Source organism: Chionomys nivalis, chromosome 1 (genome assembly GCF_950005125.1).
Source record: "Chionomys nivalis chromosome 1, mChiNiv1.1, whole genome shotgun sequence".
In the NCBI taxonomy this organism is placed as follows: domain Eukaryota; kingdom Metazoa; phylum Chordata; class Mammalia; order Rodentia; family Cricetidae; genus Chionomys; species Chionomys nivalis.
The window spans coordinates 203,274,470-203,418,648 of NC_080086.1; positions in this window are offsets into that span (position 1 = coordinate 203,274,470).

Below are 144,179 nucleotides of genomic sequence, written 5' to 3' on the forward strand. Positions count from 1 at the left end.
TAATGGCTCACAACCATCTGCACTGAGGTCTTGTGCCCTCTTTTGCATGCAGAAAGAAGCGCTCGAGAGATAGCTCAGTGGTTAAGAATCCTCGCTGCCCTTCTAAAAGTCAGAAGTTCGATTCCTGGCAACCACAGTTTTGCTCTCAAAATGAGATTTGGTGCCATCTACTGGCAACAGAAGGAAGAGGCAGGAGAGATGGCTCAGTGCTTAAGAGCATTGGCTGCTGAGTTTGATGAGGCCAAGTGCAGACATAGAGTCAGGGCAAAGGCCAGGGCCCACGTTATTGTGACTGAATTGGGCAAACGTTTTTTTTAGGATGTTAAAGACTCACAGCTCTATCACCATGAGACATCGTGCTTCAGAGACAACACTAAGGAGAGTAAGGCAAGATGGCTAGAAGAAGAAAACACTGGCATGTTCATGTGCCTTAAAGAGAACTCACATCCAAGACAATCAAAGGACTACAAACACCAGCAAAATGTTAACCAATTTAAAGCCAGAGAAACAATTTATCCTGACCTCCTCTATCAGGTACATGAACAGCCAATAGGTCCATGGAGACCCCTGTACTCCAAATGTTAGGGGAATGCAGATGTGATCCACACACCACATTGAGTAAACCTGGTTTAGTTAAAGAAGTTGAAAAACGGGTCGGAGAGATGGCTCAGTGGTTAAGAGCATTGCCTGCTCTTCCAAAGATCAGAAGTTCGATTCCTGGACATCACATAATTGCTTCAAAATGAGGTTTGGTGCCCTCTACTGGAAGCAGAAGGAAGAGGCAGGAGAGATGTCTTGGTGGTTAAGAGCATGCCTGCTGAGTTTGATGAGGCCAATTACAGACATACAGCCAGGACCCAGGTTGTTGGGACTGAATCAGGCAAAACATTTTGTTAAAATAATAACGACTCACAGCTCTATCACCATGAGCCAGCATGCTTCAGAGACACCACCAAGCAGAGTAAGGCAGGATGGTTAGAAGAAGAAAATACTAGCACGTTCATGTGCCTGAAGAAGAACTCACATCCAAGACATACAAAGGAACAAACACCAACAAAAGCTTAACCAATTTAAAGCCAGTGAAACAATTTGTCTACACCTCCTCTATGAGGTACACCAATGGCCAACAGATTCATGGAGACCCCTGTACTTCAAATATTAGGAAAATGCAGATGTGATCCACACATCATTAAATACCTCTGGTTTAGGTAAAGAAGTAGAAAAACGGGTTGGAGAGATGGCTCAGTGTTTAAGAGCATTTCGTGCTCTTTCTTCCTCCCGTATCCAATTTCAAGCAACCACATAATGGCTCACAACCATCTGCACTGAGGTCTTGTGCCCTCTTTTGCATGCAGAAAGAAGCGCTCGAGAGATAGCTCAGTGGTTAAGAATCCTGGCTGCCCTTCTAAAGTTCAGAAGTTCGATTCCTGGCAACCACAGTTTTGCTCTCAAAATGAGATTTGGTGCCATCTACTGGCAACAGAAGGAAGAGGCAGGAGAGATGGCTCAGTGCTTAGGAGCATTGCCTGCTGAGTTTGATGAGGCTAAGTGCAGACATAGAGTCAGGCCAGAGGACAGGGCCCACATTATTGTGACTGAATTGGGCAAACGTTTTTTTAGGATGTTAAAGACTCACAGCTCTATCACCATGAGACATCGTGCTTCAGAGACAACACTAAGGAGAGTAAGGCAAGATGGCTAGAAGAAGAAAACACTGGCATGTTCATGTGCCTTAAAGAGAACTCACATACAAGACAATCAAAGGACTACAAACACCAGCAAAATGTTAACCAATTTAAAGCCAGAGAAACAATTTATCCAGACCTCCTCTATCAGGTACATGAACAGCCAATAGGTCCATGGACAAACCTGTACTCCACATGTTAGGGGAATGCAGATGTGATCCACACACCACATTGAGTAAACCTGGTTTAGTTAAAGAAGTTGAAAAACGGGTCGGAGAGATGTCTCAGTGGTTAAGAGCATTGCCTGCTCTTCCAAAGATCAGAAGTTCGATTCCTGGACATCACATAATTGCTTCAAAATGAGGTTTGGTGCCCTCTACTGGAAGCAGAAGGAAGAGGCAGGAGAGATGTCTTGGTGGTTAAGAGCATGCCTGCTGAGTTTGATGAGGCCAAGTGCAGACATACAGGCAGGACCCAGGTTGTTGGGACTGAATCAGGCAAAACATTTTGTTAGGATAATAAAGACTCACAGCTCTATCACCATGAGCCAGCATGCTTCAGAGACACCACCAAGCAGAAGAAGGCAAGATGGTTAGAAGAAGAAAATACTAGCATGTTCATGTGCCTGAAGAAGAACTCACATCCAAGACATACAAAGGAACAAACACCAACAAAAGCTTAACCAATTTAAAGCCAGTGAAACAATTTGTCTAGACCTCCTCTATGAGGTACACGAATGGCCAACAGATCCATGGAGACCCCTGTAGTTCAAATGTTAGGAAAATGCAGATGTGATCCACACATCATTGAGTACATCTGGTTTAGGTAAAGAAGTAGAAAAACGGGTTGGAGAGATGGCTCAGTGTTTAAGAGCATTTCGTGCTCTTTCTTCCTCCTGTGTCCAATTTCAAGCAACCACATAATGGCTCACAACCATCGGCACTGAGCTCTTGTGCCCTCATTTGCATGCAGGAAGAAGCGCTCGAGATATAGCTCAGTGGTTAAGAATCCTCGCTGCCCTTCTAAAAGTCAGAAGTTCGATTCCTGGCAACCACAGTTTTGCTCTCAAAATGAGATTTGGTGCCATCTACTGGCAACAGAAGGAAGATGCAGGAGAGATGGCTCAGTGCTTATGAGCATTGGCTGCTGAGTTTGATGAGGCCAAGTGCAGACATAGAGTCAGGGCAAAGGCCAGGGCCCACGTTATTGTGACTGAATTGGGCAAACGTATTTTTAGGATGTTAAAGACTCACAGCTCTATCACCATGAGACATCGTGCTTCAGAGACAACACTAAGGAGAGTAAGGCAAGATGGCTAGAAGAAGAAAACACTGGCATGTTCATGTGCCTTAAAGAGAACTCACATCCAAGACAATCTAAGGACTACAAACACCAGCAAAATGTTAACCAATTTAAAGCCAGAGAAACAATTTATCCTGACCTCCTCTATCAGGTACATGAATGCCAATAGGTCCATGGACAAACCGGTACTCCACATGTTAGGGGAATGCAGATGTGATCCACACACCACATTGAGTAAACCTGGTTTAGATAAAGAAGTTGAAAAACGGGTCGGAGAGATGGCTCAGGGGTTAAGAGCATTGCCTGCTCTTCCAAAGATCAGAAGTTCGATACCTGGACATCACATAATTGCTTCAAAATGAGGTTTGGTGCCATCTACTGGAAGCAGAAGGAAGAGGCAGGAGAGATGTCTTGGTGGTTAAGAGCATGCCTGCTGAGTTTGATGAGGCCAAGTGCAGACATACAGCCAGGACCCAGGTTGTTGGGACTGAATCAGGCAAAACATTTTGTTAGGATAATAAAGACTCACAGCTCTATCACCATGAGCCAGCATGCTTCAGAGACACCACCAAGCAGAGTAAGGCAGGATGGTTAGAAGAAGAAAATACTAGCACGTTCATGTGCCTGAAGAAGAACTCACATCCAAGACATACAAAGGAACAAACACCAACAAAAGCTTAACCAATTTAAAGCCAGGGAAACAATTTGTCTACACCTCCTCTATGAGGTACACGAATGGAAAACAGATCAATGGAGACCCCTGTACTTTAAATATTAGGAAAATGCAGATGTGATCCACACATCATTGAGTACATCTGGTTTAGGTAAAGAAGTAGAAAAACGGGTTGGAGAGATGGCTCTGTGTTTAAGAGCATTTCGTGCTCTTTCTTCCTCCTGTATCCAATTTCAAGCAACCACATAATGGCTCACAACCATCTGCACTGAGGTCTTGTGCCCTCTTTTGCATGCAGAAAGAAGCGCTCGAGAGATAGCTCAGTGGTTAAGAATCCTCGCTGCCCTTCTAAAAGTCAGAAGTTCGATTCCTGCCAACCACAGTTTTGCTCTCAAAATGAGATTTGGTGCCATCTACTGGCAACAGAAGGAAGAGGCAGGAGAGATGGCTCAGTGCTTAAGAGCATTGGCTGCTGAGTTTGATGAGGCCAAGTGCAGACATAGAGTCAGGGCAAAGGCCAGGGCCCACGTTATTGTGACTGAATTGGGCAAACGTTTTTTTTAGGATGTTAAAGACTCACAGCTCTATCACCATGAGACATCGTGCTTCAGAGACAACACTAAGGAGAGTAAGGCAAGATGGCTAGAAGAAGAAAACACTGGCATGTTCATGTGCCTTAAAGAGAACTCACATCCAAGACAATCAAAGGACTACAAACACCAGCAAAATGTTAACCAATTTAAAGCCAGAGAAACAATTTATCCTGACCTCCTCTATCAGGTACATGAACAGCCAATAGGTCCATGGAGACCCCTGTACTCCAAATGTTAGGGGAATGCAGATGTGATCCACACACCACATTGAGTAAACCTGGTTTAGTTAAAGAAGTTGAAAAACGAGTCGGAGAGATGGCTCAGTGGTTAAGAGCATTGCCTGCTCTTCCAACGATCAGAAGTTCGATTCCTGGACATCACATAATTGCTTCAAAATGAGGTTTGGTGCCCTCTACTGGAAGCAGAAGGAAGAGGCAGGAGAGATGTCTTGGTGGTTAAGAGCATGCCTGCTGAGTTTTATGAGGACAAGTGCAGACATGCAGCCAGGGCCCAGATAATTGGGACTAAATCAGGCAAAACATTTTGTTACGATAATAAAAACTCACAGCTCTATCACCATGAGCCAGCATGCTTCAGAGACACCACCAAGCAGAAGAAGGCAAGATGGTTAGAAGAAGAAAATACTAGCATGTTCATGTGCCTGAAGAAGAACTCACATCCAAGACATACAAAGGAACAAACACCAACAAAAGCTTAACCAATTTAAAGCCAGTGAAACAATTTGTCTAGACCTCCTCTATGAGGTACACGAATGGCCAACAGATCCATGGAGACCCCTGTAGTTCAAATGTTAGGAAAATGCAGATGTGATCCACACATCATTGAGTACATCTGGTTTAGGTAAAGAAGTAGAAAAACGGGTTGGAGAGATGGCTCAGTGTTTAAGAGCATTTCGTGCTCTTTCTTCCTCCTGTATCCAATTTCAAGCAACCACATAATGGCTCACAACCATCTGCACTGAGGTCTTGTGCCCTCTTTTGCATGCAGGAAGAAGCGCTCGAGATATAGCTCAGTGGTTAAGAATCCTCGCTGCCCTTCTAAAAGTCAGAAGTTCGATTCCTGGCAACCACAGTTTTGCTCTCAAAATGAGATTTGGTGCCATCTACTGGCAACAGAACGAAGATGCAGGAGAGATGGCTCAGTGCTTATGAGCATTGGCTGCTGAGTTTGATGAGGCCAAGTGCAGACATAGAGTCAGGGCAAAGGCCAGGGCCCACGTTATTGTGACTGAATTGGGCAAACGTATTTTTAGGATGTTAAAGACTCACAGCTCTATCACCATGAGACATCGTGCTTCAGAGACAACACTAAGGAGAGTAAGGCAAGATGGCTAGAAGAAGAAAACACTGGCATGTTCATGTGCCTTAAAGAGAACTCACATCCAAGACAATCTAAGGACTACAAACACCAGCAAAATGTTAACCAATTTAAAGCCAGAGAAACAATTTATCCTGACCTCCTCTATCAGGTACATGAATGCCAATAGGTCCATGGACAAACCTGTACTCCAAATGTTAGGGGAATGCAGATGTGATCCACACACCACATTGAGTAAACCTGGTTTAGATAAAGAAGTTGAAAAACGGGTCGGAGAGATGGCTCAGTGGTTAAGAGCATTGCCTGCTCTTCCAAAGATCAGAAGTTCGATTCCTGGACATCACATAATTGCTTCAAAATGAGGTTTGGTGCCATCTACTGGAAGCAGAAGGAAGAGGCAGGAGAGATGTCTTGGTGGTTAAGAGCATGCCTGCTGAGTTTGATGAGGCCAAGTGCAAACATACAGCCAGGACCCAGGTTGTTGGGACTGAATCAGGCAAAACATTTTGTTAGGATAATAAAGACTCACAGCTCTATCACCATGAGCCAGCATGCTTCAGAGACACCACCAAGCAGAGTAAGGCAGGATGGTTAGAAGAAGAAAATACTAGCACGTTCATGTGCCTGAAGAAGAACTCACATCCAAGACATACAAAGGAACAAACACCAACAAAAGCTTAACCAATTTAAAGCCAGGGAAACAATTTGTCTACACCTCCTCTATGAGGTACACGAATGGCCAACAGATCCATGGAGACCCCTGTACTTTAAATATTAGGAAAATGCAGATGTGATCCACACATCATTGAGTACATCTGGTTTAGGTAAAGAAGTAGAAAGACGGGTTGGAGAGATGGCTCTGTGTTTAAGAGCATTTCGTGCTCTTTCTTCCTCCTGTATCCAATTTCAAGCAACCACATAATGGCTCACAACCATCTGCACTGAGGTCTTGTGCCCTCTTTTGCATGCAGAAAGAAGCGCTCGAGAGATAGCTCAGTGGTTAAGAATCCTCGCTGCCCTTCTAAAAGTCAGAAGTTCGATTCCTGGCAACCACAGTTTTGCTCTCAAAATGAGATTTGGTGCCATCTACTGGCAACAGAAGGAAGAGGCAGGAGAGATGGCTCAGTGCTTAAGAGCATTGGCTGCTGAGTTTGATGAGGCCAAGTGCAGACATAGAGTCAGGGCAAAGGCCAGGGCCCACGTTATTGTGACTGAATTGGGCAAACGTTTTTTTTAGGATGTTAAAGACTCACAGCTCTATCACCATGAGACATCGTGCTTCAGAGACAACACTAAGGAGAGTAAGGCAAGATGGCTAGAAGAAGAAAACACTGGCATGTTCATGTGCCTTAAAGGGAACTCACATCCAAGACAATCAAAGGACTACAAACACCAGCAAAATGTTAACCAATTTAAAGCCTGAGAAACAATTTATCCTGACCTCCTCTATCAGGTACATGAACAGCCAATAGGTCCATGGAGACCCCTGTACTCCAAATGTTAGGGGAATGCAGATGTGATCCACACACCACATTGAGTAAACCTGGTTTAGTTAAAGAAGTTGAAAAACGAGTCGGAGAGATGGCTCAGTGGTTAAGAGCATTGCCTGCTCTTCCAACGATCAGAATTTCGATTCCTGGACATCACATAATAGCTTCAAAATGAGGTTTGGTGCCCTCTACTGGAAGCAGAAGGAAGAGGCAGGAGAGATGTCTTGGTGGTTAAGAGCATGCCTGCTGAGTTTGATGAGGACAAGTGCAGACATACAGCCAGGGCCCAGATAATTGGGACTAAATCAGGCAAAACAATTTGTTAGGATAATAAAGACTCACAGCTCTATCACCATGAGCCAGCATGCTTCAGAGACACCACCAAGCAGAGTAAGGCAGGATGGTTAGAAGAAGAAAATACTAGCATGTTCATGTGCCTGAAGAAGAACTCACATCCAAGACATACAAAGGAACAAACACCAACAAAAGCTTAACCAATTTAAAGCCAGTGAAACAATTTGTCTAGACCTCCTCTATGAGGTACACGAGTGGCCAACAGATCCATGGAGACCCCTGTACTTCAAATGTTAGGAAAATGCAGATGTGATCCATACATCATTGAGTACATCTGGTTTAGGTAAAGAAGTAGAAAAACGGGTTGGAGAGATGGCTCAGTGTTTAAGAGCATTTCGTGCTCTTTCTTCCTCCTGTATCCAATTTCAAGCAACCACATAATGACTCACAACCATCTGCACTGAGGTCTTGTGCCCTCTTTTGCATGCAGAAAGAAGCGCTCGAGAGATAGCTCAGTGGTTAAGGATCCTGGCTGCCCTTCTAAAGGTCAGAAGTTCGATTCCTGGCAACCACAGTTTTGCTCTCAAAATGAGATTTGGTGCCATCTACTGGCAACAGAAGGAAGAGGCAGGAGAGATGGCTCAGTGCTTAAGAGCATTGGCTGCTGAGTTTGATGAGGCCAAGTGCAGACATAGAGTCAGGGCAAAGGCCAGGGCCCACGTTATTGTGACTGAATTGGGAAACGTTTTTATAGGATGTTAAAGACTCACAGCTCTATCACCATGAGACATCGTGCTTCAGAGACAACACTAAGGAGAGTAAGGCAAGATGTCTAGAAGAAGAAAACACTGGCATGTTCATGTGCCTTAAAGAGAACTCACATCAAAGACAATCAAAGGACTACAAACACCAGAAAAATGTTAACCAATTTAAAGCCAGAGAAACAATTTATCCTGACCTCCTCTGTCAGGTACATGAACAGCCAATAGGTCCATGGAGACCCCTGTACTCCACATGTTAGGGGAATGCAGATGTGATCCACACACCACATTGAGTAAACCTGGTTTAGTTAAAGAATTTGAAAAACGGGTCGGAGAGATGGCTCAGTGGTTAAGATCATTGCCTGCTCTTCCAAAGATCAGAAGTTCGATTACTGGACATCACATAATTGCTTCAAAATGAGGTTTGGTGCCCTCTACTGGAAGCAGAAGGAAGAGGCAGGAGAGATGTCTTGGTGGTTAAGACCATGCCTGCTGAGTTTGATGAGGCCAAGTGCAGATATACAGCCAGGACCCAGGTTGTTGGGACTGAATCAGGCAAAACATTTTGTTGGATAATAAAGGCTCACAGCTCTATCACCATGAGCCAGCATGCTTCAGAGACACCACCAAGCAGAGCAAGGCAAGATGGCTAGAAGAAGAAAATACTAGCATGTTCATGTGCCTGAAGAACTCACATCCAAGACATACAAAGGAACAAACACCAACAAAAGCTTAACCAATTTAAAGCCAGTGAAACAATTTGTCTAGACCTCCTCTATGAGGTACACGAATGGCCAACAGATCCATGGAGACCCCTGTAGTTCAAATGTTAGGAAAATGCAGATGTGATCCACACATCATTGAGTACATCTGGTTTAGGTAAAGAAGTAGAAAAACGGGTTGGAGAGATGGCTCAGTGTTTAAGAGCATTTCGTGCTCTTTCTTCCTCCTTTATCCAATTTCAAGCAACCACATAATGGCTCACAACCATCTGCACTGAAGTCTTGTGCCCTCTTTTGCATGCAGAAAGAAGCGCTCGAGAGATAGCTCAGTGGTTAAGAATCCTCGCTGCACTTCTAAAGGTCAGAATTTCGATTCCTGGCAACCACAGTTTTGCTCTCAAAATGAGATTTGGTGCCATCTACTGGCAACAGAATGAAGAGGCAGGAGAGATGGCTCAGTGCTTAAGAGCATTGGCTGCTGAGTTTGATGAGGCCAAGTGCAGACATAGAGTCAGGCCAGAGGACAGGGCCCAAGTTATTGTGACTGAATTGGGCAAAGGTTTTTATAGGATGTTAAAGACTCACAGCTCTATCACCATGAGACATCGTGCTTCAGAGACAACACTAAGGAGAGTAAGGCAAGATGGCTAGAAGAAGAAAACACTGGCATGTTCATGTGCCTTAAAGAGAACTCACATCCAAGACAATCAAAGGACTACAAACACCAGCAAAATGTTAACCAATTTAAAGCCAGAGAAACAATTTATCCTGACCTCCTCTATCAGGTACATGAACAGCCAATAGGTCCATGGAGACCCCTGTACTCCAAATGTTATGGGAATGCAGATGTGATCCACACACCACATTGAGTAAACCTGGTTTAGTTAAAGAAGTTGAAAAACGGGTCGGAGAGATGGCTCAGTGGTTAAGAGCATTGCCTGCTCTTCCAAAGATCAGAATTTCGATTCCTGGACATCACATAATTGCTTAAAATGAGGTTTGGTGCCCTCTACTGGAAGCAGAAGGAAGAGGCAGGAGAGATGTCTTGGTGGTTAAGAGCATGCCTGCTGAGTTTGATGAGGCCAAGTGCAGACATACAGGCAGGACCCAGGTTGTTGGGACTGAATCAGGCAAAACATTTTGTTAGGATAATAAAGACTCACAGCTCTATCACCATGAGCCAGCATGCTTCAGAGACACCACCAAGCAGAGTAAGGCAAGATGGTTAGAAGAAGAAAATACTAGCACGTTCATGTGCCTGAAGAAGAACTCACAACCAAGACATACAAAGGAACAAACACCAACAAAAGCTTAACCAATTTAAAGCCAGTGAAACAATTTGTCTAGACCTCCTCTATGACGTACACGAATGGCCAACAGATCCATGGAGACCCCTGTACTTCAAATGTTAGGAAAATGCAGATGTGATCCACACATCATTGAGTACATCTGGTTTAGGTAAAGAAGTAGAAAAACGGGTTGGAGAGATGGCTCAGTGTTTAAGAGCATTTCGTGCTCTTTCTTCCTCCTGTATCCAATTTCAAGCAACCACATAATGGCACACAACCATCTGCACTGAGGTCTCGTGCCCTCTTTTGCATGCAGAAAGAAGCGCTCGAGAGATAGCTCAGTGGTTAAGAATCCTGGCTGCCCTTCTAAAGGTCAGAAGTTCGATTCCTGGCAACCACAGTTTTGCTCTCAAAATGAGATTTGGTGCCATCTACTGGCAACAGAAGGAAGAGGCAGGAGAGATGGCTCAGTGCTTAAGAGCATTGGCTGCTGAGTTTGATGAGGCCAAGTGCAGACATAGAGTCAGGGCAAAGGCCAGGGCCCACGTTATTGTGACTGAATTGGGCAAACGTTTTTATAGGATGTTAAAGACTCACAGCTCTATCACCATGAGACATCGTGCTTCAGAGACAACACTAAGGAGAGTAAGGCAAGATGTCTAGAAGAAGAAAACACTGGCATGTTCATGTGCCTTAAAGAGAACTCACATCAAAGACAATCAAAGGACTGCAAACACCAGAAAAATGTTAACCAATTTAAAGCCAGAGAAACAATTTATCCTGACCTCCTCTGTCAGGTACATGAACAGCCAATAGGTCCATGGAGACCCCTGTACTCCACATGTTAGGGGAATGCAGATGTGATCCACACACCACATTGAGTAAACCTGGTTTAGTTAAAGAATTTGAAAAACGGGTCGGAGAGATGGCTCAGTGGTTAAGATCATTGCCTGCTCTTCCAAAGATCAGAAGTTCGATTACTGGACATCACATAATTGCTTCAAAATGAGGTTTGGTGCCCTCTACTGGAAGCAGAAGGAAGAGGCAGGAGAGATGTCTTGGTGGTTAAGACCATGCCTGCTGAGTTTGATGAGGCCAAGTGCAGATATACAGCCAGGAACCAGGTTGTTGGGACTGAATCAGGAAAAACATTTTGTTGGATAATAAAGGCTCACAGCTCTATCACCATGAGCCAGCATGCTTCAGAGACACCACCAAGCAGAGCAAGGCAAGATGGCTAGAAGAAGAAAATACTAGCATGTTCATGTGCCTGAAGAACTCACATCCAAGACATACAAAGGAACAAACACCAACAAAAGCTTAACCAATTTAAAGCCAGTGAAACAATTTGTCTAGACCTCCTCTATGAGGTACACGAATGGCCAACAGATCCATGGAGACCCCTGTAGTTCAAATGTTAGGAAAATGCAGATGTGATCCACACATCATTGAGTACATCTGGTTTAGGTAAAGAAGTAGTAAAACGGGTTGGAGAGATGGCTCAGTGTTTAAGAGCATTTCGTGCTCTTTCTTCCTCCTTTATCCAATTTCAAGCAACCACATAATGGCTCACAACCATCTGCACTGAAGTCTTGTGCCCTCTTTTGCATGCAGAAAGAAGCGCTCGAGAGATAGCTCAGTGGTTAAGAATCCTCGCTGCACTTCTAAAGGTCAGAAGTTCGATTCCTGGCAACCACAGTTTTGCTCTCAAAATGAGATTTGGTGCCATCTACTGGCAACAGAAGGAAGAGGCAGGAGAGATGGCTCAGTGCTTAAGAGCATTGGCTGCTGAGTTTGATGAGGCCAAGTGCAGACATAGAGTCAGGCCAGAGGACAGGGCCCAAGTTATTGTGACTGAATTGGGCAAAGGTTTTTATAGGATGTTAAAGACTCACAGCTCTATCACCATGAGACATCGTGCTTCAGAGACAACACTAAGGAGAGTAAGGCAAGATGGCTAGAAGAAGAAAATACTGGCATGTTCATGTGCCTTAAAGAGAACTCACATCCAAGACAATCAAAGGACTACAAACACCAGCAAAATGTTAACCAATTTAAAGCCAGAGAAACAATTTATCCTGACCTCCTCTATCAGGTACATGAACAGCCAATAGGTCCATGGAGACCCCTGTACTCCAAATGTTATGGGAATGCAGATGTGATCCACACACCACATTGAGTAAACCTGGTTTAGTTAAAGAAGTTGAAAAACGGGTCGGAGAGATGGCTCAGTGGTTAAGAGCATTGCCTGCTCTTCCAAAGATCAGAATTTCGATTCCTGGACATCACATAATTGCTTAAAATGAGGTTTGGTGCCCTCTACTGGAAGCAGAAGGAAGAGGCAGGAGAGATGTCTTGGTGGTTAAGAGCATGCCTGCTGAGTTTGATGAGGCCAAGTGCAGACATACAGGCAGGACCCAGGTTGTTGGGACTGAATCAGGCAAAACATTTTGTTAGGATAATAAAGACTCACAGCTCTATCACCATGAGCCAGCATGCTTCAGAGACACCACCAAGCAGAGTAAGGCAAGATGGTTAGAAGAAGAAAATACTAGCACGTTCATGTGCCTGAAGAAGAACTCACAACCAAGACATACAAAGGAACAAACACCAACAAAAGCTTAACCAATTTAAAGCCAGTGAAACAATTTGTCTAGACCTCCTCTATGACGTACACGAATGGCCAACAGATCCATGGAGACCCCTGTACTTCAAATGTTAGGAAAATGCAGATGTGATCCACACATCATTGAGTACATATGGTTTAGGTAAAGAAGTAGAAAAACGGGTTGGAGAGATGGCTCAGTGTTTAAGAGCATTTCGTGCTCTTTCTTCCTCCTGTATCCAATTTCAAGCAACCACATAATGGCACACAACCATCTGCACTGAGGTCTCGTGCCCTCTTTTGCATGCAGAAAGAAGCGCTCGAGAGATAGCTCAGTGGTTAAGAATCCTGGCTGCCCTTCTAAAGGTCAGAAGTTCGATTCCTGGCAACCACAGTTTTGCTCTCAAAATGAGATTTGGTGCCATCTACTGGCAACAGAAGGAAGAGGCAGGAGAGATGGCTCAGTGCTTAAGAGCATTGGCTGCTGAGTTTGATGAGGCCAAGTGCAGACATAGAGTCAGGGCAAAGGCCAGGGCCCACGTTATTGTGACTGAATTGGGCAAACGTTTTTATAGGATGTTAAAGACTCACAGCTCTATCACCATGAGACATCGTGCTTCAGAGACAACACTAAGGAGAGTAAGGCAAGATGTCTAGAAGAAGAAAACACTGGCATGTTCATGTGCCTTAAAGAGAACTCACATCAAAGACAATCAAAGGACTACAAACACCAGAAAAATGTTAACCAATTTAAAGCCAGAGAAACAATTTATCCTGACCTCCTCTGTCAGGTACATGAACAGCCAATAGGTCCATGGACAAACCTGTACTCCACATGTTAGGGGAATGCAGATGTGATCCACACACCCCATTGAGTAAACCTGGTTTAGTTAAAGAATTTGAAAAACGGGTCGGAGAGATGGCTCAGTGGTTAAGAGCATTGCCTGCTCTTCCAAAGATCAGAAGGTCGATTCCTGGACATCACATAATTGCTTCAAAATGAGGTTTGGTGCCCTCTACTGGAAGCAGAAGGAAGAGGCAGGAGAGATGTCTTGGTGGTTAAGAGCATGCCTGCTGAGTTTGATGAGGCCAAGTGCAGACATACAGCCAGGACCCAGGTTGTTGGGACTGAATCAGACAAAACATTTTGTTGGATAATAAAGGCTCACAGCTCTATCACCATGAGCCAGCATGCTTCAGAGACACCACCAAGCAGAGCAAGGCAAGATGGCTAGAAGAAGAAGATACTAGCATGTTCATGTGCCTGAAGAACTCACATCCAAGACATACAAAGGAACAAACACCAACAAAAGCTTAACCAATTTAAAGCCAGTGAAACAATTTGTCTAGACCTCCTCTATGAGGTACACGAATGGCCAACAGATCCATGGAGACCCCTGTAGTTCAAATGTTAGGAAAATGCAGATGTGATCCACACATCATTGAGTACATCTGGTTTAGGTAAAGAAGTAGTAAAACGGGTTGGAGAGATGGCTCAGTGTTTAAGAGCATTTCGTGCTCTTTCTTCCTCCTGTATCCAATTTCAAGCAACCACATAATGGCTGACAACCATCTGCACTGAGGTCTTGTGCCCTCTTTTGCATGCAGAAAGAAGCGCTCGAGAGATAGCTCAGTGGTTAAGAATCCTCGCTGCACTTCTAAAGGTCAGAAGTTCGATTCCTGGCAACCACAGTTTTGCTCTCAAAATGAGATTTGGTGCCATCTACTGGCAACAGAAGGAAGAGGCAGGAGAGATGGCTCAGTGCTTAAGAGCATTGGCTGCTGAGTTTGATGAGGCCAAGTGCAGACATAGAGTCAGGCCAGAGGACAGGGCCCAAGTTATTTTGACTGAATTGGGCAAAGGTTTTTATAGGATGTTAAAGACTCACAGCTCTATCACCATGAGACATCGTGCTTCAGAGACAACACTAAGGAGAGTAAGGCAAGATGGCTAGAAGAAGAAAACACTGGCATGTTCATGTGCCTTAAAGAGAACTCACATCCAAGACAATCAAAGGACTACAAACACCAGCAAAATGTTAACCAATTTAAAGCCAGAGAAACAATTTATCCTGACCTCCTCTATCAGGTACATGAACAGCCAATAGGTCCATGGAGACCCCTGTACTCCAAATGTTATGGGAATGCAGATGTGATCCACACACCACATTGAGTAAACCTGGTTTAGTTAAAGAAGTTGAAAAACGGGTCGGAGAGATGGCTCAGTGGTTAAGAGCATTGCCTGCTCTTCCAAAGATCAGAATTTCGATTCCTGGACATCACATAATTGCTTAAAATGAGGTTTGGTGCCCTCTACTGGAAGCAGAAGGAAGAGGCAGGAGAGATGTCTTGGTGGTTAAGAGCATGCCTGCTGAGTTTGATGAGGCCAAGTGCAGACATACAGGCAGGACCCAGGTTGTTGGGACTGAATCAGGCAAAACATTTTGTTAGGATAATAAAGACTCACAGCTCTATCACCATGAGCCAGCATGCTTCAGAGACACCACCAAGCAGAGTAAGGCAAGATGGTTAGAAGAAGAAAATACTAGCACGTTCATGTGCCTGAAGAAGAACTCACATCCAAGACATACAAAGGAACAAACACCAACAAAAGCTTAACCAATTTAAAGCCAGTGAAACAATTTGTCTAGACCTCCTCTATGACGTACACGAATGGCCAACAGATCCATGGAGACCCCTGTACTTCAAATGTTAGGAAAATGCAGATGTGATCCACACATCATTGAGTACATCTGGTTTAAGTAAAGAAGTAGAAAAACGGGTTGGAGAGATGGCTCAGTGTTTAAGAGCATTTCGTGCTCTTTCTTCCTCCTGTATCCAATTTCAAGCAACCACATAATGGCTCACAACCATCTGCACTGAGGTCTCGTGCCCTCTTTTGCATGCAGAAAGAAGCGCTCGAGAGATAGCTCAGTGGTTAAGAATCCTGGCTGCCCTTCTAAAGGTCAGAAGTTCGATTCCTGGCAACCACAGTTTTGCTCTCAAAATGAGATTTGGTGCCAACTACTGGCTACAGAAGGAAGAGTCAGGAGAGATGGCTCAGTGCTTAAGAGCATTGGCTGCTGAGTTTGATGAGGCCAAGTGCAGACATAGAGTCAGGGCAAAGGCCAGGGCCCACGTTATTGTGACTGAATTGGGCAAACGTTTTTTTAGGATGTTAAAGACTCACAGCTCTATCACCATGAGCCATCGTGCTTCAGAGACAACAATAAGGAGAGTAAGGCAAGATGGCTAGAAGAAGAAAACACTGGCATGTTCATGTGCCTTAAAGGGAACTCACATACAAGACAACCAAAGGACTACAAACACCAGCAAAATGTTAACCAATTTAAAGCCAGAGAAACAATTTATCCTGACCTCCTCTATCAGGTACATGAACAGCCAATAGGTCCATGGAGACCCCTGTACTCCACATGTTAGGGGAATGCAGATGTGATCCACACACCACATTGAGTAAACCTGTTTTAGTTAAAGAAGTTGAAAACCGGGTCGGAGAGATGGCTCAGTGGATAAGAGCATTGCCTACTCTTCCAAAGATCAGAAGTTCGATTCCTGGACATCACATAATTCCTTCAAAATGAGGTTTGGTGCCCTCTACTGGAAGCAGAAGGAAGAGGCAGGAGAGATGTCGTTGTGGTTAAGAGCATGCCTGCTCAGTTTGATGAGGCCAATTACAGACATACAGCCAGGACCCAGGTTGTTGGGACTGAATCAGGCAAAACATTTTGTTAGGATAATAAAGACTCACAGCCTTATCACCATGAGCCAGCATGCTTCAGAGACACCACCAAGCAGAGCAAGGCAAGATGGTTAGAAGAAGAAAATACTAGCACGTTCATGTGCCTGAAGAAGAACTCACATCCAAGACATACAAAGGAACAAACACCATCAAAAGCTTAATCAATTTAAAGCCAGTGAAACAATTTGTCTAGACCTCCTCTATGACGTACACGAATGGCCAACAGATCCATGGAGACCCCTGTAGTTCAAATGTTAGGAAAATGCAGATGTGATCCACACATCATTGAGTACATCTGGTTTAGGTAAAGAAGTAGAAAAACGGGTTGGAGAGATGGCTCAGTGTTTAAGAGCATTTCGTGCTCTTTCTTCCTCCTGTATCCAATTTCAAGCAACCACATAATGGCTCACAACCATCTGCACTGAGGTCTTGTGCCCTCTTTTGCATGCAGAAAGAAGCGCTCGAGAGATAGCTCAGTGGTTAAGAATCCTGGCTGCCCCTCTAAAGGTCAGAAGTTCGATTCCTGGCAACCACAGTTTTGCTCTCAAAATGAGATTTGGTGCCATCTACTGGCAACAGAAGGAAGAGGCAGGAGAGATGGCTTAGTGCTTAAGAGCATTGGCTGCTGAGTTGGATGAGGCCAAGTGCAGACATGGAGTCAGGGCAAAGGCCAGGGCAAACGTTATTGTGACTGAATTAGGCAAAGGTTTTTTTAGGATGTTAAAGACTCACAGCTATATCACCATGAGACATCGTGCTTCAGAGACAACACTAAGGAGAGTAAGGCAAGATGGCTAGAAGAAGAAAACACTGGCATGTTCATGTGCCTTAAAGAGAACTCACATCCAAGACAATCAAAGGACTACAAACACCAGCAAAATGTTAACCAATTTAAAGCCAGAGAAACAATTTATCCTGACCTCCTCTGACAGGTACATGAACAGTCAATAGGTCCATGGAGACCCCTGTACTCCACATGTTAGGGGAATGCAGATGTGATCCACACACCACATTGAGTAAACCTGGTTTAGTTAAAGAAGTTGAAAAACGGGTCGGAGTGATGGCTCAGTGGTTAAGAGCATTGCCTGCTCTTCCAAAGATCAGAAGTTCGATCCCTGGACATCACATAATTGCTTCAAAATGAGGTTTGGTGCCCTCTACTGGAAGCAGAAGGAAGAGGCAGGAGAGATGTCTTGGTGGTTAAGAGCATGCCTGCTGGGTTTGATGAGGCCAAGTGCAGACATACAGCCAGGACCCAGGTTGTTGGGACTGAATCAGGCAAAACATTTTGTTAGGATAATAAAGACTCACAGCCTTATCACCATGAGCCAGCATGCTTCAGAGACACCACCAAGCAGAGCAAGGCAAGATGGTTAGAAGAAGAAAACTAGCACGTTCATGTGCCTGAAGAAGAACTCACATCCAAGACATACAAAGGAACAAACACCAACAAAAGCTTAATCAATTTAAAGCCAGTGAAACAATTTGTCTAGACCTCCTTTATGAGGTACACGAATGTCCAACAGATCCATGGAGACCCCTGAACTTCAAATGTTAGGAAAATGCAGATGTGATCCACACATCATTGAATACATCTGGTTTAGGTAAAGAAGTAGAAAAACGGGTTGGAGAGATGGCTCAGTGTTTAAGAGCATTTCGTGCTCTTTCTTCCTCCTGTATCCAATTTCAAGCAACCACATAATGGCTCACAACCATCTGCACTGAGGTCTTGTGCCCTCTTTTGCATGCAGAAAGAAGCGCTCGAGAGATAGCTCAGTGGTTAAGAATCCTGGCTGCCCCTCTAAAGGTCAGAAGTTCGATTCCTGGCAACCACAGTTTTGCTCTCAAAATGAGATTTGGTGCCATCTACTGGCAACAGAAGGAAGAGGCAGGAGAGATGGCTCAGTGCTTAAGAGCATTGGCTGCTGAGTTGGATGAGGCCAAGTGCAGACATGGAGTCAGGGCAAAGGCCAGGGCCCACGTTATTGTGACTGAATTAGGCAAAGGTTTTTTTAGGATGTTAAAGACTCACAGCTCTATCACCATGAGCCATCGTGCTTCAGAGACAACACTAAGGAGAGTAAGGCAAGATGGCTAGAAGAAGAAAACACTGGCATGTTCATGTGCCTTAAAGAGAACTTACATCCAAGACAATCAAAGGACTACAAACACCAGCAAAATGTTAACCAATTTAAAGCCAGAGAAACAATTTATCCTGACCTCCTCTGACAGGCACATGAACAGTCAATAGGTCCATGGAGACCCCTGTACTCCACATGTTAGGGGAATGCAGATGTGATCCACACACCACATTGAGTAAACCTGGTTTAGTTAAAGAAGTTGAAAAACGGGTCGGAGAGATGACTCAATGGTTAAGAGCATTGCCTGCTCTTCCAAAGATCAGAAGTTCGATTCCTGGACATCACATAATTGTTTCAAAATGAGGTTTGGTGCCCTCTACTGGAAGCAGAAGGAAGAGGCAGGAGAGATGTCTTGGTGGTTAAGAGCATGCCTGCTGAGTTTGATGAGGCCAATTGCAGACATACAGCCAGGACCCAGGTTGTTGGGACTGAATCAGGCAAAACATTTTGTTAGGATAATAAAGACTCACAGCTCTATCACCATGAGCCAGCATGCTTCAGAGACACCACCAAGCAGAGTAAGGCAAGATGGTTAGAAGAAGAAAATATTAGCATGTTCCTGTGCCTGAAGAAGAACTCACATCCAAGACATACAAAGGAACAAACACCAACAAAAGCTTAACCAATTTAAAGCCAGTGAAACAATTTGTCTAGACCTCCTTTATGAGGTACACGAATGGCCAACAGATCCATGGAGACCTCTGTACTTCAAATGTTAGGAAAATGCAGATGTGATCCACACATCATTGAGTACATCTGGTTTAGGTAAAGAAGTAGAAAAACGGGTTGGAGAGATGGCTCAGTGTTTAAGAGCATTTCGTGCTCTTTCTTCCTCCTGTATCCAATTTCAAGCAACCACATAATGGCACACAACCATCTGCACTGAGGTCTTGTGCCCTCTTTCGCATCCAGAAAGAAGCGCTCGAGAGATAGCTCAGTGGTTAAGAATCCTGGCTGCCCTTCTAAAGGTCAGAAGTTCGATTCCTGGCAACCACAGATTTGCTCTCAAAATGAGATTTGGTGCCATCTACTGGCAACAGAAGGAAGATCCAGTAGAGATGGCTCAGTGCTTAAGAGCATTGGCTGCTGAGTTGGATGAGGCCAAGTGCAGACATGGAGTCAGGGCAAAGGCCAGGGCCCACGTTATTGTGACTGAATTAGGCAGAGGTTTTTTTAGAATGTTAAAGACTCACAGCTCTATCACCATGAGCCATCATGCTTCAGAGACAACACTAAAGAGAGTAAGGCAAGATGGCTAGAAGAAGAAAACACTGGCATGTTCATGTGCCTTAAAGAGAACTTACATCCAAGACAATCAAAGGATTACAAACACCAGCAAAATGTTAACCAATTTAAAGCCAGAGAAACAATTTATCCTGACCTCCTCTATCAGGTACAGGAACAACCAATAGGTCCATGGAGACACCTGTACTCCAAATATTAGGGGAATGCAGATGTGATCCACACACCACATTGAGTAAACCTGGTTTAGTTAAAGAAGTTGAAAAACGGGTCGGAGAGATGGCTCAGTGGTTAAGAGCATTGCCTGCTCTTCCAAAGATCAGAAGTCCGATTCCTGGACATCACATAATTGCTTCAAAATGAGGTTTGGTGCCCTCTACTGGAAGCAGAAGGAGGAGGCAGGAGAGATGTCTTGGTGGTTAAGAGCATGCCTTCTGAGTTTGATGAGGCCAAGTGCAGACATACAGCCAGGGCCCAGGTTTTTCGGACTGAATCAGGCAAAACATTTTGTTAGGATAATAAAGACTCACAGCTCTATCACCATGAGCCAGCATGCTTCAGAGACACCACCAAGCAGAGTAAGGCAAGATGGTTAGAAGAAGAAAATATTAGCATGTTCCTGTGCCTGAAGAAGAACTCACATCCAAGACATACAAAGGAACAAACACCAACAAAAGCTTAACCAATTTAAAGCCAGTGAAACAATTTGTCTACACCTCCTCTATGAGGTACACGAATGGCCAACAGATCCATGGAGACCCCTGTACTTCAAATGTTAGGAAAATGCAGATGTGATCCACACATCATTGAGTACATCTGGTTTAGGTAAAGAAGTAGAAAAACGGGTTGGAGAGATGGCTCAGTGTTTAAGAGCATTTCGTGCTCTTTCTTCCTCCTGTATCCAATTTCAAGCAACCACATAATGGCACACAACCATCTGCACTGAGGTTTTGTGCCCTCTTTTGCATCCAGAAAGAAGCGCTCGAGAGATAGCTCAGTGGTTAAGAATCCTGGCTGCCCTTCTAAAGGTCAGAAGTTCGGTTCCTGGCAACCACAGTTTTGCTCTCAAAATGAGATTTGGTGCCATCTACTGGCTACAGAAGGAAGAGGCAGGAGAGATGGCTCAGTACTAAAGAGCATTGGCTGCTAAGTTTGATGAGGCCAAGTGCAGACATAGAGTCAGGGCAAAGGCCAGGGCCCACGTTATTGAGACTGAATTGGGCCAACGTTTTTTTAGGACGTTAAAGACTCACAGCTCTATCACCATGAGACATCGTGCTTCAGAGACAACACTAAGGAGAGTAAGGCAAGATGGCTAGAAGAAGAAAACACTGGCATGTTCATGTGCCTAAAGAGAACTCACATACAAGACAATCAAAGGACTACAAACACCAGCAAAATGTTAACCAATTTAAAGCCAGAGAAAAAATTTATCCTGACCTCCTCTATCAGGTACATGAACAGCCAATAGGTCCATGGAGACGCCTGTAGCCCACAGGTTAGGGGAATGCAGATGTGATCCACACACCACATTGAGTAAACCTTGTTTAGTTAAAGAAGTTGAAAAACGGGTCGGAGAGATGGCTCAGTGGTTAAGAGCATTGCCTGGTCTTCCAAAGATCAGAAGTTCGATTCCTGGACATCATATAATTGCTTCAAAATGAGGTTTGGTGCCCCCTACTGGAAGCAGAAGGAAGAGGCAGGAGAGATGTCTTGGTGGTTAAGAGCATGCCTGCTGAGTTTGATGAGGCCAAGTGCAAACATACAGTCAGGACCCAGGTTGTTGGGACTGAATCAGGCAAAACATTTTGTTAGGATAATAAAGACTCACAGCTCTATCACCATGAGCCAGCATGCTTCAGAGACACCACCAAGCAGAGCAAGGCAAGATGGTTAGAAGAAGAAAATACTAGCACGTTCATGTGCCTGAAGAAGAACTCACATCCTAGACATACAAAGGAACAAACACCAACAAAAGCTTAACCAATTTAAAGCCAGTGAAACAATTTGTCTAGACCTCCTCTATGACGTACACGAATGGCCAACAAATCCATGGAGACCCCTGTAGTTCAAATGTTAGGAAAATGCAGATGTGATCCACACATCATTGAGTACATCTGGTTTAGGTAAAGAAGTAGAAAAACGGGTTGCAGAGATGGCTCAGTGTTTAAGAGCATTTCGTGCTCTTTCTTCCTCCTGTATCCAATTTCAAGCAACCACATAATGGCTCACAACCATCTGCACTGAGGTCTTGTGCCCTCTTTTGCATGCAGAAAGAAGCGCTCGAGAGATAGCTCAGTGGTTAAGAATCCTGGCTGCCCTTCTAAAGGTCAGAAGTTCGATTCCTGACAACCACAGTTTTGCTCTCAAAATGAGATTTGGTGCCATCTACTGGCAACAGAAGGAAGAGGCAGGAGAGATGGCTCAGTGCTTAAGAGCATTGGCTGCTGAGTTTGATGAGGCCAAGTGCAGACATAGAGTCAGGGCAAAGGCCAGGGCCCACGTTATTGTGACTGAATTGGGCAAACGTTTTTATAGGATGTTAAAGACTCACAGCTCTATCACCATGAGACATCGTGCTTCAGAGACAACACTAAGGAGAGTAAGGCAAGATGGCTAGAAGAAGAAAACACTGGCATGTTCATGTGCCTTAAAGAGAACTCACATCCAAGACAATCAAAGGACTACAAACACCAGCAAAATGTTAACCAATTTAAAGCCAGAGAAACAATTTATCCTGACCTCCTCTGTCAGGTACATGAACAGCCAATAGGTCCATGGAGACCCCTGTACTCCACATGTTAGGGGAATGCAGATGTGATCCACACACCACATTGAGTAAACCTGGTTTAGTTAAAGGAGTTGAAAAACGGGTCGGAGAGATGGCTCAGTGGTTAAGATCATTGCCTGCTCTTCCAAAGATCAGAATTTCGATTCCTGGACATCACATAATTGCTTCAAAATGAGGTTTGGTGCCCTCTACTGGAAGCAGAAGGAAGAGGCAGGAGAGATGTCTTGGTGGTTAACAGCATGCCTGCTGAGTTTGATGAGGCCAAGTGCAGACATACAGCCAGGACCCAGGTTGTTGGGACTGAATCAGGCAAAATATTTTGTTAGGATAATAAAGGCTCACAGCTCTATCACCATGAGCCAGCATGCTTCAGAGACACCACCAAGCAGAGCAAGGCAAGATGGCTAGAAGAAGAAAATACTAGCATGTTCATGTGCCTGAAGAACTCACATCCAAGACATACAAAGAAACAAACACCAACAAAAGCTTAACCAATTTAAAGCCAGTGAAACAATTTGTCTAGACCTCCTCTATGAGGTACACGAATGGCCAACAGATCCATGGAGACCCCTGTACTTCAAAGGTTAGGAAAATGCAGATGTGATCCACACATCATTGAGTACATCTGGTTTAGGTAAAGAAGTAGAAAAACGGGTTGCAGAGATGGCTCAGTGTTTAAGAGCATTTCGTGCTCTTTCTTCCTCCTGTATCCAATTTCAAGCAACCACATAATGGCTCACAACCATCTGCACTGAGGTCTTGTGCCCTCTTTTGCATGCAGAAAGAAGCGCTCGAGAGATAGCTCAGTCGTTAAGAATCCTGGCTGCCCTTCTAAAGGTCAGAAGTTCTATTCCTGGCAACCACAGTTTTGCTCTCAAAATGAGATTTGGTGCCATCTACTGGCAACAGAAGGAAGAGGCAGGAGAGATGGCTCAGTGCTTAAGAGCATTGGCTGCTGAGTTTGATGAGGCCAAGTGCAGACATAGAGTCAGGGCAAAGGCCAGGGCCCACGTTATTGTGACTGAATTGGGCAAACGTTTTTATAGGATGTTAAAGACTCACAGCTCTATCACCATGAGACATCGTGCTTCAGAGACAACACTAAGGAGAGTAAGGCAAGATGGCTAGAAGAAGAAAACACTGGCATGTTCATGTGCCTTAAAGAGAACTCACATCCAAGACAATCAAAGGACTACAAACACCAGCAAAATGTTAACCAATTTAAAGCCAGAGAAACAATTTATCCTGACCTCCTCTATCAGGTACATGAACAGCCAATAGGTCCATGGAGACCCCTGTACTCCCAATGTTAGGGGAATGCAGATGTGATCCACACACCACATTGAGTAAACCTGGTTTAGTTAAAGAAGTTGAAAAACGGGTCGGAGAGATGGCTCAGTGGTTAAGAGCATTGCCTGCTCTTCCAAAGATCAGAAGTTCGATTCCTGGACATCACATAATTGCTTCAAAATGAGGTTTGGTGCCCTCTACTGGAAGCAGAAGGAAGAGGCAGGAGAGATGTCTTGGTGGTTAAGAGCATGCCTGCTGAGTTTGATGAGGGCAAGTGCAGACATACAGCCAGGACCCAGGTTGTTGGGACTGAATAAGGCAAAACATTTTGTTAGGATAATAAAGACTCACAGCTCTATCACCATGAGCCAGCATGCTTCAGAGACACCACCAAACAGAGCAAGGCAAGATGGCTAGAAGAAGAAAATACTAGCACGTTCATGTGCCTGAAGAAGAACTCACATCCAAGACATACAAAGGAACAAACACCAACAAAAGTTTAACCAATTTAAAGCCAATGAAACAATTTGTCTAGTCCTTCTCTATGAGGTACACGAATGGCCAACAGATGCATGGAGACCCCTGTACTTCAAATGTTAGGAAAATGCAGATGTGATCCACACATCATTGAGTACATCTGGTTTAGGTAAAGAAGTAGAAAAACGGGTTGGAGAGATGGCTCTGTGTTTAAGAGCATTTCGTGCTCTTTCTTCCTCCTGTATCCAATTTCAAGCAACCACATAATGGCTCACAACCATCTGCACTGAGGTCTTGTGCCCTCTTTTGCATGCAGAAAGAAGCGCTCGAGAGATAGCTCAGTGGTTAAGAATCCTCGCTGCCCTTCTAAAGGTAGAAGTTCTATTCCTGGCAACCACAGTTTTGCTCTCAAAATGAGATTTGGTGCCATCTACTGGCAACAGAAGGAAGAGGCAGGAGAGATCGCTCAGTGCTTAAGAGCATTGGCTGCTGAGTTTGATGAGGCCAAGTGCAGACATAGAGTCAAGCCAGAGGACAGGGCCCACGTTATTGTGACTGAATTGGGCAAACGTTTTTTTAGGATGTTAAAGACTCACAGCTCTATCACCATGAGACATCGTGCTTCAGAGACAACACTAAGGAGAGTAAGGCAAGATGGCTAGAAGAAGAAAACACTGGCATGTTCATGTGCCTTAAAGAGAACTCACATCAAAGACAATCAAAGGACTACAAACACCAGCAAAATGTTAACCAATTTAAAGCCAGGAAACAATTTATCCTGACCTCCTCTATCAGGTACATGAACAGCCAATAGGTCCATGGAAACCCCTGTACTCCAAATGTTAGGGGAATGCAGATGTGATCCACACACCACATTGAGTAAACCTGGTTTAGTTAAAGAAGTTGAAAAACGGGTCGGAGAGATGGCTCAATGGTTAAGAGCATTGCCTGCTCTTCCAAAGATCAGAAGTTCGATTCCTGGACATCACATAATTGCTTCAAAATGAGGTTTGGTGCCCTCTACTGGAAGCAGAAGGAAGAGGCAGGAGAGATGTCTTGGTGGTTAAGAGCATGCCTGCTGAGTTTCATGAGGGCAAGTGCAGACATACAGCCAGGACCCAGGTTGTTGGGACTGAATGAGGCAAAACATTTTGTTAGGATAATAAAGACTCACAGCTCTATCACCATGAGCCAGCATGCTTCAGAGACACCACCAAGCAGATCAAGGCAAGATGGCTAGAAGAAGAAAATACTAGCACGTTCATGTGCCTGAAGAAGAACTCACATCCAAGACATACAAAGGAACAAACACCAACAAAAGCTTAACCAATTTAAAGCCAATGAAACAATTTGTCTAGACCTTCTCTATGAGGTACACGAATGGCCAACAGATCCATGGAGACCCCTGTACTTCAAATGTTAGGAAAATGCAGATGTGATCCACACATCATTGAGTACATCTGGTTTAGGTAAAGAAGTAGAAAAACGGGTTGGAGAGATGGCTCCGTGTTTAAGAGCATTTCGTGCTCTTTCTTCCTCCTGTATCCAATTTCAAGCAACCACATAATGGCTCACAACCATCTGCACTGAGGTCTTGTGCCCTCTTTTGCATGCAGAAAGAAGCGCTCGAGAGATAGCTCAGTGGTTAAGAATTCTCGCTGCCCTTCTAAAGGTCAGAAGTGCTATTCCTGGCAACCACAGTTTTGCTCTCAAAATGAGATTTGGTGCCATCTACTGGCAACAGAAGGAGGAGGCAGGAGAGATCGCTCAGTGCTTAAGAGCATTGGCTGCTGAGTTTGATGAGGCCAAGTGCAGACATAGAGTCAGGCCAGAGGACAGGGCCCACGTTATTGTGACTGAATTGGGCAAATGTTTTTTTAGGATGTTAAAGACTCACAGCTCTATCACCATGAGACATCGTGCTTCAGAGACAACACTAAGGAGAGTAAGGCAAGATGGCTAGAAGAAGAAAACACTGGCATGTTCATGTGCCTTAAAGAGAACTCACATCCAAGACAATCAAAGGACTACAAACACCAGCAAAATGTTAACCAATTTAAAGCCAGAGAAACAATTTATCCTGACCTCCTCTGACAGGTACATGAACAGTCAATAGGTCCATGGAGACCCCTGTACTCCACATGTTAGGGGAATGCAGATGTGATCCACACACCACATTGAGTAAACCTGGTTTAGTTAAAGAAGTTGAAAAACGGGTCGGAGTGATGGCTCAGTGGTTAAGAGCATTGCCTGCTCTTCCAAAGATCAGAAGTTCGATTCCTGGACATCACATAATTGCTTCAAAATGAGGTTTGGTGCCCTCTACTGGAAGCAGAAGGAAGAGGCAGGAGAGATGTCTTGGTGGTTAAGAGCATGCCTGCTGGGTTTGATGAGGCCAAGTGCAGACATACAGCCAGGACCCAGGTTGTTGGGACTGAATCAGGCAAAACATTTTGTTAGGATAATAAAGACTCACAGCCTTATCACCATGAGCCAGCATGCTTCAGAGACACCACCAAGCAGAGCAAGGCAAGATGGTTAGAAGAAGAAAACTAGCACGTTCATGTGCCTGAAGAAGAACTCACATCCAAGACATACAAAGGAACAAACACCAACAAAAGCTTAATCAATTTAAAGCCAGTGAAACAATTTGTCTAGACCTCCTTTATGAGGTACACGAATGGCCAACAGATCCATGGAGACCCCTGTACTTCAAATGTTAGGAAAATGCAGATGTGATCCACACATCATTGAGTACATCTGGTTTAGGTAAAGAAGTAGAAAAACGGGTTGGAGAGATGGCTCAGTGTTTAAGAGCATTTCGTGCTCTTTCTTCCTCCTGTATCCAATTTCAAGCAACCACATAATGGCTCACAACCATCTGCACTGAGGTCTTGTGCCCTCTTTTGCATGCAGAAAGAAGCGCTCGAGAGATAGCTCAGTGGTTAAGAATCCTGGCTGCCCCTCTAAAGGTCAGAAGTTCGATTCCTGGCAACCACAGTTTTGCTCTCAAAATGAGATTTGGTGCCATCTACTGGCAACAGAAGGAAGAGGCAGGAGAGATGGCTCAGTGCTTAAGAGCATTGGCTGCTGAGTTGGATGAGGCCAAGTGCAGACATGGAGTCAGGGCAAAGGCCAGGGCCCACGTTATTGTGACTGAATTAGGCAAAGGTTTTTTTAGGATGTTAAAGACTCACAGCTCTATCACCATGAGCCATCGTGCTTCAGAGACAACACTAAGGAGAGTAAGGCAAGATGGCTAGAAGAAGAAAACACTGGCATGTTCATGTGCCTTAAAGAGAACTTACATCCAAGACAATCAAAGGACTACAAACACCAGCAAAATGTTAATAAATTTAAAGCCAGAGAAACAATTTATCCTGACCTCCTCTGACAGGCACATGAACAGTCAATAGGTCCATGGAGACCCCTGTACTCCACATGTTAGGGGAATGCAGATGTGATCCACACACCACATTGAGTAAACCTGGTTTAGTTAAAGAAGTTGAAAAACGGGTCGGAGAAATGGCTCAATGGTTAAGAGCATTGCCTGCTCTTCCAAAGATCAGAAGTTCGATTCCTGGACATCACATAATTGTTTCAAAATGAGGTTTGGTGCCCTCTACTGGAAGCAGAAGGAAGAGGCAGGAGAGATGTCTTGGTGGTTAAGAGCATGCCTGCTGAGTTTGATGAGGCCAATTGCAGACATACAGCCAGGACCCAGGTTGTTGGGACTGAATCAGGCAAAACATTTTGTTAGGATAATAAAGACTCACAGCTCTATCACCATGAGCCAGCATGCTTCAGAGACACCACCAAGCAGAGTAAGGCAAGATGGTTAGAAGAAGAAAATATTAGCATGTTCCTGTGCCTGAAGAAGAACTCACATCCAAGACATACAAAGGAACAAACACCAACAAAAGCTTAACCAATTTAAAGCCAGTGAAACAATTTGTCTAGACCTCCTTTATGAGGTACACGAATGGCCAACAGATCCATGGAGACCTCTGTACTTCAAATGTTAGGAAAATGCAGATGTGATCCACACATCATTGAGTACATCTGGTTTAGGTAAAGAAGTAGAAAAACGGGTTGGAGAGATGGCTCAGTGTTTAAGAGCATTTCGTGCTCTTTCTTCCTCCTGTATCCAATTTCAAGCAACCACATAATGGCACACAACCATCTGCACTGAGGTCTTGTGCCCTCTTTCGCATCCAGAAAGAAGCGCTCGAGAGATAGCTCAGTGGTTAAGAATCCTGGCTGCCCTTCTAAAGGTCAGAAGTTCGATTCCTGGCAACCACAGATTTGCTCTCAAAATGAGATTTGGTGCCATCTACTGGCAACAGAAGGAAGATCCAGTAGAGATGGCTCAGTGCTTAAGAGCATTGGCTGCTGAGTTGGATGAGGCCAAGTGCAGACATGGAGTCAGGGCAAAGGCCAGGGCCCACGTTATTGTGACTGAATTAGGCAGAGGTTTTTTTAGAATGTTAAAGACTCACAGCTCTATCACCATGAGCCATCATGCTTCAGAGACAACACTAAAGAGAGTAAGGCAAGATGGCTAGAAGAAGAAAACACTGGCATGTTCATGTGCCTTAAAGAGAACTTACATCCAAGACAATCAAAGGATTACAAACACCAGCAAAATGTTAACCAATTTAAAGCCAGAGAAACAATTTATCCTGACCTCCTCTATCAGGTACAGGAACAACCAATAGGTCCATGGAGACACCTGTACTCCAAATATTAGGGGAATGCAGATGTGATCCACACACCACATTGAGTAAACCTGGTTTAGTTAAAGAAGTTGAAAAACGGGTCGGAGAGATGGCTCAGTGGTTAAGAGCATTGCCTGCTCTTCCAAAGATCAGAAGTCCGATTCCTGGACATCACATAATTGCTTCAAAATGAGGTTTGGTGCCCTCTACTGGAAGCAGAAGGAGGAGGCAGGAGAGATGTCTTGGGGGTTAAGAGCATGCCTTCTGAGTTTGATGAGGCCAAGTGCAGACATACAGCCAGGGCCCAGGTTGTTGGGACTGAATCAGGCAAAACATTTTGTTAGGATAATAAAGACTCACAGCTCTATCACCATGAGCCAGCATGCTTCAGAGACACCACCAAGCAGAGTAAGGCAAGATGGTTAGAAGAAGAAAATATTAGCATGTTCCTGTGCCTGAAGAAGAACTCACATCCAAGACATACAAAGGAGCAAACACCAACAAAAGCTTAACCAATTTAAAGCCAGTGAAACAATTTGTCTACACCTCCTCTATGAGGTACACGAATGGCCAACAGATCCATGGAGACCCCTGTACTTCAAATGTTAGGAAAATGCAGATGTGATCCACACATCATTGAGTACATCTGGTTTAGGTAAAGAAGTAGAAAAACGGGTTGGAGAGATGGCTCAGTGTTTAAGAGCATTTCGTGCTCTTTCTTCCTCCTGTATCCAATTTCAAGCAACCACATAATGGCACACAACCATCTGCACTGAGGTTTTGTGCCCTCTTTTGCATCCAGAAAGAAGCGCTCGAGAGATAGCTCAGTGGTTAAGAATCCTGGCTGCCCTTCTAAAGGTCAGAAGTTCGGTTCCTGGCAACCACAGTTTTGCTCTCAAAATGAGATTTGGTGCCATCTACTGGCTACAGAAGGAAGAGGCAGGAGAGATGGCTCAGTACTAAAGAGCATTGGCTGCTAAGTTTGATGAGGCCAAGTGCAGACATAGAGTCAGGGCAAAGGCCAGGGCCCACGTTATTGAGACTGAATTGGGCCAACGTTTTTTTAGGACGTTAAAGACTCACAGCTCTATCACCATGAGACATCGTGCTTCAGAGACAACACTAAGGAGAGTAAGGCAAGATGGCTAGAAGAAGAAAACACTGGCATGTTCATGTGCCTAAAGAGAACTCACATACAAGACAATCAAAGGACTACAAACACCAGCAAAATGTTAACCAATTTAAAGCCAGAGAAAAAATTTATCCTGACCTCCTCTATCAGGTACATGAACAGCCAATAGGTCCATGGAGACGCCTGTAGCCCACAGGTTAGGGGAATGCAGATGTGATCCACACACCACATTGAGTAAACCTTGTTTAGTTAAAGAAGTTGAAAAACGGGTCGGAGAGATGGCTCAGTGGTTAAGAGCATTGCCTGGTCTTCCAAAGATCAGAAGTTCGATTCCTGGACATCATATAATTGCTTCAAAATGAGGTTTGGTGCCCCCTACTGGAAGCAGAAGGAAGAGGCAGGAGAGATGTCTTGGTGGTTAAGAGCATGCCTGCTGAGTTTGATGAGGCCAAGTGCAAACATACAGTCAGGACCCAGGTTGTTGGGACTGAATCAGGCAAAACATTTTGTTAGGATAATAAAGACTCACAGCTCTATCACCATGAGCCAGCATGCTTCAGAGACACCACCAAGCAGAGCAAGGCAAGATGGTTAGAAGAAGAAAATACTAGCACGTTCATGTGCCTGAAGAAGAACTCACATCCTAGATATACAAAGGAACAAACACCAACAAAAGCTTAACCAATTTAAAGCCAGTGAAACAATTTGTCTAGACCTCCTCTATGACGTACACGAATGGCCAACAGATCCATGGAGACCCCTGTAGTTCAAATGTTAGGAAAATGCAGATGTGATCCACACATCATTGAGTACATCTGGTTTAGGTAAAGAAGTAGAAAAACGGGTTGCAGAGATGGCTCAGTGTTTAAGAGCATTTCGTGCTCTTTCTTCCTCCTGTATCCAATTTCAAGCAACCACATAATGGCTCACAACCATCTGCACTGAGGTCTTGTGCCCTCTTTTGCATGCAGAAAGAAGCGCTCGAGAGATAGCTCAGTGGTTAAGAATCCTGGCTGCCCTTCTAAAGGTCATAAGTTCGATTCCTGACAACCACAGTTTTGCTCTCAAAATGAGATTTGGTGCCATCTACTGGCAACAGAAGGAAGAGGCAGGAGAGATGGCTCAGTGCTTAAGAGCATTGGCTGCTGAGTTTGATGAGGCCAAGTGCAGACATAGAGTCAGGGCAAAGGCCAGGGCCCACGTTATTGTGACTGAATTGGGCAAACGTTTTTATAGGATGTTAAAGACTCACAGCTCTATCACCATGAGACATCGTGCTTCAGAGACAACACTAAGGAGAGTAAGGCAAGATGGCTAGAAGAAGAAAACACTGGCATGTTCATGTGCCTTAAAGAGAACTCACATCCAAGACAATCAAAGGACTACAAACACCAGCAAAATGTTAACCAATTTAAAGCCAGAGAAACAATTTATCCTGACCTCCTCTGTCAGGTACATGAACAGCCAATAGGTCCATGGAGACCCCTGTACTCCACATGTTAGGGGAATGCAGATGTGATCCACACACCACATTGAGTAAACCTGGTTTAGTTAAAGGAGTTGAAAAACGGGTCGGAGAGATGGCTCAGTGGTTAAGATCATTGCCTGCTCTTCCAAAGATCAGAATTTCGATTCCTGGACATCACATAATTGCTTCAAAATGAGGTTTGGTGCCCTCTACTGGAAGCAGAAGGAAGAGGCAGGAGAGATGTCTTGGTGGTTAACAGCATGCCTGCTGAGTTTGATGAGGCCAAGTGCAGACATACAGCCAGGACCCAGGTTGTTGGGACTGAATCAGGCAAAATATTTTGTTAGGATAATAAAGGCTCACAGCTCTATCACCATGAGCCAGCATGCTTCAGAGACACCACCAAGCAGAGCAAGGCAAGATGGCTAGAAGAAGAAAATACTAGCATGTTCATGTGCCTGAAGAACTCACATCCAAGACATACAAAGAAACAAACACCAACAAAAGCTTAACCAATTTAAAGCCAGTGAAACAATTTGTCTAGACCTCCTCTATGAGGTACACGAATGGCCAACAGATCCATGGAGACCCCTGTACTTCAAAGGTTAGGTAAATGCAGATGTGATCCACACATCATTGAGTACATCTGGTTTAGGTAAAGAAGTAGAAAAACGGGTTGCAGAGATGGCTCAGTGTTTAAGAGCATTTCGTGCTCTTTCTTCCTCCTGTATCCAATTTCAAGCAACCACATAATGGCTCACAACCATCTGCACTGAGGTCTTGTGCCCTCTTTTGCATGCAGAAAGAAGCGCTCGAGAGATAGCTCAGTCGTTAAGAATCCTGGCTGCCCTTCTAAAGGTCAGAAGTTCTATTCCTGGCAACCACAGTTTTGCTCTCAAAATGAGATTTGGTGCCATCTACTGGCAACAGAAGGAAGAGGCAGGAGAGATGGCTCAGTGCTTAAGAGCATTGGCTGCTGAGTTTGATGAGGCCAAGTGCAGACATAGAGTCAGGGCAAAGGCCAGGGCCCACGTTATTGTGACTGAATTGGGCAAACGTTTTTATAGGATGTTAAAGACTCACAGCTCTATCACCATGAGACATCGTGCTTCAGAGACAACACTAAGGAGAGTAAGGCAAGATGGCTAGAAGAAGAAAACACTGGCATGTTCATGTGCCTTAAAGAGAACTCACATCCAAGACAATCAAAGGACTACAAACACCAGCAAAATGTTAACCAATTTAAAGCCAGAGAAACAATTTATCCTGACCTCCTCTATCAGGTACATGAACAGCCAATAGGTCCATGGAGACCCCTGTACTCCCAATGTTAGGGGAATGCAGATGTGATCCACACACCACATTGAGTAAACCTGGTTTAGTTAAAGAAGTTGAAAAACGGGTCGGAGAGATGGCTCAGTGGTTAAGAGCATTGCCTGCTCTTCCAAAGATCAGAAGTTCGATTCCTGGACATCACATAATTGCTTCAAAATGAGGTTTGGTGCCCTCTACTGGAAGCAGAAGGAAGAGGCAGGAGAGATGTCTTGGTGGTTAAGAGCATGCCTGCTGAGTTTGATGAGGGCAAGTGCAGACATACAGCCAGGACCCAGGTTGTTGGGACTGAATAAGGCAAAACATTTTGTTAGGATAATAAAGACTCACAGCTCTATCACCATGAGCCAGCATGCTTCAGAGACACCACCAAACAGAGCAAGGCAAGATGGCTAGAAGAAGAAAATACTAGCACGTTCATGTGCCTGAAGAAGAACTCACATCCAAGACATACAAAGGAACAAACACCAACAAAAGTTTAACCAATTTAAAGCCAATGAAACAATTTGTCTAGTCCTTCTCTATGAGGTACACGAATGGCCAACAGATGCATGGAGACCCCTGTACTTCAAATGTTAGGAAAATGCAGATGTGATCCACACATCATTGAGTACATCTGGTTTAGGTAAAGAAGTAGAAAAACGGGTTGGAGAGATGGCTCTGTGTTTAAGAGCATTTCGTGCTCTTTCTTCCTCCTGTATCCAATTTCAAGCAACCACATAATGGCTCTCAACCATCTGCACTGAGGTCTTGTGCCCTCTTTTGCATGCAGAAAGAAGCGCTCGAGAGATAGCTCAGTGGTTAAGAATCCTCGCTGCCCTTCTAAAGGTAGAAGTTCTATTCCTGGCAACCACAGTTTTGCTCTCAAAATGAGATTTGGTGCCATCTACTGGCAACAGAAGGAAGAGGCAGGAGAGATCGCTCAGTGCTTAAGAGCATTGGCTGCTGAGTTTGATGAGGCCAAGTGCAGACATAGAGTCAAGCCAGAGGACAGGGCCCACGTTATTGTGACTGAATTGGGCAAACGTTTTTTTAGGATGTTAAAGACTCACAGCTCTATCACCATGAGACATCGTGCTTCAGAGACAACACTAAGGAGAGTAAGGCAAGATGGCTAGAAGAAGAAAACACTGGCATGTTCATGTGCCTTAAAGAGAACTCACATCAAAGACAATCAAAGGACTACAAACACCAGCAAAATGTTAACCAATTTAAAGCCAGGAAACAATTTATCCTGACCTCCTCTATCAGGTACATGAACAGCCAATAGGTCCATGGAAACCCCTGTACTCCAAATGTTAGGGGAATGCAGATGTGATCCACACACCACATTGAGTAAACCTGGTTTAGTTAAAGAAGTTGAAAAACGGGTCGGAGAGATGGCTCAATGGTTAAGAGCATTGCCTGCTCTTCCAAAGATCAGAAGTTCGATTCCTGGACATCACATAATTGCTTCAAAATGAGGTTTGGTGCCCTCTACTGGAAGCAGAAGGAAGAGGCAGGAGAGATGTCTTGGTGGTTAAGAGCATGCCTGCTGAGTTTCATGAGGGCAAGTGCAGACATACAGCCAGGGCCCAGGTTGTTGGGACTGAATCAGGCAAAACATTTTGTTAGGATAATAAAGACTCACAGCTCTATCACCATGAGCCAGCATGCTTCAGAGACACCACCAAGCAGATCAAGGCAAGATGGCTAGAAGAAGAAAATACTAGCACGTTCATGTGCCTGAAGAAGAACTCACATCCAAGACATACAAAGGAACAAACACCAACAAAAGCTTAACCAATTTAAAGCCAATGAAACAATTTGTCTAGACCTTCTCTATGAGGTACACGAATGGCCAACAGATCCATGGAGACCCCTGTACTTCAAATGTTAGGAAAATGCAGATGTGATCCACACATCATTGAGTACATCTGGTTTAGGTAAAGAAGTAGAAAAACGGGTTGGAGAGATGGCTCCGTGTTTAAGAGCATTTCGTGCTCTTTCTTCCTCCTGTATCCAATTTCAAGCAACCACATAATGGCTCACAACCATCTGCACTGAGGTCTTGTGCCCTCTTTTGCATGCAGAAAGAAGCGCTCGAGAGATAGCTCAGTGGTTAAGAATTCTCGCTGCCCTTCTAAAGGTCAGAAGTGCTATTCCTGGCAACCACAGTTTTGCTCTCAAAATGAGATTTGGTGCCATCTACTGGCAACAGAAGGAGGAGGCAGGAGAGATCGCTCAGTGCTTAAGAGCATTGGCTGCTGAGTTTGATGAGGCCAAGTGCAGACATAGAGTCAGGCCAGAGGACAGGGCCCACGTTATTGTGACTGAATTGGGCAAATGTTTTTTTAGGATGTTAAAGACTCACAGCTCTATCACCATGAGACATCGTGCTTCAGAGACAACACTAAGGAGAGTAAGGCAAGATGGCTAGAAGAAGAAAACACTGGCATGTTCATGTGCCTTAAAGAGAACTCACATCCAAGACAATCAAAGGACTACAAACACCAGCAAAATGTTAACCAATTTAAAGCCAGAGAAACAATTTATCCTGACCTCCTCTGACAGGTACATGAACAGCCAATAGGTCCATGGAGACCCCTGTACTCCACATGTTAGGGGAATGCAGATGTGATCCACACACCACATTGAGTAAACCTGGTTTAGTTAAAGAAGTTGAAAAACGGGTCGGAGTGATGGCTCAGTGGTTAAGAGCATTGCCTGCTCTTCCAAAGATCAGAAGTTCGATTCCTGGACATCACATAATTGCTTCAAAATGAGGTTTGGTGCCCTCTACTGTAAGTAGAAGGAAGAGGCAGGAGAGATGTCTGGGTGGTTAAGAGCATGCCTGCTGAGTTTGATGAGGCCAAGTGCAGACATACAGCCAGGGCCCAGGTTGTTGGGACTGAATCAGGCAAAACATTTTGTTAAAATAATAAAGACTCACAGCTCTATCACCATGAGCCAGCATGCTTCAGAGACACAACCAAGCAGAGTAAGGCAGGATGGTTAGAAGAAGAAAATACTAGCACGTTCATGTGCCTGAAGAAGAACTCACATCCAAGACATACAAAGGAACAAACACCAACAAAACCTTAACCAATTTAAAGCCAGTGAAACAATTTGTCTAGACCTCCTCTATGAGGTACACGAATGGCCAACAGATCCATGGAGACCCCTGTACTTCAAATGTTAGGAAAATGCAGATGTGATCCACACATCATTGAGTACATCTGGTTTAGGTAAAGAAGTAGAAAAACGGGTTGGAGAGATGGCTCAGTGTTTAAGAGCATTTCGTGCTCTTTCTTCCTCCTGTATCCAATTTCAAGCAACGACATAATGGCTCACAACCATCTGCACTGAGGTCTTGTGCCCTCTTTTGCATCCAGAAAGAAGCGCTCGAGAGATAGCTCAGTGGTTAAGAATCCTGGCTGCCCTTCTAAAGGTCAGAAGTTCGATTCCTGGCAACCACAGTTTTGCTCTCAAAATGAGATTTGGTGCCATCTACTGGCAACAGAAGGAAGAGGCAGGAGAGATGGCTCAGTGCTTAAGAGCATTGGCTGCTGAGTTTGATGAGGCCAAGTGCAGACATAGAGTCAGGCCAGAGGACAGGGCCCACGTTATTGTGACTGAATTGGCCAAACGTTTTTTAAGGATGTTAAAGACTCACAGCTCTATCACCATGAGACATCGTGCTTCAGAGACAACACTAAGGAGAGTAAGGCAAGATGGCTAGAAGAAGAAAACACTGGCATGTTCATGTGCCTTAAAGAGAACTCACATACAAGACAATCAAAGGACTACAAACACCAGCAAAATGTTAACCAATTTAAAGCCAGAGAAACAATTTATCCTGACCTCCTCTATGAGGTACATGAACAGCCAATAGGTCCATGGAGACCCCTGTACTCCAAATGCTAGGGGAATGCAGATGTGATCCACACACCACATTGAGTAAAGCTGGTTTAGTTAAAGAAGTTGAAAAAGGGGTCGGAGAGATGCATCAGTGTTTAAGAGCATTGCCTGCTCTTATAAAGATCAGAAGTTCGATTCCTGGACATCACATAATTGCTTCAAAATGAGGTTTGGTGCCCTCTACTGGAAGCAGAAGGAAGAGGCAGGAGAGATGTCTTGGTGATTAAGAGCATGCCTGCTGATTTTGATGAGGCCAAGGGCAGACATACAGCCAGGACCCAGGTTGTTGGGACTTAATCAGGCAAAACATTTTGTTAGGATAATAAAGACTCACAGCTCTATCACCATGAGCCAGCATGCTTCAGAGACACCACCAAGCAGAGCAAGGCAAGATGGTTAGAAGAAGAAAATACTAGCACGTTCATGTGCCTGAAGAAGAACTCACATCCAAGACATACAAAGGAACAAACACCAACAAAAGCTTAACCAATTTAAAGCCAGTGAAACAATTTGTCTAGACCTCCTCTATGAGGTACACGAATGGCCAACAGATCCATGGAGACCCCTGTACTTCAAATGTTAGGAAAATGCAGATGTGTTCCACACATCATTGAGTACATCTGGTTTAGGTAAAGAAGTAGGAAAAAGGGTTGGAGAGATGGCTCTGTGTTTAAGAGCATTTCGTGCTCTTTCTTCCTCCTGTATCCAATTTCAAGCAACCACATAATGGCTCACAACCATCTGCACGGAGGTCTTGTGCCCTCTTTTGCATGCAGAAAGAAGCGCTCGAGAGATAGCTCAGTGGTTAAGAATCCTCGCTGCCCTTCTAAAAGTCAGAAGTTCGATTCCTGGCAACCACAGTTTTGATCTCAAAATGAGATTTGGTGCCATCTACTGGCAACAGAAGGAAGAGGCAGGAGAGATGGCTCAGTGCTTAAGAGCATTGGCTGCTGAGTTTGATGAGGCCAAGTGCAGACATAGAGTCAGGGCAAAGGCCAGGGCCCACGTTATTTTGACTGAATTGGCCAAAAGTTTTTTTAGGATGTTAAAGACTCACAGCTCTATCACCATGAGACATCATGCTTCAGAGACAACACTAAGGAGAGTAAGGCAAGATGGCTAGAAGAAGAAAACACTGGCATGTTCATGTGCCTTAAAGAGAACTCACATCCAAGACAATCAAAGGACTACAAACACCAGCAAAATGTTAACCAATTTAAAGCCAGAGAAACAATTTATCCTGACCTCCTCTATCAGGTACATGAACAGCCAATAGGTCCATGGAGACCCCTGTACTCCAAATGTTAGGGGAATGCAGATGTGATCCACACACCACATTGAGTAAACCTGGTTTAGTTAAAGAAGTTGAAAAACGGGTCGGAGAGATGGCTCAGTGGTTAAGAGCATTGCCTGCTCTTCCAAAGATCAGAAGTTCGATTCCTGGACATCACATAATTGCTTCAAAATGAGGTTTGGTGCCCTCTACTGGAAGCAGAAGGAAGAGGCAGGAGAGATGTCTTGGTGGTTAAGAGCATCCCTGCTGAGTTTGATGAGTCCAATTACAGACATACAGCCAGGGCCCAGGTTGTTGGGACTGAATCAGGCAAAACATTTTGTTAAAATAATAAAGACTCACAGCTCTATCACCATGAGCCAGCATGCTTCAGAGACACCACCAAGCAGAGTAAGGCACGATGGTTAGAAGAAGAAAATACTAGCAGGTTCATGTGCCTGAAGAAGAACTCACATCCAAGACATACAAAGGAACAAACACCAACAAAATCTTAACCAATTTAAAGCCAGTGAAACAATTTGTCTACACCTCCTCTATGAGGTACACGAATGGCCAACAGATTCATGGAGACCCCTGTACTTCAAATATTAGGAAAATGCAGATGTGATCAACACATCATTGAGTACCTCTGGTTTAGGTAAAGAAGTAGAAAAACGGGTTGGAGAGATGGCTCAGTGTTTAAGAGCATTTCGTGCTCTTTCTTCCTCCTGTATCCAATTTCAAGCAACCACATAATGGCTCACAACCATCTGCACGGAGGTCTTGTGCCCTCTTTTGCATGCAGAAAGAAGCGCTCGAGAGATAGCTCAGTGGTTAAGAATCCTGGCTGCCCTTCTAAAGGTCAGAAGTTCGATTCCTGGCAACCAAAGTTTTGCTCTCAAAATGAGATTTGGTGCCATCTACTGGCTACAGAAGGAAGAGGCAGGAGAGATGGCTCAGTGCTTAAGAGCATTGCCTGCTGAGTTTGATGAGGCCAAGTGCAGACATAGAGTGAGGCCAGAGGACAGGGCCCACGTTATTGTGACTGAATTGGACAAATGTTTTTTTAGGATGTTAAAGACTCACAGCTCTATCACCATGAGACATCGTGCTTCAGAGACAACACTAAGGAGAGTAAGGCAAGATGGCTAGAAGAAGAAAACACTGGCATGTTCATGTGCCTTAAGGAGAACTCACATACAAGACAATCAAAGGACTACAAACACCAGCAAAATGTTAACCAATTTAAAGCCAGAGAAACAATTTATCCTGACCTCCTCTATCAGGTACATGCACAGCCAATTGGTCCATGGACAAACCTGTACTCCACATGTTAGGGGAATGCAGATGTGATCCACACACCACATTGAGTAAACCTGGTTTAGTTAAAGAAGTTGAAATACGGGTCGGAGAGATGGCTCAGTTATTAAGAGCATTGCCTGCTCTTCCAAAGATCAGAAGTTCGATTCCTGGACATCACATAATTGCTTCAAAATGAGGTTTGGTGCCCTCTACTGGAAGCAGAAGGAAGAGGCAGGAGAGATGTCTTGGTGGTTAAGAGCATGCCTGCTGAGTTTGATGAGGCCAAGTGCAGACATACAGCCAGGGCCCAGGTTGTTGGGACTGAATCAGGCAAAACATTTTGTTAAAATAATAACGACTCACAGCTCTATCACCATGAGCCAGCATGCTTCAGAGACACCACCAAGCAGAGTAAGGCAGGATGGTTAGAAGAAGAAAATACTAGCACGTTCATGTGCCTGAAGAAGAACTCACATCCAAGACATACAAAGGAACAAACACCAACAAAAGCTTAACCAATTTAAAGCCAGTGAAACAATTTGTCTAGACCTCCTCTATGAGGTACACGAATGGCCAACAGATTCATGGAGACCCCTGTACTTCAAATATTAGGAAAATGCAGATGTGATCCACACATCATTAAATACCTCTGGTTTAGGTAAAGAAGTAGAAAAACGGGTTGGAGAGATGGCTCAGTGTTTAAGAGCATTTCGTGCTCTTTCTTCCTCCTGTATCCAATTTCAAGCAACCACATAATGGCTCACAACCATCTGCACGGAGGTCTTGTGCCCTCTTTTGCATGCAGAAAGAAGCGCTCGAGAGATAGCTCAGTGGTTAAGAATCCTGGCTGCCCTTCTAAAGGTCAGAAGTTCGATTCCTGGCAACCACAGTTTTGCTCTCAAAATGAGATTTGGTGCCATCTACTGGCAACAGAAGGAAGAGGCAGGAGAGATGGCTCAGTGCTTAAGAGCATTGGCTGCTGAGTTTGATGAGGCCAAGTGCAGACATAGAGTCAGGGCAAAGGCCAGGGCCCACGTTATTTTGACTGAATTGGCCAAAAGTTTTTTTAGGATGTTAAAGACTCACAGCTCTATCACCATGAGACATCATGCTTCAGAGACAACACTAAGGAGAGTAAGGCAAGATGGCTAGAAGAAGAAAACACTGGCATGTTCATGTGCCTTAAAGAGAACTCACATCCAAGACAATCAAAGGACTACAAACACCAGCAAAATGTTAACCAATTTAAAGCCAGAGAAACAATTTATCCTGACCTCCTCTATCAGGTACATGAACAGCCAATAGGTCCATGGAGACCCCTGTACTCCAAATGTTAGGGGAATGCAGATGTGATCCACACACCACATTGAGTAAACCTGGTTTAGTTAAAGAAGTTGAAAAACGGGTCGGAGAGATGGCTCAGTGGTTAAGAGCATTGCCTGCTCTTCCAAAGATCAGAAGTTCGATTCCTGGACATCACATAATTGCTTCAAAATGAGGTTTGGTGCCCTCTACTGGAAGCAGAAGGAAGAGGCAGGAGAGATGTCTTGGTGGTTAAGAGCATCCCTGCTGAGTTTGATGAGTCCAATTACAGACATACAGCCAGGGCCCAGGTTGTTGGGACTGAATCAGGCAAAACATTTTGTTAAAATAATAAAGACTCACAGCTCTATCACCATGAGCCAGCATGCTTCAGAGACACCACCAAGCAGAGTAAGGCACGATGGTTAGAAGAAGAAAATACTAGCAGGTTCATGTGCCTGAAGAAGAACTCACATCCAAGACATACAAAGGAACAAACACCAACAAAATCTTAACCAATTTAAAGCCAGTGAAACAATTTGTCTACACCTCCTCTATGAGGTACACGAATGGCCAACAGATTCATGGAGACCCCTGTACTTCAAATATTAGGAAAATGCAGATGTGATCAACACATCATTGAGTACCTCTGGTTTAGGTAAAGAAGTAGAAAAACGGGTTGGAGAGATGGCTCAGTGTTTAAGAGCATTTCGTGCTCTTTCTTCCTCCTGTATCCAATTTCAAGCAACCACATAATGGCTCACAACCATCTGCACGGAGGTCTTGTGCCCTCTTTTGCATGCAGAAAGAAGCGCTCGAGAGATAGCTCAGTGGTTAAGAATCCTGGCTGCCCTTCTAAAGGTCAGAAGTTCGATTCCTGGCAACCAAAGTTTTGCTCTCAAAATGAGATTTGGTGCCATCTACTGGCTACAGAAGGAAGAGGCAGGAGAGATGGCTCAGTGCTTAAGAGCATTGCCTGCTGAGTTTGATGAGGCCAAGTGCAGACATAGAGTGAGGCCAGAGGACAGGGCCCACGTTATTGTGACTGAATTGGACAAATGTTTTTTTAGGATGTTAAAGACTCACAGCTCTATCACCATGAGACATCGTGCTTCAGAGACAACACTAAGGAGAGTAAGGCAAGATGGCTAGAAGAAGAAAACACTGGCATGTTCATGTGCCTTAAGGAGAACTCACATACAAGACAATCAAAGGACTACAAACACCAGCAAAATGTTAACCAATTTAAAGCCAGAGAAACAATTTATCCTGACCTCCTCTATCAGGTACATGCACAGCCAATTGGTCCATGGACAAACCTGTACTCCACATGTTAGGGGAATGCAGATGTGATCCACACACCACATTGAGTAAACCTGGTTTAGTTAAAGAAGTTGAAATACGGGTCGGAGAGATGGCTCAGTTATTAAGAGCATTGCCTGCTCTTCCAAAGATCAGAAGTTCGATTCCTGGACATCACATAATTGCTTCAAAATGAGGTTTGGTGCCCTCTACTGGAAGCAGAAGGAAGAGGCAGGAGAGATGTCTTGGTGGTTAAGAGCATGCCTGCTGAGTTTGATGAGGCCAAGTGCAGACATACAGCCAGGGCCCAGGTTGTTGGGACTGAATCAGGCAAAACATTTTGTTAAAATAATAACGACTCACAGCTCTATCACCATGAGCCAGCATGCTTCAGAGACACCACCAAGCAGAGTAAGGCAGGATGGTTAGAAGAAGAAAATACTAGCACGTTCATGTGCCTGAAGAAGAACTCACATCCAAGACATACAAAGGAACAAACACCAACAAAAGCTTAACCAATTTAAAGCCAGTGAAACAATTTGTCTAGACCTCCTCTATGAGGTACACGAATGGCCAACAGATTCATGGAGACCCCTGTACTTCAAATATTAGGAAAATGCAGATGTGATCCACACATCATTAAATACCTCTGGTTTAGGTAAAGAAGTAGAAAAACGGGTTGGAGAGATGGCTCAGTGTTTAAGAGCATTTCGTGCTCTTTCTTCCTCCTGTATCCAATTTCAAGCAACCACATAATGGCTCACAACCATCTGCACGGAGGTCTTGTGCCCTCTTTTGCATGCAGAAAGAAGCGCTCGAGAGATAGCTCAGTGGTTAAGAATCCTGGCTGCCCTTCTAAAGGTCAGAAGTTCGATTCCTGGCAACCACAGTTTTGCTCTCAAAATGAGATTTGGTGCCATCTACTGGCAACAGAAGGAAGAGGCAGGAGAGATGGCTCAGTGCTTAGGAGCATTGCCTGCTGAGTTTGATGAGGCTAAGTGCAGACATAGAGTCAGGCCAGAGGACAGGGCCCACATTATTGTGACTGAATTGGGCAAACGTTTTTTTAGGATGTTAAAGACTCACAGCTCTATCACCATGAGACATCGTGCTTCAGAGACAACACTAAGGAGAGTAAGGCAAGATGGCTAGAAGAAGAAAACACTGGCATGTTCATGTGCCTTAAAGAGAACTCACATACAAGACAATCAAAGGACTACAAACACCAGCAAAATGTTAACCAATTTAAAGCCATAGAAACAATTTATCCAGACCTCCTCTATCAGGTAAATGAACAGCCAATAGGTCCATGGACAAACCTGTACTCCACATGTTAGTGGAATGCAGATGTGATCCACACACCACATTGAGTAAACCTGGTTTAGTTAAAGAAGTTGAAAAACGGGTCGGAGAGATGTCTCAATGGTTAAGAGCATTGCCTGCTCTTCCAAAGATCAGAAGTTCGATTCCTGGACATCACATAATTGCTTCAAAATGAGGTTTGGTGCCCTCTACTGGAAGCAGAAGGAAGAGGCAGGAGAGATGTTTTGGTGGTTAAGAGCATGCCTGCTGAGTTTGATGAGGCCAAGTGCAAACATACAGCCAGGACCTAGGTTGTTGGGCCTGAATCAGGCAAAACAATTTGTTAGGATAATAAAGACTCACAGCTCTATCACCATGAGCCAGCATGCTTCAGAGACACCACCAAGCAGAGCAAGGCAAGATGGTTAGAAGAAGAAAATACTAGCACGTTCATGTGCCTGAAGAAGAACTCACATCCAAGACATACAAAGGAACAAACACCAACAAAAGCTTAACCAATTTAAAGCCAGTGAAACAATTTGTCTAGACCTCCTCTATGAGGTACACGAATGGCCAACAGATTCATGGAGACCCCTGTACTTCAAATATTAGGAAAATGCAGATGTGATCCACACATCATTGAGTACCTCTGGTTTAGGTAAAGAAGTAGAAAAACGGGTTGGAGAGATGGCTCAGTGTTTAAGAGCATTTCGTGCTCTTTCATCCTCCTGTATCCAATTTCAAGCAACCACATAATGGCTCACAACCATCTGCACTGAGGTCTTGTGCCCTCTTTTGCATGCAGAAAGAAGCACTCGAGAGATAGCTCAGTGGTTAAGAATCCTCGCTGCCCTTCTAAAGGTCAGAAGTTCGATTCCTGGCAACCACAGTTTTGCTCTCAAAATGAGATTTGGTGCCATCTACTGGCAACAGAAGGAAGAGGCAGGAGAGATGGCTCAGTGCTTAAGAGCATTGCCTGCTGAGTTTGATGAGGCCAAGTGCAGACATAGACTCAGGCCATAGGACAGGGCCCACGTTATTGTGACCTAATTGGACAAACGTTTTTTTAGGATGTTAAAGACTCACAGCTCTATCACCATGAGACATCGTGCTTCAGAGACAACACTGAGGAGAGTAAGGCAAGATGGCTAGAAGAAGAAAACACTGGCATGTTCATGTGCCTTAAGGAGAACTCACATACAAGACAATCAACGGACTACAAACACCAGCAAAATGTTAACCAATTTAAAGCCAGAGAAACAATTTATCCTGACCTCCTCTATCAGATACATGAACAGCCAATAAGTCCATGGAGACCCCTGTACTCCAAATGTTAGGGGAATGCAGATGTGATCCACACACCACATTGAGTAAACCTGGTTTAGTTAAAGAAGTTGAAAAACGGGTCGGAGAGATGGCTCAGTGGTTAAGAGCATTGCCTGCTCTTCCAAAGATCAGAAGTTCGATTCCTGGACATCACATAATTGCTTCAAAATGAGGTTTGGTGCCCTCTACTGGAAGCAGAAGGAAGAGGCAGGAGAGATGTCTTGGTGGTTAAGAGCATGCCTGCTGAGTTTGATGAGGCCAATTACAGACATACAGCCAGGGCCCAGGTTGTTGGGACTGAATCAGGCAAAACATTTTGTTAAAATAATAAAGACTCACAGCTCTATCACCATGAGCCAGCATGCTTCAGAGACACCACCAAGCAGAGTAAGGCAGGATGGTTAGAAGAAGAAAATACTAGCATGTTCATGTGCCTGAAGATGAACTCACATCCAAGACATACAAAGGAACAAACACCAACAAAAGCTTAACCAATTTAAAGCCAGGGAAACAATTTGTCTACACCTCCTCTATGAGGTACACGAATGGCCAACAGATCCATGGAGACCCCTGTACTTCAAATATTAGGATAATGCAGATGTGATCCACACATCATTGAGTACATCTGGTTTAGGTAAAGAAGTAGAAAAACGGGTTGGAGAGATGGCTCAGTGTTTAAGAGCATTTCGTGCTCTTTCTTCCTCCTGTATCCAATTTCAAGCAACCACATAATGGCTCACAACCATCTGCACTGAGGTCTTGTGCCCTCTTTTGCATGCAGAAAGAAGCGCTCGAGAGATAGCTCAGTGGTTAAGAATCCTCACTGCCCTTCTAAAGGTCAGAAGTTCGATTCCTGGCAACCACAGTTTTGCTCTCAAAATGAGATTTGGTGCCATCTACTCGCAACCGAAGGAAGAGACAGTAGAGATGGCTCAGTGCTTAAGAGCATTGGCTGCTGAGTTGGATGAGGCCAAGTGCAGACATGGAGTCAGGGCAAAGGCCAGGGCCCACGTTATTGTGACTGAATTAGGCAAAGGTTTTTTTAGGATGTTAAAGACTCACAGCTCTATCACCATGAGACATCGTGCTTCAGAGACAACACTAAGGAGAGTAAGGCAAGATGGATAGAAGAAGAAAACACTGGCATGTTCATGTGCCTTAAAGAGAACTTACATCCAAGACAATCAAAGGAATACAAACACCAGCAAAATGGTAACCAATTTAAAGCCAGAGAAACAATTTATCCTGACCTCCTCTATCAGGTACATGAACAGCCAATAGGTCCATGGACAAACCTGTACTCCACATGTTAGGGGAATGCAGATGTGAACCACACACCACATTGAGTAAACCTGGTTCAGTTAAAGAAGTTGAAAACCGGGTCGGAGAGATGGCTCAGTGGATAAGAGCATTGCCTGCTCTTCCAAAGATCAGAAGTTCGATTCCTGGACATCACATAATTGCTTCAAAATGAGGTTTGGTGCCCTCTACTGGAAGCAGAAGGAAGAGGCAGGAGAGATGTCGTTGTGGTTAAGAGCATGCCTGCTGAGTTTGATGAGGCCAATTACAGACATACAACCAGGGCCCAGGTTGTTGGGACTGAATCAGGCAAATCATTTTGTTAAAATAATAAAGACTCACAGCTCTATCACCATGAGCCAGCATGCTTCAGAGACACCACCAAGCAGAGTAAGGCAGGATGGTTAGAAGAAGAAAATACTAGCACGTTCATGTGCCTGAAGAAGAACTCACATCCAAGACATACAAAGGAACAAACACCAACAAAATCTTAACCAATTTAAAGCCAGGGAAACAATTTGTCTCCACCTCCTCTATGAGGTACACGAATGGTCAACAGATTCATGGAGACCCCTGTACTTCAAGTATTAGGAAAATGCAGATGTGATCCACACATCATTGAGTACCTCTGGTTTAGGTAAAGAAGTAGAAAAACGGGTTGGAGAGATGGCTCAGTGTTTAAGAGCATTTTGTCCTCTTTCTTCCTCCTGTATCCAATTTCAAGCAACCACATAATGGCTCACAACCATCTGCACTGAGGTCTTGTGCCCTCTTTTGCATGCAGAAAGAAGTGCTCGAGAGATAGCTCAGTGGTTAAGAATCCTGGCTGCCCTTCTAAAGGTCAGAAGTTCGATTCCTGGCAACCACAGTTTTGCTCTCAAAATGAGATTTGGTGCCATCTACTGGCAACAGAAGGAAGAGGCAGGAGAGATGGCTCAGTGCTTAAGAGCATTGCCTGCTGAGTTTGATGAGGCCAAGTGCAGACATAGAGTCAGGGCAAAGGCCAGGGCCCACGTTATTGTGACTGAATTGGGCAAATGTATTTTTAGGATGTTAAAGACTCACAGCTCTATCACCATGAGACATCGTGCTTCAGAGACAACACTAAGGAGAGTAAGGCAAGATGGCTAGAAGAAGAAAACACTGGCATGTTCATGTGCCTTAAAGAGAACTCACATCCAAGACAATCTAAGGACTACAAACACCAGCAAAATGTTAACCAATTTAAAGCCAGAGAAACAATTTATCCTGACCTCCTCTATCAGGTACATGAATGCCAATAGGTCCATGGACAAACCTGTACTCCAAATGTTAGGGGAATGCAGATGTGATCCACACACCACATTGAGTAAACCTGGTTTAGATAAAGAAGTTGAAAAACGGGTCGGAGAGATGGCTCAGTGGTTAAGAGCATTGCCTGCTCTTCCAAAGATCAGAAGTTCGATTCCTGGACATCACATAATTGCTTCAAAATGAGGTTTGGTGCCCTCTACTGGAAGCAGAAGGAAGAGGCAGGAGAGATGTCTTGGTGGTTAAGAGCATGCCTGCTGAGTTTGATGAGGCCAAGTGCAAACATACAGCCAGGACCCAGGTTGTTGGGACTGAATCAGGCAAAACATTTTGTTAGGATAATAAAGACTCACAGCTCTATCACCATGAGCCAGCATGCTTCAGAGACACCACCAAGCAGAGTAAGGCAGGATGGTTAGAAGAAGAAAATACTAGCACGTTCATGTGCCTGAAGAAGAACTCACATCCAAGACATACAAAGGAACAAACACCAACAAAAGCTTAACCAATTTAAAGCCAGGGAAACAATTTGTCTACACCTCCTGTATGAGGTACACGAATGGCCAACAGATCCATGGAGACCCCTGTACTTCAAATGTTAGGAAAATGCAGATGTGATCCACACATCATTGAGTACATCTGGTTTAGGTAAAGAAGTAGTAAAACGGGTTGGAGAGATGGCTCAGTGTTTAAGAGCATTTCGTGCTCTTTCTTCCTCCTGTATCCAATTTCAAGCAACCACATAATGGCTCACAACCATCTGCACTGAGGTCTTGTGGCCCTCTTTTGCATGCAGAAAGAAGCGCTCGAGAGATAGCTCAGTGGTTAAGGATCCTGGCTGCCCTTCTAAAGGTCAGAAGTTCGATTCCTGGCAACCACAGTTTTGCTCTCAAAATGAGATTTGGTGCCATCTACTGGCAACAGAAGGAAGAGGCAGGAGAGATGGCTCAGTGCTTAAGAGCATTGGCTGCTGAATTTGATGAGGCCAAGTGCAGACATAGAGTCAGGGCAAAGGCCAGGGCCCACGTTATTGTGACTGAATTGGGCAAACGTTTTTATAGGATGTTAAAGACTCACAGCTCTATCACCATGAGATATCGTGCTTCAGAGACAACACTAAGGAGAGTAAGGCAAGATGGCTAGAAGAAGAAAACACTGGCATGTTCATGTGCCTTAAAGAGAACTCACATCCAAGACAATCAAAGGACTACAAACACCAGCAAAATGTTAACCAATTTAAAGCCAGAGAAACAATTTATCCTGACCTCCTCTGACAGGTACATGAACAGTCAATAGGTCCATGGAGACCCCTGTACTCCACATGTTAGGGGAATGCAGATGTGATCCACACACCACATTGAGTAAACCTGGTTTAGTTAAAGAAGTTGAAAAACGGGTCGGAGTGATGGCTCAGGGGTTAAGAGCATTGCCTGCTCTTCCAAAGATCAGAAGTTCGATTCCTGGACATCACATAATTGTTTCAAAATGAGGTTTGGTGCCCTCTACTGGAAGCAGAAGGAAGAGGCAGGAGAGATGTCTTGGTGGTTAAGAGCATGCCTGCTGGTTTTGATGAGGCCAAGTGCAGACATACAGCCAGGACCCAGGTTGTTGGGACTGAATCAGGCAAAACATTTTGTTAGGATAATAAAGACTCACAGCCTTATCACCATGAGCCAGCATGCTTCAGAGACACCACCAAGCAGAGCAAGGCAAGATGGTTAGAAGAAGAAAACTAGCACGTTCATGTGCCTGAAGAAGAACTCACATCCAAGACATACAAAGGAACAAACACCAACAAAAGCTTAATCAATTTAAAGCCAGTGAAACAATTTGTCTAGACCTCCTTTATGAGGTACACGAATGGCCAACAGATCCATGGAGACCCCTGTAGTTCAAATGTTAGGAAAATGCAGATGTGATCCACACATCATTGAGTACATCTGGTTTAGGTAAAGAAGTAGAAAAACGGGTTGGAGAGATGGCTCAGTGTTTAAGAGCATTTCGTGCTCTTTCTTCCTCCTGTATCCAATTTCAAGCAACCACATAATGGCTCGCAACCATCTGCACTGAGGTCTTGTGCCCTCTTTTGCATGCAGAAAGAAGCGCTCGAGAGATAGCTCAGTGGTTAAGAATCCTGGCTGCCCCTCTAAAGGTCAGAAGTTCGATTCCTGGCAACCACAGATTTGCTCTCAAAATGAGATTTGGTGCCATCTACTGGCAACAGAAGGAAGAGGCAGGAGAGATGGCTCAGTGCTTAAGAGCATTGGCTGCTGAGTTGGATGAGGCCAAGTGCAGACATGGAGTCAGGGCAAAGGCCAGGGCCCACGTTATTGTGACTGAATTAGGCAAAGGTTTTTTTAGGATGTTAAAGACTCACAGCTCTATCACCATGAGCCATCGTGCTTCAGAGACAACACTAAGGAGAGTAAGGCAAGATGGCTAGAAGAAGAAAACACTGGCATGTTCATGTGCCTTAAAGAGAACTTACATCCAAGACAATCAAAGGACTACAAACACCAGCAAAATGTTAACCAATTTAAAGCCAGAGAAACAATTTATCCTGACCTCCTCTGACAGGCACATGAACAGTCAATAGGTCCATGGAGACCCCTGTACTCCACATGTTAGGGGAATGCAGATGTGATCCACACACCACATTGAGTAAACCTGGTTTAGTTAAAGAAGTTGAAAAACGGGTCGGAGAGATGGCTCAATGGTTAAGAGCATTGCCTGCTCTTCCAAAGATCAGAAGTTCGATTCCTGGACATCACATAATTGTTTCAAAATGAGGTTTGGTGCCCTCTACTGGAAGCAGAAGGAAGAGGCAGGAGAGATGTCGTTGTGGTTAAGAGCATGCCTGCTGAGTTTGATGAGGCCAATTGCAGACATACAGCCAGGACCCAGGTTGTTGGGACTGAATCAGGCAAAACATTTTGTTAGGATAATAAAGACTCACAGCCTTATCACCATGAGCCAGCATGCTTCAGAGACACCACCAAGCAGAGCAAGGCAAGATGATTAGAAGAAGAAAACTAGCACGTTCATGTGCCTGAAGAAGAACTCACATCCAAGACATAAAAGGAACAAACACCAACAAAAGCTTAAATAATTTAAAGCCAGTGAAACAATTTGTCTAGACCTCCTCTATGACGTACACGAATGGCCAACAGATCCATGGAGACCCCTGTAGTTCAAATGTTAGGAAAATGCAGATGTGATCCACACATCATTGAGTACATCTGGTTTAGGTAAAGAAGTAAAAAACGGGTTGGAGAGATGGCTCAGTGTTTAAGAGCATTTCGTGCTCTTTCTTCCTCCTGTATCCAATTTAAGCAACCACATAATGGCTCACAACCATCTGCACTGAGGTCTTGTGCCCTCTTTTGCATGCAGAAAGAAGCGCTCGAGAGATAGCTCAGTGGTTAAGAATCCTCACTGCCCTTCTAAAGTTCAGAAGTTCGATTCCTGGCAACCAGAGTTTTGCTCTCAAAATGAGATTTGGTGCCATCTACTTGCAACAGAAGGAAGAGGCAGGAGAGATGGCTCAGTGCTTAAGAGCATTGGCTACTGAGTTTGATGAGGCCAAGTGCAGACATAGAGTCAGGGCAAAGGCCAGGGCCCACGTTATTGTGACTGAATTGGGCAAAGGTTTTTATATGATGTTAAAGACTCACAGCTCTATCACCATGAGACATCGTGCTTCAGAGACAACACTAAGGAGAGTAAGGCAAGATGGCTAGAAGAAGAAAACACTGGCATGTTCATGTGCCTTAAAGAGAACTCACATCCAAGACAATCAAAGGACTACAAACACCAGCAAAATGTTCACCAATTTAAAGCCAGAGAAACAATTTATCCTGACCTCCTCTATCAGGTACAGGAACAGCCAATAGGTCCATGGAGACCCCTGTACTCCAAATATTAGGGGAATGCAGATGTGATCCAGACACCACATTGAGTAAACCTGGTTTAGTTAAAGAAGTTGAAAAACGGGTCGGAGAGATGGCTCAGTGGTTAAGAGCATTGCCTGCTCTTCCAAAGATCAGAAGTCCGATTCCTGGACATCACATAATTGCTTCAAAATGAGGTTTGGTGCCCTCTACTGGAAGCAGAAGGAGGAGGCAGGAGAGATGTCTTGGTGGTTAAGAGCATGCCTTCTGAGTTTGATGAGGCCAAGTGCAGACATACAGCCAGGGCCCAGGTTTTTCGGACTGAATCAGGCAAAACATTTTGTTAGGATAATAAAGACTCACAGCTCTATCACCATGAGCCAGCATGCTTCAGAGACACCACCAAGCAGAGTAAGGCAAGATGGTTAGAAGAAGAAAATATTAGCATGTTCCTGTGCCTGAAGAAGAACTCACATCCAAGACATACAAAGGAACAAACACCAACAAAAGCTTAACCAATTTAAAGCCAGTGAAACAATTTGTCTAGACCTCCTCTATGAGGTACACGAATGGCCAACAGATCCATGGAGACCTCTGTACTTCAAATGTTAGGAAAATGCAGACGTGATCCACACATCATTGAGTACATCTGGTTTAGGTAAAGAAGTAGAAAAACGGGTTGGAGAGATGGCTCAGTGTTTAAGAGCATTTCGTGCTCTTTCTTCTTCCTGTATCCAATTTCAAGCAACCACATAATGGCACACAACCATCTGCACTGAGGTCTTGTGCACTCTTTTGCATCCAGAAAGAAGCGCTCGAGAGATAGCTCAGTGGTTAAGAATCCTGGCTGCCCTTCTAAAGGTCAGAAGTTCGATTCCTGGCAACCACAGATTTGCTCTCAAAATGAGATTTGGTGCCATCAACTGGCAACAGAAGGAAGAGACAGTAGAGATGGCTCAGTGCTTAAGAGCATTGGCTGCTGAGTTGGATGAGGCCAAGTGCAGACATGGAGTCAGGGCAAAGGCCAGGGCCCACGTTATTGTGACTGAATTAGGCAAAGGTTTTTTTAGGATGTTAAAGACTCACAGCTCTATCACCATGAGCCATCGTGCTTCAGAGACAACACTAAGGAGAGTAAGGCAAGATGGCTAGAAGAAGAAAACACTGGCATGTTCATGTGCCTTAAAGAGAACTCACATCCAAGACAATCAAAGGACTACAAACACCAGCAAAATGTTAACCAATTTAAAGCCAGAGAAACAATTTATCCTGACCTCCTCTATCAGGTACAGGAACAGCCAATAGGTCCATGGAGACCCCTGTACTCCAAATATTAGGGGAATGCAGATGTGATCCAGACACCACATTGAGTAAACCTGGTTTAGTTAAAGAAGTTGAAAAACGGGTCGGAGAGATGGCTCAGTGGTTAAGAGCATTGCCTGCTCTTCCAAAGATCAGAAGTCCGATTCCTGGACATCACATAATTGCTTCAAAATGAGGTTTGGTGCCCTCTACTGGAAGCAGAAGGAGGAGGCAGGAGAGATGTCTTGGTGGTTAAGAGCATGCCTTCTGAGTTTGATGAGGCCAAGTGCAGACATACAGCCAGGGCCCAGGTTTTTCGGACTGAATCAGGCAAAACATTTTGTTAGGATAATAAAGACTCACAGCTCTATCACCATGAGCCAGCATGCTTCAGAGACACCACCAAGCAGAGTAAGGCAAGATGGTTAGAAGAAGAAAATATTAGCATGTTCCTGTGCCTGAAGAAGAACTCACATCCAAGACATACAAAGGAACAAACACCAACAAAAGCTTAACCAATTTAAAGCCAGTGAAACAATTTGTCTAGACCTCCTCTATGAGGTACACGAATGGCCAACAGATCCATGGAGACCTCTGTACTTCAAATGTTAGGAAAATGCAGACGTGATCCACACATCATTGAGTACATCTGGTTTAGGTAAAGAAGTAGAAAAACGGGTTGGAGAGATGGCTCAGTGTTTAAGAGCATTTCGTGCTCTTTCTTCCTCCTGTATCCAATTTCAAGCAACCACATAATGGCACACAACCATCTGCACTGAGGTCTTGTGCACTCTTTTGCATCCAGAAAGAAGCGCTCGAGAGATAGCTCAGTGGTTAAGAATCCTGGCTGCCCTTCTAAAGGTCAGAAGTTCGATTCCTGGCAACCACAGATTTGCTCTCAAAATGAGATTTGGTGCCATCAACTGGCAACTGAAGGAAGAGACAGTAGAGATGGCTCAGTGCTTAAGAGCATTGGCTGCTGAGTTGGATGAGGCCAAGTGCAGACATGGAGTCAGGGCAAAGGCCAGGGCCCACGTTATTGTGACTGAATAAGGCAAAGGTTTTTTTAGGAGGTTAAAGACTCACAGCTCTATCTCCATGAGCCATCGTGCTTCAGAGACAACACTAAGGAGAGTAAGGCAAGATGGCTAGAAGAAGAAAACACTGGCATGTTCATGTGCCTTAAAGAGAACTCACATCCAAGACAATCAAAGGACTACAAACACCAGCAAAATGTTAACCAATTTAAAGCCAGAGAAACAATTTATCCTGACCTCCTCTATCACGTACAGGAACAGCCAATAGGTCCATGGAGACCCCTGTAATCCAAATATTAGGGGAATGCAGATGTGATCCACACACCACATTGAGTAAACCTGGTTTAGTTAAAGAAGTTGAAAAACGGGTCGGAGAGTTGGCTCAGTGGTTAAGAGCATTGCCTGCTCTTCCAAAGATCAGAAGTCCGATTCCTGGACATCACATAATTGCTTCAAAATAAGGTTTGGTGCCCTCTACTGGAAGCAGAAGGAGGAGGCAGGAGAGATGTCTTGGTGGTTAAGAGCATGCCTTCTGAGTTTGATGAGGCCAAGTGCAGACATACAGCCAGGGCCCAGGTTTTTCGGACTGAATCAGGCAAAACATTTTGTTAGGATAATAAAGACTCACAGCTCTATCACCATGAGCCAGCATGCTTCAGAGACACCACCAAGCAGAGTAAGGCAAGATGGTTAGAAGAAGAAAATATTAGCATGTTCCTGTGCCTGAGGAAGAACTCACATCCAAGACATACAAAGGAACAAACACCAACAAAAGCTTAACCAATTTAAAGCCAGTGAAACAATTTGTCTAGACCTCCTTTATGAGGTACACGAATGTCGAACAGATCCATGGAGACCTCTGTACTTCAAATGTTAGGAAAATGCAGATGTGATCCACACATCATTGAGTACATCTGGTTTAGGTAAAGAAGTAGAAAAACGGGTTGGAGAGATGGCTCAGTGTTTAAGAGCATTTCGTGCTCTTTCTTCCTCCTGTATCCAATTTCAAGCAACCACATAATGGCACACAACCATTTGCACTGAGGTCTTGTGCCCTCTTTCGCATCCAGAAAGAAGCGCTCGAGAGATAGCTCAGTGGTTAAGAATCCTGGCTGCCCTTCTAAAGGTCAGAAGTTCGATTCCTGGCAACCACAGATTTGCTCTCAAAATGAGATTTGGTGCCATCTACTGGCAACAGAAGGAAGAGACAGTAGAGATGGTTCAGTGCTTAAGAGCATTGGCTGCTGAGTTGGATGAGGCCAAGTGCAGACATGGAGTCAGGGCAAAGGCCAGGGCCCACGTTATTGTGACTGAATTAGGCAGAAGTTTTTTTAGAATGTTAAAGACTCACAGCTCTATCACCATGAGCCATCATGCTTCAGAGACAACACTAAAGAGAGTAAGGCAAGATGGCTAGAAGAAGAAAACACTGGCATGTTCATGTGCCTTAAAAAGAACTTACATCCAAGACAATCAAAGGATTACAAACACCAGCAAAATGTTAACCAATTTAAAGCCAGAGAAACAATTTATCCTGACCTCCTCTATCAGGTACAGGAACAGCCAATAGGTCCATGGAGACCCCTGTACTCCAAATATTAGGGGAATGCAGATGTGATCCAGACACCACATTGAGTAAACCTGGTTTAGTTAAAGAAGTTGAAAAACGGGTCGGAGAGATGGCTCAGTGGTTAAGAGCATTGCCTGCTCTTCCAAAGATCAGAAGTCCGATTCCTGGACATCACATAATTGCTTCAAAATGAGGTTTGGTGCCCTCTACTGGAAGCAGAAGGAGGAGGCAGGAGAGATGTCTTGGTGGTTAAGAGCATGCCTTCTGAGTTTGATGAGGCCAAGTGCAGACATACAGCCAGGGCCCAGGTTTTTCGGACTGAATCAGGCAAAACATTTTGTTAGGATAATAAAGACTCACAGCTCTATCACCATGAGCCAGCATGCTTCAGAGACACCACCAAGCAGAGTAAGGCAAGATGGTTAGAAGAAGAAAATATTAGCATGTTCCTGTGCCTGAAGAAGAACTCACATCCAAGACATACAAAGGAACAAACACCAACAAAAGCTTAACCAATTTAAAGCCAGTGAAACAATTTGTCTACACCTCCTCTATGAGGTACACGAATGGCCAACAGATCCATGGAGACCCCTGTACTTCAAATGTTAGGAAAATGCAGATGTGATCCACACATCATTGAGTACATCTGGTTTAGGTTAAGAAGTAGAAAAACTGGTTGGAGAGATGGCTCAGTGTTTAAGAGCATTTCGTGCTCTTTCTTCCTCCTGTATCCAATTTCAAGCAACCACATAATGGCACACAACCATCTGCACTGAGGTCTTGTGCCCTCTTTTGCATCCAGAAAGAAGCGCTCAAGAGATAGCTCAGTGGTTAAGAATCCTGGCTGCCCTTCTAAAGGTCAGAAGTTCGATTCCTGGCAACCACAATTTTGCTCTCAAAATGAGATTTGGTGCCATCTACTGGCTACAGAAGGAAGAGGCAGGAGAGATGGCTCAGTGCTAAAGAGCATTGGCTGCTAAGTTTGATGAGGCCAAGTGCAGACATAGAGTCATGGCAAAGGCCAGGGCCCAGGTTATTGAGACTGAATTGGGCCAACGTTTTTTTAGGACGTTAAAGACTCACAGCTCTATCACCATGAGACATCGTGCTTCAGAGACAACACTAAGGAGAGTAAGGCAAGATGGCTAGAAGAAGAAAACACTGGCATGTTCATGTGCCTAAAGAGAACTCACATCCAAGACAATCAAAGGACTACAAACACCAGCAAAATGTTAACCAAATTAAAGCCAGAGAAAAAATTTATCCTGACCTCCTCTATCAGGTACATGAACAGCCAATAGGTCCATGGAGACGCCTGTAGCCCACAGGTTAGGGGAATGCAGATGTGATCCACACACCACATTGAGTAAACCTTGTTTAGTTAAAGAAGTTGAAAAACGGGTCGGAGAGATGGCTCAGTGGTTAAGAGCATTGCCTGCTCTTCCAAAGATCAGAAGTTCGATTCCTGGACATCATATAATTGCTTCAAAATGAGGTTTGGTGCCCCCTACTGGAAGCAGAAGGAAGAGGCAGGAGAGATGTCTTGGTGGTTAAGAGCATGCCTGCTGAGTTTGATGAGGCCAAGTGCAAACATACAGTCAGGACCCAGGTTGTTGGGACTGAATCAGGCAAAACATTTTGTTAGGATAATAAAGACTCACAGCTCTATCACCATGAGCCAGCATGCTTCAGAGACACCACCAAGCAGAGCAAGGCAAGATGGTTAGAAGAAGAAAATACTAGCACGTTCATGTGCCTGAAGAAGAACTCACATCCTAGACATACAAAGGAACAAACACCAACAAAAGCTTAACCAATTTAAAGCCAGTGAAACAATTTGTCTAGACCTCCTCTATGACGTACACGAATGGCCAACAGATCCATGGAGACCCCTGTAGTTCAAATGTTAGGAAAATGCAGATGTGATCCACACATCATTGAGTACATCTGGTTTAGGTAAAGAAGTAGAAAAACGGGTTGCAGAGATGGCTCAGTGTTTAAGAGCATTTCGTGCTCTTTCTTCCTCCTGTATCCAATTTCAAGCAACCACATAATGGCTCACAACCATCTGCACTGAGGTCTTGTGCCCTCTTTTGCATGCAGAAAGAAGCGCTCGAGAGATAGCTCAGTGGTTAAGAATCCTGGCTGCCCTTCTAAAGGTCAGAAGTTCGATTCCTGACAACCACAGTTTTGCTCTCAAAATGAGATTTGGTGCCATCTACTGGCAACAGAAGGAAGAGGCAGGAGAGATGGCTCAGTGCTTAAGAGCATTGGCTGCTGAGTTTGATGAGGCCAAGTGCAGACATAGAGTCAGGGCAAAGGCCAGGGCCCACGTTATTGTGACTGAATTGGGCAAACGTTTTTATAGGATGTTAAAGACTCACAGCTCTATCACCATGAGACATCGTGCTTCAGAGACAACACTAAGGAGAGTAAGGCAAGATGGCTAGAAGAAGAAAACACTGGCATGTTCATGTGCCTTAAAGAGAACTCACATCCAAGACAATCAAAGGACTACAAACACCAGCAAAATGTTAACCAATTTAAAGCCAGAGAAACAATTTATCCTGACCTCCTCTGTCAGGTACATGAACAGCCAATAGGTCCATGGAGACCCCTGTACTCCACATGTTAGGGGAATGCAGATGTGATCCACACACCACATTGAGTAAACCTGGTTTAGTTAAAGGAGTTGAAAAACGGGTCGGAGAGATGGCTCAGTGGTTAAGATCATTGCCTGCTCTTCCAAAGATCAGAATTTCGATTCCTGGACATCACATAATTGCTTCAAAATGAGGTTTGGTGCCCTCTACTGGAAGCAGAAGGAAGAGGCAGGAGAGATGTCTTGGTGGTTAACAGCATGCCTGCTGAGTTTGATGAGGCCAAGTGCAGACATACAGCCAGGACCCAGGTTGTTGGGACTGAATCAGGCAAAATATTTTGTTAGGATAATAAAGGCTCACAGCTCTATCACCATGAGCCAGCATGCTTCAGAGACACCACCAAGCAGAGCAAGGCAAGATGGCTAGAAGAAGAAAATACTAGCATGTTCATGTGCCTGAAGAACTCACATCCAAGACATACAAAGAAACAAACACCAACAAAAGCTTAACCAATTTAAAGCCAGTGAAACAATTTGTCTAGACCTCCTCTATGACGTACACGAATGGCCAACAGATCCATGGAGACCCCTGTAGTTCAAATGTTAGGAAAATGCAGATGTGATCCACACATCATTGAGTACATCTGGTTTAGGTAAAGAAGTAGAAAAACGGGTTGCAGAGATGGCTCAGTGTTTAAGAGCATTTCGTGCTCTTTCTTCCTCCTGTATCCAATTTCAAGCAACCACATAATGGCTCACAACCATCTGCACTGAGGTCTTGTGCCCTCTTTTGCATGCAGAAAGAAGCGCTCGAGAGATAGCTCAGTGGTTAAGAATCCTGGCTGCCCTTCTAAAGGTCAGAAGTTCGATTCCTGGCAACCACAGTTTTGCTCTCAAAATGAGATTTGGTGCCATCTACTGGCAACAGAAGGAAGAGGCAGGAGAGATGGCTCAGTGCTTAAGAGCATTGGCTGCTGAGTTTGATGAGGCCAAGTGCAGACATAGAGTCAGGGCAAAGGCCAGGGCCCACGTTATTGTGACTGAATTGGGCAAACGTTTTTATAGGATGTTAAAGACTCACAGCTCTATCACCATGAGACATCGTGCTTCAGAGACAACACTAAGGAGAGTAAGGCAAGATGGCTAGAAGAAGAAAACACTGGCATGTTCATGTGCCTTAAAGAGAACTCACATCCAAGACAATCAAAGGACTACAAACACCAGCAAAATGTTAACCAATTTAAAGCCAGAGAAACAATTTATCCTGACCTCCTCTATCAGGTACATGAACAGCCAATAGGTCCATGGAGACGCCTGTAGCCCACAGGTTAGGGGAATGCAGATGTGATCCACACACCACATTGAGTAAACCTGGTTTAGTTAAAGAAGTCGAAAAACGGGTCAGCGAGATGGCTCAGTGGTTAAGAGCATTGCCTGCTCTTCCAAAGGTCAGAAGTTCGATTCCTGGACATCACATAATTGCTTCAAAATGAGGTTTGGTGCCCTCTACTGGAAGCAGAAGGAAGAGGCAGGAGAGATGTCTTGGTGGTTAAGAGCATGCCTGCTGAGTTTGATGAGGCCAAGTGCAGACATACAGCCAGGACCCAGGTTGTTGGAACTGAATCAGGCAAAACATTTTGTTAGGATAATAAAGACTCACAGCTCTATCACCATGAGCCAGCATGCTTCAGAGACACCACCAAGCAGAGTAAGGCAAGATGGTTAGAAGAAGAAAATACTAGGACGTTCATGTGCCTGAAGAAGAACTCACATCCAAGACATACAAAGGAACAAACACCAACAAAAGCTTAACCAATTTAAAGCCAGTGAAACAATTTATCCTGACCACCTCTATCAGGTACAGGAACAGCCAATAGGTCCATGGAGACCCCTGTACTCCAAATGTTAGGGGAATGCAGATGTGATCCACACACCACATTGAGTAAACCTGGTTTAGTTAAAGAAGTTGAAAAACGGGTCGGAGAGATTGCTCAGTGTTTAAGAGCATTGCCTGCTCTTCCAAAGATCAGAAGTCCGATTCCTGGACATCACATAATTGCTTCAAAATGAGGTTTGGTGCCCTCTACTGGAAGCAGAAGGAGGAGGCAGGAGAGATGTCTTGGTGGTTAAGAGCATGCCTTCTGAGTTTGATGAGGCCAAGTGCAGACATACAGCCAGGGCCTAGGTTTTTCGGACTGAATCAGGCAAAACATTTTGTTAGGATAATAAAGACTCACAGCTCTATCACCATGAGCCAGCATGCTTCAGAGACACCACCAAGCAGAGCAAGGCAAGATGGTTAGAAGAAGAAAATATTAGCATGTTCCTGTGCCTGAAGAAGAACTCACATCCAAGACATACAAAGGAACAAACACCAACAAAGGCTTAACCAATTTAAAGCCAGTGAAACAATTTGTCTACACCTCCTCTATGAGGTACACGAATGGACAACAGATCCATGGAGACCCCTGTACTTCAAATGTTAGGAAAATGCAGATGTGATCCACACATCATTGAGTACATCTGGTTTAGGTAAAGAAGTAGAAAAACGGGTTGGAGAGATGGCTCAGTGTTTAAGAGCATTTCGTGCTCTTTCTTCCTCCTGTATCCAATTTCAAGCAACCACATAATGGCACACAACCATCTGCACTGAGGTCTTGTGCCCTCTTTTGCATCCAGAAAGAAGCGCTCGAGAGATAGCTCAGTGGTTAAGAATCCTGGCTGCCCTTCTAAAGGTCAGAATTTCGATTCCTGGCAACCAAAGTTTTGCTCTCAAAATGAGATTTGGTGCCATCTACTGGCTACAGAAGGAAGAGGCAGGAGAGATGGCTCAGTGCTAAAGAGCATTGGCTGCTAAGTTTGATGAGGCCAAGTGCAGACATAGAGTCAGGGCAAAGGCCAGGGCCCACGTTATTGAGACTGAATTGGGCCAACGTTTTTTTAGGACGTTAAAGACTCACAGCTCTATCACCATGAGACATCGTGCTTCAGAGACAACACTAAGGAGAGTAAGGCAAGATGGCTAGAAGAAGAAAACACTGGCATGTTCATGTGCCTAAAGAGAACTCACATCCAAGACAATCAAAGGACTACAAACACCAGCAAAATGTTAACCTAATTAAAGCCAGAGAAAAAATTTATCCTGACCTCCTCTATCAGGTACATGAACAGCCAATAGGTCCATGGAGACTCCTGTAGCCCACAGGTTAGGGGAATGCAGATGTGATCCACACACCACATTGAGTAAACCTTGTTTAGTTAAAGAAGTTGAAAAACGGGTCGGAGAGATGGCTCAGTGGTTAAGAGCATTGCCTGCTCTTCCAAAGATCAGAAGTTCGATTCCTGGACATCATATAATTGCTTCAAAATGAGGTTTGGTGCCCCCTACTGGAAGCAGAAGGAAGAGGCAGGAGAGATGTCTTGGTGGTTAAGAGCATGCCTGCTGAGTTTGATGAGGCCAAGTGCAAACATACAGTCAGGACCCAGGTTGTTGGGACTGAATCAGGCAAAACATTTTGTTAGGATAATAAAGACTCACAGCTCTATCACCATGAGCCAGCATGCTTCAGAGACACCACCAAGCAGAGCAAGGCAAGATGGTTAGAAGAAGAAAATACTAGCACGTTCATGTGCCTGAAGAAGAACTCACATCCTAGACATACAAAGGAACAAACACCAACAAAAGCTTAACCAATTTAAAGCCAGTGAAACAATTTGTCTAGACCTCCTCTATGACGTACACGAATGGCCAACAGATCCATGGAGACCCCTGTAGTTCAAATGTTAGGAAAATGCAGATGTGATCCACACATCATTGAGTACATCTGGTTTAGGTAAAGAAGTAGAAAAACGGGTTGCAGAGATGGCTCAGTGTTTAAGAGCATTTCGTGCTCTTTCTTCCTCCTGTATCCAATTTCAAGCAACCACATAATGGCTCACAACCATCTGCACTGAGGTCTTGTGCCCTCTTTTGCATGCAGAAAGAAGCGCTCGAGAGATAGCTCAGTGGTTAAGAATCCTGGCTGCCCTTCTAAAGGTCAGAAGTTCGATTCCTGACAACCACAGTTTTGCTCTCAAAATGAGATTTGGTGCCATCTACTGGCAACAGAAGGAAGAGGCAGGAGAGATGGCTCAGTGCTTAAGAGCATTGGCTGCTGAGTTTGATGAGGCCAAGTGCAGACATAGAGTCAGGGCAAAGGCCAGGGCCCACGTTATTGTGACTGAATTGGGCAAACGTTTTTATAGGATGTTAAAGACTCACAGCTCTATCACCATGAGACATCGTGCTTCAGAGACAACACTAAGGAGAGTAAGGCAAGATGGCTAGAAGAAGAAAACACTGGCATGTTCATGTGCCTTAAAGAGAACTCACATCCAAGACAATCAAAGGACTACAAACACCAGCAAAATGTTAACCAATTTAAAGCCAGAGAAACAATTTATCCTGACCTCCTCTGTCAGGTACATGAACAGCCAATAGGTCCATGGAGACCCCTGTACTCCACATGTTAGGGGAATGCAGATGTGATCCACACACCACATTGAGTAAACCTGGTTTAGTTAAAGGAGTTGAAAAACGGGTCGGAGAGATGGCTCAGTGGTTAAGATCATTGCCTGCTCTTCCAAAGATCAGAATTTCGATTCCTGGACATCACATAATTGCTTCAAAATGAGGTTTGGTGCCCTCTACTGGAAGCAGAAGGAAGAGGCAGGAGAGATGTCTTGGTGGTTAACAGCATGCCTGCTGAGTTTGATGAGGCCAAGTGCAGACATACAGCCAGGACCCAGGTTGTTGGGACTGAATCAGGCAAAATATTTTGTTAGGATAATAAAGGCTCACAGCTCTATCACCATGAGCCAGCATGCTTCAGAGACACCACCAAGCAGAGCAAGGCAAGATGGCTAGAAGAAGAAAATACTAGCATGTTCATGTGCCTGAAGAACTCACATCCAAGACATACAAAGAAACAAACACCAACAAAAGCTTAACCAATTTAAAGCCAGTGAAACAATTTGTCTAGACCTCCTCTATGACGTACACGAATGGCCAACAGATCCATGGAGACCCCTGTACTTCAAAGGTTAGGAAAATGCAGATGTGATCCACACATCATTGAGTACATCTGGTTTAGGTAAAGAAGTAGAAAAACGGGTTGGAGAGATGGCTCAGTGTTTAAGAGCATTTCGTGCTCTTTCTTCCTCCTGTATCCAATTTCAAGCAACCACATAATGGCTCACAACCATCTGCACTGAGGTCTTGTGCCCTCTTTTGCATGCAGAAAGAAGCGCTCGAGAGATAGCTCAGTGGTTAAGAATCCTGGCTGCCCTTCTAAAGGTCAGAAGTTCGATTCCTGGCAACCACAGTTTTGCTCTCAAAATGAGATTTGGTGCCATCTACTGGCAACAGAAGGAAGAGGCAGGAGAGATGGCTCAGTGCTTAAGAGCATTGGCTGCTGAGTTTGATGAGGCCAAGTGCAGACATAGAGTCAGGGCAAAGGCCAGGGCCCACGTTATTGTGACTGAATTGGGCAAAAGTTTTTATAGGATGTTAAAGACTCACAGCTCTATCACCATGAGACATCGTGCTTCAGAGACAACACTAAGGAGAGTAAGGCAAGATGGCTAGAAGAAGAAAACACTGGCATGTTCATGTGCCTTAAAGAGAACTCACATCCAAGACAATCAAAGGACTACAAACACCAGCAAAATGTTAACCAATTTAAAGCCAGAGAAACAATTTATCCTGACCTCCTCTATCAGGTACATGAACAGCCACTAGGTCCATGGAGACGCCTGTAGCCCACAGGTTAGGGGAATGCAGATGTGATCCACACACCACATTGAGTAAACCTGGTTTAGTTAAAGAAGTCGAAAAACGGGTCGGCGAGATGGCTCAGTGGTTAAGAGCATTGCCTGCTCTTCCAAAGATCAGAAGTTCGATTCCTGGACATCACATAATTGCTTCAAAATGAGGTTTGGTGCCCTCTACTGGAAGCAGAAGGAAGAGGCAGGAGAGATGTCTTGGTGGTTAAGACCATGGCTGCTGAGTTTGATGAGGCCAAGTGCAGACATACAGCCAGGACCCAGGTTGTTGGGACTGAATCAGGCAAACATTTTGTTAGGATAATAAAGACTCACAGCTCTATCACCATGAGCCAGCATGCTTCAGAGACACCACCAAGCAGAGAAAGGCAAGATGGTTAGAAGAAGAAAATACTAGCATGTTCATGTGCCTGAAGAACTCACATCCAAGACATACAAAGGAACAAACACCAACAAAAGCTTAACCAATTTAAAGCCAGTGAAACAATTTGTCTACACCTCCTCTATGAGGTACACGAATGGCCAACAGATCCATGGAGACCCCTGTACTTCAAATGTTAGGAAAATGCAGATGTGATCCACACATCATTGAGTACATCTGGTTTAGGTAAAGAAGTAGAAAAACGGGTTGGAGAGATGGCTCCGTGTTTAAGAGCATTTCGTGCTCTTTCTTCCTCCTGTATCCAATTTCAAGCAACCACATAATGGCTCACAACCATCTGCACTGAGGTCTTGTGCCCTCTTTTGCATGCAGAAAGAAGCGCTCGAGAGATAGCTCAGTGGTTAAGAATCCTGGCTGCCCTTCTAAAGGTCAGAAGTTCGATTCCTGGCAACCACAGATTTGCTCTCAAAATGAGATTTGGTGCCATCTACTGGCAACAGAAGGAAGAGACAGTAGAGATGGTTCAGTGCTTAAGAGCATTGGCTGCTGAGTTGGATGAGGCCAAGTGCAGACATGGAGTCAGGGCAAAGGCCAGGGCCCACGTTATTGTGACTGAATTAGGCAGAAGTTTTTTTAGAATGTTAAAGACTCACAGCTCTATCACCATGAGCCATCATGCTTCAGAGACAACACTAAAGAGAGTAAGGCAAGATGGCTAGAAGAAGAAAACACTGGCATGTTCATGTGCCTTAAAAAGAACTTACATCCAAGACAATCAAAGGATTACAAACACCAGCAAAATGTTAACCAATTTAAAGCCAGAGAAACAATTTATCCTGACCTCCTCTATCAGGTACAGGAACAGCCAATAGGTCCATGGAGACCCCTGTACTCCAAATATTAGGGGAATGCAGATGTGATCCAGACACCACATTGAGTAAACCTGGTTTAGTTAAAGAAGTTGAAAAACGGGTCGGAGAGATGGCTCAGTGGTTAAGAGCATTGCCTGCTCTTCCAAAGATCAGAAGTCCGATTCCTGGACATCACATAATTGCTTCAAAATGAGGTTTGGTGCCCTCTACTGGAAGCAGAAGGAGGAGGCAGGAGAGATGTCTTGGTGGTTAAGAGCATGCCTTCTGAGTTTGATGAGGCCAAGTGCAGACATACAGCCAGGGCCCAGGTTTTTCGGACTGAATCAGGCAAAACATTTTGTTAGGATAATAAAGACTCACAGCTCTATCACCATGAGCCAGCATGCTTCAGAGACACCACCAAGCAGAGTAAGGCAAGATGGTTAGAAGAAGAAAATATTAGCATGTTCCTGTGCCTGAAGAAGAACTCACATCCAAGACATACAAAGGAACAAACACCAACAAAAGCTTAACCAATTTAAAGCCAGTGAAACAATTTGTCTACACCTCCTCTATGAGGTACACGAATGGCCAACAGATCCATGGAGACCCCTGTACTTCAAATGTTAGGAAAATGCAGATGTGATCCACACATCATTGAGTACATCTGGTTTAGGTTAAGAAGTAGAAAAACTGGTTGGAGAGATGGCTCAGTGTTTAAGAGCATTTCGTGCTCTTTCTTCCTCCTGTATCCAATTTCAAGCAACCACATAATGGCACACAACCATCTGCACTGAGGTCTTGTGCCCTCTTTTGCATCCAGAAAGAAGCGCTCAAGAGATAGCTCAGTGGTTAAGAATCCTGGCTGCCCTTCTAAAGGTCAGAAGTTCGATTCCTGGCAACCACAATTTTGCTCTCAAAATGAGATTTGGTGCCATCTACTGGCTACAGAAGGAAGAGGCAGGAGAGATGGCTCAGTGCTAAAGAGCATTGGCTGCTAAGTTTGATGAGGCCAAGTGCAGACATAGAGTCAGGGCAAAGGCCAGGGCCCAGGTTATTGAGACTGAATTGGGCCAACGTTTTTTTAGGACGTTAAAGACTCACAGCTCTATCACCATGAGACATCGTGCTTCAGAGACAACACTAAGGAGAGTAAGGCAAGATGGCTAGAAGAAGAAAACACTGGCATGTTCATGTGCCTAAAGAGAACTCACATCCAAGACAATCAAAGGACTACAAACACCAGCAAAATGTTAACCAAATTAAAGCCAGAGAAAAAATTTATCCTGACCTCCTCTATCAGGTACATGAACAGCCAATAGGTCCATGGAGACGCCTGTAGCCCACAGGTTAGGGGAATGCAGATGTGATCCACACACCACATTGAGTAAACCTTGTTTAGTTAAAGAAGTTGAAAAACGGGTCGGAGAGATGGCTCAGTGGTTAAGAGCATTGCCTGCTCTTCCAAAGATCAGAAGTTCGATTCCTGGACATCATATAATTGCTTCAAAATGAGGTTTGGTGCCCCCTACTGGAAGCAGAAGGAAGAGGCAGGAGAGATGTCTTGGTGGTTAAGAGCATGCCTGCTGAGTTTGATGAGGCCAAGTGCAAACATACAGTCAGGACCCAGGTTGTTGGGACTGAATCAGGCAAAACATTTTGTTAGGATAATAAAGACTCACAGCTCTATCACCATGAGCCAGCATGCTTCAGAGACACCACCAAGCAGAGCAAGGCAAGATGGTTAGAAGAAGAAAATACTAGCACGTTCATGTGCCTGAAGAAGAACTCACATCCTAGACATACAAAGGAACAAACACCAACAAAAGCTTAACCAATTTAAAGCCAGTGAAACAATTTGTCTAGACCTCCTCTATGACGTACACGAATGGCCAACAGATCCATGGAGACCCCTGTAGTTCAAATGTTAGGAAAATGCAGATGTGATCCACACATCATTGAGTACATCTGGTTTAGGTAAAGAAGTAGAAAAACGGGTTGCAGAGATGGCTCAGTGTTTAAGAGCATTTCGTGCTCTTTCTTCCTCCTGTATCCAATTTCAAGCAACCACATAATGGCTCACAACCATCTGCACTGAGGTCTTGTGCCCTCTTTTGCATGCAGAAAGAAGCGCTCGAGAGATAGCTCAGTGGTTAAGAATCCTGGCTGCCCTTCTAAAGGTCAGAAGTTCGATTCCTGACAACCACAGTTTTGCTCTCAAAATGAGATTTGGTGCCATCTACTGGCAACAGAAGGAAGAGGCAGGAGAGATGGCTCAGTGCTTAAGAGCATTGGCTGCTGAGTTTGATGAGGCCAAGTGCAGACATAGAGTCAGGGCAAAGGCCAGGGCCCACGTTATTGTGACTGAATTGGGCAAACGTTTTTATAGGATGTTAAAGACTCACAGCTCTATCACCATGAGACATCGTGCTTCAGAGACAACACTAAGGAGAGTAAGGCAAGATGGCTAGAAGAAGAAAACACTGGCATGTTCATGTGCCTTAAAGAGAACTCACATCCAAGACAATCAAAGGACTACAAACACCAGCAAAATGTTAACCAATTTAAAGCCAGAGAAACAATTTATCCTGACCTCCTCTGTCAGGTACATGAACAGCCAATAGGTCCATGGAGACCCCTGTACTCCACATGTTAGGGGAATGCAGATGTGATCCACACACCACATTGAGTAAACCTGGTTTAGTTAAAGGAGTTGAAAAACGGGTCGGAGAGATGGCTCAGTGGTTAAGATCATTGCCTGCTCTTCCAAAGATCAGAATTTCGATTCCTGGACATCACATAATTGCTTCAAAATGAGGTTTGGTGCCCTCTACTGGAAGCAGAAGGAAGAGGCAGGAGAGATGTCTTGGTGGTTAACAGCATGCCTGCTGAGTTTGATGAGGCCAAGTGCAGACATACAGCCAGGACCCAGGTTGTTGGGACTGAATCAGGCAAAATATTTTGTTAGGATAATAAAGGCTCACAGCTCTATCACCATGAGCCAGCATGCTTCAGAGACACCACCAAGCAGAGCAAGGCAAGATGGCTAGAAGAAGAAAATACTAGCATGTTCATGTGCCTGAAGAACTCACATCCAAGACATACAAAGAAACAAACACCAACAAAAGCTTAACCAATTTAAAGCCAGTGAAACAATTTGTCTAGACCTCCTCTATGACGTACACGAATGGCCAACAGATCCATGGAGACCCCTGTAGTTCAAATGTTAGGAAAATGCAGATGTGATCCACACATCATTGAGTACATCTGGTTTAGGTAAAGAAGTAGAAAAACGGGTTGCAGAGATGGCTCAGTGTTTAAGAGCATTTCGTGCTCTTTCTTCCTCCTGTATCCAATTTCAAGCAACCACATAATGGCTCACAACCATCTGCACTGAGGTCTTGTGCCCTCTTTTGCATGCAGAAAGAAGCGCTCGAGAGATAGCTCAGTGGTTAAGAATCCTGGCTGCCCTTCTAAAGGTCAGAAGTTCGATTCCTGGCAACCACAGTTTTGCTCTCAAAATGAGATTTGGTGCCATCTACTGGCAACAGAAGGAAGAGGCAGGAGAGATGGCTCAGTGCTTAAGAGCATTGGCTGCTGAGTTTGATGAGGCCAAGTGCAGACATAGAGTCAGGGCAAAGGCCAGGGCCCACGTTATTGTGACTGAATTGGGCAAACGTTTTTATAGGATGTTAAAGACTCACAGCTCTATCACCATGAGACATCGTGCTTCAGAGACAACACTAAGGAGAGTAAGGCAAGATGGCTAGAAGAAGAAAACACTGGCATGTTCATGTGCCTTAAAGAGAACTCACATCCAAGACAATCAAAGGACTACAAACACCAGCAAAATGTTAACCAATTTAAAGCCAGAGAAACAATTTATCCTGACCTCCTCTATCAGGTACATGAACAGCCAATAGGTCCATGGAGACGCCTGTAGCCCACAGGTTAGGGGAATGCAGATGTGATCCACACACCACATTGAGTAAACCTGGTTTAGTTAAAGAAGTCGAAAAACGGGTCAGCGAGATGGCTCAGTGGTTAAGAGCATTGCCTGCTCTTCCAAAGGTCAGAAGTTCGATTCCTGGACATCACATAATTGCTTCAAAATGAGGTTTGGTGCCCTCTACTGGAAGCAGAAGGAAGAGGCAGGAGAGATGTCTTGGTGGTTAAGAGCATGCCTGCTGAGTTTGATGAGGCCAAGTGCAGACATACAGCCAGGACCCAGGTTGTTGGAACTGAATCAGGCAAAACATTTTGTTAGGATAATAAAGACTCACAGCTCTATCACCATGAGCCAGCATGCTTCAGAGACACCACCAAGCAGAGTAAGGCAAGATGGTTAGAAGAAGAAAATACTAGGACGTTCATGTGCCTGAAGAAGAACTCACATCCAAGACATACAAAGGAACAAACACCAACAAAAGCTTAACCAATTTAAAGCCAGTGAAACAATTTATCCTGACCACCTCTATCAGGTACAGGAACAGCCAATAGGTCCATGGAGACCCCTGTACTCCAAATGTTAGGGGAATGCAGATGTGATCCACACACCACATTGAGTAAACCTGGTTTAGTTAAAGAAGTTGAAAAACGGGTCGGAGAGATTGCTCAGTGTTTAAGAGCATTGCCTGCTCTTCCAAAGATCAGAAGTCCGATTCCTGGACATCACATAATTGCTTCAAAATGAGGTTTGGTGCCCTCTACTGGAAGCAGAAGGAGGAGGCAGGAGAGATGTCTTGGTGGTTAAGAGCATGCCTTCTGAGTTTGATGAGGCCAAGTGCAGACATACAGCCAGGGCCTAGGTTTTTCGGACTGAATCAGGCAAAACATTTTGTTAGGATAATAAAGACTCACAGCTCTATCACCATGAGCCAGCATGCTTCAGAGACACCACCAAGCAGAGCAAGGCAAGATGGTTAGAAGAAGAAAATATTAGCATGTTCCTGTGCCTGAAGAAGAACTCACATCCAAGACATACAAAGGAACAAACACCAACAAAGGCTTAACCAATTTAAAGCCAGTGAAACAATTTGTCTACACCTCCTCTATGAGGTACACGAATGGACAACAGATCCATGGAGACCCCTGTACTTCAAATGTTAGGAAAATGCAGATGTGATCCACACATCATTGAGTACATCTGGTTTAGGTAAAGAAGTAGAAAAACGGGTTGGAGAGATGGCTCAGTGTTTAAGAGCATTTCGTGCTCTTTCTTCCTCCTGTATCCAATTTCAAGCAACCACATAATGGCACACAACCATCTGCACTGAGGTCTTGTGCCCTCTTTTGCATCCAGAAAGAAGCGCTCGAGAGATAGCTCAGTGGTTAAGAATCCTGGCTGCCCTTCTAAAGGTCAGAATTTCGATTCCTGGCAACCAAAGTTTTGCTCTCAAAATGAGATTTGGTGCCATCTACTGGCTACAGAAGGAAGAGGCAGGAGAGATGGCTCAGTGCTAAAGAGCATTGGCTGCTAAGTTTGATGAGGCCAAGTGCAGACATAGAGTCAGGGCAAAGGCCAGGGCCCACGTTATTGAGACTGAATTGGGCCAACGTTTTTTTAGGACGTTAAAGACTCACAGCTCTATCACCATGAGACATCGTGCTTCAGAGACAACACTAAGGAGAGTAAGGCAAGATGGCTAGAAGAAGAAAACACTGGCATGTTCATGTGCCTAAAGAGAACTCACATCCAAGACAATCAAAGGACTACAAACACCAGCAAAATGTTAACCTAATTAAAGCCAGAGAAAAAATTTATCCTGACCTCCTCTATCAGGTACATGAACAGCCAATAGGTCCATGGAGACTCCTGTAGCCCACAGGTTAGGGGAATGCAGATGTGATCCACACACCACATTGAGTAAACCTTGTTTAGTTAAAGAAGTTGAAAAACGGGTCGGAGAGATGGCTCAGTGGTTAAGAGCATTGCCTGCTCTTCCAAAGATCAGAAGTTCGATTCCTGGACATCATATAATTGCTTCAAAATGAGGTTTGGTGCCCCCTACTGGAAGCAGAAGGAAGAGGCAGGAGAGATGTCTTGGTGGTTAAGAGCATGCCTGCTGAGTTTGATGAGGCCAAGTGCAAACATACAGTCAGGACCCAGGTTGTTGGGACTGAATCAGGCAAAACATTTTGTTAGGATAATAAAGACTCACAGCTCTATCACCATGAGCCAGCATGCTTCAGAGACACCACCAAGCAGAGCAAGGCAAGATGGTTAGAAGAAGAAAATACTAGCACGTTCATGTGCCTGAAGAAGAACTCACATCCTAGACATACAAAGGAACAAACACCAACAAAAGCTTAACCAATTTAAAGCCAGTGAAACAATTTGTCTAGACCTCCTCTATGACGTACACGAATGGCCAACAGATCCATGGAGACCCCTGTAGTTCAAATGTTAGGAAAATGCAGATGTGATCCACACATCATTGAGTACATCTGGTTTAGGTAAAGAAGTAGAAAAACGGGTTGCAGAGATGGCTCAGTGTTTAAGAGCATTTCGTGCTCTTTCTTCCTCCTGTATCCAATTTCAAGCAACCACATAATGGCTCACAACCATCTGCACTGAGGTCTTGTGCCCTCTTTTGCATGCAGAAAGAAGCGCTCGAGAGATAGCTCAGTGGTTAAGAATCCTGGCTGCCCTTCTAAAGGTCAGAAGTTCGATTCCTGACAACCACAGTTTTGCTCTCAAAATGAGATTTGGTGCCATCTACTGGCAACAGAAGGAAGAGGCAGGAGAGATGGCTCAGTGCTTAAGAGCATTGGCTGCTGAGTTTGATGAGGCCAAGTGCAGACATAGAGTCAGGGCAAAGGCCAGGGCCCACGTTATTGTGACTGAATTGGGCAAACGTTTTTATAGGATGTTAAAGACTCACAGCTCTATCACCATGAGACATCGTGCTTCAGAGACAACACTAAGGAGAGTAAGGCAAGATGGCTAGAAGAAGAAAACACTGGCATGTTCATGTGCCTTAAAGAGAACTCACATCCAAGACAATCAAAGGACTACAAACACCAGCAAAATGTTAACCAATTTAAAGCCAGAGAAACAATTTATCCTGACCTCCTCTGTCAGGTACATGAACAGCCAATAGGTCCATGGAGACCCCTGTACTCCACATGTTAGGGGAATGCAGATGTGATCCACACACCACATTGAGTAAACCTGGTTTAGTTAAAGGAGTTGAAAAACGGGTCGGAGAGATGGCTCAGTGGTTAAGATCATTGCCTGCTCTTCCAAAGATCAGAATTTCGATTCCTGGACATCACATAATTGCTTCAAAATGAGGTTTGGTGCCCTCTACTGGAAGCAGAAGGAAGAGGCAGGAGAGATGTCTTGGTGGTTAACAGCATGCCTGCTGAGTTTGATGAGGCCAAGTGCAGACATACAGCCAGGACCCAGGTTGTTGGGACTGAATCAGGCAAAATATTTTGTTAGGATAATAAAGGCTCACAGCTCTATCACCATGAGCCAGCATGCTTCAGAGACACCACCAAGCAGAGCAAGGCAAGATGGCTAGAAGAAGAAAATACTAGCATGTTCATGTGCCTGAAGAACTCACATCCAAGACATACAAAGAAACAAACACCAACAAAAGCTTAACCAATTTAAAGCCAGTGAAACAATTTGTCTAGACCTCCTCTATGACGTACACGAATGGCCAACAGATCCATGGAGACCCCTGTACTTCAAAGGTTAGGAAAATGCAGATGTGATCCACACATCATTGAGTACATCTGGTTTAGGTAAAGAAGTAGAAAAACGGGTTGGAGAGATGGCTCAGTGTTTAAGAGCATTTCGTGCTCTTTCTTCCTCCTGTATCCAATTTCAAGCAACCACATAATGGCTCACAACCATCTGCACTGAGGTCTTGTGCCCTCTTTTGCATGCAGAAAGAAGCGCTCGAGAGATAGCTCAGTGGTTAAGAATCCTGGCTGCCCTTCTAAAGGTCAGAAGTTCGATTCCTGGCAACCACAGTTTTGCTCTCAAAATGAGATTTGGTGCCATCTACTGGCAACAGAAGGAAGAGGCAGGAGAGATGGCTCAGTGCTTAAGAGCATTGGCTGCTGAGTTTGATGAGGCCAAGTGCAGACATAGAGTCAGGGCAAAGGCCAGGGCCCACGTTATTGTGACTGAATTGGGCAAACGTTTTTATAGGATGTTAAAGACTCACAGCTCTATCACCATGAGACATCGTGCTTCAGAGACAACACTAAGGAGAGTAAGGCAAGATGGCTAGAAGAAGAAAACACTGGCATGTTCATGTGCCTTAAAGAGAACTCACATCCAAGACAATCAAAGGACTACAAACACCAGCAAAATGTTAACCAATTTAAAGCCAGAGAAACAATTTATCCTGACCTCCTCTATCAGGTACATGAACAGCCACTAGGTCCATGGAGACGCCTGTAGCCCACAGGTTAGGGGAATGCAGATGTGATCCACACACCACATTGAGTAAACCTGGTTTAGTTAAAGAAGTCGAAAAACGGGTCGGCGAGATGGCTCAGTGGTTAAGAGCATTGCCTGCTCTTCCAAAGATCAGAAGTTCGATTCCTGGACATCACATAATTGCTTCAAAATGAGGTTTGGTGCCCTCTACTGGAAGCAGAAGGAAGAGGCAGGAGAGATGTCTTGGTGGTTAAGACCATGGCTGCTGAGTTTGATGAGGCCAAGTGCAGACATACAGCCAGGACCCAGGTTGTTGGGACTGAATCAGGCAAACATTTTGTTAGGATAATAAAGACTCACAGCTCTATCACCATGAGCCAGCATGCTTCAGAGACACCACCAAGCAGAGAAAGGCAAGATGGTTAGAAGAAGAAAATACTAGCATGTTCATGTGCCTGAAGAACTCACATCCAAGACATACAAAGGAACAAACACCAACAAAAGCTTAACCAATTTAAAGCCAGTGAAACAATTTGTCTACACCTCCTCTATGAGGTACACGAATGGCCAACAGATCCATGGAGACCCCTGTACTTCAAATGTTAGGAAAATGCAGATGTGATCCACACATCATTGAGTACATCTGGTTTAGGTAAAGAAGTAGAAAAACGGGTTGGAGAGATGGCTCAGTGTTTAAGAGCATTTCGTGCTCTTTCTTCCTCCTGTATCCAATTTCAAGCAACCACATAATGGCTCACAACCATCTGCACTGAGGTCTTGTGCCCTCTTTTGCATGCAGAAAGAAGCGCTCGAGAGATAGCTCAGTGGTTAAGAATCCTCACTGCCCTTCTAAAGGTCAGAAGTTCGATTCCTGGCAACCACAGTTTTGCTCTCAAAATGAGATTTGGTGCCATCTACTGGCAACAGAAGGAAGAGGCACGAGAGATGGCTCAGTGCTTAAGAGCATTGTCTGCTGAGTTTGATGAGGCCAAGTGCAGACATAGAGTCAGGGCAAAGCCCAGGGACCACGTTATTGTGACTGAATTGGGCAAACGTTTTTTTAGGATGTTAAAGACTCACAGCTCTATCACCATGAGACATCGTGCTTCAGAGACACCACCAAGCAGAGCAAGGCAAGATGGTTAGAAGAAGAAAATACTAGGACGTTCATGTGCCTGAATAAGAACTCACATCCAAGACATACAAAGGAACAAACACCAACAAAAGCTTAACCAATTTAAAGAAAGTGAAACAATTTGTCTAGACCTCCTCTATGAGGTACACGAATGGCCAACAGATCCATGCAGACCCCTGTACTTCAAATGTTAGGAAAATGCAGATGTGATCCACACATCATTGAGTACATCTGGTTTAGGTAAAGAAGTAGAAAAACGGGTTGGAGAGATGGCACAGTGTTTAAGAGCATTTCGTGCTCTTTCTTCCTCCTGTATCCAATTTCAAGCAACCACATAATGGCTCACAACCATCTGCACTGAGGTCTTGTGCCCCCTTTTGCATGCAGAAAGAAGCGCTCGAGAGATAGTTCAGTGGTTAAGAACACTGGCTGCCCTTCTAAAGGTCAGAAGTTCGATTCCTGGCAACCACAGTTTTGCTCTCAAAATGAGATTGGGTGCCATCTACTGGCAACAGAAGGAAGAGGCAGGAGAGATGGCTCAGTGCTTAAGAGCATTGGCTGCTGAGTTTGATGAGGCCAAGTGCAGACATAGAGTCAGGCCAGAGGACAGGGCCCACGTTATTGTGACTGAATTGGGCAAACGTTTTTTTAGGATGTTAAAGACTCACAGCTCTATCACCATGAGACATCGTGCTTCAGAGACAACGCTAAGGAGAGTAAGGCAAGATGGCTAGAAGAAGAAAACACTGGCATGTTCATGTGCCTTATAGAAAACTCACATACAAGACAATCAAAGGACTACAAACACCAGCAAAATGTTAACCAATTTAAAGCCAGAGAAACAATTTATCCTGAACTCCTCTATCAGGTACATGAACAGCCAATAGGTCCATGGACAAAGCTGTACTCCAAATGTTAGGGGAATGCACATGTGATCCACACACCACAATGAGTAAACCTGGTTTAGTTAAAGAAGTTGAAAAACGGGTCGGAGAGATGGCTCAGAGGGTAAGAGCATTGGCTACTGAGTTTGATGAGGCCAAGTGCAGACATAGAGTCAGGGCGAAGGCCAGGGCCCATGTTATTGTGACTGAATTAGGCAAACGTTTTTTTAGGATGTTAAAGACTCACAGCTCTATCACCATGAGACATCGTGCTTCAGAGACAACACTAAGGATAGTAAGGCAAGATGGCGAGAAGAAGAAAACACTGGCATGTTCATGTGCCTTAAAGAGAACTCACATCCAACACAATCAAAGGACTACAAACACCAGCAAAATGTTAACCTATTTAAAGCCAGAGAAACAATTTATCCTGACCTCCTCTATGAGGTACATGAACAGCCAATAGGTCCATGGAGACCCCTGTACTCCACATGTTAGGGGAATGCAGAAGTGATCCACACACCACATTGAGTAAACCTGGTTTAGTTAAAGAAGTTGAAAAACGGGTCGGAGACATGGCACAGTGGTTAAGAGCATTGCCTGCTCTTCCAAAGATCAGAAGTCCGATTCCTGAACATCACATAATTGCTTCAAAAATAAATTTGGTGCCATCTACTGGCAACAGAAGGAAGAGGTAGGAGAGATGGCTCAGTGCTTAAGAGCATTGTCTGCTGTGTTTGATGAGGCCAAGTGCAGACATAGAGTCAGGGCAAAGGCCAGGGCCCACGTTATTGCGACTGAATTAGGCAAAGGTTTTTGTAGGATGTTAAAGACTCACAACTCAATCACCATGAGACATCGTGCTTCAGAGACAACACTAAGGAGAGTCAGGCAAGATGGCTAGAAGAAGAAAACACTGGCATGTTCATGTGCCTTAAAGAGAACTCACATCCAAGACAATCAAAGGACTACAAACACCAGCAAAATGTTAACCAATTTAAAGCCAGAGAAACAATTTATCCTGACCTCCTCTGTCAGGTACATGAACAGCCAATAGGTCCATGGAGACCCCTGTACTCCACATGTTAGGGGAATGCAGATGTGATCCACACACCACATTGAGTAAACCTGGTTTAGTTAAAGGAGTTGAAAAACGGGTCGGAGAGATGGCTCAGTGGTTAAGAGCATTGCCTGCTCTTCCAAAGATCAGAATTTTGATTCCTGGACATCACATAATTGCTTCAAAATGAGGTTTGGTGCCCTCTACTGGAAGCAGAAGGAAGAGGCAGGAGAGATGTCTTGGTGGTTAACAGCATGCCTGCTGAGTTTGATGAGGCCAAGTGCAGACATACAGCCAGGACCCAGGTTGTTGGGACTGAATCAGGCAAAACATTTTGTTAGGATAATAAAGGCTCACAGCTCTATCACCATGAGCCAGCATGCTTCAGAGACACCACCAAGCAGAGCAAGGCAAGATGGTTAGAAGAAGAAAATACTAGCATGTTCATGTGCCTGAAGAACTCACATCCAAGACATACAAAGGAACAAACACCAACAAAAGCTTAACCAATTTAAAGCCAGTGAAACAATTTGTCTAGACCTCCTCTATGAGGTACACGAATGGCCAACAGATCCATGGAGACCCCTGTACTTCAAATGTTAGGAAAATGCAGATGTGATCCACACATCATTGAGTACATCTGGTTTAGGTAAAGAAGTAGAAAAACGGGTTGGAGAGATGGCTCAGTGTTTAAGAGCATTTCGTGCTCTTTCTTCCTCCTGTATCCAATTTCAAGCAACCACATAATGGCTCACAACCATCTGCACTGAGGTCTTGTGCCCTCTTTTGCATGCAGAAAGAAGCGCTCGAGAGATAGCTCAGTGGTTAAGAATCCTGGCTGCCCTTCTAAAGGTCAGAAGTTCGATTCCTGGCAACCACAGTTTTGCTCTCAAAATGAGATTTGGTGCCATCTACTGGCAACAGAAGGAAGAGGCACGAGAGATGGCTCAGTGCTTAAGAGCATTGGCTGCTGAGTTTGATGAGGCCAAGTGCAGACATAGAGTCAGGGCAAAGCCCAGGGCCCACGTTATTGTGACTGAATTGGGCAAACGTTTTTTTAGGATGTTAAAGACTCACAGTTCTATCACCATGAGACATCGTGCTTCAGAGACACCACCAAGCAGAGCAAGGCAAGATGGTTAGAAGAAGAAAATACTAGGACGTTCATGTGCCTGAATAAGAACTCACATCCAAGACATACAAAGGAACAAACACCAACAAAAGCTTAACCAATTTAAAGAAAGTGAAACAATTTGTCTAGACCTCCTCTATGAGGTACACGAATGGCCAACAGATCCATGGAGACCCCTGTACTTCAAATGTTAGGAAAATGCAGATGTGATCCACACCTCCCTGAGTACATCTGGTTTAGGTAAAGAAGTAGAAAAACGGGTTGGAGAGATGGCTCAGTGTTTAAGAGCATTTCGTGCTCTTTCTTCCTCCTGTATCCAATTTCAAGCAACCAAATAATGGCTCACAACCATCTGCACTGAGGTCTTGTGCCCTCTTTTGCATGCAGAAAGAAGCGCTCGAGAGATAGCTCAGTGGTTAAGAATCCTGGCTGCCCTTCTAAAGGTCAGAAGTTCGATTCCTGGCAACCACAGTTTTGCTCTCAAAATGAGATTTGGTGCCATCTACTGGCAACAGAAGGAAGAGGCAGGAGAGATCGCTCAGTGCTTAAGAGCATTGGCTGCTGAGTTTGATGAGGCCAAGTGCAGACATAGAGTCAGGGCAAAGGCCAGGGCCCACGTTATTGTGACTGAATTGGGCAAACGTTTTTTTAGGATGTTACTCACAGCTCTATCACCATGAGCCATCGTGCTTCAGAGACAACACTAAGGAGAGTAAGGCATGATGGCTAGAAGAAGAAAACACTGGCATGTTCATGTGCCTTAAAGAGAACTAACATCCAAGACAATCAAAGGACTACAAACACCAGCAAAATGTTAACCAATTTAAAGCCAGAGAAACAATTTATCCTGACCTCCTCTATCAGGTACATGAACAGCCAATAGGTCCTTGGAGACCCCTGTACTCCAAATGTTAGGGGAATGCAGATGTGATCCACACACCACATTGAGTAAACCTGGTTTAGTTAAAGAAGTTGAAAAACGGGTCGGAGAGATGGCTCAGAGGGTAAGAGCATTGGCTACTGAGTTTGATGAGGCCAAGTGCAGACATAGAGTCAGGGCAAAGGCCAGGGCCCACGTTATTGTGACTGAATTGGGCAAACGTTTTTTTAGGATGTTAAAGACTCACAGCTCTATCACCATGAGACATCGTGCTTCAGAGACAACACTAAGGAGAGTAAGGCAAGATGGCTAGAAGAAGAAAACACTGGCATGTTCATGTGCCTTAAAGAGAACTCACATCCAAGACAATCAAAGGACTACAAACACCAGCACAATGTTAACCAATTTAAAGCCAGAGAAACAATTTATCCTGACCTCCTCTATCAGGTACATGAACAGCCAATAGTTCCATGGACAAACCTGTACTCCACATGTTAGGGGAATGCAGATGTGATCCACACACCACATTGAGTAAACCTGGTTTAGTTAAAGAAGTGGAAAAACGGGTCGGAGAGATGGCTCAGTGGTTAAGAGCATTGCCTGCTCTTCCAAAGATCAGAAGTTCGATTCCTGGACATCACATAATTGCTTCAAAATGAGGTTTGGTGCCCACTACTGGAAGCAGAAGGAAGAGGCAGGAGAGATGTCTTGGTGGTTAAGAGCATGCCGACTGAGTTTGATGAGGCCAAGTGTAGACATACAGGCAGGACCCAGGTTGTTGCGACTGAATCAGGCAAAACCTTTTGTTAGGATAATAAAGACTCACAGCTCTATCGCCATGAGCCAGCATGCTTCAGAGACACCACCAAGCAGAGAAAGGCAAGATGGTTAGAAGAAGAAAATACTAACATATTCATGTGCCTGAAGAAGAACTCACATCCAAGACATACAAAGGAACAAACACCAACAAAAGCTTAACCAATTTAAAGCCAGTGAAACAATTTGTCTAGACCTCCTCTATGAGGTACACGAATGGCCAACAGATCCATGGAGACCCCTGTAGTTCAAATGTTAGGAAAATGCAGATGTGATCCACACATCATTGAGTACATCTGGTTTAGGTAAAGAAGTAGAAAAACGGGTTGGAGAGATGGCTCAGTGTTTAAGAGCATTTCGTGCTCTTTCTTCCTCCTGTATCCAATTTCAAGCAACCACATAATGGCTCACAACCATCTGAACTGAGGTCTTGTGCCCTCTTTTGCATGCAGAAAGAAGCACTCGAGAGATAGCTCAGTGGTTAAGATTCCTGGCTGCCCTACTAAAGGTCAGAAGTTCGATTCCTGGCAACCACAGTTTTGCTCTCAAAATGAGATTTGGTGCCATCTACTGGCAACAGAAGGAAGAGGCAGGAGAGATGGCTCAGTGCTTAAGAGCATTGTCTGCTGAGTTTGATGAGGCCAAGTGCAGACATTGAGTCAGGTCAAAGGCCAGGGCCCACGTTATTGTGACTGAATTGGGCAAACGTTTTTTTAGGATGTTAAAGACTCACAGCTCTATCACCATGAGACATCGTGCTTCAGAGACAACACTAAGGAGAGTAAGGCAAGATGGCTAGAAGAAGAAAACACTGGCATGTTCATGTGCCTTAAAGAGAACTCACATACAAGACAATCAAAGGACTACAAACACCAGCAAAATGTTAACCAATTTAAAGCCAGAGAAACAATTTATCCTGACCTCCTCTATGAGGTACATGAACAGCCAATAGGTCCATGGAGACCCCTGTACTCCACATGTTAGGGGAATGCAGATGTGATCCACACACCACATTGAGTAAACCAGGTTTAGTTAAAGAAGTTGAAAAACGGGTCGGAGAGATGGCACAGTGGTTAAGAGCATTGCCTGCTCTTCCAAAGATCAGAAGTCTGATTCCTGAACATCACATAATTGCTTCAAAAAGAAATTTGGTGCCATCTACTGGCAACAGAAGGAAGAGGTAGGAGAGATGGCTCAGTGCTTAAGAGCATTGGCTGCTGTGTTTGATGAGGCCAAGTGCAGACATAGAGTCAGGGCAAAGGACAGGGCCCACGTTATTGCGACTGAATTAGGCAAAGGTTTTTGTAGGATGTTAAAGACTCACAACTCAATCACCATGAGACATCGTGCTTCAGAGACAACACTAAGGAGAGTCAGGCAAGATGGCTAGAAGAAGAAAACACTGGCATGTTCATGTGCCTTAAAGAGAACTCACATCCAAGACAATCAAAGGACTACAAACACCAGCACAATGTTAACCAATTTAAAGCCAGAGAAACAATTTATCCTGACCTCCTCTATCAGGTACATGAACAGCCAATAGTTCCATGGACAAACCTGTACTCCACATGTTAGGGGAATATAGATGTGATCCACACACCACATTGAGTAAACCTGGTTTAGTTAAAGAAGTGGAAAAACGGGTCGGAGAGATGGCTCAGTGGTTAAGAGCATTGCCTGCTCTTCCAAAGATCAGAAGTTCGATTCCTGGACATCACATAATTGCTTCAAAATGAGGTTTGGTGCCCACTACTGGAAGCAGAAGGAAGAGGCAGGAGAGATGTCTTGGTGGTTAAGAGCATGCCGACTGAGTTTGATGAGGCCAAGTGTAGACATACAGGCAGGACCCAGGTTGTTGCGACTGAATCAGGCAAAACCTTTTGTTAGGATAATAAAGACTCACAGCTCTATCGCCATGAGCCAGCATGCTTCAGAGACACCACCAAGCAGAGAAAGGCAAGATGGTTAGAAGAAGAAAATACTAACATATTCATGTGCCTGAAGAAGAACTCACATCGAAGACATACAAAGGAACAAACACCAACAAAAGCTTAACCAATTTAAAGCCAGTGAAACAATTTGTCTAGACCTCCTCTATGAGGTACACGAATGGCCAACAGATCCATGGAGACCCCTGTAGTTCAAATGTTAGGAAAATGCAGATGTGATCCACACATCATTGAGTACATCTGGTTTAGGTAAAGAAGGAGAAAAACGGGTTGGAGAGATGGCTCAGTGTTTAAGAGCATTTCGTGCTCTTTCTTCCTCCTGTATCCAATTTCAAGCAACCACATAATGGCTCACAACCATCTGAACTGAGGTCTTGTGCCCTCTTTTGCATGCAGAAAGAAGCACTCGAGAGATAGCTCAGTGGTTAAGATTCCTGGCTGCCCTACTAAAGGTCAGAAGTTCGATTCCTGGCAACCACAGTTTTGCTCTCAAAATGAGATTTGGTGCCATCTACTGGCAACAGAAGGAAGAGGCAGGAGAGATGGCTCAGTGCTTAAGAGCATTGTCTGCTGAGTTTGATGAGGCCAAGTGCAGACATTGAGTCAGGTCAAAGGCCAGGGCCCACGTTATTGTGACTGAATTGGGCAAACGTTTTTTTAGGATGTTAAAGACTCACAGCTCTATCACCATGAGACATCGTGCTTCAGAGACAACACTAAGGAGAGTAAGGCAAGATGGCTAGAAGAAGAAAACACTGGCATGTTCATGTGCCTTAAAGAGAACTCACATACAAGACAATCAAAGGACTACAAACACCAGCAAAATGTTAACCAATTTAAAGCCAGAGAAACAATTTATCCTGACCTCCTCTATGAGGTACATGAACAGCCAATAATCCAGGGAGACCCCTGTACTCCACATGTTAGGGGAATGCAGATGTGATCCACACACCACATTTTGTAAACCTGGTTCCGTTAATGAAGTTGAAAAACTGGTCGGAGAGATGGCATAGTGGTTAAGAGCATTGCCTGCTCTTCCACAGATCAGAATTCCGATTCCTGGACATCACATAATTGCTTCAAAATGAGGTTTGGTGCCCTCTACTGGAAGCAGAAGGAGGAGGCAGGAGAGATGTCTTGGTGGTTAAGAGCATGCCTGCTGATTTTGATATGGCCAAGTGCAGACATACAGCCAGGGCCCAGGTAATTGGGACTGAATCAGGCAAAACATTTTGTTAGGATAATAAAGACTCACAGGTCTATCACCATGAGCCAGCATGCTTCAGAGACACCACCAAGCAGAGCAAGGCAAGATGGCTAGAAGAAGAAAATACTAGCATGTTTCTGTGCCTGAAGAACTCACATCCAAGACATACAAAGGAACAAACACCAACAAAAGCCTAACCAATTTAAAGCCAGTGAAACAATTTGTCTAGACCTCCTCCATGAGGTACACGAATGGCCAACAGATCCATGGAGAACCCTGTAGTTCAAATGTTAGGAAAATGCACATGTGATCCACACATCATTGAGTACATCTGGTTTAGGTAAAGAAGTAGAAAAACGGGTTGGAGAGATGGCTCAGTGTTTAAGAGCATTTCGTGCTCTTTCTTCCTCCTGTATCCAATTTCAAGCAACCACATAATGGCTCACAACCATCTGCACTGAGGTCTTGTGCCCTCTTTTGCATGCAGAAAGAAGCGCTCGAGAGATAGCTCAGTGGTTAAGAATCCTCGCTGCACTTCTAAAGGTCAGAAGTTCGATTCCTGGCAACCACAGTTTTGCTCTCAAAATGAGATTTGGTGCCATCTACTTGCAACAGAAGGAAGAGGTAGGAGAGATGGCTCAGTGCTTAAGAGCATTGGCTGCTGAGTTTGATGAGGCCAAGTGCAGACATAGAGTCAGGGCAAAGGCCAGAGCCCACGTTATTGTGACTGAATTAGGCAAACGTTTTTTTAGGATGTTAAAGACTCACAGCTCTATCACCATGAGACATCGTGCTTCAGAGACAACACTAAGGAGAGTAAGGCAAGATGGCTAGAAGAAGAAAACACTGGCATGTTCATGTGCCTTAAAGAGAACTCACATCCAAGACAATCAAAGGACTACAAACACCAGCAAAATGTTAACCAATTTAAAGCCAGAGAAACAATTTATCCTGACCTCCTCTATGAGGTACATGAACAGCCAATAGGTCCATGGAGACCCCTGTACTCCACATGTTAGGGGAATGCAGATGTGATCCACACACCACATTGAGTAAACCAGGTTTAGTTAAAGAAGTTGAAAAACGGGTCGGAGAGATGGCACAGTGGTTAAGAGCATTGCCTGCTCTTCCAAAGATCAGAAGTCCGATTCCTGAACATCACATAATTACTTCAAAAAGAAATTTGGTGCCATCTACTGGCAACAGAAGGAAGAGGTAGGAGAGATGGCTCAGTGCTTAAGAGCATTGTCTGCTGTGTTTGATGAGGCCAAGTGCAGACATAGAGTCAGGGAAAGGACAGGGCCCATGTTATTGCGACTGAATTAGGCAAAGGTTTTTGTAGGATGTTAAAGACTCACAACTCAATCACCATGAGACATCGTGCTTCAGAGACAACACTAAGGAGAGTCAGGCAAGATGGCTAGAAGAAGAAAACAATGGCATGTTCATGTGCCTTAAAGAGAACTCACGTCCAAGACAATCAAATGACTACAAACATCCGCAAAATGTTAACCAATTTAAAGCCAGAGAATCAATTTATCCTGACATCCTCTAAGAGGTACATGAACAGCCAATAATCCAGGGAGACCCCTGTACTCCACATGTTAGGGGAATGCAGATGTGATCCACACACCACATTTTGTAAACCTGGTTCAGTTAATGAATTTGAAAAACTGGTCGGAGAGATGGCATAGTGGTTAAGAGCATTGCCTGCTCTTCCACAGATCAGAAGTCCGATGCCTGGACATCACATAATTGCTTCAAAATGAGGTTTGGTGCCCTCTACTGGAAGCAGAAGGAGGAGGCAGGAGAGATGTCTTGGTGGTTAAGAGCATGCCGACTGAGTTTGATGAGGCCAAGTGCAGACATACAGCCAGAACCCAGATTTTTCGGACTGAATCAGGCAAAACATTTTGTTAGGATAATAAAGACTCACAGCTCTATCACCATGAGCCAGCATGCTTCAGAGACACCACCAAGCAGAGTAAGGCAAGATGGTTAGAAGAAGAAAATATTAGCATGTTCCTGTGTCTGAAGAAGAACTCACATCCAAGACATACAAAGGAACAAACACCAACAAAAGCTTAACCAATTTAAAGCCAGTGAAACAATTTGTCTAGACCTCCTCTATGAGGTACACGAATGGCCAACAGATCCATGGAGACCCCTGTACTTCAAATGTTAGGAAAATGCAGATGTGATCCACACATCATTGAGTACATCTGGTTTAGGTAAAGAAGTAGAAAAACGGGTTGGAGAGATGGCTCAGTGTTTAAGAGCATTTCGTGCTCTTTCTTCCTCCTGTATCCAATTTCAAGCAACCACATAATGGCTCACAACCATCTGCACTGAGGTCTTGTGCCCTCTTTTGCATGCAGAAAGAAGCGCTAGAGATAGCTCAGTGGTTAAGAATCCTGGCTTCCCTTCTTAAGGTCAGAAGTTCGATTCCTGGCAACCACAGTTTTGCTCTCAAAATGAGATTTGGTGCCATCTACTGGCAACAGAAGGAAGAGGCAGGAGAGATGGCTCAGTGCTTAAGAGCATTGGCTGCTGAGTTTGATGAGGCCAAGTGCAGACATAGAGTCAGGGCAAAGGCTAGGGCCCACGTTATTGTGACTGAATTGGGCAAACGTTTTTTTAGGATGTTAAAGACTCACAGCTCTATCACCATGAGACATCGTGCTTCAGAGACAACACTAAGGAGAGTAAGGCAAGATGGCTAGAAGAAGAAAACACTGGCATGTTCATGTGCCTTAAAGAGAACTCACATACAAGACAATCAAAGGACTACAAACACCAGAAAAATGTTAACCAATTTAAAGCCAGAGAAACAATTTATCCTGACCTCCTCTATCAGGTACATGAACAGCCAATAGTTCCATGGACAAACCTGTACTCCACATGTTAGGGGAATGCAGACGTGATCCACACACCACATTGAGTAAACCTGGTTTAGTTAAAGAAGTGGAAAAACAGGTCGGAGAGATGGCTCAGTGGTTAAGAGCATTGCCTGCTCTTCCAAAGATCAGAAGTTCGATTCCTGGACATCACATAATTGCTTCAAAATGAGGTTTGGTGCCCTCTACTGGAAGCAGAAGGAAGAGGCAGGAGAGATGTCTTGGTGGTTAAGAGCATGCCTGCTGAGTTTGATGAGGCCAAGTGCAGACATACAGCCAGGGCCCAGGTAATTGGGACTGAATCAGGCAAAACATTTTGTTAGGATAATAAAGACTCACAGCTCTATCACCATGAGCCAGCATGCTTCAGAGACACCACCAAGCAGAGCAAGGCAAGATGGCTAGAAGAAGAAAATACTAGCATGTTTCTGTGCCTGAAGAACTAACATCCAAGACATACAAAGGAACAAACACCAACAAAAGCTTAACCAATTTAAAGCCAGTGAAACAATTTGTCTAGACCTCCTCTATGAGGTACACGAAAGGCCAACAGATCCATGGAGACCCCTGTAGTTCAAATGTTAGGAAAATGAAGATGTGATCCACACATCATTGAGTACATCTGGTTTAGGTAAAGAAGTAGAAAAACGGGTTGGAGAGATGGCTCAGTGTTTAAGAGCATTTCGTGCTCTTTCTTTCTCCTGTATCCAATTTCAAGCAACCACATAATTGCTCACAACCATCTGCACTGAGGTCTTTTGCCCTCTTTTGCATGCAGAAAGAAGCGCTCGAGAGATAGCTCAGTGGTTAAGAATCCTCGCTGCACTTCTAAAGGTCAGAAGTTCGATTCCTGGCAACCACAGTTTTGCTCTCAAAATGAGATTTGGTGCCATCTACTGGCTACAGAAGGAAGAGGCAGGAGAGATGGCTCAGTGCTTAAGAGCATTGGCTGCTGAGTTGGATGAGGCCAAGTGCAGATATAGAGTCAGGGCAAAGGCCAGGGCCCACGTTATTGTGACTGAATTGGGCAAACGTTTTTATAGGATGTTAAAGACTCACAGCTCTATCACCATGAGACATCGTGCTTCAGAGACAACACTAAGGAGAGTAAGGCAAGATGGCTAGAAGAAGAAAACACTGGCATGTTCATGTGCCTTAAAGAGAACTTACATCCAAGACAATCAAAGGACTACAAACACCAGAAAATGTTAACCAATTTAAAGCCAGAGAAACAATTTATCCTGACCTCCTCTGTCAGGTACATGAACAGCCAATAGGTCCATGGAGACCCCTGTACTCCAAATGTTAGGGGAATGCAGATGTGATCCACACACCATATTGAGTAAACCTGGTTTAGTTAAAGAAGTTGAAAAACGGGTCGGAGAGATGTCTCAGTGGTTAAGAGCATTGCCTGCTCTTCCAAAGATCAGAAGTTCGATTCCTGGACATCACATAATTGCTTCAAAATGAGGTTTGGTGCCCTCTACTGGAAGCAGAAGGAAGAGGCAGGAGAGATGTCTTGGTGGTTAAGAGCATGCCTGCTGAGTTTGATGAGGCCAAGTGCAGACATACAGCCAGGACCCAGGTTGTTGGGACTGAATCAGGCAAAACATTCTGTTAGGATAATAAAGACTCACAGCTCTATCACCATGAGCCAGCATGCTTCAGAGACACCACCAAGCATAGCAAGGCAAGATGGTTAGAAGAAGAAAATACTAGCACGTTCATGTGCCTGAAGAAGAACTCACATCCAAGACATACAAAGGAACAAACACCAACAAAAGCTTAACCAATTTAAAGCCAGTGAAACAATTTGTCTAGACCTCCTCTATGAGGTACACGAATGGCCAACAGATCCATGGAGACCCCTGTAGTTCAAATGTTAGGAAAATGCAGATGTGATCCACACATCATTGAGTACATCTGGTTTAGGTAAAGAAGTAGAAAAACGGGTTGGAGAGATGGCTCAGTGTTTAAGAGCATTTCGTGCTCTTTCTTTCTCCTGTATCCAATTTCAAGCAACCACATAATGGCTCACAACCATCTGCACTGAGGTCTTGTGCCCTCTTTTGCATGCAGAAAGAAGCGCTCGAGATATAGCTCAGTGGTTAAGAATCCTCGCTGCCCTTCTAAAGGTCAGAAGTTCGATTCCTGGCAACCACAGTTTTGCTCTCAACATGAGATTTGGTGCCATCTACTGGCATCAGAAGGAAGAGGCAGGAGAGATGGCTCAGTGCTTAAGAGCATTGGCTGCTGAGTTGGATGAGGCCAAGTGCAGACATAGAGTCAGGGCGAAGGCCAGGGCCCACGTTATTGTGACTGATTTAGGCAAACGTTTTTTTAGGATGTTAAAGACTCACAGCTCTATCACCATGAGACATCGTGCTTCAGAGACAACACTAATGAGAGTAAGGCAAGATGGCTAGAAGAAGAAAACACTGGCATGTTCATGTGCCTTAAAGAGAACTCACATCCAAGACAATCAAAGGACTACAAACACCAGCAAAATGTTAACCAATTTAAAGCCAGAGAAACAATTTATCCTGACCTCCTCTATGAGGTACATGAACAGCCAATAGGTCCATTGAGACCCCTGTACTCCACATGTTAGGGGAATGCAGATGTGATCCACACACCACATTGAGTAAACCAGGTTTAGTTAAAGGAGTTGAAAAACGGGTCGGAGAGATGGCACAGTGGTTAAGAGCATTGCCTGCTCTTCCAAAGATCAGAAGTCCGATTTCTAAACATCACATAATTGCTTCAAAAAGAAATTTGGTGCCATCTACTGGCAACAGAAAGAAGAGGTAGGAGAGATGGCTCAGTGCTTAAGAGCATTGTCTGCTGTGTTTGATGAGGCCAAGTGCAGACATAGAGTCAGGGCAAAGGCCAGGGCCCACGTTATTGTGACTGAATTGGGCAAACGTTTTTTTAGGATGTTAAAGACTCACAGCTTTTTCACCATGAGACATCGTGCTTCAGAGACAACACTAAGGAGAGTAAGGCAACATGGCTAGAAGAAGAAAACACTGGCATGTTCATGTGCCTTAAAGAGAACTCACATACAAGACAATCAAAGGACTACAAACACCAGCACAATGTTAACCAATTTAAAACCAGAGAAACAATTTATCCTGACCTCCTCTGTCAGGTACATGAACAGCCAATAGGTCCATGGAGACCTCTGTACTCCACATGTTAGGGGAATGCAGATGTGATCCACACACCACATTGAGTAAACCTGGTTTAGTTAAAGAAGTTGAAAAACGGGTCGGAGAGATGTCTCAGTGGTTAAGAGCATTGCCTGCTCTTCCAAAGATCAGAAGTTCCATTCCTGGACATCACATAATTATTTCAAAATGAGGTTTGGTGCCCTCTACTGGAAGCAGAAGGAAGAGGCAGGAGAGATGTCTTGGTGGTTAAGAGCATGCCTGCTGAGTTTGATGAGGCCAAGTGCAGACATACAGCCAGGACCCAGGTTGTTGGGACTGAATCAGGCAAAACATTCTGTTAGGATAATAAAGACTCACAGCTCTATCACCATGAGCCAGCATGCTTCAGAGACACCACCAAGCAGAGCAAGGCAAGATGGCTAGAAGAAGAAAATACTAGCATGTTTCTGTGCCTGAAGAACTCACATCCAAGACATACAAAGGAACAAACACCAACAAAAGCTTAACCAATTTAAAGCCAGTGAAACAATTTGTCTAGACCTCCTCTATGAGGTACCCGAATGGCCAACAGATCCATGGAGACCCCTGTACTTCAAATGTTAGGAAAATGCAGATGTGATCCACACATCATTGAGTACATCTGGTTTAGGTAAAGAAGTAGAAAAACGGGTTGAAGGGATGGCTCAGTGTTTAAGAGCATTTCGTGTTCTTTCTTCCTCCTGTATCCAATTTCAAGCAACCACATAATGGCTCACAACCATCTGCACTGAGGTCTTGTGCCCTTTTTTGCATGCAGAAAGAAGCGCTCGAGAGATAGCTCAGTGGTTAAGAATCTTGGCTGCCCTTCTAAAGGTCAGAAGTTCGATTCCTGGCAACCACAGTTTTGCTCTCAACATGAGATTTGGTGCCATCTACTGGCAACAGAAGGAAGAGACAGTAGAGATGGCTCAGTGCTTAAGAGCATTGGCTGCTGAGTTGGATGAGGCCAAGTGCAGACATAGAGTCAGGGAAAGGACAGGGCCCATGTTATTGCGACTGAATTAGGCAAAGGTTTTTGTAGGATGTTAAAGACTCACAACTCAATCACCATGAGACATCGTGCTTCAGAGACAACACTAAGGAGAGTCAGGCAAGATGGCTAGAAGAAGAAAACAATGGCATGTTCATGTGCCTTAAAGAGAACTCACATCCAAGACAATCAAATGACTACAAACATCCGCAAAATGTTAACCAATTTAAAGCCAGAGAATCAATTTATCCTGACATCCTCTAAGAGGTACATGAACAGCCAATAATCCAGGGAGACCCCTGTACTCCACATGTTAGGGGAATGCAGATGTGATCCACACACCACATTTTGTAAACCTGGTTCAGTTAATGAATTTGAAAAACTGGTCGGAGAGATGGCATAGTGGTTAAGAGCATTGCCTGCTCTTCCACAGATCAGAAGTCCGATGCCTGGACATCACATAATTGCTTCAAAATGAGGTTTGGTGCCCTCTACTGGAAGCAGAAGGAGGAGGCAGGAGAGATGTCTTGGTGGTTAAGAGCATGCCGACTGAGTTTGATGAGGCCAAGTGCAGACATACAGCCAGAACCCAGATTTTTCGGACTGAATCAGGCAAAACATTTTGTTAGGATAATAAAGACTCACAGCTCTATCACCATGAGCCAGCATGCTTCAGAGACACCACCAAGCAGAGTAAGGCAAGATGGTTAGAAGAAGAAAATATTAGCATGTTCCTGTGCCTGAAGAAGAACTCACATCCAAGACATACAAAGGAACAAACACCAACAAAAGCTTAACCAATTTAAAGCCAGTGAAACAATTTGTCTAGACCTCCTCTATGAGGTACACTAATGGCCAACAGATCCATGGAGACCCCTGTACTTCAAATGTTAGGAAAATGCAGATGTGATCCACACATCATTGAGTACATCTGGTTTAGGTAAAGAAGTAGAAAAACGGGTTGGAGAGATGGCTCAGTGTTTAAGAGCATTTCGTGCTCTTTCTTCCTCCTGTATCCAATTTCAAGCAACCACATAATGGCTCACAACCATCTGCACTGAGGTCTTGTGCCCTCTTTTGCATGCAGAAAGAAGCGCTCGAGAGATAGCTCAGTGGTTAAGAATCCTGGCTTCCCTTCTTAAGGTCAGAAGTTCGATTCCTGGCAACCACAGTTTTGCTCTCAAAATGAGATTTGGTGCCATCTACTGGCAACAGAAGGAAGAGGCAGGAGAGATGGCTCAGTGCTTAAGAGCATTGGCTGCTGAGTTTGATGAGGCCAAGTGCAGACATAGAGTCAGGGCAAAGGCTAGGGCCCACGTTATTGTGACTGAATTGGGCAAACGTTTTTTTAGGATGTTAAAGACTCACAGCTCTATCACCATGAGACATCGTGCTTCAGAGACAACACTAAGGAGAGTAAGGCAAGATGGCTAGAAGAAGAAAACACTGGCATGTTCATGTGCCTTAAAGAGAACTCACATACAAGACAATCAAAGGACTACAAACACCAGAAAAATGTTAACCAATTTAAAGCCAGAGAAACAATTTATCCTGACCTCCTCTATCAGGTACATGAACAGCCAATAGTTCCATGGACAAACCTGTACTCCACATGTTAGGGGAATGCAGACGTGATCCACACACCACATTGAGTAAACCTGGTTTAGTTAAAGAAGTGGAAAAACAGGTCGGAGAGATGGCTCAGTGGTTAAGAGCATTGCCTGCTCTTCCAAAGATCAGAAGTTCGATTCCTGGACATCACATAATTGCTTCAAAATGAGGTTTGGTGCCCTCTACTGGAAGCAGAAGGAAGAGGCAGGAGAGATGTCTTGGTGGTTAAGAGCATGCCTGCTGAGTTTGATGAGGCCAAGTGCAGACATACAGCCAGGACCCAGGTAATTGGGACTGAATCAGGCAAAACATTTTGTTAGGATAATAAAGACTCACAGCTCTATCACCATGAGCCAGCATGCTTCAGAGACACCACCAAGCAGAGCAAGGCAAGATGGCTAGAAGAAGAAAATACTAGCATGTTTCTGTGCCTGAAGAACTAACATCCAAGACATACAAAGGAACAAACACCAACAAAAGCTTAACCAATTTAAAGCCAGTGAAACAATTTGTCTAGACCTCCTCTATGAGGTACACGAAAGGCCAACAGATCCATGGAGACCCCTGTACTTCAAATGTTAGGAAAATGAAGATGTGATCCACACATCATTGAGTACATCTGGTTTAGGTAAAGAAGTAGAAAAACGGGTTGGAGAGATGGCTCAGTGTTTAAGAGCATTTCGTGCTCTTTCTTTCTCCTGTATCCAATTTCAAGCAACCACATAATTGCTCACAACCATCTGCACTGAGGTCTTTTGCCCTCTTTTGCATGCAGAAAGAAGCGCTCGAGAGATAGCTCAGTGGTTAAGAATCCTCGCTGCACTTCTAAAGGTCAGAAGTTCGATTCCTGGCAACCACAGTTTTGCTCTCAAAATGAGATTTGGTGCCATCTACTGGCTACAGAAGGAAGAGGCAGGAGAGATGGCTCAGTGCTTAAGAGCATTGGCTGCTGAGTTGGATGAGGCCAAGTGCAGATATAGAGTCAGGGCAAAGGCCAGGGCCCACGTTATTGTGACTGAATTGGGCAAACGTTTTTATAGGATGTTAAAGACTCACAGCTCTATCACCATGAGACATCGTGCTTCAGAGACAACACTAAGGAGAGTAAGGCAAGATGGCTAGAAGAAGAAAACACTGGCATGTTCATGTGCCTTAAAGAGAACTTACATCCAAGACAATCAAAGGACTACAAACACCAGAAAATGTTAACCAATTTAAAGCCAGAGAAACAATTTATCCTGACCTCCTCTGTCAGGTACATGAACAGCCAATAGGTCCATGGAGACCCCTGTACTCCAAATGTTAGGGGAATGCAGATGTGATCCACACACCATATTGAGTAAACCTGGTTTAGTTAAAGAAGTTGAAAAACGGGTCGGAGAGATGTCTCAGTGGTTAAGAGCATTGCCTGCTCTTCCAAAGATCAGAAGTTCGATTCCTGGACATCACATAATTGCTTCAAAATGAGGTTTGGTGCCCTCTACTGGAAGCAGAAGGAAGAGGCAGGAGAGATGTCTTGGTGGTTAAGAGCATGCCTGCTGAGTTTGATGAGGCCAAGTGCAGACATACAGCCAGGACCCAGGTTGTTGGGACTGAATCAGGCAAAACATTCTGTTAGGATAATAAAGACTCACAGCTCTATCACCATGAGCCAGCATGCTTCAGAGACACCACCAAGCATAGCAAGGCAAGATGGTTAGAAGAAGAAAATACTAGCACGTTCATGTGCCTGAAGAAGAACTCACATCCAAGACATACAAAGGAACAAACAGCAACAAAAGCTTAACCAATTTAAAGCCAGTGAAACAATTTGTCTAGACCTCCTCTATGAGGTACACGAATGGCCAACAGATCCATGGAGACCCCTGTAGTTCAAATGTTAGGAAAATGCAGATGTGATCCACACATCATTGAGTACATCTGGTTTAGGTAAAGAAGTAGAAAAACGGGTTGGAGAGATGGCTCAGTGTTTAAGAGCATTTCGTGCTCTTTCTTTCTCCTGTATCCAATTTCAAGCAACCACATAATGGCTCACAACCATCTGCACTGAGGTCTTGTGCCCTCTTTTGCATGCAGAAAGAAGCGCTCGAGATATAGCTCAGTGGTTAAGAATCCTCGCTGCCCTTCTAAAGGTCAGAAGTTCGATTCCTGGCAACCACAGTTTTGCTCTCAACATGAGATTTGGTGCCATCTACTGGCATCAGAAGGAAGAGGCAGGAGAGATGGCTCAGTGCTTAAGAGCATTGGCTGCTAGTTGGATGAGGCCAAGTGCAGACATAGAGTCAGGGCGAAGGCCAGGGCCCACGTTATTGTGACTGATTTAGGCAAACGTTTTTTTAGGATGTTAAAGACTCACAGCTCTATCACCATGAGACATCGTGCTTCAGAGACAACACTAATGAGAGTAAGGCAAGATGGCTAGAAGAAGAAAACACTGGCATGTTCATGTGCCTTAAAGAGAACTCACATCCAAGACAATCAAAGGACTACAAACACCAGCAAAATGTTAACCAATTTAAAGCCAGAGAAACAATTTATCCTGACCTCCTCTATGAGGTACATGAACAGCCAATAGGTCCATTGAGACCCCTGTACTCCACATGTTAGGGGAATGCAGATGTGATCCACACACCACATTGAGTAAACCAGGTTTAGTTAAAGGAGTTGAAAAACGGGTCGGAGAGATGGCACAGTGGTTAAGAGCATTGCCTGCTCTTCCAAAGATCAGAAGTCCGATTTCTAAACATCACATAATTGCTTCAAAAAGAAATTTGGTGCCATCTACTGGCAACAGAAAGAAGAGGTAGGAGAGATGGCTCAGTGCTTAAGAGCATTGTCTGCTGTGTTTGATGAGGCCAAGTGCAGACATAGAGTCAGGGCAAAGGCCAGGGCCCACGTTATTGTGACTGAATTGGGCAAACGTTTTTTTAGGATGTTAAAGACTCACAGCTTTTTCACCATGAGACATCGTGCTTCAGAGACAACACTAAGGAGAGTAAGGCAACATGGCTAGAAGAAGAAAACACTGGCATGTTCATGTGCCTTAAAGAGAACTCACATACAAGACAATCAAAGGACTACAAACACCAGCACAATGTTAACCAATTTAAAACCAGAGAAACAATTTATCCTGACCTCCTCTGTCAGGTACATGAACAGCCAATAGGTCCATGGAGACCTCTGTACTCCACATGTTAGGGGAATGCAGATGTGATCCACACACCACATTGAGTAAACCTGGTTTAGTTAAAGAAGTTGAAAAACGGGTCGGAGAGATGTCTCAGTGGTTAAGAGCATTGCCTGCTCTTCCAAAGATCAGAAGTTCCATTCCTGGACATCACATAATTATTTCAAAATGAGGTTTGGTGCCCTCTACTGGAAGCAGAAGGAAGAGGCAGGAGAGATGTCTTGGTGGTTAAGAGCATGCCTGCTGAGTTTGATGAGGCCAAGTGCAGACATACAGCCAGGACCCAGGTTGTTGGGACTGAATCAGGCAAAACATTCTGTTAGGATAATAAAGACTCACAGCTCTATCACCATGAGCCAGCATGCTTCAGAGACACCACCAAGCAGAGCAAGGCAAGATGGCTAGAAGAAGAAAATACTAGCATGTTTCTGTGCCTGAAGAACTCACATCCAAGACATACAAAGGAACAAACACCAACAAAAGCTTAACCAATTTAAAGCCAGTGAAACAATTTGTCTAGACCTCCTCTATGAGGTACCCGAATGGCCAACAGATCCATGGAGACCCCTGTACTTCAAATGTTAGGAAAATGCAGATGTGATCCACACATCATTGAGTACATCTGGTTTAGGTAAAGAAGTAGAAAAACGGGTTGAAGGGATGGCTCAGTGTTTAAGAGCATTTCGTGTTCTTTCTTCCTCCTGTATCCAATTTCAAGCAACCACATAATGGCTCACAACCATCTGCACTGAGGTCTTGTGCCCTTTTTTGCATGCAGAAAGAAGCGCTCGAGAGATAGCTCAGTGGTTAAGAATCCTGGCTGCCCTTCTAAAGGTCAGAAGTTCGATTCCTGGCAACCACAGTTTTGCTCTCAACATGAGATTTGGTGCCATCTACTGGCAACAGAAGGAAGAGACAGTAGAGATGGCTCAGTGCTTAAGAGCATTGGCTGCTGAGTTGGATGAGGCCAAGTGCAGACATAGAGTCAGGGCAAAGGCCAGGGCCCACGTTATTGTGACTGAATTGGGCAAACGTTTTTATAGGATGTTAAAGACTCACAGCTCTATCACCATGAGATATCGTGCTTCAGAGACAACACTAAGGAGAGTAAGGCAAGATGGCTAGAAGAAGAAAACACTGGCATGTTCATGTGCCTTAAAGAGAACTCACATCCAAGACAATCAAAGGACTACAAACACCAGCAAAATGTTAACCAATTTAAAGCCAGAGAAACAGTTTATCCTGACCTCCTCTGTCAGGTACATGAACAGCCAATAGGTCCATGGAGACCCCTGTACTCCACATGTTAGGGGAATGCAGATGTGATCCACACACCACATTGTGTAAACCAGGTTTAGTTAAAGAAGTTGAAAAACGGGTCGGAGAGATGACACAGTGGTTAAGAGCATTGCCTGCTCTTCCACAGATCAGAAGTCCGATGCCTGGACATCACATAATTACTTCAAAATGAGGTTTGGTGACCTCTACTGGAAGCAGAAGGAGGAGGCAGGAGAGATGTCTTGGTGGTTAAGAGCATGCCTTCCGAGTTTGATGAGGCCAAGTGCAGAAATACAGCCAGGGCCCAGGTTTTTCGGACTGAATCAGGCAAAACATTTTGTTAGGATAATAAAGACTCACAGCTCTATCACCATGAGCCAGCATGCTTCAGAGACACCACCAAGCCGAGTAAGGCAAGATGGTTAGAAGAAGAAAATATTAGCATGTTCCTGTGCCTGAAGAAGAACTCACATCCAAGACATACAAAGGAACAAACACCAACAAAAGCTTCACCAATTTAAAGCCAGTGAAACAATTTGTCTAGACCTCCTCTATGAGGTACACGAATGGCCAACAGATCCATGGAGACCCCTGTACTTCAAATGTTAGGAAAATGCAGATGTGATCCACACATCATTGAGTACATCTGGTTTAGGTAAAGAAGTAGAAAAACGGGTTGGAGAGATGGCTCAGTGTTTAAGAGCATTTCGTGCTCTTTCTTCCTCCTGTATCCAATTTCAAGCAACCACATAATGGCTCACAACCATCTGCACTGAGGTCTTGTGCCCTCTTTTGCATGCAGAAAGAAGCGCAAGAGAGATAGCTCAGTGGTTAAGAATCCTGGCTGCCCTTCTAAAGGTCAGAAGTTCAATTCCTGGCAACCACAGTTTTGCTCTCAAAATGAGATTTAGTGCCATCTACTGGCTACAGAAGGAAGAGGTAGGAGAGATGGCTCAGTGCTTAAGAGCATTGGCTGCTGAGTTTGATGAGGCCAAGTGCAGACATAGAGTCAGGGCAAAGGCCAGGGCCCACGTTATTGTGACTGAATTGGGCAAACGTTTTTTTAGGATGTTAAAGACTCACAGCTCTATCACCATGAGACATCGTGCTTCAGAGACAACACTAAGGAGAGTAAGGCAAGATGGCTAGAAGAAGAAAACACTGGCATGTTCAAGTGCCTTAAAGAGAACTCACATCCAAGACAATCAAAGGACTACAAACACCAGCAAAATGTTAACCAATTTAAATCCAGAGAAACAATTTATCCTGACATCCTCTATCAGGTACATGAACAGCCAATAGGTCCATGGGGACCCCTGTACTCCACATGTTAGGGGAATGCAGATGTGATCCACACACCACATTGAGTAAACCTGGTTTAGTTAAAGAAGTTGAAAAACGGATCGGAGGGATGGCTCAGTGGTTAAGAGCATTGCCTGCTCTTCCAAAGATCAGAAGTTCGATTCGTGGACATCACATAATTGCTTCAAAATGAGGTTTGGTGCCCTCTACTGGAAGCAGAAGGAAGAGGCAGGAGAGATGTCTTGGTGGTTAAGAGCATGCCTGCTGAGTTTGATGAGGCCAAGTGCAGACATACAGCCAGGGCCCAGGTAATTGGGACTGAATAAGGCAAAACATTTTGTTAGGATAATAAAGACTCACAGCTCTATCACCATGAGCCAGCATGCTTCAGAGACACCACCAAGCAGAGCAAGGCAAGATGGCTTGAAGAAGAAAATACTAGCATGTTTCTGTGCCTGAAGAACTAACATCCAAGACATACAAAGGAACAAACACCAACAAAAACTTAACCAATTTAAAGCCAGGGAAACAATTTGTCTACACCTCCTCTATGAGGTACACGAATGGCCAACACATCCATGGAGACGCCTGTACTTCAAATGTTAGGAAAATGCAGATGTAATCCACACATCATTGAGTACATCTGGTTTAGGTAAAGAAGTAGAAAAACGGGTTGGTGAGATGGCTCAGTGTTTAAGAGCATTTCGTGCTCTTTCTTCCTCCTGTATCCAATTTCAAGCAACCACATAATGGCTCACAACCATCTGCACTGAGGTCTTGTGCCCTCTTTTGCATGCAGAAAGAAGCGCTCGAGAGATAGCTCAGTGGTTAAGAATCCTAGCTGCACTTCTAAAGGTCAGAAGTTCGATTCCTGGCAACCACAGTTTTGCTCTCAAAATGAGATTTGGTGCCATCTACTTGCAACAGAAGGAAGTGGCAGGAGAGATGGCTCAGTGCTTAAGAGCATTGGCTGCTGAGTTGGATGAGGCCAAGTGCAGACATAGAGTCAGGGCGAAGGCCAGGGCCCACGTTATTGTGACTGATTTAGGCAAACGTTTTTTTAGGATGTTAAAGACTCACAGCTCTATCACCATGAGACATCGTGCTTCAGAGACAACACTAATGAGAGTAAGGTAAGATGGCTAGAAGAAGAAAACACTGGCATGTTCATGTGCCTTAAAGAGAACTCACATCCAAGACAATCAAAGGACTACAAACACCAGCAAAATGTTAACCAATTTAAATCCAGAGAAACAATTTATCCTGACATCCTCTATCAGGTACATGAACAGCCAATAGGTCCATGGGGACCCCTGTACTCCACATGTTAGGGGAATGCAGATGTGATCCACACACCACATTGAGTAAACCTGGTTTAGTTAAAGAAGTTGAAAAACGGATCGGAGGGATGGCTCAGTGGTTAAGAGCATTGCCTGCTCTTCCAAAGATCAGAAGTTCGATTCGTGGACATCACATAATTGCTTCAAAATGAGGTTTGGTGCCCTCTACTGGAAGCAGAAGGAAGAGGCAGGAGAGATGTCTTGGTGGTTAAGAGCATGCCTGCTGAGTTTGATGAGGCCAAGTGCAGACATACAGCCAGGGCCCAGGTAATTGGGACTGAATAAGGCAAAACATTTTGTTAGGATAATAAGGACTCACAGCTCTATCACCATGAGCCAGCATGCTTCAGAGACACCACCAAGCAGAGCAAGGCAAGATGGCTTGAAGAAGAAAATACTAGCATGTTTCTGAGCCTGAAGAACTAACATCCAAGACATACAAAGGAACAAACACCAACAAAAACTTAACCAATTTAAAGCCAGGGAAACAATTTGTCTACACCTCCTCTATGAGGTACACGAATGGCCAACAGATCCATGGAGACCCCTGTACTTCAAATGTTAGGAAAATGCAGATGTAATCCACACATCATTGAGTACATCTGGTTTAGGTAAAGAAGTAGAAAAACGGGTTGGAGAGATGGCTCAGTGTTTAAGAGCATTTCGTGCTCTTTCTTCCTCCTGTATCCAATTTCAAGCAACCACATAATGGCTCACAACCATCTGCACTGAGGTCTTGTGCCCTCTTTTGCATGCAGAAAGAAGCGCTCGAGAGATAGCTCAGTGGTTAAGAATCCTCGCTGCACTTCTAAAGGTCAGAAGTTCGATTCCTGGCAACCACAGTTTTGCTCTCAAAATGAGATTTGGTGCCATCTACTTGCAACAGAAGGAAGTGGCAGGAGAGATGGCTCAGTGCTTAAGAGCATTGGCTGCTGAGTTGGATGAGGCCAAGTGCAGACATAGAGTCAGGGCGAAGGCCAGGGCCCACGTTATTGTGACTGATTTAGGCAAACGTTTTTTTAGGATGTTAAAGACTCACAGCTCTATCACCATGAGACATCGTGCTTCAGAGACACCACTAATGAGAGTAAGGCAAGATGGCTAGAAGAAGAAAACACTGGCATGTTCATGTGCCTTAAAGAGAACTCACATCCAAGACAATCAAAGGACTACAAACACCAGCAAAATGTTAACCAATTTAAAGCCAGAGAAACAATTTATCCTGACCTCCTCTATGAGGTACATGAACAGCCAATAGGTCCATGGAGACCCCTGTACTCCACATGTTAGGGGAATACAGATGTGATCCACACACCACATTGAGTAAACCTGGTTTAGTTAAAGAAGTTGAAAAACGGGTCGGAGAGATGGCACAGTGGTTAAGAGCATTGCCTGCTCTTCCAAAGATCAGAAGTCCGATTCCTGAACATCACATAATTGCTTCAAAAAGATATTTGGTGCCATCTACTGACAACAGAAGGAAGAGGTAGGAGAGATGGCTCAGTGCTTAAGAGCATTGTCTGCTGTGTTTGATGAGGCCAAGTGCAGACATAGAGTCAGGGCAAAGGCCAGGGCCCACGTTATTGCGACTGAATTAGGCAAAGGTTTTTGTAGGATGTTAAAGCCTGACAACTCAATCACCATGAGACATCGTGCTTCAGAGACAACACTAAGGAGAGTCAGGCAAGATGGCTAGAAGAAGAAGACACTGGCATGTTCATGTGCCTTAAAGAGAACTCACATCCAAGACAATCAAAGGACTACAAACACCAGCAAAATGTTAACCAATTTAAAGCCAGAGAAACAATTTATCCTGACCTCCTCTATCAGGTAAATGAACAGCCAATAGGTCCATGGAGACCCCTGTACTCCAAATGTTAGGGGAATGCAGATGTGATCCACACACCACATTGAGTAAACCTGGTTTAGTTAAAGAAGTTGAAAAACGGGTCGGAGAGATGGCTCAGTGGTTAAGAGCATTGCTTGCTCTTCCAAAGATCAGAAGTTCGATTCCTGGACATCACATAATTGCTTCAAAATGAGGTTTGGTGCCCTCTACTGGAAGCAGAAAGAAGAGGCAGGAGAGATGTCTTGGTGGTTAAGAGCATGCCTGCTGATTTAGATGAGGCCAATTACAGACATACAGCCAGGGCCCAGGTTGTTGGGACTGAATCAGGCAAAACATTTTGTTAAAATAATAAAGACTCACAGCTCTATCACCATGAGCCAGCATGCTTCAGAGACACCACCAAGCAGAGTAAGGCAGGATGGTTAGAAGAAGAAAATACTAGCATGTTCATGTGCCTGAAGAAGAACTCACATCCAAGACATACAAAGGAACAAACACCAACAAAAGCTTAACCAATTTAAAGCCAGGGAAACAATTTGTCTACACCTCCTCTATGAGGTACACGAATGGCCAACACATCCATGGAGACCCCTGTACTTCAAATATTAGGAAAATGCAGATGTGATCCACACATCATTGAGTACATCTGGTTTAGGTAAAGAAGTAGAAAAACGGGTTGGAGAGATGGCTCAGTGTTTAAGAGCATTTCGTGCTCTTTCTTCCTCCTGTATCCAATTTCAAGCAACCACATAATGGCTCACAACCATCTGCACTGAGGTCTTGTGCCCTCTTTTGCATGCAGAAAGAAGCGCTCGAGAGATAGCTCAGTGGTTAAGAATCCTGGCTGCCCTTCTAAAGGTCAGAAGTTCGATTCCTGGCAACCACAGTTTTGCTCTCAAAATGAGATTTGGTGCCATCTACTGGCAACAGAAGGAAGAGGCAGGAGAGGTGCCTCAGTGCTTAAGAGCATTGGCTGCTGAGTTTGATGAGGCCAAGTGCAGACATAGAGTCAGGGCAAAGGCCAGGGCCCACGTTATTGTGACTGAATTGGGCAAACGTTTTTTTAGGATGTTAAAGACTCACAGCTCTATCACCATGAGACATCGTCCTTCAGAGACAACACTAAGGAGAGTAAGGCAAGATGGCTAGAAGAAGAAAACACTGGCATGTTCATGTGCCTTAAAGAGAACTCACATCCAAGACAATCAAAGGACTACAAACACCAGCAAAATGTTAACCAATTTGAAGCCAGAGAAACAATTTATCCTGACCTCCTCTATCAGGTACATGAACAGCCAATAGGTCCATGGAGACCCCTGTACTCCAAATGTTAGGGGAATGCAGATGTGATCCACACACCACATGGAGTAAACCTGGTTTAGTTAAAGAAGTTGAAAAACGGGTCGGAGAGATGGCTCAGTGGTTAAGAGCATTGCCTGCTCTTCCAAAGATCAGAAGTTCGATTCCTGGACATCACATAATTGCTTCAAAATGAGGTTTGGTGCCCTCTACTGGAAGCAGAAGGAAGAGGCAGGAGAGTTGTCTTGGTGGTTAAGAGCATGCCTGCTGATTTTGATGAGGCCAAGTGCAGACATACAGCCAGGACCCAGGTTGTTGGGACTGAATCAGGCAAAACATTTTGTTAAAATAATAAAGACTCACAGCTCTATCACCATGAGCCAGCATGCTTCAGAGACACCACCAAGCAGGGTAAGGCAGGATGGTTAGAAGAAGAAAATACTAGCACGTTCATGTGCCTGAAGAAGAACTCACATCCAAGACATACAAAGGAACAAACACCAACAAAAGCTTAACCAATTTAAAGCCAGGGAAACAATTTGTCTACACCTCCTCTATGAGGTACACGAATGGCCAACAGATCCATGGAGACCCCTGTACTTCAAATGTTAGGAAAATGCAGATGTAATCCACACATCATTGAGTACATCTGGTTTAGGTAAAGAAGTAGAAAAACGGGTTTTAGAGATTGCTCAGTGTTTAAGAGCATTTCGTGCTCTTTCTTCCTCCTGTATCCAATTTCAAGCAACCAAATAATGGCTCACAACCATCTGCACTGAGGTCTTGTGCCCTCTTTTGCATGCAGAAAGAAGCGCTCAAGATATAGCTCAGTGGTTAAGCATCCTGGCTGCCCTTCTAAAGGTCGGAAGTTCGATTAATGGCAACCACAGTTTTGCTCTCAAAATGAGATTTGGTGCCATCTACTGGCTACAGAAGGAAGTGGCAGGAGAGATGGCTCAGTGCTTAAGAGCATTGGCTGCTGAGTTTGATGAGGCCAAGTGCAGACATAGAGTCAGGGCAAAGGCCAGGGCCCACGTTATTGTGACTGAATTGGGCAAACGTTTTTTTAGGATGTTAAAGACTCACAGCTCTATCACCATGAGACATCATGCTTCAGAGACAACACTAAGGAGAGTCAGGCAAGATGGCTAGAAGAAGACGACACTGGCATGTTCATGTGCCTTAAAGTGAACTCACATCCAAGACAATCAAAGGACTACAAACACCAGCAAAATGTTAACCAATTTAAAGCCAGAGAAACAATTTATCCTGACATCCTCTATCAGGTACATGAACAGCCAATAGGTCCATGGAGACCCCTGTACTCCACATGTTAGGGGAATGCAGATGTGATCCACACACCACATTGAGTAAACCTGGTTTAGTTAAAGAAGTTGAAAAACGGATCGGAGAGATGGCTCAGTGGTTAAGAGCATTGCCTGCTCTTCCAAAGATCAGAAGTTCGATTCCTGGACATCACATAATTGCTTCAAAATGAGGTTTGGTGCCCTCTACTGGAAGCTGAAGGAAGAGGCAGGAGAGATGTCTTGGTGGTTAAGAGCATGCCTGCTGAGTTTGATGAGGCCAAGTGCAGACATACAGCCAGGGCCCAGGTAATTGGGACTGAATAAGGCAAAACATTTTGTTAGGATAATAAAGACTCACAGCTCTATCACCATGAGCCAGCATGCTTCAGAGACACCACCAAGCAGAGCAAGGCAAGATGGCTTGAAGTAGAAAATACTAGCATGTTTCTGTGCCTGAAGAACTAACATCGAAGACATACAAAGGAACAAACACCAACAAAAGCTTAACCAATTTAAAGCCAGGGAAACAATTTGTCTACACCTCCTCTATGAGGTACACGAATGGCCAACAGATCCATGGAGACCCCTGTACTTCAAATGTTAGGAAAATGCAGATGTAATCCACACATCATTGAGTACATCTGGTTTAGGTAAAGAAGTAGAAAAACGGGTTGGAGAGATGGCTCAGTGTTTAAGAGCATTTCGTGCTCTTTCTTCCTCCTGTATCCAATTTCAAGCAACCACATAATGGCTCACAACCATCTGCACTGAGGTCTTGTGCCCTCTTTTGCATGCAGAAAGAAGCGCTCGAGAGATAGCTCAGTGGTTAAGAATCCTCGCTGCACTTCTAAAGGTCAGAAGTTCGATTCCTGGCAACCACAGTTTTGCTCTCAAAATGAGATTTGGTGCCATCTACTTGCAACAGAAGGAAGAGGCAGGAGAGATGGCTCAGTGCTTAAGAGCATTGGCTGCTGAGTTGGATGAGGCCAAGTGCAGACATAGAGTCAGGGCGAAGGCCAGGGCCCACGTTATTGTGACTGATTTAGGCAAACGTTTTTTTAGGATGTTAAAGACTCACAGCTCTATCACCATGAGACATCGTGCTTCAGAGACAACACTAATGAGAGTAAGGCAAGATGGCTAGAAGAAGAAAACACTGGCATGTTCATGTGCCTTAAAGAGAACTCACATCCAAGACAATCAAAGGACTACAAACACCAGCAAAATGTTAACCAATTTAAAGCCAGAGAAACAATTTATCCTGACCTCCTCTATGAGGTACATGAACAGCCAATAGGTCCATGGAGACCCCTGTACTCCACATATTAGGGGAATACAGATGTGATCCACACACCACATTGAGTAAACCAAGTTTAGTTAAAGAAGTTGAAAAACGGGTCGGAGAGATGGCACAGTCGTTAAGAGCATTGCCTGCTCTTCCAAAGATCAGAAGTCCGATTCCTGAACATCACATAATTGCTTCAAAAAGATATTTGGTGCCATCTACTGGCAACAGAAGGAAGAGGTAGGAGAGATGGCTCAGTGCTTAAGAGCATTGTCTGCTGTGTTTGATGAGGCCAAGTGCAGACATAGAGTCAGGGCAAAGGCCAGGGCCCACGTTATTGCGACTGAATTAGGCAAAGGTTTTTGTAGGATGTTAAAGACTGACAACTCAATCACCATGAGACATCGTGCTTCAGAGACAACACTAAGGAGAGTCAGGCAAGATGGCTAGAAGAAGAAGACACTGGCATGTTCATGTGCCTTAAAGAGAACTCACATCCAAGACAATCAAAGGACTACAAACACCAGCAAAATGTTAACCAATTTAAAGCCAGAGAAACAATTTATCCTGACCTCCTCTATCAGGTACATGAACAGCCAATAGGTCCATTGAGACCCCTGTACTCCTAATGTTAGGGGAATGCAGATGTGATCCACACACCACATTGAGTAAACCTGGTTTAGTTAAAGAAGTTGAAAAACGGGTCGGAGAGATGGCTCAGTGGTTAAGAGCATTGCTTGCTCTTCCAAAGATCAGAAGTTCGATTCCTGGACATCACATAATTGCTTCAAAATGAGGTCTGGTGCCCTCTACTGGAAGCAGAAGGAAGAGGCAGGAGAGATGTCTTGGTGGTTAAGAGCATGCCTGCTGAGTTTGATGAGGCCAAGTGCAGACATACAGCCAGGGCCCAGGTAATTGGGACTGAATCAGGCAAAACATTTTGTTAGGATAATAAAGACTCACAGCTCTATCACCATGAGCCAGCATGCTTCAGAGACACCACCAAGCAGAGCAAGGCAAGATGGCTAGAAGAAGAAAATACTAGCATGTTTCTGTGCCTGAAGAACTAACATCCAAGACATACAAAGGAACAAACACCAACAAAAGCTTAACCAATTTAAAGCCAGGGAAACAATTTGTCTACACCTCCTCTATGAGGTACACGAATGGCCAACAGATCCATGGAGACCCCTGTACTTCAAATGTTAGGAAAATGAAGATGTGATCCACACATCATTGAGTACATCTGGTTTAGGTAAAGAAGTAGAAAAACGGGTTGGAGAGATGGCTCAGTGTTTAAGAGCATTTCGTGCTCTTTCTTCCTCCTGTATCCAATTTCAAGCAACAACATAATGGCTCACAACCATCTGCACTGAGGTCTTGTGCCCTCTTTTGCATGCAGAAAGAAGCGCTCGAGAGATAGCTCAGTGGTTAAGAATCCTGGCTTCCCTTCTTAAGGTCAGAAGTTCGATTCCTGGCAACCACAGTTTTGCTCTCAAAATGAGATTTGGTGCCATCTACTGGCTACAGAAGGAAGTGGCAGGAGAAATGGCTCAGTGCTTAAGAGCATTGGCTGCTGAGTTTGATGAGGCCAAGTGCAGACATAGAGTCAGGGCAAAGGCCAGGGCCCACGTTATTGTGACTGAATTGGGCAAACGTTTTTTTAGGATGTTAAAGACTCACAGCTCTATCACCATGAGACATCGTGCTTCAGAGACAACACTAAGGAGAGTCAGGCAAGATGGCTAGAAGAAGAAGACACTGGCATGTTCATGTGCCTTAAAGTGAACTCACATCCAAGACAATCAAAGGACTACAAACACCAGCAAAATGTTAACCAATTTAAAGCCAGAGAAACAATTTATCCTGACCTCCTCTATGAGGTACATGAACAGCCAATAGGTCCATGGAGACCCCTGTACTCCACATGTTAGGGGAATGCAGATGTGATCCACACACCACATTGAGTAAACCTGGTTTAGTTAAAGAAGTTGAAAAACGGATCGGAGAGATGTCTCAGTGGTTAAGAGCATTGCCTGCTCTTCCAAAGATCAGAAGTTCGATTCCTGGACATCACATAATTGCTTCAAAATGAGGTTTGGTGCACTCTACTGGAAGCTGAAGGAAGAGGCAGGAGAGATGTCTTGGTGGTTAAGAGCATGCCTGCTGAGTTTGATGAGGCCAAGTGCAGACATACAGCCAGGGCCCAGGTAATTGGGACTGAATAAGGCAAAACATTTTGTTAGGATAATAAAGACTCACAGCTCTATCACCATGAGCCAGCATGCTTCAGAGACACCACCAAGCAGAGCAAGGCAAGATGCCTTGAAGTAGAAAATACTAGCATGTTTCTGTGCCTGAAGAACTAACATCCAAGACATACAAAGGAACAAACACCAACAAAAGCTTAACCAATTTAAAGCCAGGGAAACAATTTGTCTACACCTCCTCTATGAGGTACACGAATGGCCAACAGATCCATGGAGACCCCTGTACTTCAAATGTTAGGAAAATGCAGATGTAATCCACACATCATTGAGTACATCTGGTTTAGGTAAAGAAGTAGAAAAACGGGTTGGAGAGATGGCTCAGTGTTTAAGAGCATTTCGTGCTCTTTCTTCCTCCTGTATCCAATTTCAAGCAACCACATAATGGCTCACAACCATCTGCACTGAGGTCTTGTGCCCTCTTTTGCATGCAGAAAGAAGCGCTCGAGAGATAGCTCAGTGGTTAAGAATCCTCGCTGCACTTCTAAAGGTCAGAAGTTCGATTCCTGGCAACCACAGTTTTGCTCTCAAAATGAGATTTGGTGCCATCTACTTGCAACAGAAGGAAGAGGCAGGAGAGATGGCTCAGTGCTTAAGAGCATTGGCTGCTGAGTTGGATGAGGCCAAGTGCAGACATAGAGTCAGGGCGAAGGCCAGGGCCCACGTTATTGTGACTGATTTAGGCAAACGTTTTTTTAGGATGTTAAAGACTCACAGCTCTATCACCATGAGACATCGTGCTTCAGAGACAACACTAATGAGAGTAAGGCAAGATGGCTAGAAGAAGAAAACACTGGCATGTTCATGTGCCTTAAAGAGAACTCACATCCAAGACAATCAAAGGACTACAAACACCAGCAAAATGTTAACCAATTTAAAGCCAGAGAAACAATTTATCCTGACCTCCTCTATGAGGTACATGAACAGCCAATAGGTCCATGGAGACCCCTGTACTCCACATATTAGGGGAATACAGATGTGATCCACACACCACATTGAGTAAACCAAGTTTAGTTAAAGAAGTTGAAAAACGGGTCGGAGAGATGGCACAGTCGTTAAGAGCATTGCCTGCTCTTCCAAAGATCAGAAGTCCGATTCCTGAACATCACATAATTGCTTCAAAAAGATATTTGGTGCCATCTACTGGCAACAGAAGGAAGAGGTAGGAGAGATGGCTCAGTGCTTAAGAGCATTGTCTGCTGTGTTTGATGAGGCCAAGTGCAGACATAGAGTCAGGGCAAAGGCCAGGGCCCACGTTATTGCGACTGAATTAGGCAAAGGTTTTTGTAGGATGTTAAAGACTGACAACTCAATCACCATGAGACATCGTGCTTCAGAGACAACACTAAGGAGAGTCAGGCAAGATGGCTAGAAGAAGAAGACACTGGCATGTTCATGTGCCTTAAAGAGAACTCACATCCAAGACAATCAAAGGACTACAAACACCAGCAAAATGTTAACCAATTTAAAGCCAGAGAAACAATTTATCCTGACCTCCTCTATCAGGTACATGAACAGCCAATAGGTCCATGGAGACCCCTGTACTCCTAATGTTAGGGGAATGCAGATGTGATCCACACACCACATTGAGTAAACCTGGTTTAGTTAAAGAAGTTGAAAAACGGGTCGGAGAGATGGCTCAGTGGTTAAGAGCATTGCTTGCTCTTCCAAAGATCAGAAGTTCGATTCCTGGACATCACATAATTGCTTCAAAATGAGGTTTGGTGCCCTCTACTGGAAGCAGAAGGAAGAGGCAGGAGAGATGTGTTGGTGGTTAAGAGCATGCCTGCTGATTTTGATGAGGCCAATTACAGACATACAGCCAGGGCCCAGGTTGTTGGGACTGAATCAGGCAAAACATTTTGTTAAAATTATAAAGACTCACAGCTCTATCACCATGAGCCAGCATGCTTCAGAGACACCTCCAAGCAGAGTAAGGCAGGATGGTTAGAAGAAGAAAATACTAGCATGTTCATGTGCCTGAAGAAGAACTCACATCCAAGACATACAAAGGAACAAACACCATCAAAAGCTTAACCAATTTAAAGCCAGGGAAACAATTTGTCTACACCTCCTCTATGAAGTACACGAATGGCCAACACATCCATGGAGACCCCTGTACTTCAAATATTAGGAAAATGCAGATGTAATCCACACATCATTGAGTACATCTGGTTTTGATAAAGAAGTAGAAAAACGGGTTGGAGAGATGGCTCAGTGTTTAAGAGCATTTCGTGCTCTTTCTTCCTCCTGTATCCAATTTCAAGCAACCACATAATGGCTCACAACCATCTGCACTGAGGTCTTGTGCCCTCTTTTGCATGCAGAAAGAAGCGCTCGGGAGATAGCTCAGTGGTTAAGAATCCTCGCTGCACTTCTAAAGGACAGAAGTTCGATTCCTGGCAACCACAGATTTGCTCTCAAAATGAGATTTGGTGCCATCTACTTGCAACAGAAGGAAGAGGCAGGAGAGATGGCTCAGTGCTTAAGAGCATTGGCTGCTGAGTTGGATGAGGCCAAGTGCAGACATAGAGTCAGGGCGAAGGCCAGGGCCCACGTTATTGTGACTGATTTAGGCAAACGTTTTTTTAGGATGTTAAAGACTCACAGCTCTATCACCATGAGACATCGTGCTTCAGAGACAACACTAATGAGAGTAAGGCAAGATGGCTAGAAGAAGAAAACACTGGCATGTTCATGTGCCTTAAAGAGAACTCACATCCAAGACAATCAAAGGACTACAAACACCAGCAAAATGTTAACCAATTTAAAGCCAGAGAAACAATTTATCCTGACCTCCTCTATGAGGTACATGAACAGCCAATAGGTCCATGGAGACCCCTGTACTCCACATGTTAGGGGAATGCAGATGTGATCCACACACCACATTGAGTAAACCAAGTTTAGTTAAAGAAGTTGAAGAACGGGTCGGAGAGTTGGCACAGTGGTTAAGAGCATTGCCTGCTCTTCCAAAGATCCGAAGTCCGATTCCTGAACATCACATAATTGCTTCAAAAAGAAATTTGGTGCCATCTACTGGCAACAGAAGGAAGAGGTAGGAGAGATGGCTCAGTGCTTAAGAGCATTGTCTGCTGTGTTTGATGAGGCCAAGTGCAGACATAGAGTCAGGGCAAAGGCCAGGGCCCACGTTATTGCGACTGAATTAGGCAAAGGTTTTTGTAGGATGTTAAAGACTGACAACTCAATCACCATGAGACATCGTGCTTCAGAGACAACACTAAGGAGAGTCTGGCAAGATGGCTAGAAGAAGAAGACACTGGCATGTTCATGTGCCTTAAAGAGAACTCACATCCAAGACAATCAAAGGACTACAAAAACCAGCAAAATGTTAACAAATTTAAAGCCAGAGAAACAATTTATCCTGACCTCCTCTATCAGGTACATGAACAGCCAATAGGTCCATGGAGACCCCTGTACTCCAAATGTTAGGGGAATGCAGATGTGATCCACACACCACATTGAGTAAACCTGGTTTAGTTAAAGAAAGGGAAAAACGGGTCGGAGAGATGGCTCAGTGGTTAAGAGCATTGCCTGCTCTTCCAAAGATCAGAAGTTCGATTCCTGGACATCACATAATTGCTTCAAAATGAGGTCTGGTGCCCTCTACTGGAAGCAGAAGGAAGAGGCAGGAGAGATGTCTTGGTGGTTAAGAGCATGCCTGCTGAGTTTGATGAGGCCAAGTGCAGACATACAGCCAGGGCCCAGGTAATTGGGACTGAATCAGGCAAAACATTTTGTTAGGATAATAAAGACTCACAGCTCTATCACCATGAGCCAGCATGCTTCAGAGACACCACCAAGCAGAGCAAGGCAAGATGGCTAGAAGAAGAAAATACTAGCATGTTTCTGTGCCTGAAGAACTAACATCCAAGACATACAAAGGAACAAACACCAACAAAAGCTTAACCAATTTAAAGCCAGGGAAACAATTTGTCTACACCTCCTCTATGAGGTACACGAATGGCCAACAGATCCATGGAGACCCCTGTACTTCAAATGTTAGGAAAATGAAGATGTGATCCACACATCATTGAGTACATCTGGTTTAGGTAAAGAAGTAGAAAAACGGGTTGGAGAGATGGCTCAGTGTTTAAGAGCATTTCGTGCTCTTTCTTCCTCCTGTATCCAATTTCAAGCAACAACATAATGGCTCACAACCATCTGCACTGAGGTCTTGTGCCCTCTTTTGCATGCAGAAAGAAGCGCTCGAGAGATAGCTCAGTGGTTAAGAATCCTGGCTTCCCTTCTTAAGGTCAGAAGTTCGATTCCTGGCAACCACAGTTTTGCTCTCAAAATGAGATTTGGTGCCATCTACTGGCTACAGAAGGAAGTGGCAGGAGAGATGGCTCAGTGCTTAAGAGCATTGGCTGCTGAGTTTGATGAGGCCAAGTGCAGACATAGAGTCAGGGCAAAGGCCAGGGCCCACGTTATTGTGACTGAATTGGGCAAACGTTTTTTTAGGATGTTAAAGACTCACAGCTCTATCACCATGAGACATCGTGCTTCAGAGACAACACTAAGGAGAGTCAGGCAAGATGGCTAGAAGAAGAAGACACTGGCATGTTCATGTGCCTTAAAGTGAACTCACATCCAAGACAATCAAAGGACTACAAACACCAGCAAAATGTTAACCAATTTAAAGCCAGAGAAACAATTTATCCTGACATCCTCTATCAGGTACATTAACAGCCAATAGGTCCATGGAGACCCCTGTACTCCACATGTTAGGGGAATGCAGATGTGATCCACACACCACATTGAGTAAACCTGGTTTAGTTAAAGAAGTTGAAAAACGGATCGGAGAGATGGCTCAGTGGTTAAGAGCATTGCCTGCTCTTCCAAAGTTCAGAAGTTCGATTCCTGGACATCACATAATTGCTTCAAAATGAGGTTTGCTGCCCTCTACTGGAAGCAGAAGGAAGAGGCAGGAGAGATGTCTTGGTGGTTAAGAGCATGCCTGCTGAGTTTGATGAGGCCAAGTGCAGACATACAGCCAGGGCCCAGATAATTGGGACTGAATAAGGCAAAACATTTTGTTAGGATAATAAAGACTCACAGCTCTATCACCATGAGCCAGCATGCTTCAGAGACACCACCAAGCAGAGCAAGGCAAGATGGCTAGAAGAAGAAAATACTAGCATGTTTCTGTGCCTGAAGAACTAACATCCAAGACATACAAAGGAACAAACACCAACAAAAGCTTAACCAATTTAAAGCAAGGGAAACAATTTGTCTACACCTCCTCTATGAGGTACACGAATGGCCAACAGATCCATGGAGACCCCTGTACTTCAAATGTTAGGAAAATGCAGATGTAATCCACACATCATTGAGTACATCTGGTTTAGGTAAAGAAGTAGAAAAACGGGTTGGAGAGATGGCTCAGTGTTTAAGAGCATTTCGTGCTCTTTCTTCCTCCTGTATCCAATTTCAAGGAACCACATAATGGCTCACAACCATCTGCACTGAGGTCTTGTGCCCTCTTTCGCATGCAGAAAGAAGCGCTCGAGAGATAGCTCAGTGGTTAAGAATCCTCGCTGCACTTCTAAAGGTCAGAAGTTCGATTCCTGGCAACCACAGTTTTGCTCTCAAAATGAGATTTGGTGCCATCTACTGGCAACAGAAGGAAGAGGCAGGAGAGATGGCTCAGTGCTTAAGAGCATTGGCTGCTGAGTTGGATGAGGCCAAGTGCAGACATAGAGTCAGGGCGAAGGCCAGGGCCCACGTTATTGTGACTGATTTAGGCAAACGTTTTTTTAGGATGTTAAAGACTCACAGCTCTATCACCATGAGACATCGTGCTTCAGAGACAACACTAATGAGAGTAAGGCAAGATGGCTAGAAGAAGAAAACACTGGCATGTTCATGTGCCTTAAAGAGAACTCACATCCAAGACAATCAAAGGACTACAAACACCAGCAAAATGTTAACCAATTTAAAGCCAGAGAAACAATTTATCCTGACCTCCTCTATGAGGTACATGAACAGCCAATAGGTCCATGGAGACCCCTGTACTCCACATGTTAGGGGAATGCAGATGTGATCCACACACCACATTGAGTAAACCAAGTTTAGTTAAAGAAGTTGAAAAACGGGTCGGAGAGATGGCACAGTGGTTAAGAGCATTGCCTGCTCTTCCAAAGATCAGAAGTCCGATTCCTGAACATCACATAATTGCTTCAAAAAGATATTTGGTGCCATCTACTGGCAACAGAAGGAAGAGGTAGGAGAGATGGCTCAGTGCTTAAGAGCATTGTCTGCTGTGTTTGATGAGGCCAAGTGCAGACATAGAGTCAGGGCAAAGGCCAGGGCCCACGTTATTGCGACTGAATTAGGCAAAGGTTTTTGTAGGATGTTAAAGCCTGACAACTCAATCACCATGAGACATCGTGCTTCAGAGACAACACTAAGGAGAGTCGTGCAAGATGGCTAGAAGAAGAAGACACTGGCGTGTTCATGTGCCTTAAAGGGAACTCACATCCAAGACAATCAAAGGACTACAAACACCAGCAAAATGTTAACCAATTTAAAGCCAGAGAAACAATTTATCCTGTCCTCCTCTATCAGGTACATGAACAGCCAATAGGTCCATGGAGACCCCTGTACTCCAAATGTTAGGGGAATGCAGATGTGATCCACACACCACATTGAGTAAACCTGGTTTAGTTAATGAAGTTGAAAAACGGGTCGGAGAGATGGCTCAGTGGCTAAGAGCATTGCTTGCTCTTCCAAAGATCAGAAGTTCGATTCCTGGACATCACATAATTGCTTCAAAATGAGGTTTGGTGCCCTCTACTGGAAGCAGAAGGAAGAGGCAGGAGAGATGTCTTGGTGGTTAAGAGCATGCCTGCTGATTTTGATGAGGCCAATTACAGACATACAGACAGGGCCCAGGTTGTTGGGACTGAATCAGGCAAAACATTTTGTTAAAATAATAAAGACTCACAGCTATATCACCATGAGCCAGCATGCTTCAGAGACACCACCAAGCAGAGTAAGGCAGGATGGTTAGAAGAAGAAAATACTAGCATGTTCATGTGCCTGAAGAAGAACTCACATCCAACACATACAAAGGAACAAACACCAACAAAAGCTTAAACAATTTAAAGCCAGGGAAACAATTTGTCTACACCTCCTCTATGAGGTACACGAATGGCCAACACATCCATGAAGACCATTGTACTTCAAATATTAGGAAAATGCAGATGTGATCCACACATCATTGAGTACATCTGGTTTAGGTAAAGAAGTAGAAAAACGGGTTGGAGAGATTGCTCAGTGTTTAAGAGCATTTCGTGCTCTTTCTTCCTCCTGTATCCAATTTCAAGCAACCAAATAATGGCTCACAACCATCTGCACTGAGGTCTTGTGCCCTCTTTTGCATGCAGAAAGAAGCGCTCAAGAGATAGCTCAGTGGTTAAGCATCCTGGCTGCCCTTCTAAAGGTCAGAAGTTCGATTCCTGGCAACCACAGTTTTGCTCTCAAAATGAGATTTGGTGCCATCTACTGGCAACAGAAGGAAGAGACAGTAGAGATGGCTCAGTGCTAAAGAGCATTGGCTGCTGAGTTGGATGAGGCCAAGTGCAGACATGGAGTCAGGGCAAAGGCCAGGGCCCACGTTATTGTGACTGAATTAGGCAAAGGTTTTTTTAGGATGTTAAAGACTCACAGCTCTATCACCATGAGCCATCGTGCTTCAGAGACAACACTAAGGAGAGTAAGGCAAGATGGCTAGAAGAAGCAAACACTGGCATGTTCATGTGCCTTAAAGAGAACTCACATCCAAGACAATCAAAGGACTACAAACACGAGCAAAATGTTAACCAATTTAAAGCCTGAGAAACAATTTATCCTGACATCCTCTATCAGGTAAATGAACAGCCAATAGGTCCATGGAGACCCCTGTACTACACATGTTAGGGGAATGCAGATGTGATCCACACACCACATTGAGTAAACCTGGTTTAGTTAATGAAGTTGAAAAACGGATCGGAGAGATGGCTCAGTGGTTAAGAGCATTGCCTGCTCTTCCAAAGATCAGAAGTTTGATTCCTGGACATCACATAATTGCTTCAAAATGAGGTTTGGTGCGCTCTACTGGAAGCAGAAGGAAGAGGCAGGAGAGATGTCTTGGTGGTTAAGAGCATGCCTGCTGAGTTTGATGAGGCCAAGTGCAGACATACAGCCAGGGCCCAGGTAATTGGGACTGAATAAGGCAAAACATTTTGTTAGGATAATAAAGACTCACAGCTCTATCACCATGAGCCAGCATGCTTCAGAGACACCACCAAGCAGAGCAAGGCAAGATGGCTAGAAGAAGAAAATACTAGCATGTTTCTGTGCCTGAAGAACTAACATCCAAGACATACAAAGGAACAAACACCAACAAAAGCTTAACCAATTTAAAGCCAGGGAAACAATTTGTCTAGACCTCCTCTATGAGGTACACGAATGGCCAACAGATCCATGGAGACCCCTGTACTTCAAATGTTAGGAAAATGCAGATGTAATCCACACATCATTGAGTACATCTGGTTTAGGTAAAGAAGTAGAAAAACGGGTTGGAGAGATGGCTCAGTGTTTAAGAGCATTTCGTGCTCTTTCTTCCTCCTGTATCCAATTTCAAGCAACCACATAATGGCTCACAACCATCTGCACTGAGGTCTTGTGCCCTCTTTTGCATGTAGAAAGAAGCGCTCGAGAGATAGCTCAGTGGTTAAGAATCCTCGCTGCACTTCTAAAGGTCAGAAGTTCGATTCCTGGCAACCACAGTTTTGCTCTCAAAATGAGATTTGGTGCCATTTACTGGCAACAGAAGGAAGAGGCAGGAGAGATGGCTCAGTGCTTAAGAGCATTGGCTGCTGAGTTGGATGAGGCCAAGTGCAGACATAGAGTCAGGGCAAAGGCCAGGGCCCACGTTATTGTGACTGAATTAGGCAAACGTTTTTTTAGGATGTTAAAGACTCACAGCTCTATCACCATGAGACATCGTGCTTCAGAGACAACACTAAGGAGAGTAAGGCATGATGGCTAAAAGTAGAAAACACTGGCATGTTCAGGTGCCTTAAAGAGAACTCACATCCAAGACAATCAAAGGACTACAAACAAGAGCAAAACGTTAACCAATTTAAAGCCAGAGAAACAATTTATCCTGACCTCCTCTATGAGGTACATGAACAGCCAATAGGTCCATGGAGACCGCTGTACTCCACATGTTAGGGGAATACAGATGTGATCCACACACCACATTGAGTAAACCAGGTTTAGTTAAAGAAGTTAAAAAACGGGTCGGAGAGATGGCACAGTGGTTAAGAGCATTGCCTGCTCTTCCAAAGATCAGATGTCCGAATCCTGAACATCACATAATTGCTTCAAAAAGAAATTTGGTGCCATCTCCTGGAAACAGAAGGAAGAGGTAGGAGAGATGGCTCAGTGCTTAAGAGCATTGTCTGCTGTGTTTGATGATGACAAGTGCAGACATAGAGTCAGGGCAAAGGCCAGGGCCCACGTTATTGCGACTGAATTGGGCAAAGGTTTTTGTAGGATGTTAAAGACTCACAGCTCTAACACCATGAGACATCGTGCTTCAGAGACAACACTAAGGAGAGTAAGGCAAGATGGCTAGAAGAAGAAAACACTGGCATGTTCATGTGCCTTAAAGAGAACTCACATCCAAGACAATCAAAGGATTACAAACACCAGCAAAATGTTAACCAATTTAAAGCCAGAGAAACAATTTATCCTGACCTCCTCTATGAGGTACATGAACAGCCAATAGGTCCATGGAGACCCCTGTACTCCAAATGTTAGGGGAATGCAGATGTGATCCACACACCACATTGAGTAAACCTGGTTTAGTTAAAGAAGTTGAAAAACGGGTCGGAGAGATGGCTCAGTGGTTAAGAGCATTGCTTGCTCTTCCAAAGATCAGAAGTTCGATTCCTGGACATCACATAATTGCTTCAAAATGAGGTTTGGTGCCCTCTACTGGAAGCAGAAGGAAGAGGCAGGAGAGATGTCTTGGTGGTTAAGAGCATGCCTGCTGAGTTTGATGAGGCCAATTACAGACATACAGCCAGGGCCCAGGTTGTTGGGACTGAATCAGGCAAAACATTTTGTTAAAATAATAAAGACTCACAGCTCTATCACCATGAGCCAGCATGCTTCAGAGACACCACCAAGCAGAGTAAGGCAGGATGGTTAGAAGAAGAAAATACTAGCATGTTCATGTGCCTGAAGAAGAACTCACATCCAAGACATACAAAGGAACAAACACCAACAAAAGCTTAACCAATTTAAAGCCAGGGAAACAATTTGTCTACACCTCCTCTATGAGGTACACGAATGGCCAACAGATCCATGGAGACCCCTGTACTTCAAATATTAAAAAAATGCAGATGTGATCCACACCTCATTGAGTACATCTGGTTTAGGTAAAGAAGTAGAAAAACGGGTTGGAGAGATGGCTCAGTGTTTAAGAGCATTTCGTGCTCTTTTTTCTTCCTGTATCCAATTTCAAGCAACCAAATAATGGCTCACAACCATCTGCACTGAGGTCTTGTGCCCTCTTTTGCATGCAGAAAGAAGCGCTCGAGAGATAGCTCAGTGGTTAAGAATCCTGGCTGCCCTTCTAAAGGTCAGAAGTTCGATTCCTGGCAACCACAGTTTTGCTCTCAAAATGAGATTTGGTGCCATCTACTGGCAACAGAAGGAAGAGACAGTAGAGATGGCTCAGTGCTTAAGAGCATTGGCTGCTGAGTTTGATGAGGCCAAGTGCAGACATGGAGTCAGGGCAAAGGCCAGGGCCCACGTTATTGTGACCTAATTAGGCAAAGGTTTTTTTAGGATGTTAAAGACTCACAGCTCTATCACCATGAGACATCGTGCTTCAGAGACAACACTAATGAGAGTAAGGCAAGATGGCTATAAGAAGAAAACACTGGCATGGTCATGTGCCTTAAAGAGAACTTACATCCAAGACAATCAAAGGACTACAAACACCAGCAAAATGTTAACCAATTTAAAGCCAGAGAAACAATTTATCCTGACCTCCTCTATCAGGTACATGAACAGCCAATAGGTCCATGGAGACCCCTGTACTCCACATGTTAGGGGAATGCAGATGTGATCCACACACCACATTGAGAAAACCTGGTTTAGTGAAAGAAGTTGAAAAACGGATCGGAGAGATGGCTCAGTGGTTAAGAGCATTGCCTGCTCTTCCAAAGATCAGAAGTTCGATTCCTGGACATCACATAATTGCTTCAAAATGAGGTTTGGTGCCCTCTACTGGAAGCAGAAGGAAGAGGCAGGAGAGATGTCTTGGTGGTTAAGAGCATGCCTGCTGAATTTGATGAGGCCAAGTGCAGACATACAGCCAGGGCCCAGGTAATTGTGACTGAATCAGGCAAAACATTTTGTTAGGATAATAAAGACTCACAGCTCTATCACCATGAGCCAGCATGCTTCAGAGACACCACCAAGCAGAGCAAGGCAAGATGGCTAGAAGAAGAAAATACTAGCATGTTTCTGTGCCTGAAGAACTCACATCCAAGACATACAAAGGAACAAACACCAACAAAAGCTTAACCAATTTAAAGTCAGTGAAAGAATTTGTCTAGACCTCCTCTATGAGGTACCCGAATGGCCAACAGATCCATGGAGACCCCTGTACTTCAAATGTTAGGAAAATGCAGATGTGATCCACACATCATTGAGTACATCTAGTTTAGGTAAAGAAGTAGAAAAACGGGTTGGAGAGATGGCTCAGTGTTTAAGAGCATTTCGTGCTCTTTCTTCCTTCTGTATCCAATTTCAAGCAACCACATAATGGCTCACAACCATCTGCACTGAGGTCTTGTGCCCTCTTTTGCATGCAGAAAGAAGCGCTCGAGAGATAGCTCAGTGGTTAAGAATCCTCGCTGCCCTTCTAAAGGTCAGAAGTTCGATTCCTGGCAACCACAGTTTTGCTCTCAAAATGCGTTTTGGTGCCATCTACTGGCAACAGAAGGAAGAGGCAGGAGAGATGGCTCAGTGCTTAAGAGCATTGGCTGCTGAGTTTGATGAGGCCAAGTGCAGACATAGAGTCAGGGCAAAGGCCAGGGCCCACGTTATTGTGACTGAATTGGGCAAACGTTTTTATAGGATGTTAAAGATTAACAGCTCTATCACCATGAGACATCGTGCTTCAGAGACAACACTAAGGAGAGTAAGGCAAGATGGCTAGAAGAAGAAAACACTGGCATGTTCATGTGCCTTAAAGAGAACTCACATCCAAGACAATCAAAGGACTACAAACACCAGAAAAATGTTAACCAATTTAAAGCCAGAGAAACAATTTATCCTGACCTCCTCTGTCAGGTACATGAACAGCCAATAGGTTCATGGATACCCCTGTACTCCACATGTTAGGGGAATGCAGATGTGATCCACACACCACATTGAGTAAACCTGGTTTAGTTAAAGAAGTTGAAAAACGGGTCGGAGAGATGCCACAGTGGTTAAGAGCATTGCCTGCTCTTCCAAAGATCAGAAGTCTGATTCCTAGACATCACATAATTGCTTCAAAAAGAAATTTGGTGCCATCTACTGGCAACAGAAGGAAGAGGTAGGAGAGATGGCTCAGTGCTTAAGAGCATTGTCTGCTGTGTTTGATGAGGCCAAGTGCAGACATAGAGTCAGGGCAAAGGCCAGGGCCCACGTTATTGCGACTGAATTAGGCAAAGGTTTTGTAGGATGTTAAAGACTCACAACTCAATCACCATGAGACATCGTGCTTCAGAGACAACACTAAGGAGAGTCAGTCAAGTTGGCTAGAAGAAGAAAACAGTGGCATGTTCATGTGCCTTAAAGAGAACTCACATACAAGACAATCAAATGACTACAAACATCAGCAAAATGTTAACCAATTTAAAGCCAGAGAAACAATTTATCCTGACATCCTCTATGAGGTACATGAACAGCCAATAATCCTGGGAGACCCCTGTACTCCACATGTTAGGGGAATGAAGATGTGATCCACACACCACATTTTGTAAACCTGGTTCCGGTAATGAATTTGAATAACTGGTCAGAGAGATGGCATAGTGGTTAAGAGCATTGCATGCTATTCCACAGATCAGAAGTCCGATTTCTGGACATCACATAATTGCTTCAAAATGAGGTTTGGTGCCCTCTACTGGAAGCAGAAGGAGGAGGCAGGAGAGATGTCTTGGTGGTTAAGAGCATGCCTGCTGAGTTTGATGAGGCCAAGTGCAGACATACAGCCAGGGCCCAGGTTTTTCGGACTGAATCAGGCAAAACATTTTGTTAGGATAATAAAGACTCACAGCTCTATCACCATGAGCCAGCATGCTTCAGAGACACCAACAAGCAGAGTAAGGCAAGATGTTTAGAAGAAGAAAATATTAGCATGTTCCTGTGCCTGAAGAAGAACTCACATCCAAGACATACAAAGGAACAAACACCAACAAAAGCTTAACCAATTTAAAGCCAGTGAAACAATTTGTCTAGACCTCCTCTATGAGGTACACGAATGGCCAACAGATCCATGGAGACCCCTGTACTTCAAATGTTAGGAAAATGCAGATGTGATCCACACATCATTGAGTACATCTGGTTTAGGTAAAGAAGTAGAAAAACGGGTTGGAGAGATGGCTCAGTGTTTAAGAGCATTTCGTGCTCTTTCTTCCTCCTGTATCCAATTTCAAGCAACCACATAATGGCTCACAACCATCTGCACTGAGGTCTTGTGCCCTCTTTTGCATCCAGAAAGAAGCGATCGAGAGATAGCTCAGTGGTTAAGAATCCTGGCTGCCCTTCTAAAGGTCAGAAGTTCGATTCCTGGCAACCACAGTTTTGCTCTCAAAATGAGATTTGGTGCCATCTACTGGCAACAGAAGGAAGAGACAGTAGAGATGGCTCAGTGCTTAAGAGCATTGGCTGCTGAGTTGGATGAGGCCAAGTGCAGACATGGAGTCAGGGCAAAGGCCAGGGCCCACGGTATTGTGACTGAATTAGGCAAACGTTTTTTTAGGATGTTAAAGACTCACAGCTCTATCACCATGAGACATCGTGCTTCAGAGACAACACTAAGGAGAGTAAGGCAAGATAGCTAGAAGAAGAAAACACTGGCATGTTCATGTGCCTTAAAGAGAACTTACATCCAAGACAATCAAAGGACTACAAACACCAGCAAAATGTTAACCAATTTAAAGCCAGAGAAACAATTTATCCTGACCTCCTCTATCAGGTACATGAACAGCCAATAGGTCCATGGAGACCCCTGTACTCCACATGTTAGGGAAATGCAGATGTGATCCACACACTACATTGAGTAAACCTGGTTTAGTTAAAGAAGTTGAAAAACGGGTCGGAGAGATGGCTCAATGGTTAAGAGCATTGCCTGCTCTTCCAAAGATCAGAAGTTCGATTCCTGGACATCACATAATTGCTTCAAAATGAGGTTTGGTGCCCTCTACTGGAAGCCGAAGGAAGAGGCAGGAGAGATGTCTTGGTGGTTAAGAGCATGCCTGCTGAGTTTGATGAGGCCAAGTGCAGACATACAGCCAGGGCCCAGGTAATTGGGACTGAATCAGGCAAAACATTTTGTTAGGATAATAAAGACTCACAGCTCTATCACCATGAGCCAGCATGCTTCAGAGACACCACCAAGCAGAGCAAGGCAAGATGGTTAGAAGAAGAAAATACTAGCACGTTCATGTGCCTGAAGAAGAACTCACATCCAAGACATACAAAGGAACAAACACCAACAGAAGCTTAACCAATTTAAAGCCAGTGAAACAATTTGTCTAGACCTCCTCTATGAGGTACACGAATGGCCAACAGATCCATGGAGACCCCTGTACTTCAAATGTTAGGAAAATGCAGATGTGATCCACATATCATTGAGTACATCTGGTTTAGGTAAAGAAGTAGAAAAACGGGTTGGAGAGATGTCTCAGTGTTTAAGAGCATTTCGTGCTCTTTCTTCCTCCTGTATCCAATTGCAAGCAACCACATAATGGCTCACAACCATCTGCACTGAGGTCTTGTGCCCTCTTTTGCATGCAGAAAGAAGCGCTCGAGAGATAGCTCAGTGGTTAAGAATCCTTGCTGCCCTTCTAAAGGTCAGAAGTTCGATTCCTGGCAACCACAGATTTGCTCTCAAAATGAGATTTGGTGCCATCTACTGGCAACAGAAGGAAGAGGCAGGAGAGATGGCTCAGTGCTTAAGAGCATTGGCTGCTGAGTTTGATGAGGCCAAGTGCAGACATAGAGTCAGGGCAAAGGCCAGGGCCCACGTTATTGTGACTGAATTGGGCAAACGTTTTTTTAGGATGTTAAAGACTCACAGCTCTATCACCATGAGACATCGTGCTTCAGAGACAACACTAAGGAGAGTAAGGCAAGATGGCTAGAAGAAGCAAACACTGGCATGTTCATGTGCCTTAAAGAGAACTCACATCCAAGACAATCAAAGGACTACAAACACCAGCAAAATGTTAACCAATTTAAAGCCAGAGAAACAATTTATCCTGGCCTCCTCTATCAGGTACATGAACAGCCAATAGGTCCATGTAGACCCCTGTACTCCAAATGTTAGGGGAATGCAGATGTGATCCACACACCACATTGAGTAAACCTGGTTTAGTTAAAGAAGTTGAAAAACGGGTCGGAGAGATGGCTCAGTGGTTAAGAGCATTGCCTGCTCTTCCAAAGATCAGAAGTTCGATTCCTGGACATCACATAATTGCTTCAAAATGAGGTTTGGTGCCCTCTACTGGAAGCAGAAGGAAGAGGCAGGAGAGATGTCTTGGTGTTTAAGAGCATGCCTGCTGAGTTTGATGAGGCCAATTACAGACATACAACCAGGGCCCAGGTTTTTGGGACTGAATCAGGCAAAACATTTTGTTAAAATAATAAAGACTCACAGCTCTATCACCATGAGCCAGCATGCTTCAGAGACACCACCAAGCAGAGTAAGGCAGGATGGTTAGAAGAAGAAAATACTAGCATGTTCATGTGCCTTAAGAAGAACTCACATCCAAGACATACAAAGGAACACACACCAACAAAAGCTTAACCAATTTAAAGCCAGTGAAACAATTTGTCTAGACCTCCGCTATGAGGTACACGAATGGCCAACAGATCCATGGAGACCCCTTTACTTCAAATGTTGGGAAAATGCAGATGTGATCCACACATCATTGAGTACATCTGGTTTAGGTAAAGAAGTAGAAAAACGGGTTGGAGAGATGTCTCAGTGTTTAAGAGCATTTCGTGCTCTTTCTTCCTCCTGTATCCAATTTCAAGCATCCACATAATGGCTCACAACCATCTGCACTGAGGTCTTGTGCCCTCTTTTGCATGCAGAAAGAAGCACTCGAGAGATAGCTCAGTGGTTAAGAATCCTCGCTGCCCTTCTAAAAGTCAGAAGTTCGATTCCTGGCTACCAAAGTTTTGCTCTCAAAATGAGATTTGGTGCCATCTACTGGCAACAGAAGGAAGACACAGTAGAGATGGCTCAGTGCTTAAGAGCATTGGCTGCTGAGTTGGATGAGGCCAAGTGCAGACATAGAGTCAGGGCAAAGGCCAGGGCCCACGTTATTGTGACTGAATTGGGCAAACGTTTTTTTAGGATGTTAAAGACTCACAGCTCTATCACCATGAGACATCGTGCTTCAGAGACAACACTAAAGAGAGTAAGGCAAGATGGCTAGAAGAAGCAAACACTGGCATGTTCATGTGCCTTAAAGAGAACTCACATCCAAGACAATCAAAGGACTACAAACAAGAGCAAAACGTTAACCAATTTAAAGCCAGAGAAACAATTTATCCTGACCTCCTCTATCAGTTACATGAACAGCCAATAGGTCCATGGAGACCCCTGTACTCCAAATGTTAGGGGAATGCAGATGTGATCCACACACCACATTGAGTAAACCTGGTTTAGTTAAAGAAGTTGAAAAACGGGTCGGAGAGATGGCTCAGTGGTTAAGAGCATTGCCTGCTCTTCCAAAGATCAGACGTGCGATTCCTGGACATCACATAATTGCTTCAAAATGAGGTTTGGTGCCCTCTACTGGAAGCAGAAGGAAGAGGCAGGAGAGATGTCTTGGTGGTTAAGAGCATGCCTGCTGAGTTTGATGAGGCCAATTACAGACATACAGCCAGGGCCCAGGTTGTTGGGACTGAATCAGGCAAAACATTTTGTTAAAATAATAAAGACTCACAGCTCTATCACCATGAGCCAGCATGCTTCAGAGACACCACCAAGCAGAGTAAGGCAGGATGGTTAGAAGAAGAAAATACTAGCATGTTCATGTGCCTGAAGAAGAACTCACATCCAAGACATACAAAGGAACAAACACCAACAAAAGCTTAACCAAATTAAAGCCAGGGAAACAATTTGTCTACACCTCGTCTATGAGGTACACGAATGGCCAACAGATCCATGGAGACCCCTGTACTTCAAATATTAGGAAAATGCAGATGTGATCCACACATCATTGAGTATATCTGGTTTAGGTAAAGAAGTAGAAAAACGGGTTGGAGAGATGGCTCAGTGTTTAAGAGCATTTCGTGCACTTTCTTCCTCCTGTATCCAATTTCAAGCAACCACATAATGGCTCACAACCATCTGCACTGAGGTCTTGTGCCCTCTTTTGCATGCAGAAAGAAGCGCTCGAGAGATAGCTCAGTGGTTAAGAATCCTGGCTGCACTTCTAAAGGTCAGAAGTTTGATTCCTGGCAACCACAGTTTTGCTCTCAAAATGAGATTTGGTGCCATCTACTGGCAACAGAAGGAAGAGACAGTAGAGATGGCTCAGTGCTTAAGAGCATTGGCTGCTGAGTTGGATGAGGCCAAGTGCAGACATGGAGTCAGGGCAAAGGCCAGGGCCCACGGTATTGTGACTGAATTAGGCAAACGTTTTTTTAGGATGTTAAAGACTCACAGCTCTATCACCATGAGACATCGTGCTTCAGAGACAACACTAAGGAGAGTAAGGCAAGATGGCTAAAAGAAGAAAACACTGGCATGTTCATGTGCCTTAAAGAGAACTCACATCCAAGACAATCAAAGGACTACAAACACCAGCAAGATGTTAACCAATTTAAAGCCAGAGAAACAATTTATCCTGACCTCCTCTATCAGGTACATGAACAGCCAATAGGTCCATGGAGACCCCTGTACTCCACATGTTAGGGAAATGCAGATGTGATCCACACACCACATTGAGTAAACCTGGTTTAGTTAAAGAAGTTGAAAAACGGGTCGGAGAGATGGCTCAAGGGTTAAGAGCATTGCCTGCTCTTCCAAAGATCAGAAGTTCGATTCCTGGACATCACATAATTGCTTCAAAATGAGGTTTGGTGCCCTCTACTGGAAGCAGAAGGAAGAGGCAGGAGAGATGTCTTGGTGGTTAAGTGCATGCCTGCTGAGTTTGATGAGGCCAAGTGCAGACATACAGCCAGGGCCCAGGTAATTGGGACTGAATCAGGCAAAACATTTTGTTAGGATAATAAAGACTCACAGCTCTATCACCATGAGCCAGCATGCTTCAGAGACACCACCAAGCAGAGTAAGGCAGGATGTTTAGAAGAAGAAAATACTAGCATGTTCATGTGCCTGAAGAAGAACTCACATCCAAGACATACAAAGGAACAAACACCAACAAAACCTTAACCAATTTAAAGCCAGTGAAACAATTTGTCTAGACCTCCTCTATGAGGTACACGAATGGCCAACAGATCCATGGAGACCCCTGTACTTCAAATGTTAGGAAAATGCAGATGTGATCCACACATCATTGAGTACATCTGGTTTAGGTAAAGAAGTAGAAAAACGGATTGGAGAGATGTCTCAGTGTTTAAGAGCATTTCGTGCTCTTTTTTCCTCCTGTATCCAATTGCAAGCAACCACATAATGGCTCACAACCATCTGCACTGAGGTCTTGTGCCCTCTTTTGCATGCAGAAAGAAGCACTCGAGAGATAGCTCAGTGGTTTAGAATCCTCGCTGCCCTTCTAAAGGTCAGAAGTTCGATTCCTGGCTACCACAGTTTTGCTCTCAAAATGAGATTTGGTGCCATCTACTGGCAACAGAAGGAAGAGGCAGGAGAAATGGCTCAGTGCTTAAGAGCATTGGCTGCTGAGTTTGATGAGGCCAAGTGCAGACATAGAGTCAGGGCAAAGGCCAGGGCCCACGTTATTGTGACTGAATTGGGCAAACGTTTTTTTAGGATGTTAAAGACTCACAGCTCTATCACCATGAGACATCGTGCTTCAGAGACAACACTAAAGAGAGTAAGGCAAGATGGCTAGAAGAAGAAAACACTGGCATGTTCATGTGCCTTAAAGAGAACTCACATCCAAGACAATCAAAGGACTATAAACACCAGCAAAATGTTAACCAATTTAAAGCCAGAGAAACAATTTATCCTGACCTCCTCTATCAGGTACATGAACAGCCAATAGGTCCATGGAGACCCCTGTACGCCAAATGTTAGGGAAATGCAGATGTGATCCACACACCACATTGAGTAAACCTGGTTTAGTTAAAGAAGTTGAAAAACGGGTCGGAGAGATGGCTCAGTGGTTAAGAGCATTGCCTGCTCTTCCAAAGATCAGAAGTTCGATTCCTGGACATCACATAATTGCTTCAAAATGAGGTTTGGTGCCCTCTACTGGAAGCAGAAGGAAGAGGCAGGAGAGATGTCTTGGTGGTTAAGAGCATGCCTGCTGAGTTTGATGAGGCCAATTACAGACATACAGCCAGGGCCCAGGTTGTTGGGACTGAATCAGGCAAAATATTTTGTTAAAATAATAAAGACTCACAGCTCTATCACCATGAGCCAGCATGCTTCAGAGACACCACCAAGTAGAGTAAGGCAGGATGGTTAGAAGAAGAAAATACTAGCATGTTCATGTGCCTGAAGAAGAACTCACATCCAAGACATACAAAGGAACAAACACCAACAAAACCTTAACCAATTTAAAGCCAGGGAAACAATTTGTCTACACCTCGTCTATGAGGTACACGAATGGAAAACAGATCCATGGAGACCCCTGTACTTCAAATATTAGGAAAATGCAGATGTGATCCACACATCATTGAGTACATCTGGTTTAGGTAAAGAAGTAGAAAAACGGGTTGGAGAGATGGCTCAGTGTTTAAGAGCATTTCGTGCACTTTCTTCCTCCTGTATCCAATTTCAAGCAACCAAATAATGGCTCACAACCATCTGCACTGACGTCTTGTGCCCTCTTTTGCATGCAGAAAGAAGCGCTCGAGAGATAGCTCAGTGGTTAAGAATCCTGGCTGCCCTTCTAAAGGTCAGAAGTTCGATTCCTGGCAACCACAGTTTTGCTCTCAAAATGAGATTTGGTGCCATCTACTGGCAACAGAAGGAAGAGACAGTAGAGATGGCTCAGTGCTTAAGAGCATTGGCTGCTGAGTTGGATGAGGCCAAGTGCAGACATGGAGTCAGGGCAAAGGCCAGGGCCCACGTTATTGTGACTGAATTAGGCAAAGGTTTTTTTAGGATGTTAAAGACTCACAGCTCTATCACCATGAGCCATCGTGCTTCAGAGACAACACTAAGGAGAGTAAGGTAAGATGGCTAGAAAAAGAAAACACTGGCAAGTTCATGTGCCTTAAAGAGAACTTACATCCAAGACAATCAAAGGACTAAAAACACCAGCAAAATGTTAACCAATTTAAAGCCAGAGAAACGATTTATCCTGACCTCCTCTATCAGGTACATGAACAGCCAATAGGTCCATGGAGACCCCTGTACTCCACATGTTAAGGGAATGCAGATGTGATCCACACACCACATTGAGTAAACCTGGTTTAGTTAAAGAAGTTGAAAAATGGGTCGGAGAGATGGCTCAGTGGTTAAGAGCATTGCCTGCTCTTCCAAAGATCAGAAGTTCGATTCCTGGATATCACATAATTGCTTCAAAATGAGGTTTGGTGCCCTCTACTGGAAGCAGAAGGAAGAGGCAGGAGAGATGTCTTGGTGGTTAAGAGCATGCCTGCTGAGTTTGATGAGGCCAATTACAGACATACAACCAGGGCCCAGGTTGTTGGGACTGAATCAGGCAAAATATTTTGTTAAAATAATAAAGACTCACAGCTCTATCACCATGAGCCAGCATGCTTCAGAGACACCACCAAGCAGAGTAAGGCAGGATGGTTAGAAGAAGAAAATACTAGCATGTTCATGTGCCTGAAGAAGAACTCACATCCAAGACATACAAAGGAACAAACACCAACAAAAGCTTAACCAATTTAAAGCCAGTGAAACAATTTGTCTAGACCTCCTCTATGAGGTACACGAATGGCCAACAGATCCATGGAGACCCCTGTACTTCAAATGTTAGGAAAATGCAGATGTGATCCACACATCATTGAGTACATCTGGTTTAGGTAAAGAAGTAGAAAACGGGTTGGAGAGATGCCTCAGTGTTTAAGAGCATTTCGTGCTCTTTCTTCCTCCTGTATCCAATTTCAAGCAACCACATAATGGCTCACAACCATCTGCACTGAGGTCTTGTGCCCTCTTTTGCATGCAGAAAGAAGCACTCGAGAGATAGCTCAGTGGTTAAAAATCCTCGCTGCCCTTCTAAAGGTCAGAAGTTCGATTCCTGGCTACCACAGTTTTGCTCTCAAAATGAGATTTGGTGCCATCTAGTGGCAACAGAAGGAAGAGGCAGGAGAGATGGCTCAGTGCTTAAGAGCATTGGCTGCTGAGTTGGATGAGGCCAAGTGCAGACATGGAGTCAGGGCAAAGGCCAGGGCCCACGTTATTGTGACTGAATTGGGCAAACGTTTTTTTAGGATGTTAAAGACTCACAGCTCTATCACCATGAGACATCGTGCTTCAGAGACAACACTAAAGAGAGTAAGGCAAGATGGCTAGAAGAAGCAAACACTGGCATGTTCATGTGCCTTAAAGAGAACTCACATCCAAGACAATCAAAGGACTACAAACACCAGCAAAATGTTAACCAATTTAAAGCCAGAGAAACAATTTATCCTGACCTCCTCTATCAGGTACATGAACAGCCAATAGGTCCATGGAGACCCCTGTACGCCAAATGTTAGGGGAATGCAGATGTGATCCACACACCACATTGAGTAAACCTGGTTTAGTTAAAGAAGTTGAAAAACGGGTCGGAGAGATGGCACAGTGGTTAAGAGCATTGCCTGCTCTTCCAAAGATCAGAATTTCGATTCCTGGACATCACATAATTGCTTCAAAATGAGGTTTGGTGCCCTCTACTGGAAGCAGAAGGAAGAGGCAGGAGAGATGTCTTGGTGGTTAAGAGCATGCCTGCTGAGTTTGATGAGGCCAATTACAGACATACAGCCAGGGCCCAGGTTGTTGGGACTGAATCAGGCAAAACATTTTGTTAAAATAATAAAGACTCACAGCTCTATCACCATGAGCCAGCATGCTTCAGAGACACCACCAAGCAGAGTAAGGCAGGATGGTTAGAAGAAGAAAATACTAGCATGTTCATGTGCCTGAAGAAGAACTCACATCCAAGACATACAAAGGAACAAACACCAACAAAACCTTAACCAATTTAAAGCCAGGGAAACAATTTGTCTACACCTCGTCTATGAGGTACACGAATGGAAAACAGATCCATGGAGACCCCTGTACTTCAAATATTAGGAAAATGCAGATGTGATCCACACATCATTGAGTACATCTGGTTTAGGTAAAGAAGTAGAAAAACGGGTTGGAGAGATGGCTCAGTGTTTAAGAGCATTTCGTGCACTTTCTTCCTCCTGTATCCAATTTCAAGCAACCAAATAATGGCTCACAACCATCTGCACTGACGTCTTGTGCCCTCTTTTGCATGCAGAAAGAAGCGCTCGAGAGATAGCTCAGTGGTTAAGAATCCTGGCTGCCCTTCTAAAGGTCAGAAGTTCGATTCCTGGCAACCACAGTTTTGCTCTCAAAATGATATTTGGTGCCATCTACTGGCAACAGAAGGAAGAGACAGTAGAGATGGCTCAGTGCTTAAGAGCATTGGCTGCTGAGTTGGATGAGGCCAAGTGCAGACATGGAGTCAGGGCAAAGGCCAGGGCCCACGTTATTGTGACTGAATTAGGCAAAGGTTTTTTTAGGATGTTAAAGACTCACAGCTCTATCACCATGAGCCATCGTGCTTCAGAGACAACACTAAGGAGAGTAAGGTAAGATGGCTAGAAAAAGAAAACACTGGCAAGTTCATGTGCCTTAAAGAGAACTTACATCCAAGACAATCAAAGGACTAAAAACACCAGCAAAATGTTAACCAATTTAAAGGCAGAGAAACAATTTATCCTGACCTCCTCTATGAGGTACATGAACAGCCAAGAGGTCCATGGAGACCCCTGTACTCCACATGTTAAGGGAATGCAGATGTGATCCACACACCACATTGAGTAAACCTGGTTTAGTTAAAGAAGTTGAAAAACGGGTCGGAGAGATGGCTCAGTGGTTAAGAGCATTGCCTGCTCTTCCAAAGATCAGAAGTTCGATTCCTGGATATCACATAATTGCTTCAAAATGAGGTTTGGTGCCCTCTACTGGAAGCAGAAGGAAGAGGCAGGAGAGATGTCTTGGTGGTTAAGAGCATGCCTGCTGAGTTTGATGAGGCCAATTACAGACATACAACCAGGGCCCAGGTTGTTGGGACTGAATCAGGCAAAATATTTTGTTAAAATAATAAAGACTCACAGCTCTATCACCATGAGCCAGCATGCTTCAGAGACACCACCAAGCAGAGTAAGGCAGGATGGTTAGAAGAAGAAAATACTAGCATGTTCATGTGCCTGAAGAAGAACTCACATCCAAGACATACAAAGGAACAAACACCAACAAAACCTTAACCAATTTAAAGCCAGTGAAACAATTTGTCTAGACCTCCTCTATGAGGTACACGAATGGCCAACAGATCCATGGAGACCCCTGTACTTCAAATGTTAGGAAAATGCAGATGTGATCCACACATCATTGAGTACATCTGGTTTAGGTAAAGAAGTAGAAAACGGGTTGGAGAGATGTCTCAGTGTTTAAGAGCATTTTGTGCTCTTTCTTCCTCCTGTATCCAATTTCAAGCAACCACATAATGGCTCACAACCATCTGCACTGAGGTCTTGTGCCCTCTTTTGCATGCAGAAAGAAGCACTCGAGAGATAGCTCAGTGGTTAAAAATCCTCGCTGCCCTTCTAAAGGTCAGAAGTTCGATTCCTGGCTACCACAGTTTTGTTCTCAAAATGAGATTTGGTGCCATCTACTGGCAACAGAAGGAAGAGGCAGGAGAGATGGCTCAGTGCTTAAGAGCATTGGCTGCTGAGTTGGATGAGGCCAAGTGCAGACATAGAGTCAGGGCAAAGGCCAGGGCCCACGTTATTGTGACTGAATTGGGCAAACGTTTTTTTAGGATGTTAAAGACTCACAGCTCTATCACCATGAGACATCGTGCTTCAGAGACAACACTAAAGCGAGTAAGGCAAGATGGCTAGAAGAAGCAAACACTGGCATGTTCATGTGCCTTAAAGAGAACTCACATCCAAGACAATCAAAGGACTACAAACACCAGCAAAATGTTAACCAATTTAAAGCCAGAGAAACAATTTATCCTGACCTCCTCTATCAGGTACATGAACAGCCAATAGGTCCATGGAGACCCCTGTAAGCCAAATGTTAGGGGAATGCAGATGTGATCCACACACCACATTGAGTAAACCTGGTTTAGTTAAAGAAGTTGAAAAACGGGTCGGAGAGATGGCACAGTGGTTAAGAGCATTGCCTGCTCTTCCAAAGATCAGAAGTTCGATTCCTGGACATCACATAATTGCTTCAAAATGAGGTTTGGTGCCCTCTACTGGAAGCAGAAGGAAGAGGCAGGAGAGATGTCTTGGTGGTTAAGAGCATGCCTGCTGAGTTTGATGAGGCCAATTACAGACATACAGCCAGGGCCCAGGTTGTTGGGACTGAATCAGGCAAAACATTTTGTTAAAATATTAAAGACTCACAGCTCTAACACCATTAGCCAGCATGCTTCAGAGACACCACCAAGCAGAGTAAGGCAGGATGGTTAGAAGAAGAAAATACTAGCATGTTCATGTGCCTGAAGAAGAACTCACATCCAAGACATACAAAGGAACAAACACCAACAAAACCTTAACCAATTTAAAGCCAGGGAAACAATTTGTCTACACCTCGTCTATGAGGTACACGAATGGAAAACAGATCCATGGAGACCCCTGTACTTCAAATATTAGGAAAATGCAGATGTGATCCATACATCATTGAGTACATCTGGTTTAGGTAAAGAAGTAGAAAAACGGGTTGGAGAGATGGCTCAGTGTTTAAGAGCATTTCGTGCACTTTCTTCCTCCTGTATCCAATTTCAAGCAACCAAATAATGGCTCACAACCATCTGTACTGAGGTCTTGTGCCCTCTTTTGCATGCAGAAAGAAGCGCTTGAGAGATAGCTCAGTGGTTAAGAATCCTGGCTGCCCTTCTAAGGTCAGAAGTTCGATTCCTGGCAACCACAGTTTTGCTCTCAAAATGAGATTTGGTGCCATCTACTGGCAACAGAAGGAAGAGACAGTAGAGATGGCTCAGTGCTTAAGAGCATTGGCTGCTGAGTTGGATGAGGCCAAGTGCAGACATGGAGTCAGGGCAAAGGCCAGGACCCACGTTATTGTGACTGAATTAGGCAAAGTTTTTTTTAGGATGTTAAAGACTCACAGCTCTATCACCATGAGCCATCGTGCTTCAGAGACAACACTAAGGAGAGTAAGGTAAGATGGCTAGAAAAAGAAAACACTGGCAAGTTCATGTGCCTTAAAGAGAACTTACATCCAAGACAATCAAAGGACTAAAAACACCAGCAAAATGTTAACCAATTTAAAGGCAGAGAAACAATTTATCCTGACCTTCTCTATGAGGTACATGAACAGCAAATAGGTCCATGGAGACCCTGTACTCCACATGTTAGGGGAATGCAGATGTGATCCACACACCACATTGAGTAAACCTGGCTTAGTTAAAGAAGTTGAAAAACGGGTCGGAGAGATGGCTCAGTGGTTAAGAGCATTGCCTGCTCTTCCAAAGATCAGAAGTTCGATTCCTGGACATCACATAATTGCTTCAAAATGAGGTTTGGTGCCCTCTACTGAAAGCAGAAGGAAGAGGCAGGAGAGATGTCTTGGTGGTTAAGAGCATGCCTGCCTAGTTTGATGAGGCCAAGTGCAGACATAGAGTCAGGGCAAAGGCCAGGGCCCACGTTATTGTGACTGAATTGGGCAAACGTTTTTTTAGGATGTTAAAGACTCACAGCTCTATCACCATGAGACATCGTGCTTCAGAGACAACACTAAGGAGAGTAAGGCAAGATGGCTAGAAGAAGAAAACACTGGCATGTTCATGTGCCTTAAAGAGAACTCACATCCAAGACAATCAAAGGACTACAAACAAGAGCAAAATGTTAACCAATTTAAAGCCAGAGAAACAATTTATCCTGACCTCCTCTATCAGGTACATGAACAGCCAATAGGTCCATGGAGACCCCTGTACTCCATATGTTAGGGGAATGCAGATGTGATCCACACACCACATTGAGTAAACCTGGTTTAGTTAAAGAAGTTGAAAAACGGATCGGAGAGATGGCTCAGTGGTTAAGAGCATTGCCTGCTCTTCCAAAGATCAGAAGTTCGATTCCTGGACATCACATAATTGCTTCAAAATGAGGTTTGGTGCCCTCTACTGGAAGCAGAAGGAAGAGGCAGGAGAGATGTCTTGGTGGTTAAGAGCATGCCTGCTGATTTTGATATGGCCAAGTGCAGACATACAGCCAGGGCCCAGGTAATTGGGACTGAATCAGGCAAAACATTTTGTTAGGATAATAAAGACTCACAGGTCTATCACCATGAGCCAGCATGCTTCAGAGACACCACCAAGCAGAGCAAGGCAAGATGGCTAGAAGAAGAAAATACTAGCATGTTTCTGTGCCTGAAGAACTCACATCCAAGACATACAAAGGAACAAACACCAACAAAAGCTTAACCAATTTAAAGCCAGTGAAACAATTTGTCTAGACCTCCTCTATGAGGTACACGAATGGCCAACAGATCCATGGAGACCCCTGTAGTTCAAATGTTAGGAAAATGCAGATGTGATCCACACATCATTGAGTACATCTGGTTTAGGTAAAGAAGTAGAAAAACGGGTTGGAGAGATGGCTCAGTGTTTAAGAGCATTTCGTGCTCTTTCTTCCTCCTGTATCCAATTTCAAGCAACCACATAATGGCTCACAACCATCTGCACTGAGGTCTTGTGCCCTCTTTTGCATGCAGAAAGAAGCGCTCGACAGATAGCTCAGTGGTTAAGAATCCTCGCTGCACTTCTAAAGGTCAGAAGTTCGATTCCTGGCAACCACAGTTTTGCTCTCAAAATGAGATTTGGTGCCATCTACTTGCAACAGAAGGAAGAGGTAGGAGAGATGGCTCAGTGCTTAAGAGCATTGGCTGCTGAGTTTGATGAGGCCAAGTGCAGACATAGAGTCAGGGCAAAGGCCAGGGCCCACGTTATTGCGACTGAATTAGGCAAAGGTTTTTGTAGGATGTTAAAGACTCACAACTCAATCACCATGAGACATCGTGCTTCAGAGACAACACTAAGGAGAGTCAGGCAAGATGGCTAGAAGAAGAAAACAATGGCATGTTCATGTGCCTTAAAGAGAACTCACATCCCAGACAATCAAATGACTACAAACATCAGCAAAATGTTAACCAATTTAAAGCCAGAGAAACAATTTATCCTGACATCCTCTATGAGGTACATGAACAGCCAAAAATCCAGGGAGACCCCTGTACTCCACATGTTAGGGGAATGCAGATGTGATCCACACACCACATTTTGTAAACCTGGTTCAGTTAATGAATTTGAAAAACGTGTCGGAGAGATGGCATAGTGGTTAAGATCATTGCCTGTTCTTCCACAGATCAGAAGTCCGATGCCTGGACATCACATAATTGCTTCAAAATGAGGTTTGGTGCCCTCTACTGGAAGCAGAAGGAGGAGGCAGGAGAGACGTCTTGGTGGTTAAGAGCATGCCTTCTGAGTTTGATGAGGCCAAGTGCAGACATACAGCCAGAACCCAGATTTTTCGGACTGAATCAGGCAAAACATTTTGTTAGGATAATAAAGACTCACAGCTCTATCACCATGAGCCACCATGCTTCAGAGACACCACCAAGCAGAGTAAGGCAAGATGGTTAGAAGAAGAAAATATTAGCATGTTCCTGTGCCTGAAGAAGAACTCACATCCAAGACATACAAAGGAACAAACACCAACAAAAGCTTAACCAATTTAAAGCCAGTGAAACAATTTGTCTAGACCTCCTCTATGAGGTACACGAATGGCCAACAGATCCATGGAGACCCCTGTACTTCAAATGTTAGGAAAATGCAGATGTGATCCACACATCATTGAGTACATCTGGTTTAGGTAAAGAAGTAGAAAAACGGGTTGGAGAGATGGCTCAGTTTTTAAGAGCATTTCGTGCTCTTTCTTCCTCCTGTATCCAATTTCAAGCAACCACATAATGGCTCACAACCATCTGCACTGAGGTCTTGTGCCCTCTTTTGCATGCAGAATTAAGCGCTCGAGAGATAGCTCAGTGGTTAAGAATCCTGGCTTCCCTTCTAAAGGTCAGAAGTTCGATTCCTGGCAACCACAGTTTTGCTCTCAAAATGAGATTTGGTGCCATCTACTGGCTACAGAAGGAAGAGGCAGGAGAGATGGCTCAGTGCTTAAGAGCATTGGCTGCTGAGTTTGATGAGGCCAAGTGCAGACATAGAGTCAGGGCAAAGGCCAGGGCCCACGTTATTGTGACTGAATTGGGCAAACGTTTTTTTAGGATGTTAAAGACTCACAGCTCTATCACCATGAGACATCGTGCTTCAGAGACAACACTAAGGAGAGTAAGGCAAGATGGCTAGAAGAAGAAAACACTGGCATGTTCATGTGCCTTAAAGAGAACTCACATCCAAGACAATCAAAGGACTACAAACACCAGCAAAATGTTAACCAATTTAAAGCCAGAGAAACAATTTATCCTGACCTCCTCTATCAGGTACATGAACAGCCAATAGTTCCATGGACAAACCTGTACTCCACATGTTAGGGGAATGCAGATGTGATCCACACACCACATTGAGTAAACCTGGTTTAGTTAAAGAAGTGGAAAAACGGGTCGGAGAGATGGCTCAGTGGTTAAGAGCATTGCCTGCTCTTCCAAAGATCAGAAGTTCGATTCCTGGACATCACATAATTGCTTCAAAATGAGGTTTGGTGCCCTCTACTGGAAGCAGAAGGAAGAGGCAGGAGAGATGTCTTGGTGGTTAAGAGCATTCCTGCTGAGTTTGATGAGGCCAAGTGCAGACATACAGCCAGGGCCCAGGTAATTGGGACTGAATCAGGCAAAACATTTTGTTAGGATAATAAAGACTCACAGCTCTATCACCATGAGCCAGCATGCTTCAGAGACACCACCAAGCAGAGCAAGGCAAGATGGCTAGAAGAAGAAAATACTAGCATGTTTCTGTGCCTGAAGAACTAACATCCAAGACATACAAAGGAACAAACACCAACAAAAGCTTAACCAATTTAAAGCCAGTGAAACAATTTGTCTACACCTCCTCTATGAGGTACACGAAAGGCCAACAGATCCATGGAGACCCCTGTACTTCAAATGTTAGGAAAATGAAGATGTGATCCACACATCATTGAGTACATCTGGTTTTGGTAAAGAAGTAGAAAAACGGGTTGGAGAGATGGCTCAGTGTTTAAGAGCATTTCGTGCTCTTTCTTCCTCCTGTATCCAATTTCAAGCAACCACATAATGGCTCACAACCATCTGCACTGAGGTCTTGTGCCCTCTTTTGCATGCAGAAAGAAGCGCTCGAGAGATACCTCAGTGGTTAAGAATCCTGGCTTCCCTTCTTAAGGTCAGAAGTTCGATTCCTGGCAACCACAGTTTTGCTCTCAAAATGAGATTTGGTGCCATCTACTGGCAACAGAAGGAAGAGACAGTAGAGATGGCTCAGTGCTTAAGAGCATTGGCTGCTGAGTTTGATGAGGCCAAGTGCAGACATAGAGTCAGGGCAAAGGCCAGGGCCCACGTTATTGTGACTGAATTGGGCAAACGTTTTTTTAGGATGTTAAAGACTCACAGCTCTATCACCATGAGCCATCGTGCTTCAGAGACAACACTAAGGAGAGTAAGGCAAGATGGCTAGAAGAAGAAAACACTGGCATGTTCATGTGCCTTAAAGAGAACTCACATACAAGACAATCAGAGGACTACAAACACCAGCACAATGTTAACCAATTTAAAGCCAGAGAAACAATTTATCCTGACCTCCTCTATCAGGTACATGAACAGCCAATAGTTCCATGGACAAACCTGTACTCCACATGTTAGGGGAATGCAGATGTGATCCACACACCACATTGAGTAAAGCTGGTTTAGTTAAAGAAGTTGAAAAAGGGGTCGGAGAGATGGATCAGTGTTTAAGAGCATTGCCTGCTCTTATAAAGATCAGAAGTTCGATTCCTGGACATCACATAATTGCTTCAAAATGAGGTTTGGTGCCCTCTACTGGAAGCAGAAGGAAGAGGCAGGAGAGATGTCTTGGTGGTTAAGAGCATGCCTGCTGAGTTTGATGAGGCCAAGTGCAGACATACAGCCAGGACCCAGGTTGTTGGGACTGAATCAGGCAAAACATTCTGTTAGGATAATAAAGACTTACAGCTCTATCACCATGAGCCAGCATGTTTCAGAGACACCACCAAGCAGAGCAAGGCAAGATGGTTAGAAGAAGAAAATACTAGCACGTTCATGTGCCTGAAGAAGAACTCACATCCAAGACATACAAAGGAACAAACACCAGCAAAATGTTAACCAATTTAAGCCAGAGAAACAATTTATCCTGACCTCCTCTATGAGGTACATGAACAGCCAATAGGTCCATGGAGACCCCTGTACTCCACATGTTAGGGGAATGCAGATGTGATCCACGCACCACATTGAGTAAACCAGGTTTAGTTAAAGAAGTTGAAAAACGGGTCGGAGAGATGGCACAGTGGTTAAGACCATTGCCTGCTCTTCCAAAGATCAGAAGTCCGATTCCTGAACATCACATAATTGCTTCAAAAAGAAATTTGGTGCCATCTACTGGCAACAGAAGGAAGAGGTAGGAGAGATGGCTCAGTGCTTAAGAGCATTGTCTGCTGTGTTTGATGAGGCCAAGTGCAAACATAGAGTCAGGGCAAAGGCCAGGGCCCACGTTATTGCGACTGAATTAGGCAAAGGTTTTTGTAGGATGTTAAAGACTGACAACTCAATCACCATGAGACATCGTGCTTCAGAGACACCACCAATCAGAGCAAGGCAAGATGGTTAGAAGAAGAAAATACTAGCACGTTCATGTGCCTGAAGAAGAACTCACATCCAAGACATACAAAGGAACAAACACCAACAAAAGCTTAACCAATTTAAAGCCAGGGAAACAATTTGTCTACACCTCCTCTATGAGGTACACGAATGGCCAACAGATCCATGGAGACCCCTGTACCTCAAATATTAGGAAAATGCAGATGTGATCCACACATCATTGAGTACATCTGGTTTAGGTAAAGAAGTAGAAAAACGGGTTGGAGAGATTGCTCAGTGTTTAAGAGCATTTCGTGCTCTTTCTTCCTTCTGTATCCAATTTCAAGCAACCACATAATGGCTCACAACCATCTGCACTGAGGTCTTGTGCCCTCTTTTGCATGCAGAAAGAAGCGCTCGAGAGATAGCTCAGTGGTTAAGCATCCTGGCTGCCATTCTAAAGGTCAGAAGTTCGATTCCTGGCAACCACAGTTTTGCTCTCAAAATGAGATTTGGTGCCATCTACTGGCAACAGAAGGAAGAGACAGTAGAGATGGCTCAGTGCTAAAGAGCATTGCCTGCTGAGTTGGATGAGGCCAAGTGCAGACATGGAGTCAGGGCAAAGGCCAGGGCCCACGTTATTGTGACTGAATTAGGCAAAGGTTTTTTTGGGATGTTAAAGACTCACAGCTCTATCACCATGAGCCATCGTGCTTCAGAGACAACACTAAGGAGAGTAAGGCAAGATGGCTAGAAGAAGAAAACACTGGCATGTTCATGTGCCTTAAAGAGAACTCACATCCAAGACAATCAAAGGACTACAAACACCAGCAAAATGTTAACCAATTTAAAGCCTGAGATACAATTTATCCTGACATCCTCTATCAGGTACATGAACAGCCAATAGGTCCATGGAGACCCCTGTACTACACATGTTAGGGGAATGCAGATGTGATCCACACACCACATTGAGTAAACCTGGTTTAGTTAAAGAAGTTGAAAAACGGATCGGAGAGATGGCTCAGTGGTTAAGAGCATTGCCTGCTCTTCCAAAGATCAGAAGTTCGATTCCTGGACATCACATAATTGCTTCAAAATGAGGTTTGGTGCCCTCTACTGGAAGCAGAAGGAAGAGGCAGGAGAGATGTCTTGGTGGTTAAGAGCATGCCTGCTGAGTTTGATGAGGCCAAGTGCAGACATACAGCCAGGGCCCAGGTAATTGGGACTGAATAAGGCAAAACATTTTTTTAGGATAATAAAGACTCACAGCTCTATCACCATGAGCCAGCATGCTTCAGAGACACCACCAAGCAGAGCAAGGCAAGATGGCTAGAAGAAGAAAATACTAGCATGTTTCTGTGCCTGAAGAACTAACATCCAAGACATACAAAGGAACAAACACCAACAAAAGCTTAACCAATTTAAAGCCAGTGAAACAATTTGTCTAGACCTCCTCTATGAGGTACACGAATGGCCAACAGATCCATGGAGACCCCTGTTCTTCAAATGTTAGGAAAATGCAGATGTAATCCACACATCATTGAGTACATCTGGTTTAGGTAAAGAAGTAGAAAAACGGGTTGGAGAGATGGCTCAGTGTTTAAGAGCATTTCGTGCTCTTTCTTCCTCCTGTATCCAATTTCAAGCAACCACATAATGGCTCACAACCATCTGCACTGAGGTCTTGTGCCCTCTTTTGCATGCAGAAAGAAGCGCTCGAGAGATAGCTCAGTGGTTAAGAATCCTGGCTTCCCTTCTTAAGGTCAGAAGTTCGATTCCTGGCAACCACAGTTTTGCTCTCAAAATGAGATTTGGTGCCATCTACTGGCAATAGAAGGAAGAGGCAGGAGAGATGGCTCAGTGCTTAAGAGCATTGGCTGCTGAGTTGGATGAGGCCAAGTGCAGACATAGAGTCAGGGCAAAGGCCAGGGCCCACGTTATTGTGACTGAATTGGGCAAACGTTTTTTTTAGGATGTTAAAGACTCACAGCTCTATCACCATGAGACATCGTGCTTCAGAGACAACACTAAGGAGAGTAAGGCAACATGGCTAGAAGAAGAAAACACTGGCATGTTCATGTGCCTTAAAGAGAACTCACATACAAGACAATCAAAGGACTACAAACACCAGCAAAATGTTAACCAATTTAAAGCCAGAGAAACAATTTATCCTGACCTCCTCTATGAGGTACATGAACAGCCAATAGTTCCATGGACAAACCTGTACTCCACATGTTAGGGGAATGCAGATGTGATCCACACACCACATTGAGTAAACCTGGTTTAGTTAAAGAAGTGGAAAAACGGGTCGGAGAGATGGCTCAGTGGTTAAGAGCATTGCCTGCTCTTCCAAAGATCAGAAGTTCGATTCCTGGACATCACATAATTGCTTCAAAATGAGGTTTGGTGCCCTCTACTGGAAGCAGAAGGAAGAGGCAGGAGAGATGTCTTGGTGGTTAAGAGCATGCCTGCTGAGTTTGATGAGGCCAAGTGCAGACATACAGCCAGGGCCCAGGTAATTGGGACGGAATCAGGCAAAACATTTTGTTAGGATAATAAAGACTCACAGCTCTATCACCTTGAGCCAGCATGCTTCAGAGACACCACCAAGCAGAGCAAGGCAAGATGGCTAGAAGAAGAAAATACTAGCATGTTTCTGTGCCTGAAGAACTAACATCCAAGACATACAAAGGAACAAACACCAACAAAAGATTAACCAATTTAAAGCCAGTGAAACAATTTGTCTAGACCTCCTGTATGAGGTACACGAATGGCCAACAGATCCATGGAGACCCCTGTACTTCAAATGTTAGGAAAATGCAGATGTGATCCACACATCATTGAGTACATCTGGTTTAGGTAAAGAAGTAGAAAAACGGGTTGGAGAGATGTCTCAGTGTTTAAGAGCATTTCGTGCTCTTTCTTCCTCCTGTATGCAATTTCAAGCAACCACATAATGGCTCACAACCATCTGCACTGAGGTCTTGTGCCCTCTTTTGCATGCAGAAAGAAGCGCTCGAGAGAAAGCTCAGTGGTTAAGAATCCTGGCTTCCCTTCTTAAGGTCAGAAGTTCGATTCCTGGCAACCACAGTTTTGCTCTCAAAATGAGATTTGGTGCCATCTACTGGCAACAGAAGGAAGAGGCAGGAGAGATGGCTCAGTGCTTAAGAGCATTGGCTGCTGAGTTTGATGAGGCCAAGTGCAGACATAGAGTCAGGGCAAAGGCCAGGGCCAACCTTATTGTGACTGAATTGGGCAAACGTTTTTTTAGGATGTTAAAGACTCACAGCTCTATCACCATGAGACATCGTGCTTCAGAGACAACACTAAGGAGAGGAAGGCAAGATGGCTAGAAGAAGAAAACACTGGCATGTTCATGTGCCTTAAAGAGAACTCACATCCAAGACAATCAAAGGACTACAAACACCAGCACAATGTTAACCAATTTAAAGCCAGAGAAACAATTTATCCTGACCTCCTCTATCAGGTACATGAACAGCCAATAGGTCCATGGAGACCCCTGTACTCCACATGTTAGGGGAATGCAGATGTGATCCACACACCACATTGAGTAAACCAGGTTTAGTTAAAGAAGTTGAAAAACGGGTCGGAGAGATGGCACAGTGGTTAAGAGCATTGCCTGCTCTTCCAAAGATCAGAAGTCCGATTCCTGAACATCACATAATTGCTTCAAAAAGAAATTTGGTGCCATCTACTGGCAACAGAAGGAAGAGGTAGGAGAGATGGCTCAGTGCTTAAGAGCATTGTCTGCTGTGTTTGATGAGGCCAAGTGCAGACATAGAGTCAGGGCAAAGGCCAGGGCCCACGTTATTGCGACTGAATTAGGCAAAGGTTTTTGTAGGATGTTAAAGACTGACAACTCAATCACCATGAGACATCGTGCTTCAGAGACAACACTAAGGAGAGTCAGGCAAGATGGCTAGAAGAAGAAAACACTGGCATGTTCATGTGCCTTAAAGAGAACTCACATCCAAGACAATCAAAGGACTACAAACACCAGCAAAATGTTAACTAATTTAAAGCCAGAGAAACAATTTATCCTGACCTCCTCTATCAGGTACATGAACAGCCAATAGGTCCATGGAGACCCCTGTACTCCACATGTTAGGGGAATGCAGATGTGATCCACACACCACATTGAGTAAACCTGGTTTAGTTAAAGAAGTTGAAAAACGGATCGGAGAGATGGCTCAGTGGTTAAGAGCATTGCCTGCTCTTCCAACGATCAGAAGTTCGATTCCTGGACATCACATAATTGCTTCAAAATGAGGTTTGGTGCCCTCTACTGGAAGCAGAAGGAAGAGGCAGGAGAGATGTCTTGGTGGTTAAGAGCATGCCTGCTGAGTTTGATGAGGCCAAGTGCAGACATACAGCCAGGGCCCAGGTAATTGGGACTGAATCAGGCAAAACATTTTGTTAGGATAATAAAGACTCACAGCTCTATCACCATGAGCCAGCATGCTTCAGAGACACCACCAAGCAGAGCAAGGCAAGATGGCTAGAAGAAGAAAATACTAGCATGTTTCTGTGCCTGAAGAACTAACATCCAAGACATACAAAGGAACAAACACCAACAAAAGCTTAACCAATTTAAAGCCAGGGAAACAATTTGTCTACACCTCCTCTATGAGGTACACGAATGGCCAACAGATCCATGGAGACCCCTGTACTTCAAATGTTAGTAAAATGCAGATGTAATCCACACATCATTGAGTACATCTGGTTTAGGTAAAGAAGTAGAAAAACGGGTTGGAGAGATGGCTCAGTGTTTAAGAGCATTTCGTGCTCTTTCTTCCTCCTGTATCCAATTTCAAGCAACCACATAATGGCTCACAACCATCTGCACTGAGGTCTTGTGCCCTCTTTTGCATGCAGAAAGAAGCGCTCGAGAGATAGCTCAGTGGTTAAGAATCCTCGCTGCACTTCTAAAGGTCAGAAGTTCGATTCCTGGCAACCACAGTTTTGCTCTCAAAATGAGATTTGGTGCCATCTACTTGCAACAGAAGGAAGAGGCAGGAGAGATGGCTCAGTGCTTAAGAGCATTGGCTGCTGAGTTGGATGAGGCCAAGTGCAGACATAGAGTCAGGGCGAAGGCCAGGGCCCACGTTATTGTGACTGATTTAGGCAAACGTTTTTTTAGGATGTTAAAGACTCACAGCTCTATCACCATGAGACATCGTGCTTCAGAGACAACACTAAGGAGAGTAAGGCAACATGGCTAGAAGAAGAAAACACTGGCATGTTCATGTGCCTTAAAGAGAACTCACATACAAGACAATCAAAGGACTACAAACACCAGCACAATGTTAACCAATTTAAAGCCAGAGAAACAATTTATCCTGACCTCCTCTATCAGGTACATGAACAGCCAAAAGTTCCATGGACAAACCTGTACTCTACATGTTAGGGGAATGCAGATGTGATCCACACACCACATTGAGTAAACCTGGTTTAGTTAAAGAAGTGGAAAAACGGGTCGGAGAGATGGCTCAGTGGTTAAGAGCATTGCCTGCTCTTCCAAAGATCAGAAGTTCGATTCCTGGACATCACATAATTGCTTCAAAATGAGGTTTGGTGCCCTCTACTGGAAGCAGAAGGAAGAGGCAGGAGAGATGTCTTGGTGGTTAAGAGCATGCCTGCTGAGTTTGATGAGGCCAAGTGCAGACATACAGCCAGGGCCCAGGTAATTGGGACTGAATCAGGCAAAACATTTTGTTAGGATAATAAAGACTCACAGCTCTATCACCTTGAGCCAGCATGCTTCAGAGACACCACCAAGCAGAGCAAGGCAAGATGGCTAGAAGAAGAAAATACTAGCATGTTTCTGTGCCTGAAGAACTAACATCCAAGACATACAAAGGAACAAACACCAACAAAAGCTTAACCAATTTAAAGCCAGTGAAACAATTTGTCTAGACCTCCTCTATGAGGTACACGAATGGCCAACAGATCCATGGAGACCCCTGTACTTCAAATGTTAGGAAAATGCAGATGTGATCCACACATCATTGAGTACATCTGGTTTAGGTAAAGAAGTAGAAAAATGGGTTGGAGAGATGGCTCAGTGTTTAAGAGCATTTCGTGCTCTTTCTTCCTCCTGTATCCAATTTCAAGCAACCACATAATGGCTCACAACCATCTGCACTGAGGTCTTGTGCCCTCTTTTGCATGCAGAAAGAAGCGCTCGAGAGAAAGCTCAGTGGTTAAGAATCCTGGCTTCCCTTCTTAAGGTCAGAAGTTCGATTCCTGGCAACCACAGTTTTGCTCTCAAAATGAGATTTGGTGCCATCTACTGGCAACAGAAGGAAGAGGCAGGAGAGATGGCTCAGTGCTTAAGAGCATTGGCTGCTGAGTTTGATGAGGCCAAGTGCAGACATAGAGTCAGGGCAAAGGCCAGGGCCCACGTTATTGTGACTGAATTGGGCAAACGTTTTTTTAGGATGTTAAAGACTCACAGCTCTATCACCATGAGACATCGTGCTTCAGAGACAACACTAAGGAGAGTAAGGCAAGATGGCTAGAAGAAGAAAACACTGGCATGTTCATGTGCCTTAAAG